The sequence below is a fragment of the Acinonyx jubatus genome, chromosome C1 (genome assembly GCF_027475565.1).
Source record: "Acinonyx jubatus isolate Ajub_Pintada_27869175 chromosome C1, VMU_Ajub_asm_v1.0, whole genome shotgun sequence".
Classification (NCBI taxonomy): Eukaryota; Metazoa; Chordata; class Mammalia; order Carnivora; family Felidae; genus Acinonyx; species Acinonyx jubatus.
In genome coordinates this window covers 14,319,004-14,460,685 of record NC_069381.1, presented here as the reverse complement: position 1 = coordinate 14,460,685, position 141,682 = coordinate 14,319,004, and the positions used below count along the sequence as shown (strand labels likewise).

General features: G+C 49.2%; 4 protein-coding genes and 1 long non-coding RNA gene across 9 annotated transcripts in view; 2 read left to right on the top strand and 3 right to left on the bottom strand.

Annotated features, from left to right (window-relative positions):
* The window catches only part of PLA2G2D (phospholipase A2 group IID), a 7,586-nt gene extending 888 nt beyond the window's left edge, over nucleotides 1–6,698 (top strand). Inside the window, exons 2-4 of the mRNA XM_027060221.2 lie at nucleotides 2,440–2,584; nucleotides 3,523–3,629; nucleotides 5,059–6,698. Of these exons, the coding sequence (XP_026916022.1) occupies nucleotides 2,440–2,584; nucleotides 3,523–3,629; nucleotides 5,059–5,204 (398 nt within the window). The 3' untranslated portion in view covers nucleotides 5,205–6,698. The remainder of the gene's footprint in view (nucleotides 1–2,439; nucleotides 2,585–3,522; nucleotides 3,630–5,058) is intronic.
* Nucleotides 6,699–22,483: 15,785 nt separating this feature from the next.
* PLA2G5 (phospholipase A2 group V) lies at nucleotides 22,484–43,195 on the bottom strand. 3 transcript variants are annotated; one of them, XM_027060216.2, is made up of 6 exons: nucleotides 43,047–43,195; nucleotides 42,808–42,955; nucleotides 28,490–28,539; nucleotides 27,119–27,263; nucleotides 23,715–23,821; nucleotides 22,484–23,020 (listed from the first exon to the last, which is right to left on the bottom strand). In XM_027060216.2, the coding sequence occupies exons 2-6, from the start codon at nucleotides 42,855–42,857 to the stop codon at nucleotides 22,896–22,898; spliced, it is 477 nt and encodes a 158-aa protein (XP_026916017.1). In that variant the 5' UTR covers nucleotides 42,858–42,955; nucleotides 43,047–43,195; the 3' UTR covers nucleotides 22,484–22,895. The 3 variants fall into 3 exon arrangements, with proteins under 3 accessions (XP_026916017.1, XP_026916018.1, XP_014937074.2); XM_027060217.2 differs by lacking the exons at nucleotides 42,808–42,955; nucleotides 43,047–43,195 and adding an exon at nucleotides 31,835–35,351; XM_015081588.3 differs by lacking the exons at nucleotides 42,808–42,955; nucleotides 43,047–43,195 and adding an exon at nucleotides 29,805–31,758.
* Nucleotides 43,196–60,427: 17,232 nt separating this feature from the next.
* LOC128312796 (uncharacterized) lies at nucleotides 60,428–85,094 on the bottom strand. The gene is made up of 3 exons (XR_008292544.1): nucleotides 84,967–85,094; nucleotides 66,424–66,548; nucleotides 60,428–61,718 (listed from the first exon to the last, which is right to left on the bottom strand). It is a non-coding gene; the product is annotated as an uncharacterized LOC128312796 (long non-coding RNA).
* A 3,686-nt stretch (nucleotides 85,095–88,780) lies between these two features.
* On the top strand, nucleotides 88,781–95,507 carry LOC106983397 (group IIE secretory phospholipase A2). Of its 2 annotated transcripts, XM_027060222.2 has the most exons (5): nucleotides 88,781–89,007; nucleotides 91,866–91,949; nucleotides 92,720–92,858; nucleotides 93,025–93,131; nucleotides 95,014–95,507. In XM_027060222.2, exons 2-5 carry the CDS (start codon nucleotides 91,910–91,912, stop codon nucleotides 95,154–95,156), a joined length of 429 nt encoding a protein of 142 aa, XP_026916023.1. In that variant the 5' UTR covers nucleotides 88,781–89,007; nucleotides 91,866–91,909; the 3' UTR covers nucleotides 95,157–95,507. The 2 variants fall into 2 exon arrangements, with proteins under 2 accessions (XP_026916023.1, XP_053064151.1); XM_053208176.1 differs by lacking the exon at nucleotides 88,781–89,007 and having other exon boundaries at nucleotides 90,567–91,949.
* A 5,945-nt stretch (nucleotides 95,508–101,452) lies between these two features.
* Nucleotides 101,453–131,386, bottom strand: OTUD3 (OTU deubiquitinase 3). Of its 2 annotated transcripts, XM_027060224.2 has the most exons (9): nucleotides 131,019–131,386; nucleotides 122,557–122,705; nucleotides 118,139–118,251; nucleotides 113,788–113,910; nucleotides 109,703–109,834; nucleotides 109,142–109,238; nucleotides 107,529–107,713; nucleotides 106,632–106,753; nucleotides 106,374–106,512 (listed from the first exon to the last, which is right to left on the bottom strand). In XM_027060224.2, exons 1-8 carry the CDS (start codon nucleotides 131,237–131,239, stop codon nucleotides 106,661–106,663), a joined length of 1,113 nt encoding a protein of 370 aa, XP_026916025.1. In that variant the 5' UTR covers nucleotides 131,240–131,386; the 3' UTR covers nucleotides 106,374–106,512; nucleotides 106,632–106,660. The 2 variants fall into 2 exon arrangements, with proteins under 2 accessions (XP_026916024.1, XP_026916025.1); XM_027060223.2 differs by lacking the exon at nucleotides 106,632–106,753 and having other exon boundaries at nucleotides 101,453–106,512; nucleotides 131,019–131,382.
* Between the last annotated feature and the right edge of the window lie 10,296 nt (nucleotides 131,387–141,682).

Genomic DNA, 141,682 nt, shown 5'->3' with positions numbered 1-141,682 from the left:
CAGATGAACCCGCATTCAACTGTTGGCCCACTGTCTCCTGGCAGTCTGACCTTGGCCAAGTCGCCTTACCTCTCTATGTCCTCACCTGAAAAATGGACACAATGGCACCCTCTTTACAAGGTTGTTGTGTCTCTAATGAGAAAATGTATCCAAAATGTTTAGCAGGTGTAAGTAACGGCAAACGAGCAACAGCTTAACACGCAGAGCATGCATGATGAGGCGTTAGCCATGCTCACTCCTGGGGGAAAAGGGTCCAGCCCTCTTGGTGGCAGCTAAGGATAGAAAGAGCTACCAGGACAGGAATTCCTGACGAGCTAAGCCAGTTCGCCAAAGATCTCGTAACCCCAAATTGGGTCCCGCCATGTCTCCAGGCTGGGCCCGCCTCACTTACAGAAGCAATGGGACTACCATCCAAAAGCTTTCTGAATCAAAGCTAAATGTACTGCTGGCCCGGCATGGGAGAAATGCACCATTCCGGCGTGAGTTTATTTGTGTGTTCCTAAGCTGACGTGGAAAGGGCCAGGCTTAGGGCAGAAAGAGGGACGAGGGACACCAGAAAGGCAAGATTCTGAAGCCAGGTCCCTGCTGGCCCACAAGGTGGGTGGTCACTCACCTTGCAATGGTTTGCCTCCAGGTTCCTTAGCACGGCATCCGGGATTCCAGCGGGCCCGGGATCAGTCATTGGCTCCACCAAAGCTTAACAAGGTTTCTCTTAAACATTTGTACAGCCAAAGCCACCATGTCAGACAGGAGTGGCAACGTGGATTCCTGCGCATTGAGGGATACGCTGGGCACACGGCAGGCCTGCATGGACCAGATACCCACCAGTCACTTTGGCTGCAACCCAAGGCAGCTGGTTTGGGATCTTGCCCTTGGCCCACTGCACCAGCCCCTCCCAAACCCCCTCTTCCCACCTCTACCTCCCCCAACTTGGGGTTTGCCCCCCACTTTACTATTTACTTCATTTGCGTGCACAGCTTTCATTATAACACCATTTAGCAGGGAATGGAGGGGAGGTCCATGACGAGGTCATTCGAAGGGGTGCACTGGGCCCGGTCCCCCTGAGACTCGGCCCCATCTGTCTTCTTGAATCATCTCTCAAGGTTGCACACATGTATACCTCAGTCTCCTTAGCTCGTCTGTTCCCCCCCCGCCCAGGCTCTCCCCTGAATCCTTCGACTTAATGTATTTTATTCCTCCTGTCCCAACATAATGCATTCTCCCCCAGTAAAATAAAATCCCCTTGCGGTCAATTCTAACCAGCAGCAATTAGAACTAAAATGAAAAATATCCGTGAAAATCATTGATTTCTAAATCATACTGCCTTCCCAGGTGAGCCTTGAGAGGGCGTTAGTGTGCGGCTTTCTGGAAGGGACGTGCGGGGCAGGGGCGGGTGCGGAGAGGAGGGTGTCTTCCTGTTACAGAATGGGGAACTTAGGGCAGAGGCAGTGACTGGAACCAAACTGCCCTGGGATTCAGTGCTGGCTCCTCCATGTACCGGCCACTGTGACCTGGGCAAGCCTCAATCTGCTCATCTGTAAAATGGGCATTAAAGGTAGTTCTCATTGTACCAATGCCAGTTTCTCAGCTCCTGTAAACCCACCATTATTATGTAAGCTGATAATAACATCAAAGGAAACTGGGTGCTGGGTGAGGCGTGTATAAGAACTCTCTGTAGCTCTTTGCAACTTTTCTGTGCATCTAGAATATACCAAAATTATTTATTGAAAAAAAACAGTATTTATCTCATAGGTTGAACAGAGTCAATAAATTACTACATGAAAAGACCCATAATAAGCCCTCATTATCACTATATTTTATATATATGTGTATATATATATATTTTTTTTAATTTATTTGTTTATTTTGAGAGAAAGAGCATGAGCAGGGGAGGGGCAGAGAGAGGGGGAGAGAGAATCCCAAGCAGGCTTTGCACTGTCAGCGCAGAGCCCAACTTGGGGCTCAAACCCACAAACTGCGAGATCATGACCTGAGCCGAAACCGAGATTCGGACGCTAAACTGACTGAGCCACCCAGGCACCCCACCATCACCATATTTTTAATAAACCTAGTGGTTGTTGTCATTTTTTTTCTTTTTCTTATTTTCTTTATTTTTTTTTAAGTTTCATTTATTTTTGAGACAGGGAGAGACAGAGCATGAACAGGGGAGGGTCAGAGAGAGGGAGACACAGAATCAGAAACAGGCTCCAGGCTCTGAACTGTCAGCACAGAGCCCGATGCGGGGCTCAAACTCACGGACCGTGAGATCAAGACCTGAGCTGAAGTCGGCCACTTAACCGACTGAGCCGCCCAGGTGCCCCTGTCATTTTCTCATCCAATGTCACTTGTTCGGTCCAGCAGGGCAGAAGGGCCAGGCGTGTGTCCCACCGGCCTCCTCTGACGTTCATATCCTCTCCTTGTTACCGGGCTCTTTGGCAGGTGTGATTCCAACCCAGGGCGGGATCTTGAACCTGAACAAGATGATCAAACAAGTGACCAGAAAAACACCCATCTTCTCCTATTGGCTCTATGGCTGTCACTGCGGACCTGGTGGCAAAGGCCAACCCAAAGATGCCTCGGACTGGTAATCCCTTCCCAGACAGGACTGCGGGTGGCAATCCTGTCCTGCCCCCACCCCGGGACTCTCCCCTTTCCTGCTCCCTCATGCATTCATTCTGAGACTTCGTTTCATGCCGTGCGCTGGGAGCCCTGCTGAGGCCGGGTACGGCTCCAGCATTCCTGGGCCTTGCCGTCTAGCTGGCTCTGCAGAGTCTCTGAAGGCCCCCCTTGCACTTCCAAGCCCTGATCTAGTGATAACACCCACACACGCTCCCTGCTGGTTTGGTTTATTTGTTTTTTTTAATTTTTTTTATTTTTTATTTTTATTTTTTTTTCAACGTTTTTTAATTTATTTTTGGGGGGACAGAGAGAGACAGAGCATGAACGGGGGAGGGGCAGAGAGAGAGGGAGACACAGAATCGGAAACAGGCTCCAGGCTCTGAGCCATCAGCCCAGAGCCCGACGCGGGGCTCGAACTCACAGACCGCGAGATCGTGACCTGGCTGAAGTCGGACGCTTCACCGACTGCGCCACCCAGGTGCCCCTATTTGTTTTTTTTTAATGCCTACCTCTTTTTGCCATTATCTCCTTCAAGCTTCACTACAACCCCAGGAATCAACTAGGAGAGACCAGAGCCATCCAGGCCGGGGGTCACTTCCCTGACCCACCACTTACGGGCTGTGTGACCTTGGGCATGTGGCTTGACCTCCCTGAGTCTGATTCCTCATCTGTGAAATGGGCATTGTACCAGTGCCTCTGTCATTGGGTGGTGGCGGAGATTAAGAGAATATTCATGGATAAAACAAATGCCTGGTGCCTAGAAAGCACCCACTAAGTGTCAGCTTGTGTGGTCATAAAGACTGGAGCCCTGCAGGCCTTGACTCTTCCTGGGTGGGCACTCGGGTTCTACTCTTGGGGCAGCTGTGTTCCCTGCCTGTCCCGTTCCCTGTCCTCTCCCTCCAGGTGCTGTCAGAACCATGACTGTTGCTACGCTCACCTGAGGCAGCACCGATGCCGTATCCACACAGACAACTATGACTACACCTTTTCCCAGGGGGACATCCAGTGCTGTGAGTGCCCGGGACCTCGGGGCTGGAGTCAGAGGCTGAGGAAGGGAGTTCTGGCACTTAACTGCCTTCGTGTGCTGTGTGACAAGGCACAAGCTGCTCGCCCTCTCTGTTTTTCTCATGTGTCCAGTGATAGTAGCTGGGCTGTGGGGGAACGGGGGTGGGAGTATGGAGAGGTCCAATGAGGGCTTTGACCCCTTTAGGATTTGGAAGGCTGGCAGGTCTCAGCTGGGATCCCAGAGCCGCTATCAACCAGCTGTGTGACCTTGAACACATTGCGTGACCTCTCTGAACACCAGTATTCGCCTCTGTAAACTCCGGATAACAGTGTGCTACCCCCTAAACTTAACTCAAGAACTAAAATGAGAGCAGACAGAATGAGTCTGTCTGTGCGAGAATGAGTCTCGCACATGCCTGCTGCCCAGCGCGTGCGCGATAAATCACGCGGACTACTGATGTCATTGTTACAACTGACGTTGTTATCGCCAGTTAACAGAGCAACCCGGCCAGAAGCTGCGCCACCCTGATGATCTCCATTTTACACACAAGGAAAGTGAGACCAGAGCGAAGAGGTGCTGGCCCAGGGTCACCCTGCTGCAGGTGACAGAGCCTGGGCTAGACCTCAGGTCCCCCCACCCCCACCCCTGGGTCCACGCCTGGAGGGAGGCAGCCGCTCTGAGCTGGGAATCATGTGGGCTCATCACACCAGAGTCCCCACTCATTAAAGTCTTAATAATAACAACAATCATAGCCAACATTTATTGAGCACCTACTGTGTCCTGAGTGCTCTGCCTTCTCTAATACTCCCAGCAGCCCCAAGGCAGCTCCTACCCTCACCCCCACGCACAGATAATGACACTGGTGCGCCAAGGTCCCTTTGGCCTCTGTCTCGGCGGGTACAGTTCCATCGGCCTGGGACATGCCCCACCCCCCCCCACCCTCCGCCACCTTCCACCCTGGCTTTCCACAAGGGAGCAGACCCTTCCGATCTCAGCTCAAATGACTCCTGACACTGAGTCCGATCCCCCTACTTTGCCATCTTGGAGCCCCTGCAGCATTTCTTACTTCCGAGAGGAACAGTATGTATTATTCCTTTCTGTGGTCCTCTAATACCTGCTGCCCGCGCCCTCCCCCAGGAGTGTGAACCCCTTGTGTCCACTCTGGTCAGTCCTGTCCCTCTAGGGCCCTGCCATGGGATGGGCGCTCAATCGCTTATGAAAGGGATGAATGAGTAACTAATGGAGTGACAGAGCTCAGAGAGGTCACGGTTTGTGCCCAAGGTCACACGCCTAGGAAGCGGCTGGGAATGGGACTCTAAAGCTGAGCGACCCCTGCGCGGCCTCCAGAAACTCCCCGTAGGGACCCTAGACCCACACCCGCCTCTGCCTCGGAAAGGGACAGACACTGAGCTCCTGTCTCCTCCACCCCACAGCCGACAAGGGCAGCTGGTGTGAGCAGCAGCTGTGTGCCTGCGACAAGGAGGTTGCCTTCTGCCTGAAGCGGAACCTGGAGACTTACAAGAGACACCTGCGTCACTACTGGCGGCCCCACTGCAGAGGCCAGACCCCTACGTGCTAGGAGGAGCCCGCCCGGCCGTCCCTCGCCCCCTGCCCCGTTCCTTAGCATCTTGAGCGCTGCAAGTCCCGTGGGACTGCTAACATCCCTCAGTATCTAACCCCCTTGCACCAGCCTGGGAGGGTCTCAACCTAGCCCCACCCACCACCTTGCTCCTGGACCTTCGAAACCTTCCCGACCAAGTTGGCAGCTGTCTCTTCCGAGGATGGATTGAGATCAGAGGAAAAGCCGCGGCCAGGAGGCGCCTGGGGGATGGTGTTGGGGCCGAAGCGGCGGGTGTCAGGGGTGGGGGTTTGGGGACCATGGTGTGGCAGGTTCCCTCTGCCATTGCCACCCACCGGGCCTCCTGCCTGAGTCCCACCCGCTCTGACACACTGTCCGTGCTGCAGCCGGGGTGGCCTAAAGGGTAGTGTTGATCCTTCTGTCCACATGGCTCTACTCCTTAAAACGCCAGAGCCCTCCACCACCCCAGGAGAGGGCCTGTCGAGGAGTTTGGGACCTATGCTCTCTGGCATACGTCACTCTCCCCAACTAGGCTGGGAGGTCCTCGTGGGCAGGACGCATGACTATCTTGGATTCAGTTGCATCCCTGTGCCCAAAGCAGTGCCCGGGACCAAGAAGGGGCTCCCCGGATCCCTCTCGAGCAAAGGGCCAGCTGAAGCCACCCGGTCCTCTTGTTCCAGGCCTAGGTCTGCACGCACGTGTCCTTTCCTGTTTCCAGGTGCTTGCACAGGCTGGGACCTCTGTGGAATGCTCCACCTGCTGTCCCCAGGTGGCTGATCCCCATCTAGGCTCCTCGGGGTCCAAGGGCTACTGGGGACGGAAGTGTCCCCTGGCTGACTCCTCCCTGGCTCCAAGGGCTCACTCCCTCCTCCAAACCCGCATAGCACTTTATGGGGCTGCAATTTACCAAGCTTTGCCTTGAGTGATATATAATATCTGGGTTTTTCTGAACCCCTCCAACCAGACTGGAGCTCCTGAAGGACGGAGGCTATGTTTCTCATCTTTGTTTCCTCTGCTCCCCGACATAATAGGTGCTCAATTAATGCTTATGGACCAATGAGCCCATCACAGATGGATGGAGGTCGTGGCAAGTGTTATTGGTGCCTCACCCACATGCCCTCCCTGCCCAGGCTCCCAACCCCCAGCTAAGCCAGATGTTTGGCTGCTCTGTGCTCACATCTGTCTCCTTCTCCTACTTGTCTGCTGGGAGCTACCACCCCTCCTGTCCTTCCCACCTCTAACCAGTGACTAGAGAGCGTGATGCCAGATGGGTGTCATTGCCCGACCCTGCCTCTGTGCAGGACCACCTGGGTGACATGCTGCATGCCCCAGAGCTCCTCGTGGGATCCGGCTGAGGCCAGATGTCTGGAACACCTCTTTGCTTAGCTTTGTACCCTGGCCCGGCCTGTTCCCCTTGTTGCCTTACAGGTTTCTCTTGAGAACACGCCCTCAGTAAATCACTCACTTGCACAAGAATCCTGTCTCAGGCTCGGCTTTCTGGGGAAACTGACTTGGGACAGACAGATGGATGGACGGATGGATGGATGGATGGATGGCCTTCTTCATATAAGGATCCACGATCTGTCATTTGTATGTGATTAGCTGTGTCTCCAGCAACAGGGCTGGAGCCACCCACATTCTCCAGCCGTGACAGACATAAGTGAAACAGCTGACCGATCACTTTTCCTTCGACATGAAGCTCAGTGTCTCATGTGAGGCTGGGTAATAGGAATTAGGAACCATGGGCACTGGGTTCAAATTCCAGTTATAACCACTGACTCACCTCCCGAATCCCGGTTTCCTCACATGCAAAGTAGAGCTGAAATTAAGGAGGAAATAAGATGAGGTCACAGGTCAGCATGTTAAACTAGATTAATGCATATGAATGGTGAGCACGGTCCCTGGCACACGGTAACGCCTCTGTAAATGTTAACCGACGCCCCCCTTCTTTCCACCCAGCTCCCCTCTCCGCCGTCTACACGACTGCGCAGCCCTTTCCATTAGATCCTGACTCGCGATGTTCTTTTGTTCAAGAGCTAGCGGCCCCCCTTGTCGATTGGAGCCCCTGTGATAGTGACAGCATAGTGTCGGCAAAGGATGGGTGTTATTTTCCATTATTATCCCCATTTTACAACCTGAGGTTCAGAATACGGACAGCAACCTCTGAGGTCCCACAGCCGGATTCCAGCCCAGACTCCCCCCACCCCACTCCCTGGTTCCCCATCCCATTTGTACTGGTCAGGAAGCTTCCTATGCCTCGATGGACTTCAACAATGAGGGCATTTACAACCTCACATGACAAGAAGTCCAGGGGCAAGGTGGCTCTTTAGTGGCTTGGTGATGTCTTCAGTACCTGGTTTCTTTCTTGCTCTGGCCACTCTCACTGTGCTGCTTTGCCCCCTGGGTGGCTCAGAACAGCAGTGGTGCTCCAGCCCTCATGCCTGGACACGAAGACATCCAGCAGAGAATACGCTGTCCCTTTCGTGTCTGTTGTCAATGAGCCTTACCACCACCATCCGGCAGACTTTCCCAGCAGGACTGGCCACCCTAAGCCATAGTGGCTCAAGGTGATGGGATTAGTCTGGTCGGTTTAGATTCCTCAGGATTTATGTACCCTCGAGAGGAGACAGGGTTAACGTCCCCCGAGTGTCACGTAGCCACTAGAATGGGAGCTGTTGGGGTTGTCGATAGCATAGTGTTGGGTGGGCAAGGCTAGGGCTGGGTCAGGAATGGGGCTATCCCTGTGTGAGTTCAGCACCTAGCACAGGGCCTGGTGGTCCCAGAGCAGGTGATCAACAGTCATTTGTTATGAATGAATGAGTGAATGAATGAATGAATGAATCCCAGGTTGGTAAAGACCTGGGACTTTGAACCAAGAGGTGGGATGGACAGATGGGGTCTCAGGGCAACAGGACTGAGTCCCCAGAGTAAGGCAAGACTCCCCACCCCCCACCCTGTGGGTTCTCATTCTGGGCCAATTTCCAATCCCCGGAATTGGGTAAGAGGCACAAAGGAAGGAGAGACTCACAAGCAGCTTCTGTTCTCCGCCCGGATCCGTCCAGCAGCCCTGGGTGTAGGAGGCAGACAGGAGGACACAGTCACTGTGCTTCCTGTTCCCTCCAGGGTCAGAATCACAGAGGGACAACCCGGAGGGGGGTGGAGGGGGAGCCAACACCGAGACCTGACATTGAACACATGTGGTGCCCACTCACCCACTTCCCTCAACTCCCTGGGGCATGGGCATTGTCACCTGCATTTTCCAGGTGCAGAAACTGAAACTGAAGGGTGAGTCACTGGCTGATAAGTGGCAGGGCCGGGACTCGAACCCAGTCCTCTCTGGCTCCAGGGCCGCGTCTCACCCTACCTCCCACACTCTTTACTGGGACACTTGGTGAATCAGCTCCGGGTGCCCTAGGTGGGGAGGAGCCACACCCCGGGATGAGGAGGTGAGGGTGGTTGTGGCAAGGCAGGAAGCCTGGGGAGAGGGCTGGTGAGTGATAATTGTACCAACAGTAACTGTGGCACTCAGATACTGCCCTCCCATTGGGAGCGCTTAATCCCACCACCCGCTGATCCGACCCCCAGGCCACCCAGACCCAGGGTGCCACCTCCAGGGGGTGGGGGCCCAGCCCAGGGGCACGATGGGCAGCTGTTTTCTCCACGACTCTGCCTGTTTTTCCAGCAGGAGCCTCTATCCAAATACCCAAGCTCGACCCTGTCTCTGGGATGTGCGGGTGGGCCGGGGCTCCTGTCTCCCCTCTGCACCCTGCTTCCTGTGCCAGTGCCCCCTGGAGGGGGGTTGGCGGCTGTTGGCTTGGGGTGCACAGCATCCTTGCTCACTACTGAAGTCAGGTCTAGAGCCTATCTCACCCAGGCAGCCCAGACACATGGGAGTGAGGGCCTGGCTGGCACTAGAGCTTGGGGGGCGGGGGGGCTCCTCTATTTTTTTCCCAGTTGAAATAAAGAAGAAATTTTAGGGGTCCCTGGGTGGCTCAGTCAGTTAAACATCCCACTTCGGTTCAGGTCATGATCTCACAGTTTGTGGGTTCGAGCCCCGCGTCGGGCTCTGTGCTGACAGTGCAGAACCTGCTTGGGATTCTCTCTCTCTTTCCCTCCCCCACTTGTACTCTCTCAAAATAAATAAACTTAGAGGAAAAAAAAAAAAAGAGAAGAGATTTTAAAATAGTTTGTGAAAACGCGAAGCATGTCAGAGAAAGATTCCTTTCTGTCTCTGCTTTAGGTTCCTGGCCAAGCCTCATTCGCTTTGGGGGTCTCTCCTGGAAGGACTGCCTTCTTCCCCGGCTCTTAGCAAGACTGGCTCCTTCTGTCATCCAGAGCTCAGCTGGCAGTCACTCCCTCAGAGAAAGGTCCCTGCCCTCCCAACCTAAAGCAACCACCTCCCACCCTGATAGTCTCCCTGCCTTGTTTTCATTCTCTGCTCCCCTTTTCTGCTGGTTTTCTTAATCCCTTACTCATCCAGCCATTTGTTGACCTTAGATTGGAAAGCGGGAGTGTTATCGCCTCCCGGCCCCTCCCTCAGAATTATCAGAAATCAGTCCCCCTCCCTCTGCCAAGAACACTCCCCCACTCCCAGGAGACCCTGGGGTCAAAGATCCTTCTGGAGGTGAGCTGCCTCTTCCGGAGCCCCTTCCCCGGCTGGCTTGGAGTTCCTAAGAACCTGCTAATACATTCTCTCATTTACACCTTATTACAGGTGCCCCTGCCAGGTGTGGCTTCTGACCTTCTTTTCCAGGGGAGGAAAACAGGCTCTGAGAAGTAAAATATCTCGCCCACAGTAACTCACTGCGAGCGGCGGCAGAGGCCGGACACCCATGAATCGCCAGGTGCCACCCTCTCCAGCCCAGATGGTGTGCTCCCTAAGGCAGTGGTTCTGAAACTTCACAGAGGACAAGAATCCCCCGGCAGAGAGTGTTCAGAATGCAGGTTCTTGGGCCCCACCCCCAGAAGGTCTGATTCTGCAAGTCTAGGATGGGGCCCAGGAACCTGTATTTTTAACCAGGTCTGCTGGAGATTCTGTCTCTGGCTCAGAATCATACTCCAAAAAGGATGCAGGCCGTCTGTCCCCATGGCCCACCGTGGGGCTGACCAGCCTGATAAACCAACGATCCTGGGCCAGCGCAACTCACTGGGCTGCAAGATTGGAGACCCACCTTCTATTTTTTTTTTTAAGTTTTTATTTTTATTTATTTTGAGAGAGGGTGAGCGAGCAGGGGTGGGGCAGAGAGAGAGGGAAAGAGAGAGAATCCCAAGCAGGCTTTGGGCTGTCAGTGCAGAGCCTGTTGTGGGGCTCGAACTCACAAACCAGTCGTGAGATCATGACCTGAGCCGAGATCAAGAGTGGTACGCTCACCCGACTAGGCCACCCAGGCGCCCCTGACGTCCCACCTTCTAGATCAGACTCCTTGCATGCACCGTTCTTTCCGCTGAGTCTACTCCAAACTGCCAGATAGGATAATGGCGAGGCTTATGCTTCCCAAACCCAGCCTTTGACACACCTCCTTCCAGACACTTGGTTTAATATTTCAATTTACTTTGTTTTTTAACCTTTCCTAGCCTAAGTAAATTTATCTGAGAAGGAAATTAATTCCACTCTGGTATAAGGAAAGCCAGTATTACTTGTCATCAACAGACGGTGACCATAAAAATCAATGCAATGAAAATAAAACTCTTATTGGAAGGGTGCCTGGGTGGCTCAGTCGGGTAAGCATCCGATTTTTGATTTCGGTTCAGGTCATGTTCTCATGGTCGTGAGATCGAGCCTGGCATGGGGCTCTGCCGTGAAGGCACAGAGCCTGCTTGGGATCCTGTGTCTCCCTCTCTCTCTGCCCCTCCCTTGTTCTCTCTCTCTCTCTCTCAAAATAAATAAATTAATTAAAAAACAATTTTAAACTCTTATTGGAGAGAAAAAGTGCACAGTCAATAGTTGGGTGAACTAGGCACGCACGGGAGAGGTGCTGAGGACGCCCAGCCTCCACACAGAGACCACCTTCGCCTTGTGCATTCTGAAGAACTGGAAGGAACTGGAGAGAGAACAAGTCAGGCAGTCTGTGAGCAGCACAGTTTATCCTCTTTGGGGAGTCCCAAGCCAGGTGCGTGGGGGTGGGGCGGGAGACACCAGCTGGGCGATGCTGTAGAAGGTCCTGGAGACGAGGGAGGCAGAACACAGGGACTGCTCTGGGGGAGTACAGGCACAGCCCAGGGGCAGGTGGTCATGGTGTGGCTGGACTGGCCTGGGAGACCCCCACACTAGGCTGGCTTCCATCACTCTCTTGTCCCGGGGCCTCAAACGGGTTCAGAATATGCCCCTTTGCATAAGAATTATTTTGAGCTGAAGGTAATTAAGAATTGACAGATGCAGAAAGAGTTCTCTGCCCGTCCCTTATCTGCCTAAAAGCAGGACACAAATTTCCCTATGAGGAAGGTGCCCCCAACCCTCCCACTTGGCGAGAAGAGCAGCTCTTATCATCAAAGCTGGGAAGTCACCACCAAGATTGATTTGCATAAACAGACTTTTCTAAAATAGCCTTTCTTCCATTAGTTCCTCCATATAGCATCTGGTCATCTCCCCCCAACTTACTATTACGTCCCGTGAAGCCCAAACCTTTTTTTCTTTGCTAAAAAGGAATCCTCTGAGTCTAACTTCTTTGAGTTTTCTTTTCTGGGAACTCCTATGCATGTCAATATTAATAAATATCATGCACCTTTTCTCCTGTTAACCTGTCTTTTGTTGGTTTAATTTGCAGGCCCCCATGAGCTAAACCTAAAAGGGTAGGGGAAAAGTTTTCTTCACCAACATTGGCCGGCAAGTCCCCACTGACACCAGAGTGGTCAGGGTGAAAAAGCTCATGTTAAATGGAAAAAGGTAGCAGGAGAAATGCTCTAACATAGTTAAGTAGTCAAGAGTATGGACTCAGGGTCCCACACACAAGGTCTGCCAGCTCTAGGGTCTCCTCACTCCAGGGTGTAGGATCTTGGGCACAAGTCACCAAACCTCTTGGAGCCTGTTTCTTTACGCATAAAATGGGAATTATCATACTGTCCACATGAGGTGTTGTGGGGTAAATGACAGACCCCCGGAAGCCACTCTGCACCCTGTCTGGCATGTAGAGACCAGCCCGTGGGACACATAGCAGTTGTTGTCCTGCTCATTGTTGAAGGAATGTTAACAACATTGGTAGGTTGTTGACATTTCTTTCCTTCTCCCCAAGGCTTGTCCTCAGCCAGGCCTGCTTGTTGGAGCTCTATATAGGGCATTAGCCAGCGGGCCGTGGAGAAGTGACCCCTCCTCAGCCACCTCACCAATGACTATCGTTGGGGCTTGCGAGGCCCCGGCAGCCTATGGGTGCCAGTGACTGGCAACTCTCCCCTCCTGGGACAGCAGGCAGGTTGGCCAGGGTCTGAACTGAAACCTTGCCTGGGCATCATCTTGAGCAGGGACCAGCCATATTGATTCAGCACACCTTTCCTGGGCAAAGAGGGTGGGGTTCATCCCTTTGTGCTCTGCTTACCAGCTGTGGTTCCTGGGCAAGCTCCTTGACCTCTTTGTGCCTCGGTATCTCCACGCACAGGATGGGGTGTTCATAGTACTTCCTTTGTGCATTAATATGAGGATTCAGTGGAACCTGAATGAAGAGGTGAAGCACCCTTAGGACACCGTCCACACTGGGATCTGCTCTCTCACATCAGGCGAGGCAGTGGGGCTCATAAAGAAGTTCCAATCCCAGCCCTCAAGAGGTCCCCGTTGCCATGGGGGGGTGGCCTCACCCAAACTTCAGGATCCGAGAAGCTGGCTCAAGTCGCGGCACCACTAACTTGGGTGGGGCCTCCAACAGGACACCTTTCTCTCTGTCTCTGTTTCCCACTCTGTAAGATGGGATGTTTTGAGCCTATTCTGGATTGTGGATTTGGCAACACTTTGAAAAGCATAAAATATTAAAAAGTCTAGAATATTCTACATATAAAGGAAGTCTGGGGGTGTCTGGGTGGCTCAGTCGGTTGAGTGTCCAAATCTCAATTTCAGCTCAGGTCACGATCTCACGGCTTGCGAGTTCAAGCCCCACGTTGGGCTCTGCGCTGACAGCACAAAGCCTGCTTGGGATTCTCTCTCCCTCTCTCTCTCTGCCCCTCCCCCGCTCACACTCCCCCTGTCTCTCTCAAAATAAATAAATAAAACTACAAAACAAGAAAGGAAGTCTGTAAGCTAAAACTTTGAACGTTGATTGGAAGCTCAGTATGATAACACAACTGTCTCTAGATAAAGAGATCCTTGGAGAAGATAATAAGAGGTTTAAGGTTTACAACCAACAAGTTTATTTGAAACCTGAGTAATCTCAGCGTCTGACAGCTGGCTCACTTTGATTTATAGGAAACCGATTGTGCAACATTCCAGATTTATTAAATCGCTGTTTAGAATCGATGACTCAAAGAGATTTTGGGCATGGCAACCAAACAATTTTCTGATTCTCCACCTCAGGGGTTCTCCGACTTGATAAATGAGTTCCTCGCCAATTCCCAGAATCTATCATTTTGGTATTGACAGATGGGTGAGTTTGAGATGTGACTTTTCTTTCTAGAAGATCCGTCTCCCATTCTCCCCAGCTCCTTGCTGGAAGAGGGATGGGGCACTGAAGTTGAGTGGGAGAGTCAGTGCAGAGGAATTCACACAATAACCAGGAATCTTCCAGAAAAGGGTAAAGTCAAAGGAAAACCAGAGCTGGGCAGTGGTTAGAGGGGTAAAGGCAGATTCTAACCCGGAATGGTTCCAATGGGAGACAAGGTCTGGGCTGGGCTCAGTTCAGAATACAGTACGGACATGTGGGGATGTGGAGTCAAGAAGCAGGTGGGGGTGGGATCACTAAGAGGGTCCATCAGGAGGAGAGGGGGGATCTGGCTAAACCTACCCAATAGGATTCTTGCTGAGGGCAGGCCCAGGTGATCAGACATCACCTGCAGGATGATGGGGGGGGGGGGTGAGAAATTTGATAAGATATCAAGGCGATCAGATTTTAAGGGTGAGGGTTCTGGCTAAACTTACTTAACAAGATTCTTGCTCCTGAGAATGAGAGCGAGGCAACAAAGGTCTCAGAGGAGCCTGACTAAATTTGGTCAGGGAGTGAAGTTATCTGGTCCCTCTTCCTGTTCAAGAGAAGAAGAGATTCTTTCCTCTGAACCGCATGAGTCACTTTGTTGTTTGGTCTCCTTTTGTTCGTGAAGGATCAGTGAACCCATCGGCTAGACCTTGGTCATAGAGGCTATTTGCTGGATGGTGTGAGCAGTCTGGTATTAAACGGGAGCAATTTCTATGAAAAGTATAAGAAGAGAAAGCTTAGTAGTTGAGAACCCAGTTTCTGAGATCAGAAGGCAACCAGCTGGAAGATTTCTAGATGTTGGGCTGGAAGTGTGTTCATGATGCAGTGAGGACAGCAACGTCAACCCAACAAACGTCCCGGCTCTCACTTCCAGTGTTGTTGGTGATGGCCTCGGGGGTTCCAGTGAACTCTCAGAGCAGCTGGCACAACAGCAGGCGTGAAGGTTGCCCGGACACCGTCTACTGTGACTTCTCTGAAGTTTATATCAATTCACCAGCCTCTGTTGATGGGACATCAGGGAAAATGGCAGCTTGAGTTCTCCGTGATGCCGGGGCAGGAAGGTAGGAGAACAATGGGAAACTTGAATCTGGGGAATTAGAGTCAGATAGTGGAGAACCCCCAAGGGTGGGCTGTAGCTTTCCATTAAAACACGAAATTTCTTTCTACGGTTACACCCCATTTTGACCAAAGATAATCAAAGCATGATTGTTCTTGTTTACAAAATTATTCTGGCCTCATTAGATTTGGCATGATTATTTATATAAGAGCAGCAAAAAATGGTGATTGACCACATGGGCCTTTCTGAGTTTGCTGTCTTGGAACCTTTCATGAGGAATATCAGTTTAGACACATAGAAGCCTCTGGAGGCTAGGAAGCCAAGCCAGGAGCTCACCACCAGACTTTGCCTTCAGTATCCATAGTTTTGGGTGAATTCCTCTCTTCTCAAGGTCCCCAAGATATCCTAAGATCCCTGGGGCTGACGGGAAGTGATCTTCCTTACCTGTAAGGCTAGGAGCCCAGTAAATCCAGGTACCAAACCAGTTTTTTTCAAGACAGCTTTATGAGCATTGGCTCCATAAACTCAACCTTAGTTTCTTAAAACTGTCTTGTCATATCTGATTCTATGCACATCATTCTCAAATATGACATGCCCATCAGAGTCCCGGTTATATAGCCAACATTTCCACTGATGATCTGTTACAAGGAGGACTGATTCTTATGAAACTCAGGCAAATCATTATATTGCCATGGAAATAAGAATACTCAAGAAGAGTTTCTGAATTTTGAAGGGAGCAGGTGAGGAGAAAATATAAATATGTCATTTCTGTTTACGAAAGTATAGTCTACTAAATTGTCATGAGCACAGACAACTTTCAAGGCAAGAAAAAGCAGCTTGTGATATCTGGAAAGTAGAACACTAAAGACCTAGCCATGTTCTAATGATCCTCGCTAAATTGACTTAACAAGATTCTTGCTCTTGGGGACAAGAGTCAGGGACAGGGCCCAGTCAAAAGAAGGCTTAGAGGAGCCTGGGTAAAGTTTGGTTAAGGAGATCCTATATTGGTAACAAAGTTACAGGGGTTGTACTGGGTTTAAATGGTGGAGAGGTAACACGTTGTAAGAAAATGTTCTATTGTAAAAAATGACAACTGTTTCAAACAAATGTTTTCATTAAAAGGGAAAGTTATAAAATGTACATGGGTTTTGTGAAGAGGATGGTAATATATAAATCCGTGTTTATTAGGAGGGCACACCTCCTACACCTTCACTGCGGAGGCACCGTCCCAAATTTAGAGATGTATAAAATTAGGGCCAGGAACACAGGTCATCTGAGTCTGTGGATGTTGACAAGCTATACCCACGGGTATATGTGAGTATATCAAGTAAGCTCTGCTCATCTTTTGTGATCGATGCAGCCTCCTGGTGTCCCATACCTTACTGCTTTCTGCATCACCCCGAGAGCTTGTTTACAAATCTAGTTTTCTGGGGGCACCTGGGTGGCTCAGTCGGTTAAGCGCCTGACTTTGGCTCAGGTCATGATCTTATGGTTTGTGAGTTTGAGCCTCGCATCGGGCTCTGTGCTGACAGCTCAGAGCCTGGAACCTGCTTGAGATTCTGTGTCTCCTTCTTTCTCTGCCCTTCCCCCACTCGTGTGTGTGTGTGTGTGTGTGTGTGTGTGTGTGTGCGTGCGCGCGCGCACACGCGCGCATGAACACAGTCTCTCTCTCTCTCTCTCTCTCAAAAATAAATAAAACATTTAAATAAATAAATAAATAAATAAATAAATAAATAAATAAAGCAAATACAGTTTTCTGGTCCCCGGACTGGAAGTTATGATCCAGCAAAGGCTGGAAGTACAGAAACTCGAGGTCTCTGGTTGCAGGTCCTGCTTGCTCTAGGCCCAGTGTGGGGCTCCCTACACGCGCTGCCTCACCTACATCCGCAGCTACTCCCACCTGAGAGCTCGACTGGCGGTGCTCCTCACAGGGTCACTACAACCACAGCGTCACTGACAGCCACATCCAACATGGTAAGGGGCAGCCTGGGGCCACCTTCTGTCCTGGTTGCCAACCTTAACCCATAGGGTTTGTGCTTAGAGCCAACCGGTTGGAGTCAAACTCTTGGGCTTGGGTTTGGGGGTCCTCTCCCGTAATAGGTGCCATTATTGAGTGCTTACTGTTTGTCAGGCACCACACCGGCTAATTTATGTGCATCATGTCATCAAATATTCCCAACAGCCTATGCAGGAAGGTGTTATTAGCCTGTTTGGCAGCTGAGGAAACTGAGGCTTAAAGAATTGGAGTCACAGGCCTGAGGTCACATGGTGAGGAAATACACAGAGATACTGCCTGAGCCCCCGTCTGGGCCAAAGCCCTTAAACACTGGCTCCCCAAGATTTATTTAAACTCATGGCTTGGCTCTCTGTTTCCCATTGAGGAGCCAAACACCTGTGTTTGTGTCCAGTTCCTCCGCTGGGTGGTTCCAGAATGTTCAGGGACTGATGCCATCACAGGCTTGGAGATCCATGACCAGAAGAAGCCCAGTTCTGATCTAATGCTTGAGGAGAAGGATGAGGGGGTCCAGGGCACCGGGCCCCAGGGGCGCCTTTAGGGGTTTGTGCAATTAAGGCTAAGACAGATGCCGGAAGCTTCAGTCCCAGGCAGGCCCTGAGAGGTCATGTGCACAAGGGTTTCTCGAATCCTTTTGATGGCAACTCACAGAATGTGATAACATTTACACCTGTACCCAGTCAACACCTCCCCCCCCCCCATGCACACACACACCACAACAGAGGACCATTGGCTGAAGCAGCACTTTACCACTTGTGATATAGTCACACATGCATCAAGAAGCACACACACATGATGCACATGCACACACACACGCACACACACACACACACACGCACACGCACATGCACCAGATGCAACCCTCCGAACTGATTTCATCATCCACTAATGGACCAGGGCTACAGCTTAAATTATCTGTCAGTCCTGCTCTTATAGGGGCGCCTGGTGGCTCAGTCGGTTGGGCAGCTGACTTTGGCTTAGGTGGTGATCTCACCATCGTGAGTTCGAGCCCCGCATCAGTCTGCCGGCTATCAGCACAGAGGCTGCTTCAGATCCTCTGTCTCCCTCTGTATCTGCCCCTCCCCTGCTCACTTGCTCTCTTTCTCGCTCTCAAACATAAACATAAACAAACAAACAAAAAAACCCACCTGCTCTTATAAAATGGGAAAGCTGAGGTCAAGAAGGGGAAGGGGTCTGCCCGAGACCACCCAAGACTCATCCGAAGTCAGAACTAGAACCCAGTGTCTGGTTCCCGATTCTTCTCGTTACCCCAAATTACATTCAGATTAATAACAACGTTAACCCCACTGAGTGTAGAGGAGGTATTTGGACGGTTTGAGGTTCAAAATCCCAACAGCTAGACAGAGTCTAATCCTGTGCTTCTCAGAGCATGCGGGACACATGCAAAGCACAAAGTGCCTCTGGGTCACGGCTGTGGCTGTTGGCTCTCACTGAGCCCGTGGGAATCTCCGTGGCCAGCCTCCCCCAAAACCAGGTTTCTGTATTGCGTTCCTAGCTCCAACTTCTCGCTGGGGTTCCTGAGAAGATGCAGACGTGAGCCCTGCCTTCTGGGTGTCTCTGGGTGCAGGGGGTCTGACCCAGTCAGTGGACGTCTACTGAGCATCCCCTCTGTGCCAGACCCCGTGTGCCAAGCAAGGTATGGGGTGCTGGCCACAGTGAGGCACAGACCCTGCCCCTGGTGAGGTCAGGCCCCGGATCTGCACGTCCTAGGCTCCAATCCCCACTCTGCCTCTCTCTGGTTGTGTGGCCCAGGTTACACACTCAGCCTCAGGTTACCCACCCGTTAAGCGGGATAATTACATCTGCCCATCAGGTTGTTGGGAGGATGAAGTGACATAACCCGTATGAAAGTCCCCGGCACGTGGCAGGCAATCAGCAAGGGGTAGCTTTTACGATTATTAGTACCGATAAGAGAAAAAAAGCAACTCACAGGTAAGGAGAGGGAGGCCACAGCCCAGAAGGGACGAAACAGCGAGAACGGAGGCAGCGTGGAACACACAGGGTGAAATGGGAGGAGTGGAGCGTTGGGGAAGAAGAGAATGATTGGGAGATCAAAATGGAAGGGCCGTGCAGCCAGCAGTGGAAAGACCTTAAACGTCAGGCTGAAGAGGCAACGGGGAGCCACTGAAGGCCTTAGAGGAACGGAGTGGTGCAAGAAAAGATGATTGGGGAGCCCTGACTGATAGCAGCAAACCTCCGCGGGGGCTTTACTTATGCCGTAGTCGTGGGCTTTCCGAATTCAGCAGGAAAGGGGATTCTGTCACCATCCTGAGAGACCTCCAAGAGGTGGCAGGATTTCTGAGGCTCCCAAGGAAGGCTTTTGCCACCTGAGTGGGACGCACCAGAGGCGAGCACTCCAGTTACCTTCCCCAGCTGGCACGGGTCCCGGGAGCAAGTCCAGAAGCAGGTGTGCAAGTGGGGTCAGGGGTTGACCTGCGTCTGAGCAAGCTCTCGACACACAGGACAGGCTGGGACCTCATTTCAGGAACAGCTGCAGGAAGTCCACACCCACTGCTAGGGCGCCGAGTTCTCTCCCCTGGCCCCCTGAGGACACTGCCCCAGCGTGGAGGAACAGCCTGTCCCCTCGCTCAGCACAAGCCCAGACCGGGGAGGCATCAGGGACTGAGTGACCAGGGGGTGAGCCACACCTGTCCAGGCTGTGCCACCAGAGAGGTCAAAATGCTCCCACCACTGTACCGCCTGCCCAGGTCCTCAGTTCTCTCTGTCTCCACCCTGGTCCGTGAACACCTTAAGGGCAGGGACTGCGTCTCATTCATTCACCTGTTCATCCAGTGGTTCATTCATTCAACAGACACTTGCGAAGCACCTGCTATGTGCCAAGCATGTTGTTAGGCACCAGGAAGCCTGCTGTCCCCACCAGGGCTTGATCGGAGCCTCGGAACTTTTCACAGGGGGTTGACTCCCATGATCGGGAGAGCCAGTAAAACAGTCTGTAAAAGGCGGTTTCTTTTTCCGCTGGTGCCACCGCCTGAGGTTCTGCGGCCCAAGTGACAGGGCAAACTGGAACAGCAAGGATGAACCCATGAGGACAGCCCAGAACACCCTTCGCCATCTCGCCACCTCCAAGGACAGAAGCTGAAGCTGGTGACCCAGCAGGGCCGGGAGTTGCTGCCACCCCAGAGTCTCCCGACCCCGACGCGGTGAGCCAACAGATAGGGGACAACACGTGTCAGCCATGACAGCATCTCACGCTCCGATTCCCACTCTGCTCAGAAAAACCCTACCACCTCTATGTCACGGCTGCCTCCACATCTCACGCAGAACGTCCCCGGGGACCCGCACGAACCCGGAATTCTGTGAGGATGGCGTTTCTGGGCAACGTAGGTTCAGCAAAGCTAAGGGACACGGTACAGTTCTGGGACGGTCCACCCCTCAGGGGACCATGGCAACTTTGAGAGATGACCTCCTTGAAGCTTTGCTTGTCATGCAAGAGATAGTCAACTAAGAGTCAGAGCCTCCTCCTAGGTTTCAGCGACCCCTGGATTTCATCTTTTCCCCAGAGCTGCCCACGTAGTGAGAGTGGGTCCAGGGCCACCACGATGGAGGACCTCATGGGGTCCCCCTCTACAGAGGATGAAGCCAGAGCCCCAACCAGACTAACAAGTCAGGGATGGCCTCTGTTATTCAAGGCCCTCGTGGGGCGCCTGGTCGTTCCGTCGGTTGAGTGTCCGACTTCGGCTCACGTCGTGATCTCACAGCTCATGGGTTTGAGCCCCACATGGGGCTCTGTGCTGACAGCTCAGAGCCTGGAGCCTGCTTCGGATTCTGTGTCTCCCTCTCTGCCCCTCCCTTACTCGATCTCTCTCTCTCTCTCTCTCTCTCTCTCTCAAAAATAAGCAAACATTAAAAAAAACTTAAAAACAAACAAACAAAAAAAGAATGTGGAATCCAGAAGATCCTCCCAAGGACCCCCAATGTGGATGAGTCCTTGAATTGCCCCAGATTCCGTTTTCTCTCTCTCTGGGCTGGAGCTGAAGACAACGGGATAGTGATCAGAGCCCAGGGTTTAGAACCAGGATCTGAGGTCTAACTCTAAGTTCTGCTGTTGATGTGCTGTGTGACTTTGGGAAAGTCTCCTAACCTCTCTGGACCTCCATTTCCTGGTAGATAAATAAAAGTCCGCCCCTCCCCCTGAGAGGCCCTTCCAGCTCAAGCCCATCTCAGCCCGTGGTGCTGCTTTCATAACCTCACAGCCGCCCTTGTCCACAAATGCCTGCCTCGCCTGTCTGAAGTCGGTACTCTGAGCAAGGATGCCCAGTGATAACAGTCTGAGTACAGCCCGTCTTGCACACCTTAGTGGCAAGACAAGTCCTTCCTGTCACCTGACCCTGATGGGAGACGGGAGAAGCCGGGGCTGGGGTCCCTTCTCCGTCATCCAGGATACCGCAGTTGGAGAGAAACGGCATTAAAGCCAAGTTCCAAATATCCTACACACCCATTTAAAATTGGATTTGGGAAACGGTTTCGATCAAAAAGTCTGATGAGCAAATTGGTCATTTGAGCCCCATTCTGTATAACGCTGTCAACTACAGACCCGGGTCCGTGTCAAACGTCTCTAAGACACTGGAACATTCAGAGGCATCTCATAAAATTAAATTTTGTCTTGAAAATGTTCAGCACTGGAGCTTTTAAAATACAGATTCCATTTATCATGCGGTTATTTTGGGGTTTGTCTGCATAAGGAAGCCAAAAGTCCTTTCTTGGAAAGGACTGTCATTTCCTTTGGAATGTGTCCTGTCTTCCTGCAGTCTCGGTATCAGATGCCCTTTCTTTTATGAACTGATAGATGAGGTGGGTTTTTTAGAATCCTCACTTGGTAAAAATAAACGCTTCCGCTGAACTCTATTTTTTTAAATGTCCTGCTCTGTGAAATCCCAGAACCTCCGCATTCCCGCTGAGGCTCAAAGTGGCCTCGGGATTCCCACTTTACGTCGCAAGAAACGTGATAGTTGTTTTTGTTGTTGTTGTTGTTGTTTTGTTTTTTTAAGAGAAGCTAGAAATCAGAGAGGTTCGGTAACAAGCCTGAGACCACACAGCTGGAGAAGCCAATGCTGGGATTTGCATGTGGCCCTCTCTGGCCTGGCATGATCGCCAGTTATCTTTTCCCCACCTCCTCAAGGAAAACAGACACCCAGTGCTTGGCCAGGGAGGAACCCCAAGGTTTAACGAGATGAACCCCAAAGAAGGCTTGGATCTTATCCCAGAAAACCTTCTGTTCCTGAGAGTCTGTGGTGAACTTTGAGTTGAGTGTCCCAGCGGCAGAGAGTTTCCAGGGCAGAGGAAAATGCCCATGTGGTTTAATTTGTCTTAAGAATAAATTTTATTTAGGGGTGCCTGGGTGGCTCAGTTGGTTAAGCATCCGACTTTGGCTTAGGTCATGATCTTGTGGTTTGCGAGTTCGAGCCCCGCGTTGGGCTTTGTGCTGAGAGCTCGGAGCCTGGATCCTGCTTTGGCTTCTGTGTCTCCCTCTTTTTCTCTCTCTCCCTCTCTCCCGCTCCTTCTCTCTCTCTCTCTCTCTCTCTCCTGATCCCCCCCCAAATAAACAAACATTAAAAAATCTTTGTAGAGAATAATGTTTTCAAACATCTCTATGGCAGAATTAGGGGGTCAATTTTGCTTCTACCTTGAGTAAAAATTCTCTAGAGGGTGGTAGTGATAGTCCGACTACAGAAACTGCAAAGTAAATGTATCTTCCTGGAGAAGGGGTGCTGTCTTCAGGGCAAGCGGGAAGACAGCTGGCCTGGAGCTTTGGGCGAGCCCACCTCACAAGTGGACCTTGCGGGGTCCTGGGACCAGAGTCATTCTCCTGGGACTCTCTGGAGCGTGGAGTGTGGCCGTGGGGCTCCGCCAAGCCCCGTGGACCATGGAGAGAGAAGGAGGTCCAGGACTGCGAGCCTCTCTCGGGAACCCAGGGGAGTCGGTGAGCTCCGTGTGGGAGGAGAAGGGAGCAAGGAGCTCACTGAGGGCCACTAGAAGCAGAGGATGTTGGGAAAGTATCGGTAACGAGGATTATAGCTCCTCAGATTCCTCTTCAGGCAGTAGACGAGCTTCCGGTCACAGGCACAGAGCTGCACTTGGCAGAGGGGCCCGAGCTCTGCAAACAGGACGCCAGACGCAGAATGAGGAAGGGAAGATGTGGGCCCTACCTACGCTGCCTCCTGGGCTTGCTTCTAGCGTGAGCTGCCCCCCCCCCCAGTCTGCTTCCTGCCCCAGCAAGCTCTCAGTCTGATGAGGGAGGCACAGCGTCTACACTGGGGAACGTGTGATCTGATGGAAGAGGCATAGCCGATGCATAGGGTGAGGTTTCAGCCCAGGGAGACACAGCCCCTGCCCTCTGGGAGCTCCTAGTCTGACGGTAGAGACACGGTCTCTCCCCTTAAGAGTTCCCACTCTGACGGTGGAGGCAGCCCCTGCTCTGGAGGAGACACCACCCTCAGACTTAGCTTTGAACTCAGATGGACCTGAGCTTGAATCCCAACTCCAGCTGTGTGCCCTGGCAAGCCTTCGAGTTTCAGTTTCCTCGCGTGTAAAAGGGGACTGAACGCACTCCAAAAGGCATTTGGGGGCGCAAGAAAAAGGAAGCATGCAAAGCATTCGGCACCTAGTGAATGCTCAGTCTGAGACGGTTCAGCCCTTACCCAGAGGTCCTCACTGCAACAATCCTGCCCCTGTTGTCCCCAGCTCCGCCCTCCAGGCTACAGGCTGGCTGGCCTCTAGGGGCAGCTGAACGCAGAGCCAGAAAAGACCCGGGCTCTGTCAGTGGCCTGAAGGGGAAGCCCCAGCCTTACCGCAGGTGACCAGTCCCCGTGCAAATCTGTATTTGTATGACTGTGTCCGGATGTGGCAGCCTTTCTCCTCCAGCCGCCCGTAGCAGTGATCATGCACCCAGCAGCACCTGTCAACGCAAGGGACCTAGAACCTGAGCGGGCGGAGCACAGCACTGCTGGGTGGGTGTGGTCTGGCAAAGAAAGAATCTAGGGATGAGGCCGAGTACTTCTCTGCTCTTCCTCTGGGGCTGCCTGCCACCGGCTAGCGGTTCACTGGCCCGCTTTTTCCTCCAAGGCTCACGGTGAGACTACATCTCCCAGCCTCCCCTGCAAGTAGGTGTGGCCACACAGTTAGAGTCGGGCCAGGGGGTCGCGGGCAGAAGCCATGGACACCACTTCCCGGCCTACCCGTGAAACTCTCCCACACTGTCCTCCTCTTTCTCTCTCTCTCTCCCACCTCTCAGCTGGATGGACATGACCCCGCAGAGGACTCTGAGGCCGCAGGGGAAGGCAGAGCCACAAGATGGAAGGAACCGGGGTCCCAGAAGTAACATGTGATTCACATGGAACTGTTCCATGAGCAAACAATAAACTTCCGGTGTGTTGGGTGTGGCAGATTGCAGGTTTTTAAAATTGGCTTACGGAAAAATAGAGAAGGTCGTGCAGAGTGTTCCCTTTTGCCCCACATCCAACGTCCCCTATCATTAACATCTTATATTATTAGTACAATACACTTGTTACGGTTAACAAACCAGTATGGACGTCGTTGACTAAAAGGCTAATTCGCTAAATCATAATACATCCTTATTGAGTCATTAATTGTAAAAACTCCATCGTTTATTTAGATTTCCTTACTTTTTACCTAATTTACCTAACGTCCTATTTCCATTCCTACCTATTTACCTAATGCCCACATTACATTTCATTGTCATGTGTCCTTAGGCTCCTCTTGGCTGGGACAGCTTCTCACACTTCCCTTGCTTTTGGCGACCTTGACAGTTTTGAGGCATACTGGGCAGGTGTTTTGTAGGATGCCCCTGTATGGGATTTGTCTGATGTTCTTATGATAAGACTGGGGCTATGGTCTAATTATTCCAGCTTTGGCCGTTGGGAGCCCTTTCAGTCAGCTCCTGTGCTCCCTGACATATATCCCTAGCATTGTGGGAGGTAGCTCTCTTTAAATACTTCCTTAACTTTCGCCCTTACATGAGACTCCAGGCTCATCCTGTATATTTCCTGCCCTTGTCTTACAATCAGCCATGTCTCCAAGGAGTCTTGCTGTTTTTTTTTTAATTTTTTTTTTTACATTTATTTATTTTTGAGAGACAGAGCACAAGAGAGGGAGGGACAGAGAGAGAGGGAGACACAGAATCTGAAACAGGCTCCAGGCCCTGAGCTGTCAGCACAGAGCCTGATGTGGGGCTCAAACTCACGAACTTTGAGATCATGACCTGAGCCGAAGTCAGATGCTTAACCGATGGAACCACCCAGGCGCTCCAGTTCTTTTTTTTTTTTTTTTTTGAAGAATGGTATTAGAGACCAAGTCTAGGCATAGGAATTTGCTTATTGGGGCGCCTGGGTGGCTCAGTCAATGAAGCATACAACTCTTGGTTTTGGCTCAGGTCATGATCTCACGGTTCATGAGTTCAAGCCCCACATCAGGCTCTGTGCTGACAGCATGGAGCCTGCTTGGGATTCTCTCTCTACCTTTCTCTCTGATTTCCTGCACTCTCTGTCTCTCTCAAAATAAATAAACTTTTTTAAAAAGTTGCCTATTGCTAGTGGGATGTTTCTTTTGGGTCCTCCCAGCTGACAGAGCAAAAAATATGTGTCTACATTAACCCATGTTTGTACACACATCAGTACATATTTCTGTGCAGAACCACCTGCATCTGTATTAAGCCAAACAGGAGTTTGTCCTGACATCTCCACCTCTAATCTGTCACCACAGGGAGGGAACTCCCCCTCCAGCAGTGGGAAACTTGGCTCCAACCATCTGCCATCCATTTGCCTCATGGCCTCCTTCCATGATCCAGGTCAAGTGTCTTGGAATTTTCCAAAGAACAATCTCTCTATCTCACATTCAAAGTTCTAGAACTTTGACACTTCCCAATCAAGAAGTGGAATCCAGTTCCCCTCCCTCCGAGAGTCTTTGAGATTGCCTCCACCAGCTGATACCACAGAATTTCTGACGCTAGACCCTATTGTCTTGCAGTCTTGGGACACTCACTCTTGGAACCCAACAGTCACTGTGCTGTGTGGGGAAGTCCAAACAGCCTTGGAGAGGCCTATGTGAGAGGAGCGGAGGCCCCCGGCCCACAGCCTCAGCTGAGCTCCCAGCCAGCAGCCAGCCACAGCATGCCAGCCATGGGAGGGAGCCATCCAGAAACTGGATCGTCCTGCCTCATCTGAGCTGCCCAAGCTGAGGCCGGGTGGAGCTGAGACAAGCCATCCTGCCAAGCCCAGCCCAAATGGCAGATTCTTAGCAAAATAAATGGTCATGGTCACTTTAAGCCACTACATTTTAGGGTGATACATTATGTAGCAATAGACCAACTGACTAGGTCTCCAAGATGTGTGACACGTTACTAGATGTATCTCGAGCAAGTCCGTTAACCTCTCTGAGACGGAGCTTTCTCACCTGTAAAATGGTGTTTCAACTGCTGGTGGGAATGCAAACTGGTGCAGCTGCTCTGGAAGACAGTATGGAGGTTCCTCAAAAAATTAAAAATAGAGCTACCTAGCGACCCAGCAATTGCACTACTAGGCATTTATCCACGGGATGCAGGTGTGCTGTTTCGAAGGGACACATGCACCCCCATGTTTATAGCAGCACTATCAACAATAGCCAAAGTATGGAAAGAGCCCAAACGTCCATCGATGGATGAATGGATGAAGAAGATGTGGGATATATATACAATGGGGTATTACTCGGCAATCAAAAAGAATGAAATCTTGCCATTTGCAACTACGTGGATGAAACTGGAGGGTATTATGCTAAGCGAAATTAGTCAGAGAAACAAAAATCATATGACTTCACTCATATGAGGACTTTTAGAGACAAAACGGATGAACATAAGGGAAGGGAAACAAAAATAATATAAAAACAGGGAGGGGACAAAACATAAGAGACTCTTAAATAAAACAAACAGAGGGTTACTGGAGGGGTTGAGGGAGGGGGGATGGGCTAAGTGGGTAAGGGACATTAGGGATCTACTCCTGAAATCATCATTGCACTATATGCTAACTAACCTGGATGTAAATTTAAAAAATAAATAGATCATTTAAAAAATGTAATCATTAAAGTTAAAAAAGAAAAACAAAATGGTGCTTCAATACTCATCTTCCAGAACTGACGTGGAATTAAGTGAGATACTTGGGGTGTAGAGCCTAAGTGTAGAGGAGAATTATGAGAACCAGCTCACCAATCGGTGCCGTCCTTGGGGGTCCCCCGGCCGCCCCAACCACAGTAACAGCCGTAGAAGCCGTAGTTCGTAAGGGCGGTCTTTCCGGTCACCTTCTCAATCATGGACTTGAGGTCCAGCAAGCCCCCTGGCACAGCAGGCACACCTGGAAGGCAGCCCCCAGCCCCAGGTGAACACATCACGCTTGCCCCAGGCCCGCTCGCCCTGCAGGCTCCCGCCCCTTGTCCTGCCCTAGGACTGGGGGGGACCCAGGCATCTCCTTCTCCTTCTCCCTGTTAGTGAGACAGGAACAGGAAAGGGGAGGTCAAGTACTGGAGCTAAAAGTCCGGACTTGGAGAATGGGAAACGTGAGTTCCAATCCTGCCTCTGCCGCTCGCAGCGTGATGTTGAGTGCGTCACTTCATCTCTCCGAGCTTCAGCTTCCATGTGTGCAAATTTGCGGGGGGGAGGGGGACACTAAAGCAAACGCCTACCTTTTGGAGTCATCCTGAGGATTCAAATGAGAGAAAGGATGTAAGTTATGAGCACAGTGGCAGACACACAGTGAGTGACTAAGAGATATCCGGTGTAATTAATATGGTATCTGTACGAAGCGGGAAGACAGGTGCTTCCCGTGTCTCCTGCCGATGCACACCTCCCTCCCCGCAAAGAACACCATTTGGAACGTAAGGCACAGAACCTTAGAGCAGGGTGGGATCCTCCGAGATCATTGAAGCCAGCTCCCTCGCCTTACGGTTTGGGAAACAGTAGTTTGGAGGGAAAGGTTCAGGTTTCACAGTGAACCAGAGGCCTCCCCTCTCTGCTCTAGGCCTCCCGCCCTCCCTCAGTCTCCAGGGATCTGGCAAGATGTCAAAGATTAGGACAGCCTGGCAGGGGCTGTGGGCATGGTTATGGGACTCCCCTGTGCTGTGCGGTCACCTCCAGCTGGAAGGGGACAGCAGGTGGGGCGTGCATAAAACCCAGGCCGGCGTCAGCAGAGAATGACCCAGAAACCAGGGGATGGAGTTGTTATATAAGGGTCTTGTTTTCATTTGGGCTTTATTTTCTTTTGTTTTGGACCAACGTTAAAAAAAAAAATATGCCTCTCACATTTGCAAGCCACGTATTGTCCACATAGCACAACCTTTACCCATCACCATCTAGAATCATGCTACAGCAGCCCCACCAGTCGGCTGAATATCATCCCATGTCACAGAGGAAGAAACAGAGGCTTGGAGAGGAAAAGGCTCTTGCAGACGAGTATACAGTAAGTGCAGAGCTGATGTTCAAACTCGAGTCTCTATGACCTCAAAGACTGGCCTCCTCTCCACTACCCTATTATTCCTAAGGGTGGAAGGTCACAGGTTCAGAGGTCATGGGGCCAGCACTTACTACAAGCCAGGAACCAAGCCAGCGTGAGAAGGCCTTTCATCTCTGGGGTTCTGGAAAAGAAAACACATGCCATGGCACACGTCTCAGGAGATGCCCCCACGACGCATTCAGACCTCCCCCCTCGGTCCCCGCCAGGCCCCACCTCTCCTGTTGGGCAGCACACGGGCCCGCCTCAGCCGGAAAAGAGACAAAGACCTCAAGGAGTTGATCCCAGAGGCTCCTGGGGGCAGAAGAGCATTTGTGGGGTGTGGCCCCAAAGGAGGCAGGAGAGGGCTTTCCCACCACAAATGCCCCAATGCAATTGCCCCCTCTGCGGAAGACGGCTAAAAGCAACCGAAGAAATAGGCTGCAGATTTCTTAAATGGAGATTTGGTGGCACGAGGAAGGAGCAGGAATTGACACAGGCTGGACATGGCCCTTGGTGAAGGACACAAGGACCGGGCAGGGAGAAAAAAAAAAAACGAAACAAAACCTGGACAAGGGCAGTGATGATGCAGGGGTGGGAGACGGAGGGGAGCGGATGGTGTTAACTCCCCTCATGGTGCTTGGTTGCCGCTGTTCAAGGATGTCTTCCCTGCTGGGGTCTGAAGGCAGAAGCAGGGTGGCTTTGCCCTCTCTCCCAACACTGAGAATAATGTGTGGCCCCGAGTGAGTGCTCAGGGAGGAAGCATGGGCTGGTCCCGTGGGACCAGCTTTCAGGGCCTTGTGATGGCTTTGTGAGTCCCCCACACTTTTGCCTTCATGGGGCCCTTCCTCCAAAAAAAAAAATTTTTTTTTAAGTTATATTTTCCAACTACGTTGGTATGGAAGCAAACACAATCCAGGCTGGATGCGTGATTGTATATTCGTTATTATTATAGCCAGTGTTTTTTTTCCTCCTGATTCTAAAAGAATTAAACTGAAGACCTTTCCACGGACCTCAGGCACTGTGCCTACCTTAAGAATAAGTGGACCCTGGGTACCCGTGAGAGCTCCGAAGGGTAGGTATCACTGTTTCCATTTTGCCAGTGGAGAAATGGAGGCTCGGGGAGCTCATGGAACTTGCCAGAAGTCACACAGGTGGTAGGAAGTGGAAGAAGGGTTCAAACCCACGCCTGTGCACCTCTCATGGCATCGCACAGCCTCCCTTCCTAGAGGGACAAGCTCCACTTTGAGCCATGGAACTGGAGGCCCCAGCTTCCCTCCCCACGCCTGTCTCTGGCAAACACATGAATCACTGGCCTTGAGTCCCAAAAAGTCACACCCAGAAGGCAGAGGAAATTCCATGTGTCTTGGGCCAGTGCCTGATTCTAACTTGGCCTCAAAGGTTCCTTACCGGCGGCTGGCTGTTTCCCTTCCTACTCCGGATCCCAAAGTCCTTGTTTATCCACAGCTGTTCAGCTGGCCTGTGGTCCATCAGGACTTCCCCTTCGGTGCCTCTGACCCCTGAGCTCAGTGGTCCCTTGTGCAGTGCTCTGCCCCGAGCCCCTGACACCTGTCAAGGCCTGGTTCTGTACACACAAGCTGTGGCTCCCCAGGGCTCCTGGCTACTGGGCTGGCCTCTCCATGCCATCCTTTGTCCGGTAGCTCCTCTGAGTTCCAAGAACATTCCTGAGGGTTCTGTCCACCCATGACCTCCACCTTGAGGGCTCTGACCAGCCAAGGAGAATGGTCCTGGACCCTACGTTTCCACACCAGTCTTCCTCAGCTGCTTCCCAGAGCCACAACAGGAGAAAGGTGCCAGTCGCCGCGCACAGGCACCCACAGTGTGCCAGATTCTGTCCGCAGCTCTTTAAAAGCCTGGCAAGCTCACCGGCAGGTGGCTATTGTGAAGCCTGCAGGCTCAATGTCTGTCCCATCAGCAGTCATTTGTTGGACAAGGGGATAGCAGCTGTTGGTTTTACAGGTGGGGAAACCGAGGCTCTGGAAGGGGATGTGCCCAGTACTCCAGCCCAGGAATCTACTCTGCTTCACTGCCTCCAAGCAGCAACTCTGTACCCTTCCCTGTGTTCCTTTTCCATACTGGATGATGCTTTCAAGTCCTGGGGACCTTGCTGGGCTGGGAACGGACAGCCCCTCCCAGGACCAGCTAATTCCTAGAGGTAACATAAGACTCCCCTTGAGCATGGCTGTCATAGGCAAACCAGCCAGTCTGAAACTCACACCCCAACCTCTCCGTCTAACTCTCCTGCTCCCAGCCAGAGTTTCCTCTGCCCTTTTTCACCCCAGGGCCAGAAGCAGATAGCTAGGGACCAACACTGCACCCCTGCAGCCCAGAGTCTGCTGAAACCATTCGGGCTGGCCAATCTCACAGCGTTTACCCTGCCCTCCCTTGCCTTTCCCGTGGAAAACACAAGAACGGCTCTGGGCTGAGCTTTCTCTCATTTCTTCTGCCTCCTGATCAACCCTGATGCTTCCCCATGTGGCCCCGCATGGTGTGGTATGTCTCCTGCTCTCAGAAACTGTAAATAACAGAACTTTTTTTTTTTTTTTTTGAGAGAGAGAGAGAGAGGGAGAAAGAGCACAAGTAGGGGAGAGGGACAGAAGGGGGAGAGAGAGAATCTTAAGCAGACCCCACGCTCAGCTCAGAGCCCTACGTGAGGCTCGATCCCACACTCCTGGGATCATGACCTGAGCCAAAATCAAAGTCAGACACTCAACAGACTGAGCCACCCAGGTGCCCCCAGACTAGCTTTTAAATGGCAACCAGCTCTTGATCTGTCGGCCTCACAATATACCTGAATCAGATCAAAATCCCAGGCACATTATAGAGCAGCTGGGCCCAGGGCTGTTGGTGCCAAGGAACAGCACGAGACCCCATGGAAATGGGCCTGAAAGAATACAACAAAGGGGCGGCAGAAGCTTCGAAATAGCTGCCCCAGGGGCCGGGAAAGTGGCCCATCGGCGGAGCCCAGAGCCGCCCCCCAGGAGAAGGATGTGGGCTCGGCTATTTCCATCCAGTGACCACAGAGGAAAATGAGCACAGCCACAAGATAATTTAGGAGGAAAGTGGTAGCTGAGGTCATGAGAAGTGGAAGAAGTGGAAACAGACAGCCTAACAGCGGCACGAAAACGTGGGGGCCGAGGAGTGGCCGGGTCACCGGAGGGATGGACCCTCAAGTCCACACGCAGCAGCCCACCCCCCACCCCCCCCGCCACCATTCTCCCGGACCCCCCAGTCGGGTCTCAAGCTAGAAAGGACAGACAGCACCAAGCCCCACGGCACAGCAGGCACGTGAGAGACCTCCCCCGGGTCTGTGGGGGAGGCACCGGGGGATCAGGGGCCTCCTCTCGCAGCCCCTCTCCCTCCCTGCGCCCTGCCCACCCCACCCCAAGCGAGGCAGCCCCCAGAATGAGATTCCTCACCAGGAAGACCTTCTCTCCGTGTCAGGCCTGCAGCAGGGGCAGGGGCTGGGCCTGCAGGTTTTAAAGGCCTCTCTGCCAGCCTCCCACGCTCCTGACCGGATGGCTCCGGGACCGACGGCTCACCTAGAAGGGCCTGCCTCTCCCCTCAAGACCCCCGGGGGCTTGGTCCCTCTCTGTTCAGAAGCAGCTATTTCCTGAAGGGTTCACAGTGCCTCGGTGGCTTTCAGTAGAGACGCTGGAGAGGGTCTGGCTTGGGCCGCCCACAGTCCAGGCTTCTCCACGGGGGCGGGGAGGCTGGAATCCCCCTCCCAGGGCAGCCTCCCCTCCGCCCTCCACGCTGCGTCTCTATGGAGTCCTCCAGCCCACGTCCCCTGTTCACATTTCATCCCGTCTCGCTGGGCCTCAACTCAGGGACGGCCGTGGCAGCCAGGAGGCACCCCTCCCGGACTCTCCCCTCGTCCTCTTCCTGTTGTTGCTGACTTGCCAACCCTCGCCCTGTTCCTAAGCTGGGGAGACCCAGGAGCCTGTGAAAGCCGCACTCTGGAGATGCTGGAAAATGTCCCTCGAGCCCAGCTTGCACCTCCCTGTTGGCACCTGACTCCGACTGGCACGGGATTCCCGCATTCCTTCTCCCTGGGAAGGAGAACCCTCCAGGCTTGCAGTTAGAGACGGGCAAGCTGGCATCCCCGCTCGGCCGCTCAGTAGCTGTGTGGCTCCAGCCAAGTCACCACACCTCTCTGTTTGTTGCTGTGAACTATGAGAATAATGCCTCCCTGCCGCCCCAGAGGCTCGTGGCGAACCAGCTACATAAAACAAGGCCGGGTAGGGAGGTGTGAGGCTCACGGGTTGGCATCACAGACTCTAGAGCAACTTCGAGTCCTGGGTTCAAATCCTGGCTTCCCCACTACGAGCCACAGCTGCTTCGGGCCGACTGTAATTGGCCTGCCTCAGTGTCCTTGTTAGGATGACAAAGTGAATGGATGCATTTATAACAGAGCAGTGGCCAAATAATGCTGGTAAGCAAATGATGAGTAGCCTTCTAGAGTGTTCTGGACGAACATGGGTAGCTGTTACTATGCTCTGTTCACTTCTGTTAATCCATGCCCCCGCCCAGTCCCTGACCCATGTGCGCACACTTTTCTGAGAAGACGTGAGTGTGAGTTCCTTTGTCTCGTCGCTCTTGCCTTCTTTGCTCTCCTTCCTCTGCTCACGGCTGCGTCAGAGAGAAGCCCCTCCTTCCAGGCCTCAGGGCCCTTGTCGTCCCGTGACCTAACCGCTGGGCATCCCACGGAACCCTATGAATCCAGTTCAATACAAGAAAGTGCTTACTGACCATCTGCCACATGCAAGGCCCTGGGCGGGGGGATGGGGGGGTCACGGTGAACAAGACCGAGGCTCAGCCCCCGCAAGCTTCCCTTCGGCTTGAGGGAACAGATAGCAAAGGCATCAAATAAATATGGGCCAGTATGTCAGGGGGTGACAACTCCCCTGTTCCTTCCTCCTCCTACTGACACTCCGGGGCCTCACCATCCCAAACAAAACACAATGAAGCAAGAGAGAGGAAAACATCCCTTGCCTCTGCAGACCTGTCTCTCCAGTTTTGTTTTCCACTCTAAAAGCCAGACTTCCAGGGGCGCCTGGTGGCTCAGTCAGTTGAGCCTCCGACTTCGGCTCAGGTCATGATCTCATGGTCCGTGGGTTCGAGCCCCGCGTCAGGCTCTGTGCTGACAGCTCAGAGCCGGGAGCCTGCTTGGGATTCTGTGTCTCCCTCTCTCTCTGCCCCACCCCTGCTCGTGCTCTGTCTTTCTCTCTCTCTGTCTCAAAAATCAATATTTTTTTAAAAAGCCAAATTTCTGGACTGAGAAGCCTCCACTGGTTCAACACCCACTTCTGTCTGAATGCTTTGCTGCCTGAACCCTCTGCTGTGTCCCTGAGGCAGCTCCCAGGGATCCCCCCCAAAGCCTGGTGTTGCCCAAACTTGGGCTTCACCCCCCAGCCCTCCTTCTCTCTCTGGCCTTAAGAGGGCCACTCTCAGCCATCTGCCCTCCGCTGCTCAGCCCCCCAAATGCAGGTGTTTTCAAGGGATCTGCCCTCGGAGTCTGCTCCGCTCTGTCTGCACCTCTCCCGGGGTGAGCTCATCCATGTTCAGGGATTTAGGTCTTATTTCTCCGCAGATGTCCAGGAGCTAGCCCAGCCAAGCAGTGTCTGGCTTTAGCTGTGACCTAATGACACTCCCTGAACAAACGATTAAGTATGGGGATGAGGAGAAAGCACAATGTCAGCTCGGAGGATCTGAGCTTCAAGTCAGACAGAACTGGATTCAAATCTGGATGTCTCCGTCCCAACCATTTCCACTCCCTGTCGAGTGGAAGACTCTTGAGGGCAGGATCCTTCTCTGATTCATTTCTGACCCCAGCACCTAGAGCAACATCGGACGCCTGGTAGGTCCTCAAGAATTATCTGTGGGATACGGGCACATGCACCCCGATGTTTATAGCGGTGCCATCAACAATGGCCAAAGTGTGCAAGAAGCCCAAATGTCCATCAACTGATAAATGGATAAAGAGGATGTGGTTTATATACACAATGGAATACTGCCCAGCAATGAAAAAGACTGGAATCTTTCCATTTGCAGCAACGTGGATGGAACTGGAGGGTATTATGCTGAGTAAAATAAGTCAGTCGGAGACTGGAACTTGAGAAACTTAACGGAAGACCATGGGGGAGGGGAAAGGAAAAAAATAGTTACAGAGAGGGAGGGAGGCAAACCATAAGAGACAGTTAAATACAGAGAACAAACTGAGGGTACATGGGGGTCTAGGGGGAGGGGGAAATGGGTGGTGGACATTGAGGAGGGCACCTGCTGGGATGAGCACTGGGTGTTGTATGTAAGGGATGAATCGCAGGAATCTACTCCCGAAACCAACAGCACACTGCATGCACTGTATGTTAGCTAACTTGACAATAAATTACAGTAAAAAAAAAAGAAAAAAAAATAAATACCTGTGGGATAAATTAAACATCTCATAAACATGCCTGTTCTCTGGCACCTGCTCTGTCCATCTTGTGCAGGCTCGTCCCAGGGCTGAAGCCCCACTGAGGGCAGCCAGAGACACTTGGACACGGTCTCATCCTGAGACCAGAGCTGCCGAGATGCCCTCGGCCTCATCAGAGGGTTTGCTGCCTCCCAGGAGGCTGGCATATAGAGCAGGATGGCCCGGAGCTCACTGGCAGACGGTCCACACTGAGTCCTCCTCCTCCTCCAGGGAGTTATACCTGATTGCTCCTTCCGTGGGAGGGCTGCCTGTCTCTGGAGTGTTGCAGAACTCATCACACACGTTGCCTACTTCGGCACTTCCAATCGGAAGGAGGGGGTTTCGAGGCTGATCACTCAGGAAGGGAGGAGGGGGTGCCTGGGTGGCTCGGTCATGAAGCATCTCACCTTGGCTCAGCTTATGATCTCATGGTTCATGAGTTTGAACCCTGCATTGGTGAGCACAAGCCCCACTCTCTCTCTCTCTCTATCTCTCTCTCTCTCTTTGCCCTTTGCTCACTTGTGCCCTCTCTCTCTCAAGAGAAGAGAAGAGAAGAGAAGAGAATAAGATAAAATAAAATAAAATAAAATAAAATAAAAGGAAAGAATGAGAGAGGAACTCAATCCTCAGTGGACATCCACCGTGCCATGAGCAGAAGAAGACAGGTTCAGCATTCGGGATCTTGAATCCCCACAATATCTCATGGGGCATTAGGACCCCATTCTGTAAGGAAGGAAACTGAAGGGCAGATGTTAGGTTGCTTACAAAAGCCTGACCCAAAAATCTAAAACCTGGCCTATCACCCCAGTCCACGTTCTTGCCACTACACAAAGGGGTAGACCCCCCAATAAAGACTTAATGGTCATGATTTTCACAGGACATCTGACTGGTGTCACGTGATTTCCTTATAAACAAGGTGGAGAAGTAAAAGCTTAAGTAATAGTCAGAGCTCATAATTCCTGATAATTGCTTGATGGGAGGAACCCAGTCTGTGGTTATAAACTTCCAGCCCAGGGCTACAGGCAGTGCTAGGAAGTGCTACATGGCCTTTCAAAACGTTAGAATTAGTTGCTAATTTGTACGTGTTAAGAGATCTCGGACAGAAATCCAGATTCCCAGCTTCTCTTTAAAAGTCCTGGCAATCCTGGGGCGCCTGGGTGGCTCAGTCAGTTAAGCGTCCGACTTCGACTCAGGTCATGATCTCACGGTCTGTGGGTTTGAGCCTCGCGTCGGGCTCGGTGCTGACAGCTCGGAGCCTGGAGCCTGCTTCTGATGCTGTGTCTCCCTCTCTCTCTCTGCCTCTCCCCCACTCTCACTTTGTCTCACTCTGTCTCTCAAAAATAAATGTTAAAAAAAAAAATCAAAGTCCTGGCAATCTTGGCTCTGGATCCTCACACACCCACAATGGCCAGACCCCATCAACTGGACACGTGTTTAGCTTTGCCCTGGTCTCCGTCATTCCTTACTGTCCCACCCCCACCTGTCACACTGCTACTCCCTGCCTGGAGGGCTCTCTAGTGGCCTGTCATAGAACTGGGCTTGAGTCCTACCCTCTCAGCCCGCCCCTCAGTAATGGGACAGTGACGGCCTTGAGAGCAGAGATCAGCTCTCGTACAAACTTGTGTTTCGAGTGCTGAGCTCAAAGCAAAGCACCTGTACTGGGGGCACCGATCCCAGGACACGGAGATCACTGAGGGCTTCCTAGAAGAAAAGTCACCTTTACTGAATCTTTTAAAGTAGGTTGGAGAAATCGGAACCCTCGTGCACTGTCAGTGGGAGCATAAAATGGTACAGTTGCTGTGGAAGACACTATGACAGTTCCTTAAAACATTCTAAGTCGTGGGGGTGCCTGGGTGGCTCAGTCGCTTAAGTGACCGACTCTTGATTTCGGCTCAGATCATGAGGTCATGGTTCATGAATTCAAGCCCTGCATCAGGCTCTGCGCTGTGACAATGGGATTCTCTCTCTCCCTCTCTCTGCCCCTCCCGTGCACATACTCTCTCTCTCCCTCTCTCTCTCTGCCCCTCCCATGCTCGCTCACTTGCTCTCCTCTCTCTCTCTCTCAAAATAAATACATAAACTTTAAAAAAATTCAATGTAGAATTACCATATGACCCAGCAATCCCACCTTTGGGTGTGTGCCCAAAAGAATTGAAACAGGGCCCCAAAGAGGTCCCTGCACACCCATGTTGGTAACAGCATTATTCACAATAGCCTGAACATGGGAGCAACTCAAGGATCTACCAATAGGCGAACAGATAAAGCAAATGCAGGCTATACATACAGTGGAATACTATTCGGCCTTAAAAAGGAAAGAAATTCTGCAAAACGCTACAACAGGGTTGAACCTTGAGGACGTTACGCAAAGTGACATAAGCCAGTCACAAGAGCACAAACACGTGCGATCCCACTCGTAGGACACACTTAGAGTAGTCATCGTCATAGAAACAGCCAGTTGGATTGGGAGTTGCCAGGGGAGAGGAGGGAGGATAGGGAGTTAGCATTTAGTGGGAACAGACTCTCAGTTTTACAAGATGAGAAGAGTTCTGGAGACGGATGATAGTGGTGGTTCCACAACATTATAAATGTATTTCACACCGATGAACTGTACATTTAATGCGGTTAAGGTGGTAAATTTTAGGTTGTGTGTATTTTACCACGATAAAAAAATCGGGGAAGAAACAGGGGAGTGGATCAGAGTTCACCAGGCTAGGATGCGAGGAAGGGCATCCCGAGGGGAAGGAACAGCCTATGTAGGGCTCACAGGCATGTGTCACGATGGCTCGTTTGAGGAACTACAAAGAGATGAGGTGTCTGAGGGCATTAGGCCATGGGATTCGAGTAAATATATAATCACAGGCTCTCCGGCGGGGGGGGGGGGGGGGGAGAAAAGCCCCGATTTTTAACATCTGCCAGTTGCTGTACAGAAAGCAGCATGTCACTGACTGAGGCACGTGCCCCCATTCTGGACCCACCGCTTGTTAGCCGTGTGACCTTGGGTGAGTTTCTCAGCTGCTCTGTGCCTCGGTTTATCAACCTCAGTAATGGGGACAACCATGTTACCTGCCTCGTCTCTCTGTTCTAGGCTGATCCGTTGCAGGCATTCGGAATTGAGTTGCCACATGGTAGGGGCTCAGCAAATGTTTGCGATTTTTCCCAGGAGAGTGGGGCGGGGCTCCACGTCATTTCTCAGAAAAGGAACTTTCTCTACGTGTTTAGCAGGCACGGAGGAATGGTGGAGGGGCTGGATGAAGAGACACAGCGAGGTAGGTCACGAATAAGAGATGAAGAAGTCCTACCCCGACATCCCCCCGAACAGAAACCCGCAAGGACCTGTGACCCCAAGCCCGCTATCGCTCAGATCACAGAGGCAGCGGCCGTCTTGGTGGTGATGTCAGGAGCGTGATGCCCACGAGAAGGGCTCCTGGCCAGACTCATCGGGAAGGGTCTGTCTGGTCCTGACCCCCATTCTGAGAGCCTTTCTGGAAGACTAGGGGGTGTCTGGGTCACAGGATGCCTGTCTGATGAGGGATCAGGGGCTGACTGGTGTTTGGAAGGGGGGTGGGGGCACCCAGTCTCTGTCTCCAAATTTCTGAAGGGCTGCCGAGGGTGAAAAGCACCCTACTTGTCCCGTGTGGCTCCCGATTGTGGAGGCAGGACCAGACGAGGATGCCCCACGGAGGCAGATTTGGGTTCAAGCCCAGGATGTCTTTTCTAGCAGCCCAAGTGTCCCAGGAATAGAATGAGCAGTCTTGAGGGAGGCGAGCTTCCTGTCCCCGGAGGCACTTTTTATTTACTGCATTTTAGGAACAAATATAGTGCAGAAGGTGGGGACTGAAGAGGTGGGGCATGCCCCACTCCCCCCTCAACCTCTCTGGAAAAGGAACACGAGGGACCTGTCAACAGCACATGAAGTGAGCTTAAGTTAGTTTTGGAGTGGAAGTTCTAGTCTGTAAAAGGGTTAAAAAAAATGACAATTTAGCAGAATTGCAAAAAAAAAAAAAAAAAAAAAAAAAACACGCAGAGAAAAGCCAGGAGCCCTTCAGCATTCTACGACATGGGGAGAGCTGTCAAATATTCCATGCCCTCTGCCTTGTGGGTCTCCCCACCCCCAACCTTGACTCACGCCACAGTCGTGTTCAGGGCTGTGGCAAAGAGCAACATCAGTTGAGTCGGGTGCTGACTGGATGGGCTCCAGGGTACCCGCCGCGCTGACATTCTGCGACAGTGCGTGCTGTCGCATTCACATTAAAAGCATGCCAAGCTTTGCTACCTAGGGCTTTGGCACTTGCTGCTTCCCCGGCCTAGAATACTAATACTTCGCATTAGCATTAGCTCCAGGTCTCAGCACAAATGCCACCTCTTCCGGGAAGCCTTCCCTGACCACCTCCCTAGGGTAGTTCCTCCTCCTCCACTTAAGCTCATATCATTGCTTTTCCCCTCGGTGACACTCACCATCATTTTGGACTCTCTTTCATGTATTTCTTGACTTGTTTAGGACTTCTGTCTCCTGCCCCTTCCACTACAGGCCAGGAAACTCATCAGTCTTGTTCCCCATATTTTCAGCAGCTAACACACAGCCTAATACATATTTGGTGTTTGATATTTATCTGTGGAATAAAGAATAATTGGGGGTGGGGAGGATGTGAATGAGCCAAGACTTAAGGGAGTAGCCAGCCTCACCACACTTCAGCTATTCTAGAAGTCAGCAGCCTGCTCTACTTATATATACGGGGGCGCCCGGCTGGCTCAGCCGCAAGAGCGTGCGACTCTTGATCTCGGGGTCGTGAGTTCAAGCCCCACGTTGGATGGGGAGATTACTTAAGTAAAACTACAATGAAGGTATGTTAACTGACTTGAATTTAAACAAATAAATGTTTAAAAATAACTTTTAAAAAGTCATAAAGTTGAAAAAAATAAAAATAAATGAAATGAAGGGACACACAGGTCGTCTTATCGTAGGCTCAGTCTGTTCCTGCATGTGTAACAGCTACTCTTCAGTAAGACTCATCTGTCTTCCACCAAAAACCTTTGCTGGAAATGCAGATTCAAACACTCACCTGGGAGCGAATGCCTGCTTTGTTTTATCTTTGAAAAACCAATCAAACTGTTCATTCTCAAGAAACATACTTTGAGCTAGCCTTCCCTTCTGTCTCTGTTTCTCACTGTCCTTTTTTTGTTTTTTTGCATTGCGAAAACCTGCTTGTTTTTCCACGGTGTAATGTCACTTCTTTTGCTTTTTTTTTTCGGAGAAACCCTAGAGCAGGCTCTGATTGGGAAGATCCAACATGGCGCCCAAGGCTCTAGGCTCATGGTCCTGACACTCACGATTCCAGGCGCTTCTACTTCTCACCAATCCCAGTCCAACCCAGCAGCTATTGCTGGAGAAATTCCTGTGGGCAGAGCTCCAGCTGGGCACTACAGGAAACAAGTGCAAAGCTTAGCCCATCGTCCTCTGCACTCCAGAGTTGAGAATCCAGCGCCTGTCTGTTAGGATGGGGGAAGATGAGAACAGGCCTTTGGAATGCCCATAACCCTCGAATAACATTTGAACTCCTTCCCCGGGCCTAAGAGGAAGCGTGCCCTCCTTGCACAGCCAGAGTTGCTGGCTTCCTCCTCTGCTCCTGGTTCAATCTGCTTAACCTCTAGGTCAGCACGTATCATCTGCTGCCAGAGTCACAGGTGCCTGTCTCCCCCCACAGGCCTGTGGCCCTTCATGATCTGGCCCCACCACCACCCTTTCCAGCCTCGCCTTATCTATCCCCCCTGCTCCCCAGTACATTCCTGGGAAGAACGCTTTTTGTTCGCCAAATATACCGCACAGAATATACAGTTTGGCAGGTGGTGATAAACACTCCAGGGGACAATAAAGCGGGGAAGGGGGCTGGGAGTGCTGTGTGTGTGTATGGGAGAGGGAGCTTGCTGGTGAGGGTGGCCAGGGGGGCGCCTGGGTGGCTCAGTCGGTTAAGCGCCCGACTTCCGCTCAGGTCATGATCTCACACTCCGTGAGTTTGAGTCCTATGTCAGGCTCTGTGCTGACAGCTTGGAGCCTGGAGCCTGCTTCCAATTCTGTGTCTCCCTCCCTCTCTCTCCCTCTCTCTCTCTCTCTCTCTCTCTCTCTCTCTGCCCCTCCCCCGGTCATGCTCTATCTCTCTGTCTCAAAAATAAATAAACATTAAAAATAATAATAAAATAAACAAACAAACAAACAGCATGGCCAGGAAAGGCCCCCCTGCAGAGGTGACATTGGAGCAAAGCGATGGAGGAGGTGAGGGAGTAGGCCACGGGGACATCCTGGAGAGGAGCATCACAGACAGAGAGGAGAGCATATACAAAGGTCCTGGGGTAGAAGCATGGCTGTGAGTTGGAGAAACAATAAGGAAATTAAGTCTTCCTTTGCCAAAAAGCCTTCTTGTGAACCCACCACCCCACTCGGACCGATAGGTTCCCCCCTCTGTCCCCAGACCCCCTGTGCGCTCGCTCATCATTGGACAATCAGATTCTATCTCAGTGTCTCCTCCTCAAGACTGCGAGCAGCTTGGGGACAGGGACTATGCCTTTTATTTTGCCAGGCCTGGTGCCCAGCATAGGGTTTAATATACATTTATTGACTCAAGTGAACCCTTGGATGAATGAACAAAGCAGACCAGGAATCCGTGAGGATGCGTTATTCACGTCTACACTTGCAGCACGTATAGCACTGGCACAGGCTGGGTCTTCGAAAAGGAAGTTTGTGGAATGACTGATACAAATGGCCAAGGCTTACCAAGTGCAGTTACCCCGCTAAGCTCTCCATGCGGCTTATCCCATTTTACCCTTAAAGCGATCCTACGAGGTGGGCACTGCCATCATAGGCCACTTGCAGATTAGGACACCGAGGCCCGAAGGGAAAGAAAAATCACACAGCTGCTAGGCAGGAACGCCCTGAGTTGAACCTGACAGTTCTGACCTCCCAAGGCTACAGAAATCCAGCCCACAGGTCAGCTGCCTTCCAGAGAGAGGGGGCCGGGCGCAGGGCGGGGCAAGGAGGGCTACGGAGGGACCGAGGAAGAGGCCAGAGAGGTCTCCCTGTAAGGGCCTGGACGGCACCTTCCCAGCTCTGTTTTTCCTCCCGCGGGGACCAAAGTGTCCACATTCGGTGGATGCTCAGAAAAGGTTAAGGAACCGTTGATGATTCTTTTTCCCAAAGAGGAACATTTTCTTGTGGTCTACGTTAAAAAAGAAATTCAGGCAAAGCCTCAGACAGACATAAACACGGAGTCCTCTTCATACCCGTGCCTGGCTTTGCCTCCATTTTCAGGGACCACTTTCAGGGTCACCTTCGGCCCCCTTTGATTGGGGAAAGGGTTAACATTAGGCAGGGAGAGATAGGGACCCTCGGGGAGTCAGGACACAGCTGTGAGGGGGAGGCTGAAGAAGTGGAGGGGCTTGGGGGTGGGGGAAGATAAACATGTTCCAGACCTGCCTGGGCTAGGTGCCATGAAGGGAGTCTCACAAACTTTCTGATAAGATCCCAATAAAAAGTCAGGGACAAAAGTCCTTGGCGGCTACCCCGTCAGGACCCCTCTCACTCTTGAGAGTTTTATACTTTGTCTCAATAAACTCTATCACTTTGCTTATTCTCTGCTGTCTGCGAGATTCACTCTTGGACCCCGTGAGACAAGAGCCAGCCTCTCCCCGCCCCCTCCTGAAACACCTGCAGGTGCGGCCTTGCCTCCTTAAGAACCGCACGGCTCACCAGGTTTGCCACCTTAAGGGAAAGGGACTCCAGGACCCCGGGGAGACTCCTCCAGCAGGGCCTGTGCCTGGCCCACACTCCCCAGAGACCCCCCCGCCCCCGCCACCCCGCCCCGGGCTCTCCAGACCCCACCTTCTCCCGTCTCTCCCACTACCTGGCCTGCCCCTCCCAGGATAGGCAGCCTCACGCCTGTCACTGACCTTCCCGGCCCGGCCTCCGCTCCTGCTCCTGCGGCCGGGCCTGCTCTCATCGGGCTCCCGGCTCTGCTGGCTCCCTGCCCCCAGCCACAACATTGAGGCCCACAGGCTGACTCTTCAACTCTTCTCTTGGACTCTTCCTCTCCAGAATCTTAAAGGCATGAGTGGGAGCAAGTGAAGACAGGCCTGGGGGTGTTGAGAGAAACTCGCACCTGCACCCAGCGGGACATTCCCCTGCTCACCCCCAACTGCCTCCACAGATGCAGGAAGTCCAGCAAAAACCTGGATCCTGAGGCTGGCGGTCCTACCAGAGGGGCCTGGGCGGTCACCCAGAGAATTCCAGCGGGGGTGGCTTAGAGTCCGGAATGATCCAGGTCACAGCCTTATCCGGCTTGACAGGGCCTTTGCTAATCCCACACACACACCCCACCCCCAGCCTGGAGGAATTGCCTCCTCCTCCACCCTGAGCTCAGAACGGGTCCTCGGTCTTGGCTGAGACAGGGGCATGAACACAGAGCCGGGGGATGGGATGCCCAGGAACACAGATGGGGGGCGGGGGGGAGCAGGGTAGAGTGGAAGGTGCTAGAGCCACCGGGAAAGCAAATGTACTGGAAGTGAGCTCTCAGAGAGGGGACCGGTGGCCAGAAATGCAGTGGTGTTGGCACTTACTCCAAAATAATTTCCCGAGTTCCTACTCTGTGCCGGCCGCCGGGTTCAGAGACGAACGTGGGCAGGGGACTCCTTGCTCGGAGTTTAATGCTGGAGACAGCACAGGAATGAGCAGGCCACCAAAAGCAAGGCGGGAGTGCAGGGATGGACAAGTCCAGAGCAGCAGTGTGACAGGGACACCCTGCCCTGGCCAGTGGGGGCCGGGGAATGAGAGTAACAGCAGCCACTACAATCACAGCGGTGGTGTTAACACTTACGGGGTGCTTACTGTGTGCCAGGCACTGTGCTGAGCGCAGCCCGTGATTTCCCCCATTTATACAGACATTAACTCCATGGGGGAAAGTGCTACTCAGACAGGGGGTCCAGGAAGGTGGCCAAGGTCACAGCTAACCAACCAGAGGCTCCCGCGAGCCTAGAAGGTCTCTGTTCGTTCAGACTGGCAGCTTGACTGCTCTAGTCCCTGACACAACACAGACATTAAATCTTTGTTCCCTCACGTTCAGAGAGGAGGGAAAAATCATTAGAAAAACAATCTAGAAACGCGTAAAGTCAAAAGTGAAACTTCCCCATATTCACCCAAGGTAATCACTAGTAAGAATAATGTTTCTTTTTCTTTCTGTTTGTTTTTGTCTACATTGGCTTTTCTGGTGGTTTCAGGTCTTCGTTGTTTGTTTGCTTTTAGTTTGTTTAGTTTTTTGTTTGTTTATTTGTTTGTTTGTTTGTTTAAGAATTAAAGCCTTATGGATTAAGTGGAAATTCCTCATTGCCCCTTCTCTGGTCCTGTCTCCATCCTTCCTCCCCTGCTCCTTCTCTGCCGACAGGTAACCAGATTCTGAAATTGATGTGTATCCAGTCCAGAGTTTATGCTCCTGCTGCATACATGTATCCAAAACAATGTGTTTTTCTTTCTTTCTTTCTTTCTTTCTTTCTTTCTTTCTTTCTTTCTTTTCTTCCTTCCTTCCCTCCTTCCTTTCCTTTTCTTCTTTTCTTTCTTTCCCTTTCTTTCTTTTTTTTCTTTCTTTTTCTTTCTTTCTTCCTTCCTACCTTCCTTCCTTCCCTCCTTCCTTTCTTTTGCTTCTTTCTTTCTTTCTCTTTCTTTCTTTCTTAATTTCTTCTTTCTTTCTTTCTTTCTTTCTTTCTTTCTTTCTTTCTTTCTTCCTTTCTTTCTTTCTTTCCCTCCACAAATGGAATGATACTTCACATTCCACAATTTGCTTGATCCCTGGATCCATATTGGTCCTTCCAGAACTGATATTTTTCCTTAGGTATGTACTGAAATGGCAATGTTGGGTCCTAGAGTATTCACCTTTTTTCCTAAAATTCTACTTTGAAAAATTTGAAATCCATAGGATAGTTGAAAAACCTATACAGTAAACACCCCATAAACCCCTTGATTCACCAATTGTTAACATTTTGCTACAATTGCTCTACTTCTGTTTCACACACACAAAGGCTTTTGAGGATAAGTTACAGATACTTTACCCTGAAGAATTCAGCATCTACCATCTAAGGACAAGGCATTCTGTTACATAACCCAATACAATTATGGCACTCAAGAAATTCAGCATTGATACAATAATACTTTATCTAGTGGACATTATAAATGTCTAATGTTACTTTTTCCCCTATTGCCAAAATAATGTCCTTTATATCCATTTTTTTTTTTTTTTGCTTTTTTCCATCCAGAATCCAAACAAGAATCAAGCATTGCATTTAGTTGTAATCTGTTGTGGTTTTTTACATCTCTTTTAATCATCTCCAAAGTTCCTCAATCTGTTTTTTTAACATGATTTATCGTCAAGTTGGCTAAAATACAGTGTAGACAGTGTACTCTTGGTTTGGGGGGTAGATTCCCGTGATTCATCACTTCCATACAACACCCAGTGCTCATCCCAACAAGTGCCCTCCTCAATGCCCATCACCCATTTTCCCCTCTCCCCCACCCCTCCATCAGCCCTCAGTTTGTTCTCTGTATTTAAGAATCTCTTACGGTTTGCCTCCCTCTTTGTTTGAAACTATTTTTCCCCTTCCCCTCCCCCATGGTCTTCTGTTAAGTTCCTCAAGTTCCACATATGAGTGAAAACGTATGGTATCTGTCCTTCTCTGACTGACTTATTTCACTTAGCATAATACCCTCCAGTTCCAGCCACGTTGCTGCAAATGGCAGGATTTCGTTCTTTCTCATTGCCAAGTAGGATTCCATTGTATACTCAATCATTTTTTTTTAGTCTTTTAATGATTGACATTTTTTAATCTAGGCCATTTGAAAGCAAAACTTGATTTTGGTTTGATTGGTCTGGTTGTTTCCTCATGGTTATCAGGTTAAACACGTTTCGTGATGACGGAGGGCATTTTCAACTTTCCTAGTTATCCCAAAACACTGTCCTTAATGGTTGTACCAGTTTACAAGCCAGAGCAGCGCCATGGCCAACGCTTGATAATGTCACCTTTGTCAAATTTTCCCCATCTGATGAATACGAAATGGTACATCATTGTCCTTGTAACATGTTTTGACTCCCCGGCCGTTAGAGCAGTTTCCATCTCCTTGGCGGCCATTTGGACTTCCTCTTTCATGAATGGTCTGTCTGTATCTGTGTCACTTCTGACCCCATCTGCCCCCAGCTCCACCCCTGTCCTTCCTCTGCTCAGCTTTATTTGGGGGCAGTGGGGCGGTGGGAGGGGTACGTATCAGCTGCTTCCAGGAAGCAGAAGACTGGCAAGCCATCAATCTTTTGCGACGTATGTTGCAAATACATGCTCTCAGTGTGCCAACTGTCTTTCAACTTTATTTACGGCATCTTGTGTAGTAGAAAAACGTTTGACTCTTATGGAATAAGTTATTGGTCTGCTTTGGTATCTCATTCACAAAGTCCTTCATGACTCTGAGGTCAAATGAATCGTTCTCTGCATTTCCTTCTGTCAGGGGTTTGCTTGTGAGTATGACATGAGGCAGGAATTTAATTTCGTATCTCCATAAAGGTCAATTATTTCAACACCTTTGGTTGAATGATCCAACCTTTCCCCTCTGACTTTTTTTTTTAATGTTTATTCATTTTTGAGAGAGACAGACAGACAGAGCATGAGTGGGGGAGGGGCAGACAGAGAGGGAGACACAGAATCCAAAGCAGGCTGCAGGCTCTGAGCTGTCAGCAGAGAGCCCAACGCGGGGCTTGAACCCACAGATGCGAGATCATGACCCAAGCCGAAGTCCGAGGCTTAACCAACTGAGCCACCCAGTTGCTCCCCCATTTTAATATTTCCTCTAGGACATAAGCTTCCACCTAGGCTTTGGTCTAGACGTTCATCTACCTGTGCATACATGCCCTAGTATCACTCTGCCTGATGAGTAGGACCATTTACATCTTCACATATCCTAAAGAAAATCTCTCCTCTTCCTTCTTCTTCAGAAATGTTTTCAGGGCACTTGTCTGGCTCAGTCCGTGGAGCATGTGACTCTTGATCTCAGGGTCATGGGTTCGAGCCCCACGTTGGGTATGAAGCCTACTTAATTAAAAAAAGAAGAAGAAGAAAGGTTTTGGTTATTCCCAAAGGGTTTGGTTGAACCCTTACTCCTCCACATGAATTTTAGGAGCAGTTTTTTCAAGCTCCATGGCAACTTCCATTGGGGTTTTATTGGAATTACATTGAATTTTGTAGATAGTTCAATGATATTTAGTCTTGCCAACTCTGAACGTGACATGGTCTTACTATTTAGGTCTTCTTAAATGTCCTTCAATAAAGTTTTATTATTTTCCTTCAAAAAGACTTTTGCGTATATTTAGTTTTTTTTCCTACAAATCCTATATTTTTTGTTCTTACTGTGAATGGAGTTTTTTCCTTACAATTTCTAACTGATTTTTGGTGGTATGTGAGTATGACTTTGTTTTGTGGTTTTTTTTTTTGGTATGTTGTGCTTATATTTAGTAACTTTGTCAAATTTTCTTGGTTTATAATGCTAATTGTCTCCTGGATTTTCTGCAAAGAAAATCTGAAGTGTCTGCAAGTGATAATTTTGTCTTCTTTCCCTAAATTTTATACCTATTTATTTTTACTGTCTTATTCCATTGACTAAGACTTCTAGTAAAATAATGAATTCCAGGTGTGAGAGCGGGTGTCTGTGTCTTACTCCTGACTTTCATTGTTATTTTAACATATATCTGTTGAGCGCCTACTATGAGACAGGCACTTTGCCCAGCTTGCAGCAAAGCAAAGTAGGTTTGTCATGTCAAACTGCTCTTAGTTCTGTAAATTCTGAAAAGTTCGCAAGTATGATCATTACTTACACTTTGAATGACTTGAGATATGTTCAAAAAAACAGTTATCTGAAGTTATAAAAGCTCCTCGTCTCCTTTATTGAATCGGTTTCACTAAATTATTTGGGATTATTCATTTCAGATCCAAACTTGTTTCTCAAACAAAGAATTATTTGTGATGACACTGCATCAGCAGTCAGAACTTTGTCTAATGATTAATATCAGAGTCATTTATGGGGTACCTGGGGGGCCTAGTCAGTTAAGCATCCGACTCTTGATTTCGACTCAGGTGATGATCCCAGGGTTATGGGATTGAGTCCCACAGCAGGCTCCGTGCTGAGTGTGGATCCTGCTTAAGATTCTCCCCCACCCTCTCTCTCTACCTCTCTCTCCCTCCCTCCCTCTGTCCCTCTCCCCCACTTGCCCTCTCTCTCACTCTAAAATAAAAAATGTATGTATCAAAATCATCTATAAATAAATAACACAGTAAAAATTGAGGCTAAAAATCCGTTTGTATTATTTAGCATGAAAAACTCCCCAGATAAGAAATGACTATAACCCTAGCTCCTGTGTTAGTGGGGAACATATGAGAATTAAGAGCAATTAAACAAAAAGAAAAAAAAAAGAAAGAGAAAATACCAATATTTTACCTATGTACACAAAATAAAAACACTTGTACATGTAAACAAATCATTAGGAAAGTAACAGCAGCTGGGACGATCTAGTAGACGGCAGGAGGCTGTGGTGTGTCGGCAAACGTTCTACAACCAACTCTCGTGTGCAGGGAAAAAGCAAAGCAAAACTTCCTTTGTAGGGTTTGCCAGTTCCCAAGTGTAAGTGTTCCCACTACACCTGATTTCAAGCTACCGACACGACAGCACCGGATGTGCAAGTGGGAAGGAGTTGTTAAGCTGGACTTTATTAAAATGGAAAACTTCTGCTCTGTGAAAGACGCAAGCCACAGCCCGGAAGACAATACTTACAAGACATGTGTCTGGTAAAGGGCTTGTATCCAAAATATACAAAGAACCCCTGAAACTCAACGGTAAGGAAACAAACAGCTCAGTTACAAAATGGGCAAAAGATCTGAGCAGACAGCTCACCAGAGAAGATATACAGATGGCCAATAAGCAGATGAAAAGATGCCCCACACTGTGTGTCACCAGGGAAACACAGACTAAAACAACAACAATGCGACGCACCTATTAAAATGGCTAAAATCCAAAACACTGACATCACCAAATGCTGGCGAGGATGGTGGAAATGCAAAACGGTAAAACCGCTTTGAGAGATAGTTTGGCTTCCAAAATTCCTTACGAAGCTAAATATCGTCTTACTATATGATCCAGCAATTGCACCCAATATTTACTCAACTGAGTTGAAAACTTACGCCCACATAAAAACCTGCACATAAATGTTGATAGCAGCTTGATTCATAATTGCTAACAACTGGAAGCCACCAAGATGTACTTCTGTAGTAATTGGATAAACAGACTGTGGTACATCCATATAGTGGGATATTACTCAGCGACAAAAGACATGAATCGTCAAACCACGAAAAGACATATGGCAGAATCTGAAAGGCAGATTACTAAATGAAAGAAACCAGTCTGAAAAGTCGCCATGCCATATGATATCAACGATCTGACATTCTGGAACAAGCGAAAACAATGGGCACAGTAAAAAAATCAGCGGTTGCCAGGAGATGGCGATGGGGAGAACGGATGGTGAAACATGGGGTGCGGGGTGGTTTTAGGGCCATGAGACTATTTTGTAAGACATGGTGATGGTAGAGACATGACATAATGCATTTGACAAAACCCATAGAATATACAACACAAGGAGTCGCTCCTAACATAAACTATGGGCTTTGATAATAATGTATCAGTATTGATTCATTGACTGTAACAAGCATACAACACTGATAAGAGATGTTAATAGCAGGCAAAGCTCTGTGCACACCCGCCTTGGGAGGAGGCATATGGAACTTCTGTCCAAATCCAAAACTGGTTCTTTAAAAGAACCATTGTTGCAGTAAGTGCGTTTACATGATGACGTATATTCCTGATGACAACACGTGCATGGTGAAGATTTTATTTTCTTTCTTCGTTCAGAGCCTGTTTTGTGTTTCACCGGCTTTCGTGCTCTAAGGCAGTGCTTCTCAAATCTTTCCGTGCGTACAAATGACCCCGGGGACCTTGTTAAAGATACAGACTTTGATCCACAGGTCTGGGGTGAGCCCTTAGATTTTACATTTCTAACAAGCTCCCGGGAGAGCCCGATGCTGCTGGTATGTGGTCAAGAGTAGCAGGACACGGCTGGAACCTGCTTCTGATTCTGTGTCTCCCTCTCTCTCACTCTCTCTCTCTCTCTCTCCCTGCCCCTCCTCCGCTCATGCACTCACATGCACGTGCGTGCTCCCTCTCTCTCTCAAAAATAAATAAACATTAAAAAGAGAACAAATACAGTTTTCTGGGGACACCTGGGTGTCTCCATCGGTTGAGCGTCCGACTTCGGCTCAGGCCATGATCTCACGGTTTGTGAATTTGAGTCTTGCGTCGGGCTCTGTGCTGACAACTCAGAGCCTGGAGCCTGTTTCGGATTCTGTGTCTCCCTCTCTCTCTCTCTCTCTCCCTGCCCCTCCCCTGCTCATGCTTTGTCTCTCTCTGTCTCAAAAATAAATCAACATTCAAAAAATTAAAAAAAAAAAAAGAGTAGTAATACATGTAAACAGACAACCTAACAGGACCAGAAAACCCAGTCTCCACCCTCCGTATTCTGTTTTCTAAATGAGGGGGAAGAAAAATCTAATTTCATGGAAATGCTAATCAGTGTTTACCAGGATAATTTTTAAATCCATCTTTTTTTTTTAATTTGAGAGAGAGAGAGTGCACAAGTGGAGTTGAGGGGCAGAGGAAGGGAGAGGGAGAGAGAGTGAGAGAAAGAGAGAGAGAGAGAGAGAGAGAGAGAATCTACTTTGCTCCACAGAGCAAAGCAGCACAGAGCCTGACTTGGGGCTCGATCCACATCCCTGGGATCATGACCTGAGCCCAAATCAAGAGGCAGATGCTCAACCACCTGAACCACCCAGGTGCCCCTAAAGCCATCTTTAAAAGGCCATTTTCCTTGCCCTTTTCTTTCTGAATCACATCTATTTTCTGTTTCCAAAGGCATTGGAACTTTTTGTTTCGACTAAATGAGGCAGCTGAGATCAGAAGTTCATATGTCTCAGTGAAACTCAATAAAAGGTCAATAACACTCTAATGGCAGCCCATAGGGCCACCAGATATGTGTGTGTGTGTGCAAGGGAACTGCGTATAGCATTCTAGAGGCTTTGACCGTCACTACTGGGGCTGCCCAGACAATGGCTACTTTGAGGTTAGTAAGCACACGCTACTTACTGGAAGGAGCCTCTTGTGTCAGGTGGTAAACCCCGTGAGAGGCAGGTGGTTGTACTGTGCAAAGTCCGTGTTCCCAGAGAGGCGTGGCACAATTCGACAACCGGGAGGGGACTGAGCCCCATCTGCAAAAGATGATGTAGCCCCATCCTCACTAAGGGCCCTTCCAGCCCTGCGTTCTTTACATTTATTCTGAGCGTGTTCATTCCAAACCAGGGCTTTTCCTCTTCTTTTTCCAGAGCAAGGGTTTCAAATTTCTGGCTGTATCCCTCCCACCCCCATGCCCATCTCTCCTTTGGTCCATCGAGCAGCAGTCAGACAAGGCTAGAGCCATCTGGCTGCCTGACTTCACAGCTCAAAGCTCAGGGAGAATCCTGTTCCGGGACGGCAGCCTCTCCTGGGCAGGCTGGAAACCCCAGGACGCTGGGCACAGGTAGGACACCTTCTTCCCCTGACTCTGGCTACAGGCTCCACTGACCGCAGATGGCCCTGGGGACATCTGGCTGGAGAAGCTCCCAGCTCTGTCCTGGAGCCAAAGAAGATTTTGCTGCAGAAATTGAACAGATTCCGAAAGCCAACTAAGACAATGATTAGGCAGCCAACACGGACCAGAGCACCTACTTGTGAGGAAACCAAACTCTTTTTCTTTTTTTTTAAATTTTTTAAAATATATTTATTATTTTGAGAGAGAGAGAGAGAGAGACAGAGCATGAGCAGGGGAGGGGCAGAGAGAGAGGGAGACACAGAATCCGAAGCAGGTTCCAGGCTCTGAGCCGTCAGCACAGAGCCTGACGCGGGGCTCGAACTCACAAACCGCGAGATTATGACCTGAGCCAAAGTTGGATGCTCAACCGACTGAGCTACCCAGGCGCTCCCCAAATGTCTGTTTTTAAATACTATTCCCAGAGAGAGAGAGAGAGAGAGAGAGGAAAAGAACCAGGACTCTTAGAAGAAATGGCTGATTCCGGAGCTTGGAAAGATACAATACAGGACAAGCTTAGGATACCTTGTGGTGTGAGAAACTAGGGAGGTGCTAAGAAAAAAAATAATGAAGGCACGTCAAAAAGACATAGGTGTCACCTTGAATGTGCTCTCCATGGCCAAGATGGCATAATTCAAGAGAAACAATAAATGATGATGGCACTAAATTATAACCCAGAGATGAAAATAACGAGTGCATATAGTATAAATAAATAATTAAATACGGAAATACAAGGAAAACCCTTTGCCTCTAGTAGAATTTGAATTCCTAATGTAGAAGGAATGAGAGGAGTAAAAAACACTAGCATTAATTGTTGCAGGGCAAGAGCCATGGATTCATGCTGAAATTAGTGAATGGAAGTATAATGAGGAAAAGGATATTTGCATAGTCTCAAGGTATCTCCCCACAAGATACCCGCTAGGTACTATGAGAAAAATAGTCACTTTCCAGTGGAGAAACCTGGTAGACACCACCTTAACCAGGTGATTGAGGTGACGAATATCATGTGCCATTGATAACATTCCCCGAGAAAGGCACAATACCCCTTCTGTGATATTCAGGCCAAAAATGCATCATCTCAATGTGGTCGTGAGAAAGCATCAGACCAAACCCAAACCGAGGGACATCCTACCAAAACCTGAGCGGTATTCTTCAAAATCTCAAGGTCAAGAAAAGCGAAGAAAAATGCAGCTATCACAGATTTGAGAATGCTAAGTAAACATGAAAACCACATGCATGGAACCCAGACTGCACCTTGGACCCCGAACAAGACATTAACAGGAAAATGGGTGGCATTCGAAAATGGTCTGTAGATTGATGAATAATGTTCATTTCCTGGGTTCCCTATTGTACCATGGCTCCACGTAGGAGGTTCACGTTCAGGGGAGCTGGGGGAGGGGTATACGGGACCTGTGCTTCTGTTAACTTTTCTGGAAGTGCGAATGTATTTCAAAATCAAAGCCTTTCTTACCACCAAGAAAGAACGATGAGTAATCTTTCCTCATAAAGGAAACATCAGGAAACAGCAAAGGTTAGTAGAAAAATTTCAACCACAGTGCTGATACTGAAAACAACCACGTCCAAGTAAGCTGACTCTTTTAATTATTAATAATTTACGAAGACTCTCCTGAGTGCTGACCGTGCTCAAAGCACGTCCCCTTGGAGCACATCCGTCCTACATAAAATTGCCACCTACCCTTCCACCTTGCGTTCCTGCTACCCCTTGACCATCCCTATGGCTTCTTGCCACACTGCATTATCACGACCCAACGTGCTATATAACCGACTTAGGGTATCTTGTGTTTATTGTCTGTCTCTCCCCTACAGTGGAACCCCCACGTGGGTAGTGATGTTTGTTTTTTCCCTGAGGTACTCCAAATGCTTAAAGTAGTCCTTGGATGAAGGGCAGAAGGACAAATCACAGATGCTGAATTCTTAGGAAAAATCCTAAAAAGAAGGGAAAGGGAGAGGCAACATGTGATGTCACCAGAGTCCTTGAGTATCGGGGCCTGGACGCAATGGCAGGGGCCACCAGGATACCCCAGGAGGAGGCACTTGGCCAACTGTGCAAGCAAAGGTGTCCCAAAGGCTGAGATGTGTAACAGAAAGCCCAGTGCCAGCCCATCACCTTTGCACCTTGACTTGGGCCTAAAATAAACGGCTTTTTGAGTGACGATCCCAGATCTCTTCCTGCTCTTTAAATTTCCCCTCTTATGGTTTAAGCTCACCAATAAAGAGTGAGTCCGCAAAACCCTAGGCTCCCACTCCAAGAAAAGCAGAACCCCAGGCCGATACACGCTCTCTGTGTGGCCCCAGGTGTGCTATGTAAGTCCCAGGTCCTATAAGTAATAAACCTTTATTTTTAAAAAGTTCCCTGATGGCTATTGCTGAAGGGCATCTCTTTTGTTTGGTTTATCTATTTACTTTGAGACAGAGAGAGAGAGCAAGCTGGGGAGGGGCAGAGAGAGGAAGAAGGAGAGAACCCCAAACAGGATCTTCACTGCCAGCACGGAGCCCGACGCGGTACTCGAACTCACGAACTGTGAGATCGCGACCTGAGCCGAAATCCAGAGGCGACGCTCAGCCGGCTGAGCCACCCAGGCGCCCCGCCCTGCTAAAGGACATCCTGCAGTCACAATAAGAACCACAAGGGCTGGTCCAGCCCACATTTTTTATTCAGAGGCTGAGATGGGCACACAGCAGGTGCCTACCTGCACCCACTACCAGCCTCAGTGATAGCAAAGGTCTCCATGTCGCTCACACCAAGACCACTGAGGGTCTGGGGGACTCTCCAGGACAGGTGCCTCCGGGCCGCGACTCAGGGATCCAAGCTGCTTTCTCCTTCTGCTTCTGCCACGGGGGCGGAAGAAGGCTGAGATGTTGCTTGCTCACGGTTTTTACCGCGTTTCAGCCTGGATGGGGCCGTCAGCACCGAGGCTCAGGCTCTGACAGCCAGAACCCGTCTCTGGGCCTGTGGCGGGGCAGCCTGGAGAACACGGGGAGCGGACAGAGTGACCGTGAACTCCATAGCCTCCGCCACACTGACTGTTTTGGGACTGGTATCAGGGAGTGTTTGTTTAAGGCGTAGAAACTGAATTCTTAGCAAGCATTGCAGGGTGGGGAAAAAAGATACTTGCTTTAGAAACGAGAGCGGGAGCCACCATGTCCCTGAAGGCTGAAGAAGAAAGAGCAAACCATCCGGAGAGCATCCGCTTCATCTGCACACAGGTGCCCGCCTACAGGAGCTTTGTAGAGGCTTAGTCTGTACTTCCTGTGCGTGAACGCTCGATGGAATGAAGAGCGCTAAATGCCCTGTTTCCCGTTGCCAAGTGCCACATTCGGCAGAAGAAAAGAGTGATCCTCACTCAGTCGATGGCCCTGGTGGCCCCGTAAAGGCAGCCAGCCCCTGTGCTCTCCCGGCAGGGCTGGCAGGGAGATGCCGGTCAGTCGCACCCCAAGCCGCTCATGGGAATTCACTCAGTCAGAAGTGAGGGCTATAGAACTGTTCTAAAATCATCTACAATGTTGGGGTCAGCTAAGGGCACGCAAGATTCTTCCAGTCTTACCTTTGTCCGGCCAGCTGATGGGGGGAAGGAAAGGGGATTACGTGGGAGCCGTCTAGGGCATTATAAAAGGGGATTATAGGGGCGCCTGGGTGGCTCAGTCGGTTAAGCGTCCGACTTCAGCCAGGTCACGATCTCGCGGTCCGTGAGTTCAAGCCCCGCGTTGGGCTCTGTGCTGACAGCTCGGAGCCTGGAGCCTGTTTCAGATTCTGTGTCTCCCTCTCTCTGACCCTCCCCCGTTCATGCTCTGTGTCTCTCTGTCTCAAAAATAAATGTTAAAAAAAATTAAAAAAAAAAGAATTTATAAAAAAAAATAATAAAAAATAAATAAATAAAAGGGGATTCTATAGGGCATGCAGCCACTGGCCACACCCCGGCCCCATTCTTCTACCCCTCCCCCAACCCCCAAGCTCCGAGCAGCTATTTAAGGGGAGACAGTCGCTCGGGGATACCAACTCTGGCATCCTCCAAGGGTCAGTGCCCAGAAATTAGTGCTCTGCCAGGAGTATGAGTCCCTGTTCACTGGCTGCCTTTGAGAGGGGCCGTGTTGTGCATGGGTGTGCATGGGCATATGCAGGCACACGTGAGCGCGAGCAGGTGTGCACACGACTTGGTGTGTACCAGAGGCCGTGTGTGCACACGTGTGTCGTGTGCGCATGTGGGCATGTTGTAGGAAAGCATGTCTGCACTAGTGGGTGAGCTCCAGGGCGTGTGTATGCATGTGTATGTATGTGGGTGTGTGCGTGTGCGTGTCTGTGCGTGGGTACACGTGTGAGGGGTCGGAGAGCCTTGCACAAGAAGGGGGCTGCTTTAGTTGTGAAGAAAAATACCCGGGATCCAGCTCCGCAGAGGGAATCCAGCGTGGGGACAAGTACCATATGTCTAGTGGGGGACACGTCACCAATGACCTCAGGGAACCCCCAGTCTGTTGGGGTGACCTGGTTGGAAACTTCTGGAGACTTCAGTCAGATGAAGAGCACGGAGGTCTCACTGGTGCATCATGGGGTTGAGGGATGGGGGTGTCTCGATGGGTCTGAGGCCTGCACGTGTGTGAGGTGGTCCACAGAGCTGGGAAGGGCTCGGAGGTCAGGCATGTGTGTGCTCCTCATGTGCTCTGTGTGAAACGAGGGTGGTCACCCTGGACCCCACCTGGGACTGGGGAACCTGTCTGCGTGCTCCCTTGAAGACACCCTTCTCCAGGCTTGCTGAGGACGAGCAGGTGAGCAGGCGCTGGGGCAGAAGGTGCATCACCTGGGAGAGGAGTCTAGGCCTGTGCATCTGCATTTCTCCCACACAGAACTCCCAACACGAACGCCCTCCTGCAGTTGGCAGAGATCACGGCCTTTGGTGAGAGCTGATGCGAGCTCTGGCCCAGGGAGGGATGCGCCCTCACCCCCCAGTTTCCTGTCCCAGGGCAGCAGGCCCTTTCTCTGCAGGAGAAAGAGAGAGGCGAGAGAAGGGGAGTAGCAGAGAGAGGCAGAGAGGGGGGACACCAGGCGCCTGGCCCCATCACCAGGCCATTTCCTTCCAGGCTGACTGGGAAACGATCGGATTGGCAACAGAAAGGAAGCTGTGCTCAGCTCTGCCTTCTATGGTTGCTACCCCCAGCGAAGGATCCCCCAGGGGTGCGGATAAAGGGTGAACCCGCCCAGCCCTCCCTCCCTTCCCTCTGCCTTCCTGTGGCCCCAGCAGGGCGAGGAGCTGCAAGGGTAACGCGGGTGCCCCATCAGCACAGAACCCCAGGAGCTGCTGGCTGGAAAAGCAGCCAGCATGTTGGAAACTCTGCTCTAGACTATTCCAAAGCCACTGGGTCTCCGTCCAAGGCCAAGGGGGTGAGGCTGTTGTGAGATTTTTTTTTACCTCAATACCAGGGATTCGTTGTCTCGCCGCTTCAAAGAATTAAGAGGTGAACACAAAACAAGCAGCAGGCCAAAGTTTATTAGAGCAGATCAGAAAGGAACAATAATAGCAGGAAAGCTCTCTTTACAGAGAGCGGGCTTTAGAAAGTGGATACCCGCAGCTATAGGCAAGTGTCCTTGTTTTGTAAGGTTCTGGTCGCCTCTCGCCTTCCCTTCCCCCTGTTCCTTCTCAGGTCCTACCCTATTGGCTGAATGACTCTAGGTGCTCATTGTCCATTCCTGATTGACTCGTTTCCATTGTGCAAAGGGTGGTCTATGGCCACACTGCTCCTCGTGGGTCATACGTTTTATGGTTTTGTGGTCTGCTACTTATTTTTAGTTGGGTTTTTTGTCAATTCCTGAGGGGAAGGAAAGTGAGGGGCAGTGGGTGGTCTTTCTTTCTTTCTTTCTTTCTTTCTTTCTTTCTAAATATAATTTATTGTCCAATTGGTTTCCATACAACACCAGCGCTCATCCCAACAGGTGCCCTCCTCCATGCCCATCCCCCACTTTCCCCTCTCCCCCACCCCCCCCATCACCCCTCAGTTTGTTCTCAGTATCCAAGAGTCTCTTATGGTTTGCCTCCCTCCCTCTCTGTAACTTTTTTCTCCTCCCCCTTCCCCTCCCCCATGGTCTTCTGTTAAGTTTCTCAAGATCCACCCAGAGTTGGAACCACGGATGTATGGCCAACTAATCTTTGACAAAGAAGGAAAGAACATCCAATGGAAAAAAGACAGTCTCTTTAACAAGAGACTGTTGCTGGGAGGACTGGACAGCAACATGCAGAAGAATGAAACTAGACCACTTTCTTACACCATACACGAAAATAAACATAGGAGGAACCTTACGCCTGAGGGGCTTTGCTCTGGTCAGTCACTGTTCCCGAGCATGCATTTTTCCCCACCCAGGGACCTCAGGTCCTAATCTTTCCCTCTCTGCCTATTTAATCCTATATTTTCCATATCATAAGACCACAGGGAACCAGCCTCCCTGGAGTAGTCATGAGGCAGTCCCCATAGGATGTTCTTGTCACAGGTCAGTGTCAGGTTCGGGGTCAGCAACTGCTCCTGCTATCTGCAGAAACGTGACTGTGGCACCCAGTTTCTCCAAGTTTGAGCTTACGGACAAGAGCTCCAAGTTTGCTTACGACAGGAGACAAATCCTGTGTGGTATAAAGAGTCCTACCTACTCTCCTTTGTTTCCTTTTCTGCATGTCTGCTGTGTCTGAAACAGTGCTGGGCACCAGAGAGAGATACAAAAGGACAGTGTGCCTGCTGCTAGGAACCCAGAGTTGAGTGGGAAGTAAAGACAATGAAACACGGCATGGTAGAGTCCAGTAGGAAGTAAGAAAAGGGTGGGGCCCTGAACACAGCCTGAGGTTCAAGGAAGGTTCCAGAGTGGTGAAGCTCAAGCTGAGTCTTAAGGAGTCAGAGGAGAGGAGGGTTGGGGCATTCCAACAAGAGGCCACAGCAGGGTCAAAGGGACCAGAGGGACTTGGTGTGCCACTGGGGGAGTGTGCAGAGGAGGAGTGGGTGGAGAGGCGGATTCTGGGGAGACAGGAAGTTGCTGACCAAGTCCAGCCTTCAAGGCCATAGTGCAGTTAGACTTTGTCCCTTAAGCAAAGGAGTGACCCCATCAAATTTGTATTTCAGAGGACTCACTCTGGCTACTGGGTGGATGGAGAGGTAGAGGGCGACCAGTGAGAAGGCCACTGCCAGAGCAGGACAAGAGAAAGTAAGAGCTTGACATGCAAAGGTCGTGGTCAGGCCCACCTCACTCCCGTTGGCATGGCTGGTGCCTGGGTGGCTCAGTCAGTTAAGCATCTGACCCTTGATTTCAGCTCACCGTTCGTGAGATTGAGCCCTGCATTGGGCTGTGAGCCTACAGCACAGAATCTGCTTGGGATTCTCTCTCTTGTTCTCTTTCTGCCCTTTCCTGTTCGTGCTCTCTCTCAAAATAAATAAATAAACTTAAAAAAAAAAGACAAAAAGCAATAAGTGTTGGCAAAGATGTGAGGAAAAGGGAGCCCTTGTGCACTGTTGGTGGGAACAAAATTGGAAAACAATGTGGAGGTTCCTCAAAAAATCAAGAATAGAAATACCGTAGGATTCAGCAATTCCACTTCCGGGTATTTATCCGAAGAAAAGGAGAACACTAATTCAAAAAGGTATCTGCACCCCCACATTTATTGCGGCATTATTTACAATAGCCAAAATATGGAAGGCGCCTTGGTGCCCATCAGTAGACGAATAGGTAAAAATGTGGTGTGTATATACACAGTGGAATAGATGCCCACAGATTCAGGAATCGGCCACAGAGCCAGGAGCCAGAAGTGCTCACCCATTTGAAGTATAAATATATATTTACAGAGAGGGAGGGAGGCAAACCATAAGAGACACTTAAATACTGAGAACAAACTGAGGGTGGATGGGGGGTGGGGGAGAGGGGAAAGTGGGTGATGGGCATGGAGGAGGGCACCTCTTGGGATGAGCACTGGGTGTTGTATGGAAACCAGTTGGACAATAAATTATATTTAATATAAAGAAAGAATAAAGAGAAGATCTATTCTTGATTTGAAAAAAATGAAGTGTAAATATATACAAGCCATAAAGAGAGAGAGAGAGAGAGGGAGAGGGAGAGGGAGAGAGAGAGATCCTGCCATTTGCAACCATGTGGATGGACCGAGAGGGTGTTATGCTGGGCGAAACAAGTCAGGCAGAGAAGGACAAATACCATATGATTTCACTCTTATGTAAAAATCTAAAACAAACAAACAAAACAAAACAGAAACAGACTCATAGGTACAGAGCAAACCAGTGGTGGCCAGAGGGGAGGGGGGTGGGAGGAAGGGAGAAATAAGGGAAAGAATTAAGCGGTATAAACTTCCAGGGGCGCCTAGGGGGCTCAGCCAGTTAAGCGTCTGACTCTTGGTTTCAGCTCAGGTCATGATCTCACCGTTCGTGAGTTCAAGCCCCGTGTTGGGCTCTGTGCTGACAGCCAGGAGCCTGCTTAGGATTCTCCCTTTCCCTCTCTCTCTCTCTGCCCCCCCCCCACTAGTTCACGTGCTCTCTTTCTCTCTCTCTCTCTCTCTCTCTCTCAAAACTAAATAAACTTAAAATAAAAAAGAGGTACCATACAGACTTCCAGTTATAAAAGAAATGAGTCACAAGAATGAAAAGTACAGCATGGCCACTGTAGTCAATCATATTGTAGGAAGTTTGTGTGGTGACCGTAACTAAACCTATCGTGGTGATCATTTAATAATGTATAAAAACATCCAATCACTATCTTGTACGCATGCAACTCATATAGTATGCCACTTATAACTTAATATCAATAATTAACTTATTAAAATGTACAAACCTCAAGAGTGGTCGGGATGGAGAAATTCAGATGCACTTGAGCTTGGTGATGGACGGGGTAAAGGGATAGGGAGCTGAGTGGCTATAAGACTGTGTGCATGGAGCCACTGAGGTAAAGACCCCAGGAGGAGGTCCTGATGGGAGAGGGGAGGAGATGTTCTGTTTAGGGCACGTGGAGCTGAAGAAGCTTCCAGAACACCCACAGAAGGAGATGTGCAGTAGGCATGTGAATGTAGGAGCTCACAGCTCACAGGAGAGGCCAAATGGGGGCACGGATTCAGGAGTGGATCGAGGAGCTGAGAGTTGGAAGCAGCCACCCATTTAAGGTTTAAGGGGCCAGAAAGAAGACAGAGGGGGAGATAGAGACAAGGAGAACCCGGAGAGAAGGTCAGGGCCTTGGCAAGGAGGAGATGATCCACAGAGGCCAATGTCATGAGAGGAGTCCTCCAGGATAGGAGCTGATAAGCCTCCTTGGATTTGGGGCAGGAAGACCACTGAAGACCTCCGAGGGGGCTATTTCCACGAGGTGGTGAGGACAAGGTCAGAGTAGGGCAGGCAGGGGAGCACGTGGGGAGCGAGGCAAAGATAGTAAGTGTAGACTACTTCCTGGAGAAAACATGGGCTCTGAAGGGGCAGAGAGAGATGGGTGGTAGCTGGAGGGCTTTGCTCAGTGCCCCCCAGACAGCAGACTCATGAGTGGGATTTTGAGGGACCGTGGCTCTTGCCCAACAGCCTGAGTTACTTAAGAGCAGAAATTTTGTCTCCCTATCGTGACCTCTTCATGGAGTCACGTATGTATCTTTAGCAGACTTTTGGTTGCAAGACAAAGTGCCCGGCAAAAAGAGGGCTGGATAACGGGCAAGTCTGACTCTCACATGACAAGAATTTGGAAAGAGGGCCGTGCAAGAGCTGAGGCAGCTTCCCAAACATGTTGGCAAGGACTCAGCCTTTCCCTAACTTCTGCTCCGCCATATTGGCCATCTCTACACTCACGATGCCAGGACTCATGCTACAGCTCCAAGCATCATGGCCGAAAAAAGGAGGTGGGGGGCGGGGGGACTTTGCACCTGGATGCATCTATTAGCAAGAAGAAAGAGGCAACGGCTGTTAGGAAGGCCTTCAGCACAGCATCCCCATGCTTGGCTGCTGTGCGTCCCCATCAGACCGGAGCTAGCTTCCCAAGGGCAGGAATTCTGTCTCCCCATCAGTCAGAAACATCTGGAGCATAGGCACTTGTCTCAGATTAGAAGCTTCTGGAAGACAGGGGCTGTGTCTTCTCCCCCAGGGTTCCTACAAAAAAAAAAAATCATAGAATATTAAAACAAACCCCCATCTCGTATTTCTTTCTTATCCTTTCAACTTAACAGGACCACTGTAGGAGTCAACTGCGGTCAACGTGATAAAACAGCTGCCTACTGTTTTTCCACAAACCAGAACACCTCCCCCCAAAAGTGCCAATGTGGTAACTCTCTGTGGTGCCCAGGGAGGGCCCCCCGGGGGCTGAGAGCCCCCTCACCCTGGAAGCCTCACCACCCAATACTGAGTTTCCTTCTCTAGCGCCCCACTCCCTACCCTGACTGAGCTCCCTGGCAAAGAAGGGTACACCCTTCTTCCATTCTAGAGACAAGCCAGGAGCCCTCTATCCTCAGACAGAAGTCTTCTGTCCAGAGTGAGAAGCCCACAGCCTGGGCCATGTGTGCCTTGGCCCCTCTCCCCCGGCTTCCTTGGGCAGTAGATTTTTCAATTTCTACCGTCTCCAAGCCCAACTTCCTGCTTAGCAGTAGCAGCCCCATTCCTGGAAGCCTCGTCTGAATGGAGCGATTCATGGGTCAACTGTGTGGGTGTAGGGGTGTGTGTGTGTGTGTGTGCGTGCTGTTAGCGTGCGAACAAACCAGTACGAGGCGATACAGAGTAAGGGGTTCGAAACACAGGCTGGAGTCACGCTGGCTGAGTCAGATGCCCCCTGTACCCCAACCTGAGCCTTAGTTTCTTCATCCGAACGGAGACAACGTTGGTACCAACCGCCCAGGCTTGCTGGAGCATTAAAAGAGACAACGGACGTAAAGCGCTGGGACTGGTTTGTCTGCAGGTGTATTGTTAGCACCCACGAGACCCAGCAGAATGCCTCTCCTTCCCTTGGCGCGAGCAGCTCCTGGTGGCCTGCCGGTAGGAAATGGGCACCGGTCCTGCTCCAGAGAGCTGTAGCCCACATCCTCTGTGTAGCACATTCCTCTCCTGTGTGGCCAGCCTGGTGAGGAGGGTCGGTGTAATTCTGACCACCAGTGGACATTCAGGGCACTACCCGTTCCCCCAGGGCCAGCTCCATAGGCATGCCACCTCCAGTGCCTGGAAGGGGACCGCACCTAGTTTAATGCCCTGCCACAGCCATCTCCAAATTCTTAATAACAAGGGGTCCCGCATTTTATTTTGCACTGGGACCCACAAATTAGGTAGCCGGTCCTACCCTCACCTGGATGCTTCTTCCCTTCCAGTCATCCAAGGTCCGGGGTTCTGCTGGGCTGTTCCCAACTAGACCAGCTACAGCCCCACCTGTTTCTTGAATCCTCAGGGCTGCTGGGTGTGGACCCCTACACAAAGGCACCCCACTTAGGGGGCACCGTGGAAGCCTTACCGACACATGGCTCAGCCAGCACTGCGTTCACCCAGAGGGGGTGCCTTTCTGCAACGCATCTGCCCGGAAGGGGTGACCTTGTCTAATTCTGCACAAAAAAACTTCGTTTGCAGGCAGTAACCCTTGTGTTCACTCTCGCTCATAATAAGAGAACTACGAATTAGAGCTCCACTGAGGTACCGTTTTTATCTGTCAGAAGGAACAAAAATCCTGAAGTGTGACCACCTGTTCCATTGGCAAGGCTTCCCCAGGGAAGCCAGCCCTCATCGGTAGCCGGTGGGAGAGCAAAATGCCCACAGAGGGCCACTTGGCAATAGCTATCAGAGCGATAAATGCATTTATCCTCTGGCTCAGTGACTCCGCTTCTGGAAATTTGCCCTATGAATGTGCACACACACGCACAAGCGCGTGCCCGGTGATTCATGAGCGAGTTTTTCGTTGCCACATTGTTTTGACTTGGGTTGCAAATAACACGCGTGTCCATGTAGAGAGCACTCGTTAAATAAACAATGATACATCCTCAACCTGCAATAGACAACATCTGCTCGATGAGAAAAGCTTCCTCTGTTGCAGTATGGAAAACCCCCAGGACGGGGTGGCAAGTGACAAGAATAAGGTAGAAGGCAGTATAAACACTGTGCTACACTTACGTAGGCAAGGGTGCAAGTGTGAATGCACATTTTCTAATATTGCCAGAAACACTTAACACACAAGAAGCTAATTTAAATGATTACCTATATAGAGAGCCGGGCTGGCAGGGAGACAGATGGGGACAGATGGGGTGCAAGGGAGATTTCTCAATATCTCATTTTTTAATTAAAAAATGTTTAGCCCCATGAATATATTTCCTACTTAAAGGAAAATTAGCATCATCAAACACATGCAAACATTCCTCTCCCTAAAGCAGATGCTAATTCTCAGAGACGATATAGTCTAATCCAAGGATTGGCAAACCGCAGTTTACCGGCCAAATCTATCTGCTGTCCACAAGCTAAGAATGGTTTTTACATTTTTAAATGGTTGGAGAAAAAGTCAGAAGAAGAACAATATCTTGTGACACATTAAAATGCCCCCCCACCAGGGGCGCCTGGGTGGCTCAGTCGGTTGAGCGTCCAACTTTGGCTCAGGTCATGATCTCACGGTCTGTGAGTTCGAGCCCCGCATTGGGCTCTGGGCTGACGCCTCAGAGCCTGGAGCCTGCTTCGGATTCTGTGTCTCCCTTTCTCTCTGCCCCTCCCCAGCTCGTGCTCTGTCTCTCTCACTCTCAAAAATGAATAAATGTTTAAAAAAATGTTTAAATGGTCCCCCCAATTTTTTTAATGCTCCAAAATTTAAATTTCAGTGGCAATAAATAAAGTTTTATTGTAACACAACCCTGACTTTTGGGTTACATTTTGTGTCTGACTGCTTTGATGTTCCAGTAGCAAAATTGAATAGTGTGACAAAGAATGTCTGGCCTCTTACAGGAAAAGTTTGCTCCTTTCTGGTCTAACGGAGTGCTTCTCAAACCATCCCTGGTGAAGGACCAGTTCTTCTTGTCTTTGATCCATCTCAGATCTCTACTTTTGCAAAATAAAAGACATATGAAATACGAAGCCAAATGTTTTATTATTCGATTCAGTGGACACAAAACCACCCCGTCAAATTGCTTTGAAATTTCTAAACGCTTACTCTCACTCTCTGTACGAGGTACCTCACGGCAGATGGGAACCTACCGACACTAGCCGGTGGACCCCACTTTGGGAACCGCTAGCTGAGCCTGTATTGAGGATAGACAGACGCCCTTTACAACTTCATAATTAGCAATCTGCTTCTGTCCTTTGATTTACGGTAAGAGACTGACTACCGTGTAGGTAAAATTTTTGCCTGCCGGAGGAAGGATGGACCACATCGTTCCTCCATAATTGCTTTTCGGTTTCAAGAGAAGCTCCAAAGTTGCCCTTTGGAAAAAGCCACAATTAAATGCTCTCCCAGGGCTTTTCTCTCCTCGGTGCCTTCCTCTAGAGGAAAGGAAGGGAGGGACCTACTTGTTCTCTAACACCTCTCCCTCCAGTAAAGACCTGGCATTCCTTAACCGAGTATTCCAAGAGTATGTTCAGTGTAAGTCTTTGTGTGCAAACTTTAGGAGGCCTTCCATTCCTGAGAAGGTTGCTTTTACAACCTCACACTGAATAACAATTTGAAAGGATATATGCTTCTTCTTTTTTTTTAATATTTATTTATTTATGAGAGAGAGAGACACAGAGCGCGAGAGGGGCAGAGAGCAAGGGAGACACAGAATCCGAAGCAGTCTCCAGGCTCTGAGCTGTCATTACGGAACCTGACACGGGCCCGAACCCACGAACTGCGAGATCATGACCCGAGCCCAAGTCGGACGCTTAACCGCCTGAGCCACCCAGGCTCCCCTGAAAGGATATTCTGATCAGGATCTCCTCATTAAACATCTGGGAGGAGCAGCGCTGGCAGGCACATCCCGAGATTAAAATCGACCACCCCTGGGATTGCCGGTTGGGTGGAAAAGGAGAGGAAAGAATGAAGGCCTGAACGCAGCTGAGCATTCTGCATTGTTTCCAACAATTCCTCACCCCAGCAGGCCTTTGGACAGTCCTAATATTTACCACCAGAACTTAAGCCCCTCAGCTCTGGCTTCCGGGGAGGAAGCAAAGGGAGAGGAAGAAGAGAGTTCAAGAAGCTTCCTGCCAACCTATCCAGTCATTGCCAAAAGGGGGCAGTCTTCCACTCCAGGGCACGGCCAGCCCCTTCTCCCCATCTTTGACAACCACCCCTGCCAGTCCAGTCGAGATCAGCTCCCTGTTTCCCTGCAGGACCCTACAGAGGTTCTTTTGTTTGTGCTTCAGATCCAAGCTTCTCTCTCAGATCTGTGGCTTTGCCAGACTGGTTTTGGCTAAGGGAGCCAGCCCCCATGCCCGTTCGCCATCTTGGCAGAAGAGAAAGGGAAATACATATCCTAATACCTTGTGTATGATTTTAAAGCACACACAGAGACTAGATATTTTTCAAGGAACCATATATCTAAAGGAACATATGAAGAATAAATCAGCAGGGAGCAAGAGGATGAAATTAATAAAATAAAACTGGTGTCTTGTACAAGCCAACAATATCATTGTGCTGGGACAGGGGGGTGGGGTGGGGGGACTGTGGTGTAACAGGCGTAACTGTGGTGTAACTGATCAACTAGAGTTGACCGGCAACTGGTCAACTATAAGTGCTTCTATCCCTTTGACTCAGCAACCCCGCTTCTGGAAATTTACCCTATCGTGCATGCACACACACACACACACACACACACACACACACTGGTGCAAGAGCCGTGTGTAAGGGACAGTGAGAACTCTCACCCACCACCGTCTTGATCCAAAGTCTGTTGTTTCTGCCGCTTCTGAGGTTAGAAACCTTGACAGGAATGTCCACTTGGACCCGTCTGGCAGCCCAGCCCCTGGATGGTAGTTCCGGGTAGTTCGCACAGCCTGGCCGGGATGAAACAACAATGTCTCAGTTTTTGCTCTCATTGGGAAGGGAGCATTCTTCCTCTACCCTTTTCACAGTCTTCCAGCTGGACTAAGAATTAAATTTACATGAGACAGGTTAATAGGAGGGGAAAAAAACAGGGTTTTATTATGCAGTCATGGGAGCCCAGTAATGAAATTGAGACCTAAGGAAACGACTAGGGGCAAGCAGTTCTTACACTTTTTAGACAAAAAGACAAAAAACCTGAGAAATTGGCAGAAAAAAAACAGCTTAAGTTTGGGAGCTTCCATGAGTAAAGAATTCTAAACTGAATTTGGGCCAGGATAGTAAATAGGTAAAAAGTAACAATGGTTGTTAACATAGCCCTCTGGGCTCTAAATTTCCCACCTCTGGTGATAAAGATGTCTCTTTACCTCCTAGGACATGGAGGGTACCTTTCACATGGGAGATTTATCTCCTGCTTTGAGGGGGTTGGGGGGACAAGAAGGGTCCGACTGTCCTTCATGCACAGGTAACTTTTATTTAAAATAACCAATAGGCCAGGGAGCCTGGCTGGCTCAGTCGGTGGAGCATGGGACTCTTGATCTCAGGGTCATGGGTTCAAGCCCCACACTGGGTGTAGAGATTACTTAAAATAAAATCTATAAAAATTAAAACTTAAAAACACTAGGGGCGCCTGGGTGGCTCAGTCCATTGGGTGTCCAACTCTTGATGTTGGCTCAGGTCGTGTTCTCACGGTTCATGAGATTGAGCCCCAAGTCAGGCTGCACACTGACAGCCCAAAGCCTGCTTGGGATTCTCTCTCTCCTCTCTCTCTGCCCCTCCTCCTGCTCACTCTCTCAATCTCTCTCAAAAATAAACATTTTTTTTATTTTTAAAAACTAAAAACAAAAATTAAAATAAATTAAATTATCAATATGCCAAAGTGGCACATTTTGGGGTGGTCTGCCCTCGGCCCCTATACTATGTCTCAGCTATATTAACAGAAATCAGGGGTGCCTGGGTGGCTCATTTGGTTGAGCATCCGACTCTTGATTTCAGTTCATGTCATGATCCCAGGGTCATAGGATCAAGGCCCGAGTCAGGCTCCACACTGAGCACGGACCCTGCTTGAGATTCTTACTCTCCCTCTGCCCCTCTCCCCCGTTAGCACTCTCTCTCCCCACCCCCTCTCTCTTTCTCTCAAATTAAAAAAAAAAAATCACACATTTAATCCAAAAATCATTCTTATTTTGCCTTTGTCCTGACTTTTAGGATGGACTTCAACTGATGCATCCTGCCCGGTAGTAAGTGGAACAAAGTCAGGTGCATTCCAAGTGGCAGAAAGGTGACCATCGGAGACTGCAAATCTTCCAGATGTGATATAAGGAGACATAATTAGGTAGATGAATGAGTGAATGGTAGACTGGGAGCAAACCAGGGATAGAAACCACACCTGGTTCACCTGAGGCCTGGCCACGATGCAGTCAAGTGCTGAGGGGCCAGGACATAGGCTGGGCCCCAAGAATCTGGGGAGACACGTCAATGGTGCCTAACACAGCCTACCCCTTGAGCCACTGAGCTCCACTCATGCCTTCCCACTCTACCCAGCATGTGGCATCCCTCACCTTCACTCAAGAGGCTGAACCTGGGCAAGCAATCTGCATGGGCCCTGGAAATGACTCAGGGCCATTAGGGCAAGGAAATTGCAGAAGGTGGGACCACAGGCACCAAACAGGCCCCCAAAAAAGAGGCTCTTTCAGGAAGGGCTAAACCTTTGGGAGAAGCCAGACTTTGTCTAGCCACCTTCCCACAAGCACATCTTTACTTTAATTTTCACGCTTTTATTTGACCAGTGAAGCGAGGAAGCTCTCACTGGTCTCTGAAGACCTTGACAATGAAATCCAGACCATCTGAGCTTCCCACATTTCGTTCCAACCCAGCCCAGGAGACTTTTCAAGGGCAAAAGCTACTGATGAATTCCATCCCCTAAGGGAAATAAATCACATCGACGGCTTTTGGCTTTCCGTAGCTTGGATGAGATGAAAAAAGCCAGCTGGCTGACTGAGGGACTTTCCCACTTTTCAACTGGGTCAGGGCCTGGGAGTAATTTCCATCCAAAAGAGAGCATGTTGGAGAAAGGTACCCAGAAGCAGGGATATCGACAACAGCAGCAACAACAATGCATCTCAATGCAGGTCTCAGGCCAAGCACTCTGGTTTTTTTTATTGAAGTACAATTGACACACAATGTTATATCTGTCTCAGGTATACAGCATAGTGATTCAACCATTACGTACGTTACAAAATGCTCATCCCGGTAAGTGTCGTCATCATCTGTCGCCATACAAAATTACCAAAATATTATTGACTCGATTCCCTAGGCTGTACCTTTCCTTTTAAATGCATCTTTGCATTCAACCGTCTTAGCAATCCTATGAGGTAGGTAATACTTTCTTCCCTGCTTTCCATTCATTCATTCAGCAGGATGTCTATTGCGTATGTTTAATGTTTCAGGCGCAAAAATCAGGGACAGGCAAAAGTCAGACAGGCAAGGTCCCTGCCTCTCGACACTTACAAGCCCCTGGGAGGAGACAGATGCAGCCAATTAACAAATTACAAGGGGGAAAAAAAGATAGTCGTAATGAATATGAAGAAAAGAAAGCAAGAGAATAAAAGGAAACAGGGTCTGAATTTGAGAGAGGGTGGTCAGGAAAGGCGCTGCACAGGAGAGGATATCTGAAGTGTGATATGAAGAAGTCAGCCCTAAGATGATCAAGGAAAACTCAAACCAGGCAGAGAAAGCAGCTAAAACAAGGGCAAAGAGGCAGGACTGAGCTTGACATATTTGAGAACAGAAGGAAGGAAATTATGGTGCAGAGCATAAACAGAAGAAAACAAAAGCAGTGTAGTTTGCAAGCAGGAGAGTATAGGAAATGAAATCGAGGCCGCTTGATCTTGCCTATGTGTAAAATCTCTTCTCAGATAGATAAGCCAGGGGGAAAAAAAGAAAAGAAGAAAGATCTCAAATATCTGGAATAAAATATGGTAAGAGGTATAAAGAGATATGGAGGCTTTCTGAATTAATAATAATAATAATAATAATAATAATAAGCTGTGCCTCTGGATCAAACCCTACCTGAAAGCCGATAATCTTTTTCTTAAACACAAGTCAATAGACTTCCTTTATTGTTTAAACCAGTTCACTTGGGTTTTCTGTTACTTGCATTAAAGGCATGCTCAGTGATTTGTATACATTCTTATGTTTAATATTTTTTAACTTCCCTGATGAAGTAGCTGTTATTAACTCCACTGTGTAGATGAGAAACAGAGAATAAAAAAAGCCAAATGATAACACAAATTCTTAGTGGCAGTTGGGATTCCAACTCAGTCTTCCAAAGACTGAGTGCCTGGGGCATCTGGGTGGCTCAGTCGGTTAAGCATCTGACTTCAACTCAGGTCATGTTCTCACAGTTCATGGGTTCAAGCCCTGCATCGGGCTCTCTGCTGTCAGCACAGATCCCGCTTTGGATCTTCGTTTCCCCCAACTCTCTGTTCCTCTCCCTCTCCCTCTTTCTCTCAAAAATAAACATTAAAAAAATTTTTAACTAAAAAAAAAAAAAAGACTGAATGCTTAATCTCCATGATATATCAGCTCTATGGAACCACAGCAACAAGTCATCCATGAAGCCTGAATCTCAGGATCTTTCCACGCCTCAACTAGTCACATGGAAGGACAGAAAAGAGAGCCAGGAAGTCCACCACGAGAAAAGAAGAGAGAGAAGAGAGCATCATTTCCATGTGCTTTATTTACCTTTTCATTTTAGACTTTTGATCTTTGAAAACGTCTGACAGACACAAAGTAAACAAAATTATATCATGAACTCCTCTGTACTCATCCCCAAGCTTCAACATTTATCAACATTCTGCCTTCTTTTATCATCCACCCCCCCCCCACCCACTCTGCACCTGCACTCACTTATAATCATCGTTATTGTTTACGGTTCCTTCTTAGAGGGAAAAGACACATGTGCTGAAATGCACAAATCTTAGCTGGACAAGTTTGACAAGTGGATACACCCACGTAATCCTCATCCCATCACAATATGGAACATTTGCACCTCCCCAGGAAGTTCCCGCCTGTCTCTGCCGAGTCAGGCCCTTGCCTGGGTGTATTTGTCTGCTCAGACTGTCATGATAAAGCACCATAAACTAGGTACCTCGAACAACAGTTTGGAAAGCTAGATCCAAGAGCAAGGTGTCAGCGGGGTCGGTTTCTTCCACTCGGCTTGCGTATGACCAACTTCTCCCTGTATTTCACAGGGGTCTCAGGATAAGCCCCCTGCCACCCGCCTCTGGGTATCCCTCCCGCCTCCACCCCAGGAAGGGTAGAGCTTTGTCCTCCAGGGCTGTAGCTTTTTGCCATAGTGTTTTTGTGTCTTTCAACCCCACATACTCTCGCTTCACAAAGACGGCACATTGTGGTACAAAGAGCAAATGGACTTTTCAATTCCGAGCTCTGCCACTAAGAACAAATATCTTAATTTCCCTGGGCCTCCCTTTTCTTTAGCTGAAAAGGACACAAATACGTAGGGACTTTTTGTAAGACTTAGGTGTAATACCACTCCTCACCAGCGGGGGGAGCCCCACCACAGCAGTTGGACCAGGAGGAGGTGGGTTATTGGAGGATTTCACTGGAAAAGACGCTGCTCCGGCCCTACTCAGGGAAGGTCCCTGCCTGGGGCTTCACGGGGAGAGGGGTGCTTACTTCTGCAGCCGACAGCAGGAGGAAGAGAGGAGGGTCTGTGGGGTCTGTGGTGGGACATGGCAGAGCTAGTGGGGGGACCCCAGCCACCAAGGGACCACCCACACGGGGTCCCCGGGGTAACAGCCCCGCACAAGAAAAGGACCACCCCACCTTTGGCATCTTGGGGGCTCATGGGAGGTCAGGGCAGGTGTCAGGGCAAGTGGTTGCGATGATGGAGACTGTGGTAAAAGCTGAAACGTCCCAAAGTTACCCAGTCCTCATCCCTAGAAACCTGTGAATGTCACCTAATGTGGCAACAGGGATGTAACAGAGGTAATTAAAACAGGAATTTGAGACGGGGAGGCTATCCTAAATAAGTTCAGAGCAGGCTTGGGAAGCTGAAACAGGGATGGGTAGACACCGGTGGCTTCCGGATGGCCTGGACCACCAGGGAGGAGGTGGGAGGAGCCTTGACTTGACTGGCAGCTAGTGCCAGGGCAGGGCTTGGGCACTTGAACAGAAGGCCCCCTCCCAGTGGCTTTGCCACCCGGAACAACAAGTGCGAGGGAAGGTGTGTGGACACCTGAACAGGTTCCTGGATTGGCGGCTCGGAGTTAGGGCCTTGCAGAGGACCTCGCCAGTGGCATCACCGTGACTGGTGACACGTCGACCGATCACCTTGCCACCATGGACAACGCTCACCTGGACAACACTGGGCCCGCCCCTGCGCTGTCCCTTCTTCCACTGTCACTGCTGATCTTGGACATGGGCTCAAATTCTGAGTCCTCTGCCTTCAGGGCTCAGGAGGGGCTCCCTGATTCCCAGAACCACTGAGCAGGTCCTGACCACCCCCCGAAGTCTGGGTTCCCCGGGCCAGGTGAATCTCACTGGCTTTCCCACCTCAAGTATTTCGCCTCTCTCCCCGACCCCACACACCAGTTCATTCATCCTCCGGCACCTCCTCGAAGAACCGGGGGAAATCGACCTAGCCCCAAGGTAGAAACAACCAGGGCCAGAGAAGCAGGTGAACCAAGCCAGGCCAGAGAGGACCTTCAGCTTCCCCCTCACCCAGAGACAAGGAGGCTGTGGCAGGTGGACGTCACCGTCTGGTGGCTGCGGAGAAGCAACACCTGGGCGGAAACCCAGTGACGTCCCTTAGTGACTTAAGGAGCGTGCTCAGTGGTTCTGGGAATCTGGAAGCCCCCTCCCTTAGTCTGGCACACACTTGACTAGGAGGAAAAGCTTCTCTTTATAGGGCATAGAATTAGACCAATTACACTCTCCATACCATCATTTAGTAAACTTTGATTGAGCATCTATTATGTTAGTGCACTGTTCCAAATGCTCAGAACACATCACACACCCAAAAAAACCCAGATATCTGGGGCGCCTGGGTGGTTCAGTTAAGCGGCCAACTCTTGACTTCAGCTCAGGCCATGAGCTCACGGTTTGTGAGTTCGAGCCTGTGTCAGGCTCCATGCTGACGGTGCTGAGCCTGCTTGGGATTCTCTCTCTCTCCCTCTCTTTCTGCCCCTCCTCTGCTCATGCACGCTCTCTCTCTCTCTCTCTCTCAGAAGAAATAAGTAAACTTAAAAAACAAAAGCAAAAACAGATGTCTGACCAAGGTCCATGCGCAGTGGCGATGGGGAGTGGGAAGGAGGAAGGAGATAATCAATGACCAAGGAGCGCAATTAACGAGTAAGTTAGAGTATGTTAGAAGGTAACACTTGCTATGAAAACAGAAAAAGTACAGCAGGTTAAGAGGAAAGAAGGTCAGGAGAAAGGGCTGTAATTGTAAATGGGGGTGGGATTCCTTGAGAAAGTGACATTTGAATGAAGAACTAAGGACAAGAGGGTGTCAACCGCCCAGATATCTGGGGGGGGGGGAGCCAGGCAGAGGGAACAACCAGGGCTGAGGCCCCAAGGCAGGGGTACACCTGGCATGTTGGGGGACCAGCCAGGACACCAGGGTGGCTGGAGCAGAGTGAACAAGAAAACATAACAGGGGTTGGGAACAGGGCGTTGGACCAGGCGGGGCCCCGTCCGCCACACTGAGGCTTTGCCTTCTATTCTGAGACAAAGTTGGGGTGACGTGACTTGCACATGACACGATCGCTCTGGCTGATGTGCAGGGAAGAGCCAGTAGGAAGCAGAGGCCGAAGCGAGGAGGAAGGAGCTCCTTGCGATCATCCAGGTGGAGGACGTGTGGCGGCTGCACGGACAAGGCGGTAGCCACGGAGGCGGAGAGAAGTGGTCAGTTTCCGGATGTAATTTGAAAGGACAGCCAAGGGGACTTCCGGGCAGATTGGATCCCTGGGGTCAGGGATGCCTGAACACCCGTAAGCAGACATTGCCTCCAGCTGAGACGGGCAAGGCGGCGTGGAACAGTTCTGTGGGGCAGGTCGGGGGTTTGTGCCTGGTCGTGTGGCGTCCTGACGCCCACTAGACACCCACGTGGAGACGGCAGGCAGAGCGAATGCATCCAGCGCGGGAGCTGACCACATCACCACAGGAGTGGGTTTGAAACTGTGTCCCGTTAACGAGGCTGAGACCAGCGGAAAGTTGAAAGCTCGTTTTTCATTGAGCTGTTTCTCCCTGCTCAACTATTATTGTGTCTTCTCAGACCCCACTAAGCGGCTGTCTCTGCAGAAGGCTGGACTCAGGGTCAGCCGACAAGGTTCCAGCCTAGGAACGAGGGAGGCCCTGCATTCCTTCCCCAAGGCAATGAGCCCAAGACTCCATCCAGGATGTACCAGCTCTTGGTGAGTGCCCATAGCCCTTCTCCCCATCCTGGCATAACCTCCAGGAGGCAGGATTGAATTGTGCCTGGTTCTGATGCAAAGTCTCCACCTGCCCCCCTCCAGCAAATGGGGGTGGGGGGTGGGTTACATATATGCCACTCTGTGCACATGCTCCGTCCTTCATCATGACCTCCTCCTGTTTCCCCGCCCTTTATGTGTGTAACTCAACCTGGCTGGTCATAAAAATACATCTCAGCCTTTGCAGAGGCAGATTTGAGGCTGTCCTAGAGTCTCCGCCTTTGGCTGCCTCTCCATAGACCCTTTCCTTGCTGCAAACCTGATGTCTCAGTGATTTGCTTTGCTAGACATCAGGCAGACGGGCTTGGGTTCGTTCGCCAGCATGGAGAAGAGAAAAGGTTCAAAGTTAGCCTGGGGCAACCCAGTGGAAGAGATGGGGAAGCAAGACTCAGAGCAGCCAGCAAAGGGGACTGGGGAGTGGCTGGGAGGTGGGATGGAGACCCGGAGAGAGGAGGTTCTGGAAGGCAAGGATGAGTCTGGAGGTTGGGGGGTGGGGGTGAGGGGGTCAGCATGTTCCGTGCTGAGACAGGTCCACTCAGATGAGAATTGAGAATTGGCCACCGGACTAGCAACGTGGTGGTCATCAGTGACCTGAGGAAGTGTCGTGTAGAGCCTCGGGAGGGAGGCTGGTGGACCAGAGTGTGCATCCATCAAGATCCCAATGGGAAGGAAAGGCCCCTTCAAGTTGGGAAACTCAGGGAGACTTGAATCAAGGGGCTTTTGTCAAAGGTGGGCAGGTGTATGGAAATCCCAAGAAATATGTAACGGTGGGTAGCTGTTACCATCCCCACATCGGAGAAGTCAAAGGAAAGAACCCTTTAGCGGAACCCAGAGAGAGAGCAGTGAGGAGAGGGACCCAGGAGCTGTGGCCTTGGCTTGACGGACGCACCCAGCCCCAGGGGGAGAAACTCCCTGACCTCGCTCTCCTCTCTCCTCTGTCCTGCTGGTCATCGCTGTAGCCAAATCCAACAGGGAGCCAGAGTGTAAGGGATCCTACGGATGCAGATGCAGAGGCCGGCCTCCATGATGCAGGCAGGGTGGGAACAGAGTCTGAAGGGCAAACAGACGGCATCCAGGAAAGATTGGGTGAGAAAACGGTGTTTGCTGTGTTATGAGGCATTTCCCCAGCATTGTTTAGGACTTACTGAAAAGAAAGGCGATGTTTTAGGTGGAAACAGTGAGGCGATGAGAAATGCTACGTGTTTTTTGTGGGATGGATCTTCCCAGAGAACGTTTCTAAGGAATGCAGAGTAAATCCACGTGACCAGAAAAGACCACCGTGGCCCCGACCCAAATGGGAATGAGAAGCCCTCATGCTGCTTTTCCTCAAATGCTCTCCTTCTTTTGATCCACACTCTCCTGAGTTGTCCCTCACCTCACTGGCCACTCGTTCTCTCTCTGCATTGCAGGCACCCTCCTTGATTTGACCAGAGTTCCCCTGAACTTGGCCCTCAGCCCTCTCCACAAGTGGAATGTGAACACAACGGCTGGCACTCAAGCAACTATATTGAACCATAGGGCCCTACACTTAAAATAGCCAAGCAGCAGGAGAGAGGACACCCAGTCCTTGATGCTTAACTCACTTTCACATTCAAGCAGCCCCCACTTCCAGACTTCTGTGAGAGGGAAATAGACTTCCATCTTGTTGAAGCCATGATTATTTGGGGTTTCTATCATTCACAGCTGAACCTAATTCTGATACGCCACCCTGAACCCAAAGCTGAAAATCTGCTTCCCATTTCACATTCAGCCTCGTTGTCCAGCAGTGAGCTCAAATGCCATCAGAAAGATACTCCAATAACAAATTCCTCAGTTTAATATGAACCCTCTCCTGTGACCAAACTCCCAGGAAGAAAGTGAAGTCTGAAAATTACCCTAATACATTTATTCTAAATGAACATTCTCCCCCCTCATTTTAATGCATCCAGATTTGATGCATTCATGCAATCGAGACACATCTTAAAATCAATGACAGTTGACAGTTGTCTCACAGGTGGCATTCCTGACCTAGTTGTGGAGAAACCTTCTGTTGATCACTTCAGATAAGATCAAAGAACCAGCATCAAAGCATATAGATTAGAGAGAGTGTGCTTTTTGCCTTACAAGCTCAAATCCAAGGGAATTGTGGTTCAAAATGTGTCCTCCCCAAGTCCTCATTGGCTCAGTCTCAGCCCAAGATCTCAACTCCCTCTTTATGTTCTAGCCAGACCCCTAACAGCTCAGCCTTTCTCCTAAGGCAGTGAGTGGGCATCAGCATTACCTGGAAAGCCTCTAAAGACTGAATTCCGGGGCCCTAACCCTAAAGCTTCTGGTTCAGAAGGTCAGGGATGGGGCCTGATAATTTGCATGTGTCCTTCCAACTGTTAAAAATTTCCCAAACAATCTTGATCCCTAGCAACAGAGTATTATAAATGCAGGCCGCTTAAACTGCCTTCTTATGCCTCAAATGAACAATAATTTTGTTTTAACTTTACTTATTTTGAGAGAGAGGGAGAGAGAGAGAGAACATGATCATGAGTGGGGGAGGGGCAGAGAGAGAGAGAGAGAGAGAGAGAGAGAGAGAGAATCCCAAGCAGGCTCCATGCTGTCGTCGTGGAGCCCAATGCAAGGCTTGATCTCACGAACCGTGAGATCATGACCCAAGACAAAGCCAAGAGTCAGAGGCTTAACTGACTTAGCCAGCCAGGCGCCCCTTGAGTGGGTAATAATTTGGTTGCATCATTTCTACACCTCAGTGCAGGTAGGTGTCATGTTATGTTTATAAGAGTGCCTGTTCCTTTTTGATCTTTTTCTGTATTATGGAACCTACCATCTGTCCATGGGTGAATCCAGTGTTTGGCCATGATCTGACTTCTATAATTGATAAATTATAAATAATAAAAGCTAACTTGAGACTTCAAATGGGACTGACCACATTTGGATAAGCCATCTAAATTCAAGGCCGATCCCTCCACAGGAGGGTTTTTTGATCTCGGTGCTACTAACTTGCTCAGCTGTGGGGCCGCCCTGGGCATCATGGGATGTTTAGCAGCCTGGCCTGCCCCCGCTACATCCCAGTAGCTTCCTCCCAGTTGTGACCATCAAATGCATCTCCAGGCATTGCCAAATGTTCCCCGGGGACCCAGATCGCCCTTGGTTGACAACAATCCTCTACAGTTCAGTCCCTTGGCTCTGAGGCCGCTCAAAACAAGGCAAATGGAAAGGAACTCAAGGGGCACATGGGTGGCTTGGTCGGTTGAGCATCCGACTCTTGATTTCGTCTCAGGTTCGTGAGATCGGGCCCTGGGTTGGGCTCTGCGCTGACAGGGTGGAGCCTGCTCGGATTCTCTAAACAAACAAACAACCATACATACATTAAAAGAAAAAAAAAAGGAATTCATTCCACCTGTGCCACATAAGGCTTTAATGCTAAAAGCTAAAACCCTCATGATCTAGAACATCGCTTCTCCAAATTTAACATGCCCCCAGATTGCACAGGGAATCTGGTTAAAATGCAGACCCCAACTCAGGAGGTCTGGGTGGGATCTACCCAAAGCATGGTCCAACCCAGACTAAGTGAATCAGAATCTGCACTTTTAACAAAATCTCCGGGTGATTCATGTGCACATTACAGTTTGAGAAGCACTGCCCTAGAAAAACACACTCGCGGGGCGCCTGGGTGGCTCAGTCGGTGGAGCGGTGAAGCGTCCCACTTCAGCTCAGGTCATGATCTCACGGTTTGTGAGTTGGAGCCCCGCGTCGGGCTCTGTGCTGACAGCTCAGAGCCTGGAGCCTGCTTCCGATTCTGTGTCTCCCTCTCTCTCTGCCCCTCCCCAGCTTGTGCTCACTTGCTCTCTCTCTCTCTCTCTCTCTCAAAAATAAGTAAATAAACACTTCTGAAAAATAAATTAATTAATTAACATTAAAAAATTTTTTTTAATTAAAAACAAAAACACATACACTCGAATTTAGCTGAAGCTAAAGTCCCAGCCGGCAGAGCTGGCAGAAGGAAAGGAAACTCAGCAAATCGTCCTTCTGCTTCCAGCATCTGCAGGATTTGCCTAGGGAAGCCTCTCCCCCGCCCCCCAAAGGATCCAGGACTCTGGCTGGTCCCGCTGCCTGAAGCTCCCACAGCCCTGGGGCATCTGCTAAAGACCCCTGCTATCCCATGCGTGGTGCTAGGTGCTAGGTGCTAGGGCTGGCCTCTTCTAGTCCAGAGTCCAGTTGAAGTAGCCTACACGCCAAAACCTGCATGGCCCATGCTCCTCCTAAGTCCCTCCCATGACCCTGCCCATGGCTGCTAAGACCGTCACCGTCACCGGAAGCTCCAGCTGTATGCAAATGAACAGCAGCTTGTCACAAATGTCGCTTTCATTTTCCTCCCCTAGTTTTACTCCTTGTCCGTTTCTTAAATTCCCAGCCGGCATCAGATTTGAGGTTTTGAGGCATTAAGTAATGTCTTCTTTCCCTTTCCCATGTGAGGTCGCTCTTGCAGTGGACTTAACTTGCAGTGGGTTAACTCTCTCTTGTTAACCCAACCCAGGAGACCGTCTTATTCCTCTTTTTTAGCATTTTAACACAATACAACAGAATAATACCTCTCTGTCTCCTGTGCTACTTACCACTTTCTACTGAGAGTTGAAGTCATTTCTGCACCTGCCCATCTCCTTTTCCGGACAACAAGCTTGGAGGACAGGCTACGTATTTGATTCGTTTTTGCACCCAGGCAAAAGCTTGCATGTAAGGATGCTCAAGAAATGTTTACTTGTGAATGGTCATGACTGTGTTTACTATGCCCTGTTGGCCCATTTTACTAGCGAATTAAGTGATTCTTCAACTCCTTCCAAGTGTGACATAGAACTTAGTTTTCTAGGCGAGCCCGCCCTGGTCAGAGCCTCTCCCACATATTGGAAGTCTGAAATCATTTCTATCTCGCAGGTCATGGGCCGTGTTGTCGAATCTGCTGATTGATTTCTCCTTGTATCACTCACTGCTGGCCTTTTGTTAACGTTTGAAGTCACTTAGCTTGTCTGCTTTCATCTGTTCTTAGATCACCTTTGCTCCATTACCTCCGCAGCTAAGGATGTGATTAACAAATTATTTCAGATCTAGATCTGAAAATGTTCCCTGCCTAACATCGAAGTATAACAAGGTGACTCTGGGTAGGAAAAGACTCAGAGCTGTTTTAGTCCTTGGTGAGGAAAAATGAGACAAGGGTGGGCCTCAACATGGCTGTTGGTATCTCCCATATGGGCATGTGGGGAGGTGACGATGATGGAGGTGACCAGGATGATGATCATAAGATTAAAGGGGGGGGGGGTCATCAGTATGATTTCTTCCATGACACTCAAGTATAAAAAATGTCAAGTTATGTTAACTGTCCAAACCAAATCAATGTGGCCACCCTTGGTGGCCACCACTTGGTGAACTATGGCTGTACTTCCTGGTGGTCACTCAGCCTATTGGAAAGCCTGGGGCTATCCTCTCTACAAGGTTGGGCCCACCGATCTTTGTTGAGGTCTCCAACCACAGCGCCTGGCGTTCAGCCATACCTCCATACACCACCCAGGGGTCTCCTGAGCACGAACAGACTAGATTTCTGCCACCCATGGAAAACTCCCAGATCGGCCCGGATCCTTACCAGTTTCAAATGACAGAACCCAGGTCAACCCAAGTCACAAAAAGAATTTATTGGATCACCTGATTTGAAGGTTTAGAGTAGAAGTCAAACAATGTTGGATCCCAAAGTCAGTCTCTCTCTCTCTCTCAATTTCCTTCTGCTTCCTTAAGCACATTAGCTTCCTTCTACAGGCAGCTTATTCCATGTAGTTAAGAAAGATGGTCACTGGCAGCTCCAGATTTGCCTGGTTTTTATAGCACAAGACCTCAGAGAAAGACTCATAAACAAAACCTAATGAAACATTCCGAGGGGTACAGTTTGGGTGCCTACACCTGTAAATATTCCTGTGGCCAGGAGAAATGAGACATGTGTTTGGACACCTTGGGTCACAAGTCCACCCTTGTGGAAAGTGCAGGACGCCATGACAGACAGCCCTACAGGATCACATGGAATGGAGCGGAGTGATGGTTTTTCAAGGTAAAAAATGGTTATTACCAACAAGATGGAGAGAAGGTATTAACACAAAGTGTTCCCACTACAGTGCATGCGTGCACACACACACACACACACACACACGCACACACGCACACACATACTTAGAATGTCTAGTGCCTGTAACCCAATCTCCTCGTGCCCTACCATACCACCACCACTATACTCCTACCAAAAAAACCGGAGGACTTTTCTCTATTTCAACAAACCAGGAATAATTAGGACAACTAGTGTGGACTTTAGTATCCAAGATAGAAGAGCCTCACATGGTGGCATAAAGGCTGGCTCCCTTTTATCTGAAAGCAGAAGCCAGGACGCCTGGGTGGCTCAGTTTGTTGAGGGTCTGAATTCAGCTCAGGTCATGATCTCATGGTTCGTGAGTTCGAGCCCTGCATCAGGCTCTGTGCTGAGAGCTCGGAGCCTGGACCCTGCTTCAGATTCTGTGTGTCTCCCTTTCTCTCTGCTCCTCCCCACCCCTCCCTTTCTCTCTCAAAATTAAACAAACTTAAAAAAAATTTTTTTTAAATGAAAGCAGAAACCACTGGATGATAAGCCTGCTTCCATGAGTGGAGATGTTTATTGTCTTGTTTGCAAATATGAACAATCAAGAATCAACAGAAATGTGGAAGAAGAAAAAAAAAACATTGCAAAATGATGGAGGCTAGCATAATCAAACAAAGTAGGGAAAATGACCTGGGAGAAATAGAGATAATTCAGGGAACAGAAAATGATTTTTTTTTTTATTTTTTAGTCTCTTGTTGTTACTCTCAAAGAGATTCAAGAAAACAATGCATTCATAAGGCACCAGGAAGTTATGTTAAAATAGTCATTACATAACCAGAAAGAGCTCTTATCTTAGAAATTTTAAGAAAATATATGATTGCCGCAATTCCTTAAGCCAAGAAAGGGTTGGAAGATAAAGTCAAGATAGTTCTCAGAAAGTAGAACAAAAAGACTGTAAAAGAGAAAATATAACAGAAAAGATAAGAGACTCAGAGAATCAATCCAGGCAGTTCGACAGTCCACTTTTAGGAAATCCAAGAAGAGAAAACAGAGCAACAGAAATTCTCAAAGAAACGAAGACCAGTCCTCAGGTTGAATGACCCCACCTAATGCTAGCAACTCCCGTGGGGAAAACACTTATGCCCAGCACCGTCGCTGTAAACTTTTAGAACACTAAAGACAAAGACGGGATCCTAAAAGCTTCCGTGAAAGAGAGGGAAATAAACAGATTATCTACAAAAGAACACAAACCAGGCACAGAGCTGGGTTTGGTCCATGGTCCCGAGTCTGCCAGCACCTGGGCTGGGGTTCTACAACCACAGGAAGTATGAGGCAGCCAAGACATGTTGGGACATGGAAAGACTTAGAAGCTTGCTTCCTTTTCCCAGAAATTATCGGGGGAAGCATTCCATCAAAATAAGAAGGTGAGCTGAGGCGAGGACATAAAGTCCAAGAACCAATGCATCCCACTCACAAAGAGAATGAAAGGAAGTCCCAGAATGAATGACAGCTATGTCTGATGGAAACTGAATGCCAGTCTGACTCTCCTTCCAGCAGGCTCCGGGGCCCTAGAGGACCTCATTCCAGTCATTCAAGTGTGACAATTACACAAATCAAACAAGACCTCCTTGGGTCACCGGCCCATTTCAACTCTGATGACTCCCGTGTGGATCGGCCCATGCTCTGAGATCTCATCACCTCCACATCTACTACCTGTCACGATGATCCCACTCATTCCGGCCCGGGGTCTGCCTGCTGCCTCTTGGCTGTGCCACCCTGGGCATCCCTCAACCCCTCAGAAATCATTTCAGCTGCAGCCCCTCCATAGCATCACTGGCCAAGAAAGAAAAGCCCAGGATAAGCTTTCTTAAAATTATGATGCTCCCCTCCCCAATTGCGTTCTTAAAGTGAGAGGAACAGAAGAGGAATCTGGACCCCGAAGGGTTCAGGGGGGTGATACGCCAGAGGGTGGGTGGAGCCAGGGTGCACAGGATAGGTACCAATCAGGAATTCTTGCCTCCCCCTCACCCCCCCTCCACATGAAGACAATGAATCCGGCTTTCCATGTTGCATGGCTTACATCAACATTTGAACGTGCCAACCCAGGCGACACGAGACTCAGAATCATGGACCAGGGCACCCGTAGTAATATGCCCAGCCTGACTCAACATTTCATTCTTGATGGAGGAGCCCCAACATCGATGCTCACAATTTCTCCCCATTGACTAATATGAATTAGCAAACCCCTTCAGTTCTTTCTTTTACAAAAACGTTTTAATGTCTATTTATTTTTGAGAGAGAGAGAGAGCACAGACAGGGGAGGGGTAGAGAGAAAGGGAGACACAGAATCCGAAGCAGGCTCCAGGCTCTGAGCTGTCAGCACAGAGCCCAATACAGGGCTTGAACTCATGAACTGCTAGATTATGAACTGAGCCCGAATCGGACACTTAACCGACTGAGCCACCCAGGCGCCCACCCCCTTGGATTTTTTCTGGGATGACCCTTCTGCATATTATTCTGGAAATCCCAAGCTTAAGCCTGATGTTTACTCACACCCTTTACCCATCAAATACTTAGGTACCTACTGTGTGCCGGGCACTGTTCTAGGACAGGGGATAGAGGTGTGCTCGGGAAAAAGTGCTTGCCCTCGAGGAACACACACTCTTTTCGGGGGGAACAGGGGAAATAAAGACACCTGACATATAATGTATGAGTGGTGCCAGCTAGGACAAATATCTCGGTCTGTAAGTACCTTATTTTGTCAAAACAACCATCCAATCCTGAGGCCTCCCCAGTCCTCATCCACTTTAAATTGCCAGAGGGTAGGAACCGCCCGTCTTCCAAGCTTTGCCCTTGGTGAGCAGGTGCCTGTTTAGCGACTGTGGGTGTCCTGAGCAGCTAGTGTGCCAAATCACCACTCCACCTCTCCCCTCGGGGCCTCTCGCCTCCCACCTTCTTCCTTTATCAACGAAATATCTTTGCTTGCAAGCTGCAGAAACTTCTGACGGACCAAAGCCAAAGAAGAATTTGGTGAAAGGAAGTTGGGTGTCTCATGAAATAAAAGGAAAAGCTTTGGGGTGCCTGGGTGGCTCAGTCGGTTAAGGCTTGGGATCTCGGTTTCAGCTCAGGTCACGATCTCACAGGGGAGTTCCAGTGCCGCATCAGGCTCCAAGCGGACAGTGTGGAACCTGCTGGAGATTCTGTGTCTCCCCCCCCCTTCTCTCTGCCCCTCCCCTGCAAGCGCTCTCTCTGTCTCTCTCAAAATCAATGAACTTTAAAAAAAAAAAAAAAAGGAAAAGGAAAGGCTGATCTAGCTGGCCTTGGGAGGAAGACGGAAGGCAAGGAAGGAGTCTCTAGCAAGGGTCTTAGAACACTAAGGACGGAAAGGCTCTGTCCATTGGCCTGAAACTAGCGCAGGGTTCCCCTGAAGAGGGAGAGCCCCCGCCTGATTGGTCGGCTTGGGTCAAGTACCTGCCTTTGGAGGGTGGGGCCTCATTGTGATTGGCAGTTCCGCCAGGACCACAGATAATGAGAGGAGAGAAACGGGATGATGGCATTAAAGGAGGGGAGAAAGTGTTCTGAACCGAGAAAAGCAAAGATGTCAGCAGGACTTCTGAGCCCCTGGGCCTCTGTAGCCAGCGCATCACCCTCCTCGGGGCTGTCGTCAACGGCCATCATCAGCTGAACCCCAGTTCACCCTTCCGAGCCCAGCTCAGGCGACAGCCGCTCCCTGCGGCTCTCCCTGAAGGCCAGGCAGGCAGCGTGAATTGTCCCCTCCGTGGCCCTCCCGTGGCTCCCTGGCGCTTTCCACCACACTGCTGCTGGAGCCCCTGGCCTTTTTGCTTCTCTGTCCCCTGGGGTCAGCCGTGGAGCCTTTTCATCTTGGCGGTGGACACACGTTAGGGACCCCGCGTTTCACAAATGTGTTTGGATTCTTTTTACTCTTTGTGAGGACTTGGTCCCCATTAATTTGCACCTACTGGGGATCTCCAGGCAACACTGGGGTGTTCACTGCTGCTCTGGAAGTTTCTCTACTGACTTCTGGCAGCTCCTTTGTTTGTGTTCAAAGACTTGCTGTGAGCGTCCAAGGTGCTTTGTTTTGTTTTTGAGATGTTCCCTTTGTTCTGGCATTTTATCTTGCTGGGCTGTGTTCCTGGGGCTGGCATTTCTCTGTAAGGGAATCCATTGTTCTGTGGACTTCCTGATATCACCTATGTTATCTCCCAATGACTCAGGACAGCACGATTCACATTCTTGGATTAAGACTCTAGGGCTTAGGGAAAAGATCTCCGGAACTGTCCCACGCCCAGCAGGGCTTCTTCTGGATTTTCTCCAGGAGTAGTTCAGGTCTACCATTTTATTGGGTTGGTTTGGATTTGGTGCTCTGGGTTAGTGGCAGAACCGAAGCCTGACCTCTCACCTCCTTGTTTGGAATTCTTTCCTCCGGCCTTTGTCTCGGGCCTCTTAGGTTCTGAGGAGGAGGCTCCCTGAGCGTGGGGGCAGTGATGATGTCAGATGATGGATCCCAGGGGAGGAAATTCTCAGTTTCCAGAAATCCAGGTCAGGAGCCAAAAGAAACCCTAAGGATTGGGTTCTGGGTACCTGGGTGCCTCCAGGGAGGGCACAGCAGTAGGTTCTGGAAAACCAGAGCACAAATGGTCAGAGGAGGCCACCGAGGTCAGCTTCAGGGCATCCATGGAACTAAACACCAGTCTTCAGGACCCCGGACTCCAGGGCATCTGACAGACCAAACACATCAGGGTCTGTTCCCAAACTCACCACTGGGCGGCAGCATGGAGCAACAGCATGGGACTTCCGGGCTTGCGGGCTTCCTGTGAATTGGGTCCTCAGGTGGCCTTGGCTGGTCGCTTCCTTGGCAGGGCGCTGAGCCTAAGTTTCATCATGTGTAAAACAGAAACAATAATACTCACTTCACAGGGTTGTAGTGAGGTGAAATGTAAAGACTAGAACACACATGGCCTCATTACCACCAGCGCCAGCCCGGGATGCAGGCAAAAGGCCCCACCCTGGGTCCCATGCTTGAGAGGACCTGCGTGTCACACAGACACGCACGCAGGCACACACACACACACCCCAAATTTGTTGGAAGGCGCCTGAGTGCCTTTGTCCCTTGCCAGGCACCCAGCACTGGGTCAGCCCTGTTTCTGGCCTCTCGGCTCCTTGGTTATAATTCTCTCCCCTGTTCTCATAACTAACACCTTTCAGCCCCGTGAACGGCTTCCCAGCCTCTCGTGCCCCCTGTCCTGGCAACAAAAGGCACCTGGGTCAAACTATCGGAAGACTGTGTGCCCCACTGCAGCCACATGGTCGCACAGTCGTTGGAGGAAGGGGTCAGCTTTCCAGACCCTTCCTCTCGGAGACACTCCAGGTCTTGCTTAGCAAATGTCACTTCGCCCATCTCCTTGTGCCTGGTCATTTCCAACCCACAGTGTGGAGCCGCTTGTGGGCCACAGTTTCCCAGGGCGACTAAGGAACACGGGGCCATATCACACAACGCATATCACGCGGAAATGTATATAATGCGGGTGGACACATAACATTGGGTCATGATAGCAACGCTTTCACTGGCAGCTACATGACACTGAACACTGGAATGGCGAACAGTTTAATCTAAAAAAAAAAAAAAAATTGGCCGTGGGGCGCCTGAGTGGTCCAGTCAGTGAAGCGTCTGACTCTTGATTGTGGCTCAGGTCATGATCTCAGGGTTCGTGAGATCGATGATGGGGCGGAGCCTGCTTGGGATTCTCCCTCTCCCTCTGTCTCTGTCCCTCCCCCCTCAAAATAAATAAATAAACACATAAATAAATAAACATGCAGATAAATACATAAATAAACAAATACTTGGCGAGTTGTAATTAAATTTCAATGAAAATACTTCCCAAGAGTGAACTTCATTCAAATTCTTTTAAATTTTATATATTCACTAGTGATAATTTATATTTTGCCTATGAATTTTAATAGAGTGTAGAGTATTTTAGGAGAAAACCCTTTTTAAAAGTATGTTTATGTATTTACTTTGAGAGAGAGAGAGAGAGAGAGAATCCCAAGCAGGGCTCAAACTCGGGAACTGTGAGATCGTGACCTGAGCTGAAATCAAGGGTCAGACACTTAACCGACTGAGTCACCCAGGCGCCCCAGGAGAAAAACCTTTTTGAGAACATAACAAAATAATTCCAATTTTTCTCTTTAGATTCACTTGTTTAATGAAACACAGATCTTATACACTTTGAATACAAGTACATTTTTAAAAATCTTTTAGGTCATTATGGTCAGAAGAGCAAAAATTATGTAAAAATTTGATTAGAAGGTAATGGCGATGTTGCTAAAATGAAAGCAAGAAAAACAAATTTTATGGAACAAAGATGCAATCATTTATGAAGTATGTATGTCTATTATTTTATGAGTCATTCGGACACATGCAATAATAATTAAACTCCAGCGACTGGGACTTAATTTCTGACTTCCAGTCATACAAAAACTGTGGCTCTCCATATGTTCTTTAATCTGTTGTTAGGAAAGGAGGCTCGAACTCACGAACCGTGAGATCATGACCTGAGCCGAAGTCAGACACTCGACCGACTGAGCCACCCAGGCGCCCCGGGAAAGTATATTTAGATAGAAGGATAGAACATACTTTATTTCCCACTTTAGCAACTTGACTGAAAACTTAAAATATTTAGACACACGGTGTGGGGACCCTCACATGTACTCTTGCCCCAGACCCACAAGCATTCAAGCATCAGGGGTGAGCCTGACCGCCACCAACCAGACAGGTTCTTGAGGCTTCCAGGAAAGAAGGGATGGTGAGGGGGTTCCAAGCAGGAGGGGGTTTTGTAGAGGAGGCCCACAAATCTACGTTAACTAGGACGAGTGCTCCTAATGTTGACAATAGCTGTAACTACTGTGTTTTGCAGGTACTGTTTGACTAACTCCCAACCATATGGACAAATGGGTGCTATTATTATCCCCATTGTACAGGTAAAGAAACTGAGACCGTGGGAAGTGTGGCCATTTGCCTGAGAGTATCCAGTTAGCCAGTGGTAAAGCCAGGCAGCCTGACCACGAAGTTGGATGCAAAGCCTAGGGCATCCTATCAGCCAGGACCCTGTGGCACTCGGGAGCAAAGGGGTCCCACACAGTGGCCAGGGGGCTGACATGGCCCCCGACACAAGTCCCAGCAAAACGCACGGGCTCTTGTGCTGCAAAAGGCATCTGCCCACACCTATGTAGGTGTCCCTATGCCCCAGAGTCCTCCCGTCCCTCTACCTCCTAGGGTCAGCCTGGGGCAGAGTTCCACAGGACAAGTGTCTGTTGTTTCCTGTCCCTCCCCACGACCCCCGCACCCATGAAGGCTCAGTGAACATGGCGGTGACTCAAAACATTCTCACCATCCCTCAGACGCCACCACTACCCAGTGTGTCCCAGCCCAGCCCCTCCTGTCACCTGATCCCCGAGCCGGCGGCACCTGCTAAGTGGGCTTTTCTCTTCCTTGCTGTTGCCCCTCCTGTTGGTTCCCTCGGCAGCCAGCACCATCTGGTCCAAACTCAGATATGAGCAGGGATGCCTCCCGGTGTAAAACCCTTCACTGGTGTTCCATTGTTCCCTGGACAAAGACCAACAAGGCGCGGCTGTGCCATTTTACAAGGACGTTGGCGTTGGCGACCTTATAAAAGATGACAACAGGCCCACGCCAAGGAGTCTTGTTCTTTACTCTTCATCACAAATGGAAGAACCCAACTGTGTGACCACAGCTGTACAAAGCCTGTTTCCAGTGGAGGGACGAGTCTCCCCGGGCTTCAGGTGCCCCCAGCTTCTCCCCCATTGGGATGAAAATACCAGTGATCTCTCCTCCTCATGGGGGATTCTGGGGCCCTCTCCAGCATTCTGTAAGCTCTAGACCACCTGCCCAGCATGCTCAAGGAAAAAGCATACCGTGAGGTGAACAGGAGGTCAAGTTCCCGAGGTCAGCTTCTCAGCGAATCATGCCCGTGGAGGCCCACCCGCCACAGCACAGCTACCCCAGCCCCCTTTCAGCCCCTCCTGGATCCATGTTCCTCAGACCACAGGGCCCTTGCACAGGCTATCTCTCTACCTAAACTCTCTCTGCTCTCCTCTTCACCCAGCTAACTTCTTGAGATCCCTGCTAAGTCTCTTCTTCCACAGAAAAGTCTTCGCTGGTCCCCTGCCTGGATCAGACACCATCATAAATGCTCGCATGGCCCCATGGAACATCCTGTCAAACCACTTATCCCTATTTGCAAGTTTCCCTTCCGTATGTAATTACTAAGGTCTGTCTCTCCACTGGACTGTCAGCTCCATGAGGGCAGGAATCACAGTGTATTTTCGCTCGTCAGCGTAATCCCCAGCCCAGAGGAAGTCCTCAGTATAGGTTATTGACTGAACAGGCAACGAATCCTTTCAGGAATGAGGTTACCCCCGCTTTGCTGGGAGAGGTCTGTGGGCTTCTTCGGGCTCTGAGGGAAGCAACAGAAGTGACAAGACCGAGCAGATGAAGGGCCCCCAGCATGGTGCCTGCCACACATCGGGAGCTTAGCAAACGGTAGTGGTTTTGCCATTTTTATTGTTGGTGATGACAATGATGGTGACAGCTTCTAAGCTACTAGGAACACGTTCACACCAGGAGAAGGAAGACGCTGCTTCGAGACTGGGCTCTGTTCCTTCTCCTCAGCCCCAGCTGACCACCCTTCATCAAGGAAGGTAAAATCTGCCGAGCAGGGGCCAGCGTCCTGCACGAGGGCTGGGGCCCTGGCCTGGCCGCACTGATACGCCCCAGGAGGGGTAAGTCACCCCTTTGGCCAGGGAAGGAGGAAGGGAAGGAGGGGCCCGGCACCTGTGGGTGCCTCCCATGGGCATGGCATCCTGCAGAGAACTTGACACCCTTCGTTTCCTTTCTGTCTGGTCCCGAACTCCCAAAGGTCGTTCTAATGATCCGCATATTACGAATGACAAAGCTAAGCTCAGGATGGTGATGGGGCTGGCCAAGGTCACACAGGCCCTGAGCGGCAGGGCAAGCACTCAGGTTCTAATCTCGCTGATGCCGGGACCCCAGCACTCTCAACCACATTGCATCACTGTGTGAAAACCACCCGTATTTCCCAAATGCCTGAAACTCTCCTCCATATCCGAGTCCTCCGCAGCCCCCTCCCCCCAAACCTCAGATGAGGGCACCGCTGCCTGGAAGCCTGCCGGGATTTCCTTGCCTGGCTCTGGCCCCACCGTCCTTGGTTTGCTGCCCCAGGTACACACAGGGCAGGGGCCGGTAGGGGCCCCATCCGGACCAGGCTGGGAGTCAAAATGGCTCACCAAAGGACTTGCCTCAGAAACCCAGCCCTTCCCAGGGAACACCCTTATGCTGCTGCAGGAAGGGCTGGGGGCCAAACCTCCCAGGAATCAAAGCTCATTTTCAGCTGTTTAGACGTGGCTCCTCAGTGACTCACCGTTTGGGTTCTCATGACCCAGGCCAGGAGCCAGGGGCTGTCAGGAGGTGCCCTTATTAAAATCAAAAGGCAATGGTGAGCAAAGGGGAGCCCCCTCTCTGGAGACCATGATTCACAGCTGCTGGGTGACCCTGGCCAGGGGCATTCACCTCCCTGGCCGCCCACCCCCACCACCCCGTCTTGTCCAGGAGGATGAGTTCCAAGGAGGCGTCCGGAGCAGGAAATGGGAGGGGCGCGGGCAGGCCTGCAGCCCAACTACGTCAGTGTTTACCCGGCTTTACACTTGCGTTAAAAACTTTTAATCTGGGTTCACTGGCAGAGATCCCGCCACCCAGCTGTCTCTTCCCCTCCCAGGGTGTAGGGAACGTGTGTGGGGGCATCTCACCTGGCTGCGGAGTGAGACCCGGCCTCCGGCCTCCGCACCAGATCAGCCCCTGAGGGGGGAGGCCTTACTGCCTGGTGTCGAGCTCAGGTCACATCATGACTTATGCTTTCGTGGGCCCTTTCTTCCAGTAAAATAGAAGAAAAAAAAGAAAAGCAAATGTTATGACCGCATTGGTAGGAAGACAGAGAGAATCGAGGCTGGATTCCTGTCATTCTGATTCTAAAGAAATTAAAACATTGTGCCCCCCGCCACAGGCATTGTGCATGCTATAGACACTGTGCCCCCCAATCCCCCGGAGGCACTAGGTAAGCCCTTGGAACTGTCTGGACCCAAATTCTGGCTCACCGTGTATTTAGATGTGTGTCTCAGTTTGCTCCTCCGTAAAATGGGGATGATCGGAGCACAGGCGTCACGGGGCTATTTGAAGGCTGCTTGAGATCTTGCCTAAAGAGCACAGTAAATACTCAGGGGTGGAGGATGGGGAGGCTAGCTGCCTGCTCGCATCTGTGCTTCGTATCCTCCCAGGAAAGAGGCAAGGGTGGGATGCCTTCCATCCCCATAATACAGATAGGAAAACTGAGGTGACGCACAAGGGAAAGGATCTGCCTAAGGCCGTGGAGTAAGTGGTAGAGTCAGGACGACCAGGCCGCAGATCAAGCAGCTCCCAGGTCCTGTGCAAATGGACGGGGCCGGTCAAGTTATCCCAGCTGCAGACCAGGAACGGGGAGGGCAGGGCAGGAGGAAGTCACCGGCCAGGACAGGGCCACCTTGCTTCCAGTTCTGCCTGCGTGGACTCAGGGGGGTGGGCAGCAGCCAGCAAACGAGGCCACTCCTGAGCCCACGACCGCTGGGACTTTGAAATTGCTAACCACAACAGGATGGGGCCCCCTCTTCCATCCATCCCCCTGACCTCTAGCCAAGCCCTGAAGCCTGGCCTCCACCTTCTGACCTGACCGTGGGGACAAGAGCTCATGGTGGGGGACAAGCTGTGCCAGCGGCTACCATCTCCCCAACTCAGCCCCTAAGATAACATCAAAAGGACAGAAGTTTCCAGTCCATGCTGGAATGTGGTTTTCCAGCTGACGCAGACAGAGCCTACTTCTACAGCCCCACTGCCTGGGGATCTAGGGAGACAGAAGTCACTTCTAGGAGCGTTTTCACTGCTCGTCAAACAAGCTGGAGCCTGCCCGGGGAAAAAACAATGAAGAAAAATCCCAAAGCTCAGCTGGCTGAGCTCCCGGCCTCCGGCCTATCCGATCTTGGACAAATGGCCCTGCAGGTCCCCAGGGTCTTGCCTTCCCAGGGGTCCAGCTGTTCTTGGCACTGTCCCTCTGGGTAACATGGTGGCCGGGGGTGGAGGACAGGGAGCAGAGGGCACGCCCGAGTAGCTAGCGGCATGGAAACAGACAGACTTGGCCATGCGGACTCAAGTTCCGCAGTTTCTCTGGGCCTCAGTTGCTGCATCAGTAAAATGGGGATGAGGGAAAGTGCCAAGAATGAAAAGCCCTCGGCGCAACCCCTGGCTCACAGCCCAGGCGGTGGGAGCTAGCACCGTGAGTTTTGGAAAGGGGTAGGTGAAGGGAAAGGCGGTGGAAAGAGAGAGCTACAGATTGCTCCCCTAAAACCGCCTGGAAGCAAAGCCCACAGGCCCCAGGCCGGCCCCTCCCCTGGGGACTTGGCCAAAGACCTAGAAGTACAGTTGCATCACTGAGTATTCAGGGGTTAATGATGGGGAGTGGACAGGACCCAGTATTTAACTAATTGGGGAGGTGCCCTGAGATCAGAGGCACCCCGCTCACTTCCTTCTCCTGCAGCCCTGCTCCTCTGCCCCCTGCTCACCTCCCCTCCCCCCCCAAGGATGAAGCCTCCCCCTCTTCTGACCTTCCTTTGCCTTCTGGGTAAGTGACCTATGTGGCCTTCCCCCTCCCTCCTCCCCAGCTGGGAACAGAGCTCCCCGGAGGTCCCGGAGGGTGTGGTGGGTCATGGCCAGGCCAGCTCTGCCCGAGCCAGCACAAGCTAGGGGGGGAGCTGGAGGGGGATGCAGGCTGGGTGGCCCGGGAGGGCACAGGAAAGGGGCTGGTGGGAACCCCAGATAGCACACATGAGTCTCCTGCCACCTGCACTCCACCCCCTGCCCCATTAGCTTCCTTTCTGGGCTCCAACCTGCCTGGGTGGGCTGTCCCTCCCCCCCCCCCCCCCACCGCTGCTGTATCAGCAGGATCTGGAGGTATTCAGGGGAAGCACAGGTGGTCATGAAGCCTATCCAGTAGCATCTGATGGGACTTGGTGGGGACAGAGTGCTCTGAGGGCATGGCGCTGACCCCTGGGGAGACGCTCAGGGCCTACTGGGAGACGTTTGAGGGGGCAGTGGGGGTGGGGACAAGCAGGATGAGTGGGTGGTGCTCTGGAGATGAGGGAGGAGAGCGGGACGGGCCCTGGGCGTGTTGCCATGGGGGGCGGGGTGAGCACTGGGGATCAAGGTGGGGTGCATGGCCCGGAACACGGTTACTGATTAGCGCTGTTGTTGTTGGGAGCAAGGTGCTCGGCAAGGGAGGGTTAACTGGACAGCCGGGGAGGTGTCTGCACTCCGATCTGAGGGGGCTTGGGGGAGGCTGGCTGCCCCGGGTGGGGCCCTGACAGATCTGCCCTCTGCCCTCCCTGCCCACAGTGGCCCTGGCTGGCGGGAACCTGGTCCAGTTTGGGGTAATGATTGAGAGGGTGACGGGGAAGCCGGCACTGCAGTACAATGATTACGGCTGCTACTGTGGCGTTGGTGGCTCCCACTGGCCCGTGGATCCAACAGACTGGTGAGCAGACGGCCCCTGGAGGGGCTTCCCCAGGAGGGGACACCTAGCAAGTGGAGGCCGACGTCTCCTTTGAGACCCCTTTGAGCCCTGGGCCCCCCAGCAGCCCCTGATCCAGCCCACCCTGACTCACGGGCCCCCCTCCCCAGGTTGACCGTGACCCTTACAGGTGCTGCCATGCCCATGACTGCTGCTATGGGCGTGTGGAGAAGCTGGGCTGTGAACCCAAACTGGAAAGGTATCTCTTCTCTGCCAGCAGGCACAACATCTTCTGCAGTAAGTGAAGGGCCCCGGAGCACCCCAGACGCTGGGTAGGGGTGACGGCTTCAGACAGGAAGCCCTTCCTGATGGTGGTCGCTGACTCCTCATCGGGGCCAGGCCCTGGGCTAGAGACGTGGGAGAGGTGGGTCTTCCACTATCACGGGATTGCAGACAGGACTGTCCCTCCCTCCACCCGGATGCTCACCTGGCACCCGCAGGAAAGATCCCCTGACCCCTGGCATCCTGCCCTGGCCCCAGGCGCTCCTACTGGGCCAGGGGCCTCCCAACTCCAGCCTCAGGGAAGAGGAACAAAGGGGGCGGAGCTGAGCCAGGTCAGAGAAGCTGCCCTCACATGGCCGCTCCAAAGCCTGGGCAGCAAGGTCCAAGGCAAGGTCCCCAGGACAGAGACTCGAGGGCACGGTCCCAGACAGAGAGATCTGGAGCTGCGATGTGGGACAGCAAACCCCCTCTCCAAAGGCTGACTCCCCCCTCCGCCCCAGCCGTGGGGCTGTCATTGGCTCAGCTTGGCCACATCCAAGGCCCACGTGGGCCAATTAGTTTTCCTCTGGTCCCCAGCACCGATCCGCTGGAAGTGACCTGACCCAAGCAACCGTGTGAAGGGCTCCATGCAGCCCAGCCCAGTGGAGGGAGCCCACATCAGAGCCCCAAACCTTGTCCCTGATGCAAAACCAGGAACAGCCTGGAAGGAGGGGGAGCTGAGGGAGGGGCACAGCAGAAAGACCCAGGAGGGTCAAAGAAGCCAGCTCAGATCGCTAAGGTCTATCCTGGGGCAGGGGCAGCTCCAGGACCAGAACAACCGGAGGCAGATTTAGCTCGGTTCCTTGTTCCTACAGCCATCTATCTACTCAGCTAGACAGCTCTGACAGGTAGTGAGCTCCCCGTCCCCGGCAGTTTATGCGAGGTGGAAACAGCCACCTGTCGGGGATAGCACTGAGAGGATGGTTGAGGAGAGATGTCAGGAAAATAGGGACGGAGGCTCAGGGCTTCACCTTCTACCCACCGTGTGACTTCAGGCAAATGGTGTAACCTCTCAAAGCCTCTGTTTCTTCATCTATAAAATGGTGCTAATCACACTCACTTCCCCAGCTTAGTCCAGCTCCTAGCAAGAACCACCCAAAAGGACTGATGAGAAACTATTAAGCCCCCTCCCATGCTGAGTTTTGCTGGAACGGCAGGTGTGGGCAGGACCCTGGTGGGAAGCAGAGGCTGACCTTTTCGGGGAAAACGAGGAACGCTGGACATTTCTGAGAGGAGCCAGAGCCACTGAGGGCAGACGGAGGCAGTGGAGAGAACAGGAGGCTCTGGGGCTCCCCAGTGCCAGCTCTGATCCCAGGCTGGGTGTGGGGACACACCCTAAGATAAATGCCAGAAAAGCGGGCTCTGTCCACTCAGACAGAGACGGGCCCAGGGCCCAAGCGGGCCCCGAGCTTCGGCCCCAACAGGCTCCAGTCTGGGCCCAGGCTGCTCTGGGGCACACAGGCCACTCAGGACTGAGTCGCTGTCATTTCATGGCTCCCCTGTCAGCTTGATGGCCTCACTCGGCCACCAGCCATGCCTCATGCGGCGAAGGGGCTGCCTAGAAATCCCCCCAGGCTGGAGCGGATGTGGTAGTGAACCTGATGGTCTCCCCACCAGCCGGAGGGTCAAGGGTGATGTGTGGGCCTGGGAGAGGAAGAACGGACATCACAAACATCCCACCTGCCCCAGCGTCCTGGGCCCCCACGCCCCCACCCCCGCGCGCCCTGCCCTGACTCTCACCCACGCCTGAAACAGCCCCGGGTGGCAATGGGCTTCCGGCAGAGTGGGACAGAGAGCGTGGACCCCGGAGAGCGGGAGGCCTAAGCCACATGGTCCCTGACTCACCTTGTCCCGCCAGCCGGCAGAACCACCTGCCAGCGTCAGACCTGCGAGTGTGACCGGAGGGCTGCCCTCTGCTTCCGCCGCAACCTGGACACCTACAACCGCAGCTACGTCCGCTACCCCAACAAGCTGTGCAGCGGCCCCACGCCGCCCTGCTAGGGCCTGGCCCCACCTCCTGCCTGCGTCCGGCCTCCAGCTGCTGTAGCCCCGGGGCCTGGGCAGCAATGACACCACCAGCCCTCCCTCCGGAAAATTCCTTACCTGCAAACCCATCCCTCCCTGAGAGCTCCTAGAGTGTGGTCTGGACCGTGGCTGGCCTCCTGGGCCACATCTTCCCCCCTGCTGGGAACAGCCACCGTGCCCAGGAGCCAAGGGACCCTTTAGCCCCCCGGAGATTCTATAACCCAGCCCTGAGATCTCGGTTTCTGCTTCTGAATAAGTGAATAATGTCCCGTAATCCTAATATTCCCTGATTCTCAGATTCTATCATTATAGAATTTAATTAGTTTACAGTTTCTTTCATTCATTCCCTTTTTTATTTATTTATTTATTTTTTTTTTTTGAGCCTTTCTTTTGAGTATCGTGCTAAGCGCTGGGACACAGCAGGAACAGATCGGACATGGGCGGCCCCTGCGTGGAATTCTAATATTCTGTCCTTTTAATTTCCCCTTATAGTAAGTTTTTGTGATTCTCTTTTTCTAACATCCTACAATCTTATCCAACACAATAACGGCAATCTCCAGAAGGAATATATTTGGCCATATGGCACAATGCGAGAAGCACGAAAAATACCAACCTAAAAATATTGTCCCGCTGTGTCATCAGGCTTCAAATCCCTCCCATTAGCAGAACGGCTAAGTGTGAAAAGGAGCTCTGGAATCATTTTATCCAGACCCTTCCTTTGACAGAGAGGCAGCCAGGGGTCAGAGAGGGGAAGTCCCACCTGAGGGGGCGGCCTCACGCCCAGCCTGCGTGTCTCTGTTTCTTTACAAGGTGGTAGCAGCCAGTGACACTCTGCTGTGGCCATGCCAACCCGACCCTCTGGTTGTCATCTTGGGCAGCCTAGAGTGGCCAGGGAAGGTCCGCTGGGAGGGTGCCCAGGCCGGGTCAGCCTCCTGATACAGGGAGGGGAAGAGGAAAGACTTCAGCCTCCAGCCACCATGGGGCTGACTCTGGACCCACGAGGAATGTAATGCCCCAAAGGATTCCCCCCATGCTGGATGCAGCCTACCCTGGAAGCAATGTACTTCACCAAATTCTCCTAAATATTGGACCGAATATCTCCACTAGCTACAATATGCTGATAAAATCTGCCAGGATTGGGATGTGCCCATTCAACGGGCAAGCATGTGAAAAGGTATTACACGGCGGGAGGCAGCTCACAGCAGATATGTAATAGGTGTTCACTCCTATCCTTTTCATGACTTATATGCAACTTTCAACACTTTGAGGGCAGGAAAGAGCAGGAAGAAATCAAAGGGATGATCATCATAAACTTTGAAAGGTGAAGAAGTCCTGTGTTAGTAAAAACAAAGTGGGGGTCGGGGTATGTGCACTTTGCCGCCGTGAATGATGCCAATCCTTGGTAAAGACTCCGGGGAAGACCAGGTCTTAAAGCAGAAATGAATGGGATTTGGGGAAAGAGCCAGGGTGCATTTGTGGGGGAAAGTGGTCCTGAGGCGCCCTCTGGTGTCCATTTGGGTTAGGCTGCGAGGAGGAACCCTAAATTCAGCTTAAACTTGGATTTCTCTTCATCAGTGGGGGCTACTGCTTCTGGGCTAGTGAAAGCGGTTCCTTGGCATTGTCAATAATAAATATGGTGAGAAATAACCACAAAGCCCTTACAGACATCTTACAGTGACCGACGTTGCCACATAAATGAGCAACACAGGAAGAGGGAACGGGCTTGGAGAGATGGAGGGAGGTCATGTTCTGGGCATGACGGATGTGAGGCAGCAACGAGACAGGCACCTGCTGACTGGACAGCTGTGTGGCCATCTGGAAAGTGGAGCTCAAGGACTGGACCTGGTGTAGCCTGTGTTCCCGCTGATCAGTAAATGTCTGGTGAACGAATCAATGGGTCTAAATTCCACGTATGTTTCCGTACACACACTTCATTTCCAGCTGCAGACTCAGGGAAAGGACTGAAAAACCCTGGACTGGAGATCACAGGTTCTTGGTCAACACCTCTCTGCTCAGCCAGTTAGCAACAGTGCGTCTGTTCCAGACCTGCTGCTCAGGGAGGCCCGGGACAGCAGCAGCACCTCGTTCGAAATTCAGGGAGCAGGGACCTTGTTCGAAATACAGAATCTTGGACCTGACCGCAGACCTCCTAAGGCAGAATCGATAGGTTAACAAGACCCCCGGGTGATTTGTGTGCACATTGAAATCTAAAAGAGCGCTGACATGTGGCCAAACGAACAATGACACTTCCTTGGCGGGCGGGTTGTGGCAAGGGTTCGATAAGTTGGCATTTGTGAAAGTACGCGAAATAACGCTTAGCACATAATAAGCATTCATGTTCTAGGAATGAATGAACGAATGAATTAATGATGGCCATAACAATAACAGCTAACACTTTATTAAGTATTTGGCATTTACGAGGCACCGTGCTAAGTGCTTTAGGATTATTAATTCATTGAACGAACGAACGAATGAGGCATAGGGCTCTATCAAGGCTAGAGGAGGGACTGTGTTACCTGAATGTTTCTTGGATTACCTCTCCGATGCTGATGACATGCTTTGGACTGACTTGCTTTGTTCCCACTTAACCCCTAACAAGAGCTCTTCACGAAATGTTTGATTAAGTAACTGGCTGAGTAAGTGATTAGAAATCAAATCACCTTGGAATTCCCGAGTTAACCTAAGAGTCCGATTATGATTTCAGGGACATTCACCTGCCTCTTTGGGGCTCTTCGCAGTGTCACGGCTGGAGATCCGAACGCTGCCTTAACGTCCCTTCCTTCCTTCGGTAAGCCTGGGTACACGTCTGGTCCCTTGACAAATCACGTGGGGCCAACCGGCAGGCAGACACAAGTTATTCTACACTAGTGACCGCTTTCACAGAGCTAAGACTGGACTCTCAGGACCTCCATCGTCCGGCCGGTCCCCCATCCTGTCCACTGATGCCAGCTTCATCTTTCCCCAGTTTGATTTCCATCACGTCCCTCCTCTGTCCCTGAACCATCAAATAGCTCCTATCGTCCACCCAAACCCTGGCGTTCAAGCTCGGTATCATCTGCTTTTCCAGCCTCATCGATCCAGCCATATCTTATTTCTTAATCCTCTTCATCGTTCGCAGAACCTGCCCCCGCCCCCGCCGCTGCCTTCCAGCCTTCACCCCTCTGCACAATAGCTCCCTTCGACCTGGAAGCTTCCCTGTTCGCATGTGAAAATCCACACGCTTTAGGTGCATCTCAAAGGCCACCTTTTCCATGACGCTTTGCCAGCTGGAGATTTCACCCTCCTCTGAACTGCCAGGCAATGTTTTTATACCTTTTCTGGTGCCGCTTACCCCAGCTATTTGGGTCCCTGTTTGGGGTTCCTATGAGGTGGAGGCAGATGGCCAAAGATTCAAGTCCTATCTCTGCTACCACTCTGTGATCTTGGGCCAGTTACTTATTCCCTTGTGTGTAAAATGGGGACAGAACCACAAGTTTCACAGGGCGGTTTGAAGGTTTCAATGAGACAACCTCGGGGCGCCTGGGTGGCTCAGTCGGCTGAGCGTCCAACTTCGGCTCAGTTCATATCTCACAGCTCGTGAGTTCGAGCCCCGTGTCGGGCTCTGTGCAGACAGTTCGGAGCCTGGAACCTGCTTCCAATTCTGTACCTCCCTCTCTCTCTCTCTCTGCCCCTCCCCCACTCGTGCCATGTCTCTGTCTCTCAAAAATAAACATTAAAAATTTTTTTTAAAAATAAAATAAAATAAAATAAAAATAAATGAGACAACCTATTCAGGGTGCCTGAAGCATCATTGGAAGCCCCATCTACGCCAGGTCACTGTATGTATATTTGCCTCCCCTCCTGCATCCGTCACACAGTACATGCTAAATAAACATCTGTTCCGTTCAAGCTACAGACGCATGATAACTGGAATTATTTCAGGGAAGTGGCATCATACATATGATAAATTCTATGCTCATTTATTTGAATCGCCCCCGGGATCGCTGCTCTGAGGGCTCATTTATCTTAAGTGGACACATGTTTGAAAGTCATTAACCTTCACTGCCCTGAGCTGATGTCCCATAGAGGAAATGAGGCAAAACTGGCTGGAGAGACTGTGCGCAGCACTTTGCCTCAAGGGCTGCTACCGTGGTGAGTTCCAAAGTCAAAACACAGCACAGAGGTCAACTCCTGACAGCGTAAGATGGTCACGCTGGGCAAAAGTACGCTTCGTCGTAGAATTGGTAGCAAAAGCCGTCAGACAGACGTTTGAAGAAATTCCCAGTCTTTCCCCAAACTAACTGTATTATCCTAATAAACTCTGTCCCCCACTCTGGGGTTTTCCTATCTTCCCTTTCAGCCCAATGCAAAAGTCACTTCCTCAACCAAGCCTTCCTTGATTTCCCTCTGAGTCCACGCGATCAGCACCTGTTAGCAATGCCTCCTTTTACGTCGTGTGTGTGTGTGTGTGTGTGTGTGTGTGTGTGTGTGTGTGTGAGAGAGAGAGAGAGAGAGAGACAGACAGACAGAGACAGAGAGAGACAGAGAGAGAGATCGTGTCTTCTTTCACTCCAGGACTGGAAACTGTTTGAGGACAGGGTCCATGTCTCATGCTACGCCCAGAAATAAGAACCCATAGGCCATACAAGTTCAGTACAAGTTGGATGGATTCTTGGATGCCTGGATGGGTGAATAAATTAAATCAAAACAGGGTATCTTGAGGTATCTAAGTCCCTCTACCATAGGGAGGTTCAGACAAGTTTCTCCAAGGTGGGGAAGTTTCCCTCTGCCAAACCAGAACCTATGAAGTAGCAGGATTAATCTCAACCCTTTACAACCAAACAAGTTCTAAATCCTGATCCTTTACAGCCAAACAAGTTCTAAACCACTGCATCGCTATGATCTGAGTGCCCACTCTGTCCAGCAGCCCAGATAAAAGCCACAGGGGTGCAGAACATCCTATGACAAAGTTTTATTGTATCTTAAGGCACCCGTACGCTTTCCACGTGCTGGGGGTAAGGGCATGTAGTGTGTCTGGCAAACGACAAACTTTCAACTTGGGTTTTCAACCCAGCTTTCTCCTAGGCAACCATGAAGTTAGCAGAAAGGGACACGGGAACAGCCACTTTCCCCCTTATGAAATTTCAGTCTCTGGCATCATTAACTGTCACTCACCCCGAGTAAGCAGTGCCGTGGCCTAGAGGAAAATACAAATAACGAACTTCAGTTATTCCCCACCTGGCCTGAGAACTCCAAACTCTTCTCTGTCCTTATGGGCTCAGCCATCTCACAGACAGGCCCTGACAGGAAGCCGCTGACCACCACCCGACCTAGCAGGTGGCTCCCTGGCCCCCATGAATCACTGCAGGGATGGAATTGAGGCCATGGAAGTTCTCCAGCTGAGGGAGAGCCTACATTGGGACACCACTCTGGTTCTGATAGGGTCTTTCGGCAAAATTCTCAAACTGGGCTAACAAGGTCCAGAGCCCAGGCCTCACGGGCCCGGGACCTGGATAGTGTTGGTGCATCCGGAGCTCTCAGTCGTGGACTGAGGTGGAAATCACACAGGGACAGTGACCAAGGGGAAATGTCCTTGCCAGTAGCCAGAACGTTTTCTGCCCTCCAGGGTAGTACTGGATAGATACCTAGTGGTATATCAAGGTATCAGTGCAGCCGATCCAAAGGCTGCTTGACGAGTACAAAATCAGAACAAGAGAGAGCGAGAGTCTCAAGGCCACAAGCCCAAGGACACCGGAAGGCGGGGTGCGACCGTACCGACTTTGACCTCAAGACTGGCCGGAGCCCTCGTGTGGGCTGCACACGCGGAGTCCCCACCCACTGGTTTCCTGCAGCTGCCCTTCTCCCTTCTCCGTCCCCCTTTGGAGGACCTCTGGCAGGTGTCTGTGCTCCGGTCACAGCTGTCCGTGCGTGTCTGGAGGGGGAGGGCTGTGCCTCCTCCTTAAATGGGGCCAAACCAACCCTCAGAGTTCTGGAGAAAGCCAAGGTGGAAGCCAACAGACAGCTGCTCCATACTTAGGCAACTCCAAATTACCAGAGATGTTCTTAGGATTCGGCAGAAGGCTTCAGGGTCCAGCACTGACGGGCGGCTCTGCCCGCATGTGCCGGTGCTCACGTGCACCAGAGCTAGTCAGCTCTCTCGAGCTCAGCGAGATCCCCAAACGACTGTCCCCTCCCGTCTTCCAGGCAAAGGTCTCCGAAAGGCCGCTTCCTGCCCGGCTCCCTCAGGCTCACGCACGCGAACGGTGGTCAGACCGGCAAAAACAACACGAAGCTTTGTCTTTAAACTAGAATTTATTGGCGTACAAAACCCCACGTCGTAGATAAAGTGGCACATCTTTGCAGCTTCTATTGCACCAAGTATTGAAGATTAAAAACACAAAAAAAAGGAAACATTTGGTTTTGAAAACACTGCAAATAGCCAAGTACAGTACTTTGGTAAAAAAATAAAATACAATGGTTCAGATGAAGACAATCTGTGGAAAGAGACAACCGCGAGGAAATGGAACTATGGACAGCGGACAGTGGTCACACATCTCCCCGTCGAGCTCCATAGATAAGGCAAGACTTGCTAAGTCTGTGGATCATGACCCCATGGAGGTCTTAAGTATCTCCAGACTGAAGCTAGAACAAGTACAGTGCTACTAGAAAAAAGAGAAGGTTCCTGAGCCTGCCAAGGCCCCCGTGCTCTCCAGACACACCCGCCCTCCCTCACCAGGGGGTTCGCGCCCAGAGGCGCGCGCAGGTCTGAGGTCTACCTCCAGGCAACCTCCTTCTTCTCGCTGAGCTCGGTGCCGATGGAGGCTGCTGGAAGGGTGGCCGGGGAGGCCGAGGGCGCCGCCCGCCAGGGGAAATGAATGAGAGTGGGAAGACGCGAGCAGCCCACACGGGCATTCCTCAGGGTTTGGCCGCGGGACCCGCCCGGGGATCCAACCACAGGCTGAGGTTTCTGACTGAGCTTTGGTGATGGTCACGGACGGCCGGTCACGGTGACCCACCAGCTGCCAACACGCGCGTGAGCAGATCACAGCGGTTCTGCCCAGGGACCCTCACCTCCCCCCGACAACCACAGGGGGCGGTACTTCTGCATCCCGGGGAGGCCCTGATGAAAACAGAGCCACCGTGCGGGAAGTTCATGCTTTTGCAGGGACGTTCTTCACGGACAGCAGCCCCTCGCGAAGGAACTCTGCAAGCATGCTAAAGATTTTTCCAAGCTACGAAGTACCCCTAACCAGGCTAGACAGACCAGAAAGCGAGCTTAGAAGAGGTGGCTAAGAGCCTGAGGTTACAGGGAGTGCTAGCTGGGCCCGGAGCAGGGCCCGGCGGCCCGCAGGGAGCGCCCCACGCGGTGCAACACTTTGCGACCAGGGATCACCATCTCCCCTTCACACGGGTGGTCCGTGTCCCCCTCTGGTATGTGACGGCAGAAGACGTGCCATAAATACACAACCTAGAAGATCCTCGCTTCAGTGTCAGTGGAAGAATACAATTTGCTCTGGAGTCAGGAAAACACACCGCGTAAAAAGTGCCATCATTAAATCACCTCAGAACAACTGTCGGAAGGCCCCACAGTTTTAGCAACACCTGTTCTGAAAGCTGAGATGGGCGACTTGGTGAATAACGAAGACGGCAAAACAGAAAAGCGCGTCAGGCTCTGAATCTAAATGTTTGCTACAGACAGAGCCTTGAGGTAAAAAGGTGAAGGTGAAGGTGAAGATCTACGTGTCTGCCCAAAATGAGAGTCAGAGTGGGCCACAGAGGGGACACACGGAAACCAAGAAACCACCTTCATCCCTCCCACAAAGGCCCTTTCGTTCAGGAAGACTGTTAGTCAACTCTGACAAAAATCCAAGTTTCCCGTCACCGACTGCATATTCGAGTCGAACATTTCACGGAGGTAAACTGACAGCATTCTATGTTGACCCAGTAAAACCCAGGCAGAGTCTAGAGTTTCTCAGAATGAGAGAAATTGCACATGGACGACAGGGACTCACTACGAGCACAGTTCAATGCCGAAGTCCATCTGATACCTACCTACCTAACGTGTGACCGGCGCTCCCCCTCTCAGCACGGCCCTCCCCGCCCCAGGACCGTGCCATTTCACATTGTAAACCCCGGGGGGTGGGGCAAGGCAGAGCGCTACAGTTGACCTACTCGAAGGTTCCCGTGGCACCCACCTGAGCTGCCCCACACGGAGACCCCATTTCATAAGCCCTCGGGATCAAAATGGGTTTGGGAGGGTTTTCAGAGCTTATAAAAGAAACTACAGGCAACAGCCTCAGCTGACATCCATGGTCCTTCTTTCTGCCACAATCCCTCGACCAGGCTCTGCTCCTGAAAGCGAATGTTCACACTACTGAAAGGTTAAATATACACAGGAGCTCTCTCTAATATCTCCTGATGGCAACTATGTTATCTAGAACACATGGTTCTATGTTGTTTTAATACACCTACCTCTCCAGTACAAAGCTGTTGCCACTGAGATTTTATTTCTTATTTTGACCTTTAAAAAAAATCGTTTTAAAATCCATAAAACCTTTATATACAGCTTATAAGACTAGTAAGCAGCTACAGACCACTGCCTCATCCCCTTTCTCCCGACCTCCCTAAAAGCTACCGAGACAACCCGCAGTAATATAAACCTCTAAGAGCCAAGATGTAACACAGAGACTCGGAAAGACGCGCCTCCTAACATGGGGTGCACGTGAGTAACATACTAGGACACAGCCACCAACGGTATCTTCCCAGAACTAAACCCACGTCTGCACCTTCATTCAGGCTGCCGATAACGTAGTTTTCAAATGTCTACAAAGCAACTAAGTGTATGGATTCCATTACCTCACACTTCAGTGAGACCGAGGCAGAAAGTCTTAAGTTCAAACCCCTAGCTAGAAGAGTTCACTAAAGCCGGATGCACATACCCCGTTCCTAATAATTAACTGATTAAACACAGACCAATTTTAACTGGAAAACTATGAAATGGTAATAAAAGAAAATTACCAAAGCCATATGATTGGTTTTTAAAACCACTGTTATTTTACCCCAGAAATGCCGAAGCCTATTATCAGAAGTTGGTAACGTGTATATAAGGGTGCCCAATATCCCTTAGTAACTTTTTCACAGCTTCTAGTAAAACTCCTAAAACCCAGTAGGGCCCAACGCCACCTTCATTAACCAGGTATACAAAGCAATTCTACTGCTTCTGACAAGGGGTATCCCTTAAGCTATTTCGGACTCCTAATTCTGCTGAGTTTCTGGTACATGATTTCAATTCTTGCAGAGAGGATCTGCTCTCCTGCACTCTTGCTGTACAAGACAGACAAGAAAGAGCATTCACTGAGAAAAGATCAGCCACGGTCGGGACGGGGTCCAGATTCAAAAACCAAGAGAACAATAGATCCTTCAGCACTGGATCTCACGCTCTTGGAAATGGTAAGGCGACAGAGACCCTTCACTTGTTTGGACTTCACACTCAGAACTCTGCAACATGCAAAGAAAAAATGCTGCACCCGTTTCTAAATCTGCTAAATAACTACAATGCACCGTACCAGGAAGTAGCCCAAACGGCAATGTCCTGAGAGCGATTCCAGGAAACTACTGACGGATGTTCCAACTACAGAAAGTCACCAAACAAACAAAAAATTAAAACACATCCTTACAACCGAAGGAAACAAATCACCTGCTGATAAAGACGATTCAATGAATCCAGGGCCAGCCCAGACGATGATACATCTGTACGGCCAAAACATTTTTATGGTTTTCCCTTCTCCCTGGAACTTACATAATTTTGAAATCTGAGCGGAAAAGTAACTCATTTACCTTTTGATTCAGCAGATTTTATTCGTCCAAATGCCGGGTCGCTAAAAGGCAAGGACTGTCCACGACCGGCCATTTCAGACATTATAGTTTGAGAGTTCACGTCCATCTACCAGTTTTAGGAATGACCTCTCTCCACATCAGAACGGTGTGTGGAGTCATTCAATGGCCTCTGCCCTGTTGGGTGAACCTAGGTCACTGACAATTACTAGAGCGCTGGAGAGCTTTCCCAACATCGAAATCCCAAACAGGGCTTGAATGGAAAGGAAGATACAGCATCTCCTGGGAGTCCATTTTCACAGTACTGAGAAAACTGAACAACAGGTCAAACGACTTCTCTGAAGGCATCCAAGTCTAGCACAGCAAGGAAGAAAATACATCACTTAAAATGTGAACCTGAAAAACCTCAGTTATTCTTCCAGACCTTCTGCCCCTACAAAACCAAGGAACTCTTTAGACCCTTCCTTAAGACTCAGGAATCTCTTGATTTCTTTCCCTTTACAACAACGGCCTCTGCCATCCCGACCATCAGAATCTCAGAATTACATCATAAGCAGTGACTTGCCACCTTCTGATTGTCACGCAACACGTACCAAAAACTCAACAACGTCATCGCTTTTCCAGCAAGGTCCAGGCCTAATTAACAGTCGGGCATATTTATCATATGGCTTGAGTGCAAACAAACTCACAGCACCCGCATCCCATCTGAAAGAACATCAGAATCAGGAAGGAGCAGCTGTTTAATTTCCACCCTGACTACAGGCTGCAGCCCCTCTCATGTCCTATTACTTTGGGAAAATACTTCCTGAATTAATTTCTGATTAACTTGGATTAGTAGAAAATTAAATCTAAACGTGTTCCTGAGTTGGAGACCGTTTATAAACTACCCCGTATGTGAACATCTGCTTGAAAATGAAAGAGACACGAAGGAAACTTGTCATTCTGAATTTCTAGCAATTAATCTAAACTACTTCACGAACAATTACAGCAAACCTCACCCCAGTGTTAAGGAAAAATCCCAGGGTCACTGAACTCTGATTTTGGGGGCAAATGAAACCACACTTAAAAGGTTTTTCCTGGACTAACTATCCAACCCTAGAACTCGGTATTTTAATTACAGAACACGAATGGCTTCGCTGAACTTCCATAAAATAAAACACATCACTAACAAAAGTCTGCGCAAAAAAGAGGCAGCTTGACGGAAACTAAGTCAGTGCGTGAGCTCGTGTGAGAGCTCTGTGGGTTGTGTTTCATTTTGTGAGAGGTGGGCCTCGCTCGGAAAGCCTGGTACACGGCACTCCACCTTCCGCTCGCTTCTCACATCTCCCCGAGGGGCGGGGAGTCAGATGTTGAGAGCGGCAAAGGTTTTCACCAAGGTGACCTGCGTGTTGGCATCCGCTTCACTCCGGTTGCTGTCCCTGTGGCCGCTCCTGCTCTCTAGGGCTTTGTGACGGTGCCTCTCCTCCTGTCGTTTCTTCTTCTCCAGGCGCTGCTGCTCCCTCCTCTGTTTGTTGGTGACCTGAAAGAGAAGGCAGGTGAGCTGCCGGCACGGCGACCCCCTGCCGAAGGCAGACACGGGGCTGACTGACGGAGAGAGGGGGCACACACCGCCTCTCAGCAAGAACACAGAAAACCCACCGATCAGACCAGAACTGATGTATTTCCCATCACTGCTCAAATTTCCACTGAGGTTTCTGTCCCCTCGCTGAGCTGGCAAATGAAATCAATTCCATTCTCCTCCTCATCCAATTCACAGTGACCTAAGAAACAGTAACCCTGGTCCTTGCACGAGCTGACGCTCGGACATGCCATCGGACACCTTTCTCTGCATAATTTAATGCCCCAGGGAATCCTCACAAAATCCTCAGAAGCTTAGTGCATCTTTACCTCTGCCTGTGGCTTTTTACATTATGTTGCGTTTTGAGCTCGGAACTGCTTGGTGGAAGTCTTTAAAATAAATTCCAAATTCAGTAAAAAGAATGGTGCCATATACTACTTGCAGGAGGGGGATGTACCACCCTTTTGGGAAGCATTGGACAATTCATCAAAAAGCCTTACAAAGATTCAAATATCCATACCCTTTAACCTGTCCATTCCTCTTCTGGGACTCTACACACACACACACACACACACACACACACACACACACACACACACGAATAGTAATGCAAAATACAAAGATTCGTACACAGAGTTTTCCACTAAAGATGACAGCATTTAAGGGAATCCTACAACGTGGGTTACCACGGAAGCACGCAGGCACACAGTGACACTGTGCAGGGAAGGCAGGCTGTAGGGCTGTAAGTGCACACACACAGTAGGATTTCAGGGTATACCTCTAATCCCCACACATACCAAACCGGACAAGCAAGGTCCTCGTTCTGCTTCTTGAGATACCCTTATGCTCCCACCCGTTTTCTACAATGACTACTTTTTAAAAATCAAAAGAAAACACTAAAATGAGCTCCGGGCTCCTGCCCCTGCCCCTGCACAACAGCAGCCCACCCTCTGCCCATGCAGCCCCGTTTTTCATACCTTAGGGAGTTGGTTTTTATTTGCTTTGCTGTCTTCACTCGGGCTGGCCCGCTCCTTACTGTTTTCAGTCCTGCCTTCAGTCAAGCCCTGATTTCCAAAGATTCTCGTGCCACTGCCACCCTCCTCCCATAAAGGGTCGCATGGCTTGGGCACGCGGCCGCCGGACTCTAGGTTCTCCTCTGCATCTTCCAAAGAAAGACCTTTTATTAAAATCACGAACCTGAGATCGTTACACAACGTGTAACAACGTACACTGTTAAATGACTCCAAAATTACCTGTGTGTGGAGAGCAAGTTTCCTTGAAGCAAAATTCTAATATCAATACAATGGGGAATACAGGGGGAAATAATTGGTAATATGTGGAAGATAAATTTAAAAATAACCTGCTGACCAGCCTTATCATTGGCTTCCCACCTGCACAGTGTTTTACTAGATTAAGCCACTTTTTAACATGTGTTTTTAGGGGGAAAGCTTTCATCTGCACCCAAAAACCAGAAAGGAAACAGGCTCTAAACCTGTGCTGTCCCATACAGCGGCCACCAGCCACTTTTAGCCATTTAAATTAAAATTAATTAGGGGTGCCTGGGTGGCTCAGTTGGTTAAGCATCAGACTCTTGGTTTCTGCTCAGGTCATGATCTCACAGTTTGTGGGTTCGAGCCCCACGTAAGGACTCCATGCTAGCACACAGAGCCTGCTTGGGATTCTCTCTCTCCGCCCCTGCCCCTCCCCTGCTCACTCTCTCTATATCAAAATAAATAAAATAAAAATTTTAAAACACTGAAAAAAATAAAATTCAATTACAATTAATTAAAGTTATATAAAGTGCAAACTTTAATTCCTTGGTCTCAGCCACACATGTCAAGCACACACCACACTACACGCACAGGCACCACACACGACTGTCGTAACGTCGCAAAGACCAAGTTACTTACGGCTTTCTAAGAAAGCACAGCAAATATACAAAGAGGATGATAAAATGTCCAATCACACAGATGGCTGTACTGCCAGGAACAGTATCTGGCACGTATCTGGCAATATGCATTGAAATCATTTTAAGTAATTAATGTGAAGAAACAGTGAGACTCCACATCCTTTCTTCCTTCTTCTGAGTCACAGAATTAAACCCAGTTCAAGTAAAAAAAAAAATTCTGATTTATCACCAGTTGATAGATGGTAGTAATCTAAGTATTTCCATCAGAAAAGTAACTAATTTTTCTTTCCATTCTATTTCAGTTATCATTTTGGTTTCATAAGGGATTCTTTCGAAAAGAACAAAGTCTTCCTGACACTGTGCATCCCGCCACGACGGGGTTAAGTGGCCTTTTCACGCATTCCCCTGGGACCCTGCACCCACACCACTCCAATCCGTTTATTATATCAGTTTACTTACTTCTCACCCCCATCCCCGCCTCGACCCCAGATTACCTTCTCCCTGATGCAGGGCTAGGACCTAGTAAATCGTGGCCATGTGTAGAAAGTGCTCAATAAACAACTGCTGGTGAATGAACAAATGACAGTATAATTACCACCTGTGACTTGATTAAAATTAAATGTTTGGAAAATCGCCAATGTAATCAGCTTGAAAGCTTATGAACATCAATCATGGACTTACTATTTCTTTTCCCCTGGTTCATCTGAAGCATGGCAATTATTGCAGATTCAATATTATAATTTTCAGCTTCCAGGTTCTGGACTATCAGGTTAAAATCCTATCCGAGAAACAAAGGAACACTTAGGACTGGGCACGTCCTTCCACCGACTGCATACACAAAATGACGTAACGGTGAGACCTGAGGCATGGTCTGAAGACCTTTTCCATTTAAAAAAGGTCTTAATTTTCAACAAAGCTGGCCACCAGAAATAACCCTTTAATATAAATGAATTCCTTTAGAAAACTGCACTTTTACTAGCATAAACACTGGTCAGAGGAAAAAAAAAATCCACATACTTCTTAGGATTTTGAGCAGTATTACTGGGTAAAGTGTAGCAAACAAGAGAAAAATGAATAAACAGCTCTTGGCACTGAACCTAACCAGGCCATGAACCTACAGGTCATGAACCTATTTTGGCCCCTCAGGTGTCGGCACGCTAGGCTGGCTCTACGAGACTGGCAGGTGAACCAGGCCCGGCAGTGCGTGTTTAGCCACCATTACTGCAGGAAAAAGACACTGACTGAACACCCAGTCGCGGTGCAGACTTTCTGGACGGCATCTTCTACTTCATCTCTCAGGTCGTCGTCGAGGTCACCTCCCTTCGTCTTCATCTTTTCCCTTTTATCTGATTCATCTTGATGGAGCATCTGAAACTAAAGGAAATGCAAAGAGTAACGATCATGGAACACCAGCAAATTACATTCAGAATCTTCAACACAGGAAGACACTCTAATCTCAAAATCATCCTAATAAATATTTATGAGGAAAAGATCCCAGGAACAATCTTAGGGGAATAGCAGTGACGAGGCTCAATTGCAGCCAGACACTGAGATTCCAGACCACAAGAGAAGTATGAAAAAGAAAGGCCCAAGATTAGGGCTTCAGTACGAATGGCATTAGAGCTCCTACGTAGTTTCTGGATACCAACATTCTGGTAAGGACTGCTGGCTCGAACAGCACACATTTGTGTCCGTCCACTTCCAGAGCCAGGAGCCTAGTGACAGAAGTTCACGTCTGCAGCAGGACAAGTTGTCTGGAAGAAACAGACATACATCTCTCATCTGTGTCCCTAGGCCCCATCTGATCACCAGCAAGCGTTGGTGTGAAGTTCCTGTCCCAGCCGCGGTCACAGGTGAGCACAACTCATGCAACCTCACCTACACCACGTGCACACCAGCCCACTCCAGGGAACCTGCCGATCCAACTTCTAAAGACACAGAGAGCAGTCACTCGGTATCCACGAGGCTTTTATGACCTAAGCTTATTTCAGAAAAGCTAAAATCATTCCTCTGTGGCTGCCCGATCACCTTCTTCCTTTGCTTCCTATTAACACAGAGAGATGGGAAATAGGGAAGGACAAATTTCTACTTGTTTGCGTGGAAAAGCAGGAGAATCTCACAGTGTGCAGTACATTCCCCACAATAAAAAGTGATCTACTATAAAATTATAAAATTATACCCAAACAACTTGGCGATGTGTACCGTCTTTGACATTTATTCAAAAGAAATAATGTCAAATAACGTCAACTGTAGTAAGGATTTAAGGATTTATGTAAGAGTGCTCACCACAGTGCTACGAACAGCGAATAACCAGAAACAACCTGAGGGCTTCACGGTGTAGGTATAATTAAATAACCATGGTAAATCCACACAATGATGCTTAATTTCCATTAAAGTAAAGAACACAAAGATCTCACTACCACTATTATTTAACAATATTTTGGAAATAAGAGCAGATGCAATCAGTCCCCCCCACCCCCAAAAAATAGAAGTATAAAACTGAAAAGAAATAAGAAAGATTACCCCTATTTGCAGATAATATAATTCTATACCTAAAATATATATATAAAAGAAAAGAATCGACCAAAAACTACCACAGACAGAAAGAATTTTGGCAAATCATAGATTTATAAGAATCTAGTATCCAGAATATATAAAGAACTCCTATAATTCAACAACAAAAACACAAACATCACAATTAAAGCATGGGCAAAGAACCTCAACAGACATTTCTCCAAAGATATATGGATGGTCAACAAACACATGAAAAGATGTTCAACATCATTAGTCATTAGAGAAATGCAAATCAAAACCATGAGATACCACTGCACACCTAGTAGGATGGCCATCATTTAAAAAAGAAAGAATCAGAGAGGGGCGCTTGGGTGGTTTAGTCAGTGTGGTATCCAACTTTGGCTTAGGTCATGAATTTGAGGCTCATCTGGGTTTCAGTACTGTGTCGGGCTCTGTGCTGACAGCTCAGAGCCTGGAGCCTGCTTCAGATTCTGTGCCTCCCTCTCTCTCTGCCCCAACCCACTCGCATTCTGTCTCTCTCTCAAAAATAAATAAACATTAAAACAAAAAAAAAAAGCTTATTAGGTTCTTGGCCAGAATGACTCAACACCACGAAGATGCCAATTTTTCCTGAAGTTAATCTGTTAATGAGAGCCCAATAAAAATAAAGGCAACAGGACTTCTTTTTAACATGACAACCTTATTCTAATACTCATATATAAAACAAAAAAACAAGAATATGCAGAAATTATAAAGAAAGAAAATAAGTGAAAAATTCCACCAGATTTTAAAATATACTCTTAAATCAAAACAACACACACATGAACAAAGAAACCAGTGGAACAGAATCTACATCCAGAAACAGAGAATTTGATAGATGAGAAAAGGGGCGCTTTAAGTCAGTGGGGAAAAGATATACAATAAATAAATGGTTGGAGTACAATTAGGTAACCACAAGGGAAAACATAAAGTTGGATCCCTACCTTCACACATTTATATGAATATAAATTCCAAAGAGAGACAAGGTGTAATTTTTTTTTTGAAAAAATGAAACCATAAAAGTACTAAAATAAACTATGGGAAAATTCTCTTTAACCTCAGAGTAGGAAAGGCATTCCTAATCATGACCCCTAAACCCAGAAGACATGTAAAAAAAAAACAAAAACAAAAACAGAAACAAAAACCTTGATTAATTTAACCTCATAAAAATCTAAAACTTCATCACTGCAAAGACCAGTGGGGAAAGAATAAAAAGACAAATGACAGACTGTGAAAAAATACTGGCAACTCATGCCACAGACAGGGGCTAATTTCCCTAATTTATAAAGGCTCCTAAAAATCACTAAAAAAAAACAAAAACAAAAAACCTGAATAGGGAAAAAAGTGGGCAAAGAAAATGAATACAGTTCACGAAAAAAAGGAAATACAAATAGGTTGCAAACCCAGGGAAAGATGCATAAACTCACTGATAAGAGAAGCACAAGTTAAAACTGTTAGGAAAACAATCCTTTCCACGGAACTGACAGAGGTTCGCCAATGTGATACGCTGTGCTGGCGAAGACGCAGGGAGAGGCGCACGCGGAGAGTGGGAGTGCAAACTGGTAAAGCCTGCACAATACCTGTTACAATTATAAATACACACGTCCTCTGATGCAGTGAGGACCTTCTAGGAATTTATCCCACACACGCACTCGTACAAGCGTGAAAAGACGTATATATAAGGCACCACATGTTCCTTCTAAAAGCGGAAGTGTGAAAACCGCCTAAAAGTCCGCCAAAGGGACTGGTCAAACACGTGACAGTGCATCCACGCAGCAGAATGCCGTGTGGCCACTGAACACGGTTTAGCAAGCGCCTTATGCACTGCGGTGAGTGAGACTCCAAGATACCTTCCATTTGGAAAGCACGGCGCACAACAGTTTGTGTAGGATGCTTACAATCGGGGGCAGAGCGCGTGGAAAGACCGCAAAAGCGACATACGTGCACGTGCACGCACACGTTTGCTTCATGGGGAAAATATCTCCAGGAGATTTGATGACCTACGGATAACGCGGGTTGCGTTCAGGCAGGGGAACAACGCTGGAAGAGCGATTTCACTTTATTTTTTAAAATTACAAAGAAAGCATGTAATAATGTGAGAAGAGCCTCATGAAATCATGTTAATTGAACAGAGTGGGAAAGGAAACACAGCTATATCTAAAACACCAGAACAGTAACAAAAATTGTGCCAGTGTGGTTGACCCTGTGCACTTTTTATTTTCTTCACTTTTTCTATACTTTCCAAACTTCAGATATGAAGCATGGATTAATTTTTTTTTTAAGTTTTATTTTTATTTTTGACAGAGAGAGAGGGAGAGAGAGAGAAAACAAGCAGGGGGAGGGCAGAAACAGAGGGGACAGAGGTTCCAAAGCAGGCTCTGCACTGAGAGCGGAGAGCCTGATGTGTGGGCTTTAAAATCCACCAACCATGAGACCATGACCTGAGCCAAAGTTGGACACTTAACCAACTGAGCCACCCAGGCGCCCCTGCATGGATTAATTTTAAGTCACAAAAGTAATTTCAGAATTTTATATAAATTCTATTTTATGCAATCATAGCCATCAAAGACTGACGATTAGGGAAAGCAAAAGAATGACCTGTAATTGTATCTATCAATCTCACTGGAGCTGAAAAAAGAATTTTTTTTAACCAAGCCCACAGATTCTTAAAGACAACTTCACAAAACATCCCTGGTTTTAGCTGCAGGATACGCAGCTCCTGCCCCAGTTCACCCAGGGCTGAGAATACCAAAGAACACGGAGGCCTCACTCACATCAGTCTGGAGATGGGCAGGTGCTTCCGAGTTGTCATTGAGCCTCCGGACGCTGTCATAGTGCTCTCCGCACCGATACGCGATGTGTAACTCCCGCACGCTGCTCTTCTCGGTGCCACGAATCTGCAGGCAAAAGAAAGGGGACAGGGATGCCAGCGAGGATGGGGAAGGTGTCTACTGGGGGAGAGAAACGCCACCTGGATTGTCTAGGAAGGCTAGCCAATAGGCTCTATGCAGACACGAATTCAGGGTATGCCCGGGATGTGCCAGAGGGCTGGACCGGAAGAACAGGTATCTGACTGCAACAAGAGATTTGGTGCTACACAGCTGGACTGTGGGCCCTGTGTTTTGAGCCTCTGATTTAATGTGTGGGGAAAAAATAAAGACCTTCTCTAAAAAAAAAAAAATGCTTAGGCAATTTCTGAATTCTCTTTTCTCCTACCCATGTGGCCATGTAAGTATGCTTCCATGTGCTTAATGGTTAACTATACAGAAATACATCCATAGGAAAACACATAATCAAAAGTCAGGGGCAAATTTACAATGAAATTAAATAAGCTCAAGTTTGGGGGGTGGGGGTGGGCACCCATCAGCCCCTCAAATGCACAGGCCCCTTCCAGGATGGAAGGGTTGTTCCAGGATGCAGATTTGTGGAGCTTGAAGCGCAAACAACTTGGGGCTCTGAGAAAAAGAATACAAAATTACAAACATTAAATTGCTACAACTCCTCCCAAGACCTTGAAAGGGGACCATAAAAATGAGGGACCAGACATTTAGGTTTTATTGGCTTCACAGTACCTCTACCCATCATTCAAACAAAAATAGCATCTTCCATCAACCACATAGTAAGAAACATTAACAAGAACAAACTCCAAAATCTCCGACTGAAATCAATTTCGAAACAAAATGGTAAGTAGTCCAGCTGTACTTACCACCGCGCCCAACCCTGAAGGCATTACTCCCAAGGCAGTCTTTTGTGAATGTTCCCATGGAGCACAGTCGGACAAGAATGGGGTGACGGTCCAGCCCGGGTATGCCCCCCAGAAAACCACCACCTCCACAGAAACTCTGAAGTTTTTCGAATCCGGCCCCTAAAGAGCCCAGTAACTGTTTCTTTGTTAAAACTCCAAAACATCAGCACCTCCTTCTTGTTTTTACTGGAAGTCACAGGTAGTAAGATACTACGTTACGTTTATGTATCATTTTCTATGCTACACATGTCTCTATGGTTCACAGAAGCCTAAGCTCCTTTGGGACACCAGGAAAACACCAGGCTTCAGCACCTCCATGGTGTGAGTGCGAGCCCACTTGTTATTGACGCGAGAGCTCCTACCCAAGACAGTAGCAACCAACACAGTTTCAATTCTTAAATGGTATAAGATGCCTCACTGGGGAGGCGGAAGATGGGGGAGATCCAGCACAGAGCTCCATCATACAGCAAATATACTTATTTTAAAAATATGTTTCGGGGCGCCTGGGTGGCTCAGTTGGTTAAGCGTCTGACTTTTTTTTTTTTTTTTAATGTTTTATTTTTTGAGATAGAGAGCACAAGTGGGGAAGGGGCAGAGGGTGACGGGGACAGATACGAAGTGGGCTCTGGGCTGACAGCTGACACCAGTAGCATGTGGGCCTCGAACTCACGAACTATGAGGTCACGACCTCAGCTGAAATCAGGGAGTCGGACACTTAACCCGCTGAGCCACCCAGGCGCCCCAAGCATCCGACTCCTGATTTCAGCTCAGGTGGTGACCTCATGGTTCATGAGTTCGAGCCCCACATCGGGCTCCGTGCTGAGCGTGGAACCTGCAGCCTGCCTAAGATTCTCTTTCCCTCCCCTCTGGCCCTCCCCTGCTCACACACACACACTCTCCCCCCGCCAAAAAAAAACTATATATATATATATATATAGTTTTTTTTTCAATGTTTAGCAATCCATGAGAAAGAACACTACAGAAATGTATTTGGAAATAAAATTTTGACTATGCAGAATTATCTTCTACAAGCACCTAATTTAAAAACTTTAAAAAATAGTTATCAATGGAGGGAAAGGCAGGCTGTGTGGTTCCCAAGTTGGCACAGAATATTTTTCTCCAAGAATAGGGTCATTATTCAAATGTTTCAAATATTCAAATGATTTCAGTGACTTCTGCTGAACAGTAAAACTTTCATGACCAAAACTTGGGACAACAAAGGCCATAACCAGTATCCTTGGCTCAAAGACCCTCCCTAGAAAGAGAGAGGCTCACAAAATATGAGAGCGTTCCCTGGGGTCGGTACATCTTACAACACCCCCCCTCCAAAACGACACCTACAGTCACCGGCTCCCTCCTGCTCACTGCACCCTGCACCAATCCACGGAGTGTCTAATTTACTTTGTTGTAACATAATTTCATTAAAGAATATTACGACAGACACAAAAGACTATCTGCTTCCATTTGTACGACATTCTGGAAAGGCAAAACTACAAGACGTAGATTAGTGGCATTAGGAATGGGGAGAGGGAACGGGTGACCGCAAAGGGGCATAAGGGGACTTCTTAGGCTGGTGGAAATGTCCCACCATACGTTCACAGTGGGACCTGTGTCTCTCAAAACACCTGAAGTACACACTAGAGAAGGGTGAATTCTGCTACCTATATGTTGTATCTCTATAAACTGTATTTTTAACGAGCAGAGGCTAGAAATAAGCACTTTCAGAGGAATATATGCATGCAGGTGGTCTATGGAAAAAAATGAGAAAAAAAGTCACCATTGCCTTTATGAGACGAATAACATACAGCGATTACGTGACTGTGCAAACGTGCATATGGACATGACTACATGTGCAGAGGTGCTTTCTTTTTGTAATTTTTTTTTAACAGAGGTGCTTAAAATATGTTTAAAACCATGGTGACACGTCTCTTGTCGGTTAAGTATGAGTGTTTTCAGCTTTTTTTTCAGCGTTTATGTGAAAGCCTAACATATTAACAGTAATCACGATTATCTCTGGATAACGTGACTCTGGGTGATTTTTGCCTGACGGGCTTTTCTGAAATGTCACCGTTTTCTATGATTAACATGTTTCAGCTAATTAAAAAAGGAACGGTTAGAAATGGGGGAGTGGCGGGAAGGAGGACTGACAGAAGTCCTAGGCACCGTCTTTAGGAGCTGAGCCGCAAAGTGGAAGAAGCAGCCTGAATGCGAGGGGCCAGCACAAGAGGGTGGTAGCCTGGAGACCCTTTCCCCCGGACCTGTGACCTTCCGTACTTGAATGCGTGGTCCGATGGACCGTTTGGGGGAGGTGAGGTTAATTTAGGATACCAAAGGTAAAGAAAAGTGAAAACAGGGGCGCCTGGGTGGCGCAGTCGGTTAAGCGTCCGACTTCAGCCAGGTCACGATCTCGCGGTCCGTGAGTTCGAGCCCCGTGTCAGGCTCTGGGCTGACGGCTCAGAGCCTGGAGCCTGCTTCCGGTTCTGTGTCTCCCTCTCTCTCTGCCCCTCCCCCGTTCATGCTCTGTCTCTCTCTGTCCCAAAAATAAATAAACGTTGAAAAACAAATTAAAAAAAAAAAAAAGAAAAGTGAAAACAGTTGAATGGACAGGTACTTCACAACAGGGGTGGGGAGGCCATCTTGAACATTTGTCATAAAATCTTATCTGCCGTCGAAAACTATTAAAACCGTTACGCATGCCTGAGCAGAGCACGGAAACAGAGGTTGACGTCCTAAGCCATGAAATAAATTCTGTTGTTCAGAACCCTGTTAGCAAGGCTTATTGAGTACATCTGGTTTGTGTTTCCCTCCACCTAAAAAACAAAACTTACACGTGGAATAGGCATACTCCAAACCAGAACGTGTCTGCACTAATCCTCTTGACCTCCCCTTTAATATTTTTAACAAAGTCATCTAAAGTATTTCCACATTAGGCTCTCTACCCTCAAACTACCCAGTTAACTGACCGCTGAATTATATATATGTATATCCCTCTCTCTCTCTCTCTCTCACACACACACACACACACACACACACACACACACGTATGGTTTAGTTTTAATTCAAATTCCAGTTGGTTAACATACAGCGTAATATTAGTTTCACGCGTACAACTTAGCGATCCGACACTTAACGTGCGACAGCTGGTGTTCATCACAACATGTGCATCATCCCCATCACCTTGCTGAATGATATTTTAAAGGTCCCTGAATTATACTTCGGACTCCATCTGTACATGGCCTGGGGTTTAAGTCCAAGCCACCGGGAGCTTCCCATCTTGGTTAAGCCTGTGGTCCAAGTGACCCTGCTGCACCATCGCAGGACACCCCCAAAGCGAATTTATAAATAAGAGCTTAAGATAAATCCCTCAGTAGGCGACCCACCTGCCACAAAGGGGCATTAAGCTGATGAATCACCACATTCAACTGATGATTTCTTGCAAAGGCCACAATCGCATCATTGCCAGCAAATGTGCCAGGCTTTGCCAAACTGGCCACTGCAAAGAAACAGAAGAAAGAAAAATGAAGCCTTTATAACGGAAAGATCCAAATGCAAACATGCTTCGCTATTTATTCAGTTCCAAATGGTAAAAGACAAAGTATACATTTGAGAAGTCCATCAGCTTTGCCAGAATCTAGGACCTCAGCCGGTCGGACAGGAGTACATCGAGTGCTACTCGGGAGAGAACCAGTCATTCATAAAGAACGGATTCCTTTCTTCCTCCATTAAATGCTTATGGAATGCCTCCTACATCCCTAGCTCTGAAAGACACCGGAAATGCAATGAGAACCAGAGTAATCTTAAATCTGCATTGATGAGTGCTTATTACGTAGTAAGCACGTCTCCTCCACTCGCCTCTGGATTATTACTCAAAACTCTCTGAAAGAGATTATCCATCATCTTACAGATAAGGAAACCAAGGCTCAGAGAAGTTTATAACTGTGCGCAAGGTCACAGAGCCAGGACGTGGCAGAGCTGAGATTTCATCCCAGGCAGTCTGACTCCAAGACCTGGCTCTTGGCCACCCCATGACGCAGCCTGTCGCGGTCTGAGCTCGAGGAGTCTACAGCCAGCAGGGAGTCAAATAAGCAGACAGGCACTACTGTGTAAGCGCCGCCGGAAAGGGATGTGTGGTAAAGAATTTGGCCTTACCAGAGAGATCTGGCCTTTGTCCCTGGCAACTGTGTAATAAACCTCTAAGCCCTTGAAATGTCCCAAACGCAAGAAGGATGGGTCCCTTAGCCACACTTGACAGTTTGCGCTCATGAGGTGACACATGATGGGCCTCTCTGGCCGTGTGGTATTAGGAAGACCGGAGGGACTGGAAGCTGGATTCTCAGGCAACCAATCAATAATATCTACATAATGAGGCCCCAATACTCCAACCACGGAAATTTGTGAGTTCCCTGGTTGACAATAAATATTCTGTGACTGTCTAACCTTCCCAGACTCTACCCCTTGGCTAATTTTGATCTGTATCCTTTCCCTGTAATAAACTATAACTGTGAGTACAATCACCTTCACTGAGTTCTCTGAGTCTTTCTAACAAACCATCGAACCCCAGGGTGGTTTTTGGAAACCCCAGATTTTCAGTTGGTATCTTGTGGAAGACCGTGCCCTCAAACCCTGCCGCTTGGCTAACTCCAGATGGGGACCTCAAGCCCGTCTGGTAGTGGGAGGGGGAGGTAAGGGTATCAGATAAGCTTCTCAGCTGACACGACCGCACTGATTTCCAAACGGCAAGCAGGAGACAGAAGAGGAAGGGATCATGTTCCAAGCAGAGCCGAGAGAGACGGAGACGGAGACAGAGACAGAGAATGAGCTTGCATGCTTTACAGTATGGCAGGAACTCACACTGCTGAGTGGCAGGGGGACAGAGGGGTGGGGGAAGCAGAAGACACAGTGGCAACAGCAAGAGACGAGGGTAAAGAAACAAGAGCTGAAGAGTCTGGACTTCATCCTTCGGTCAGTGGGGAGCTGCCCCCAGGGTTAAGCTAGGGGAAAGATGTAAATAGATCTACCCTATGACCCAGCAATAGCACTGCTGGGAATTTACCCCGGGGATACGGGAGTGCTGATGCATAGGGGCACTTGGACCCCAGTGTTTATAGCAGCACTTTCAACAATGGCCAAATTCTGGAAAGAGCCTAAATGTCCATCAACTGACGAATGGATAAAGAAATTGTGGTTTATATACACAATGGAATACTACTTGGCAATGAGAAAGAATGAAATCTGGCCATTTGTCGCAACGTGGATGGAACTGGAGAGTGTTATGCTAAGTGAAATAAGTCATGCAGAGAAGAGCAGATACCATATGTTTTCATTCTTATGTGGATCCTGAGAAACTTGACAGAAGACCATGGGGGAGGGGAAGGGAAAAAAAAAAAAGTTAGAGAGGGAGGGAGGCAAACCATAAGGGACTCTTAAAAACTGAGAACAAACTGAGGGTTGATGGGGAGTGGGAGGGAGGGGAGGGTGAGTGATGGGTACTGAGGAGGGCACCTGCTGGGAGGAGCACTGGGTGTTGTATGGAAACCAATTTGACAATAAATTTCATATAAATAAATAAATAAATAAGTAAGTAAGTACATTCAGATCACCACTCTGGCTGCAATGTGGAAAACAAACTCAAGGGGTCAAGAGGCAATGAAACCAGTCCAAAAAGTAGTGAAGAAATCTAGGCAAATGGCCACAGAGGCTTGATTTTACGAGGTTGAAGTAGTGAAAGAAAAAACACTGAGGTAGTAATGGATGACGGGGTATGAAGAGAGAGGGAGAGGAGGTCTCTGTACAGTTGGAGAAGCCAGAGTCTGAAGGAAAGGAATAGTCCTAAAAAATACAGCCACAGGCAAGGGTAACCAAGCCCTAAAGAGTTAAGTGAACCATTCACTTATTCACTTAACAAAGATCTTCTGAGTGCCTACCAACTGGGGGACAGACACAGTCCCTGTCCCTCAAGAATCTCACAGTATAAAAAGGTAGACAGGCATTAAAAACACGTAACAGTAAGTATAGTCCCCAACCGACATGTAAATGCCAAGTGCAGACTTCTCGGTTTCCATTCTCTGCTGTGGCAATCAGAGCCACCTCTCAACTCCTGTGATGTCAGATCCTTCCAGAGCACCGACCAACCATCAGGCAAACACAGTGGCATTTCAAAAACACGCCTTCCCGTTGGACACTGTAGGCACTGTCACACTGGCAACTGATGGGTTTGAGTTCCTTGTCCTGCCACACCCCCCAAACTACCACGTGACCTTTGCTGAAGGTATTCAGAGTGGAATTTCGAGTCACCAACTAAAAACTCTCTTCATCCAAAATGATTATTTTCATCGGACTAATGACACAAGTCATTTTATAGAACGCTCAACTACAAACCTTGCCCCACAAACCGACACTTGCAAACACGTGACCGTCTGGTAAACTGGTACCTGCTAGGCCCAAAGGTGAGCCAGGGAGACGAACTGTCAGAACTCGGTCAAACTACTCATGAGTACGAACTACTCATGGGGGTAAGGGCGGGGGCAGGAGGGGAGGGGGAGTCTGCTGCTGTGTCTCTTTTGTTGCTGGTACCTAGTGAATGAGCCCTTCGCTAGTGAGGAATGAGAAAGGCTTTGGGGTCATGGATAGTTTCCCTCCCAAAGGTCTTCCTCCTGCTGTCTTCTATCTGGCTAAGCCTCCAGCTACTTAGCCATTCCCCCAGCAGAAACTTCAGAATCACCTTGGTCTCCTCCTTCTCCCCTCCTCCCCACCTCCGATAAGACCTGTCAGCCACACTGCCAAACCGGGTCTCGGTCTGGACCCTACTCATTATCCCCAGTAGCTGCCTTGGTGGAGACCCTCTTATGCTTTGACTGGGCCAATGCAGAGAGCCTTCCAACTCATCCTCCTTCTCAGTCTCTCTCCATCCATTCTTGACACGGTTTCCAGACTTAGCTCCCTAAAACACAGAACGATTCTGCCTCCTCCTACGGGACAGATAAGACTCTGACCGTGTGATGAAAATGTTAGTTGTAAAATACTAAATATATCAACACTAGTTTAGTAGATCCTTAAAGTTTAAAAGCTCATATGTACTTTCCTACTAGATTTGAGCATATTAAGAAACTAATTTAAATCACTAACTCACTTGCCTCAAAGAAGAGTGGTTGTGTCTGGGTTTTTGATGAGAAATTAAAATGAGTATTGCTTTTTCTGACTATAAAAGCAATACATGGTCATTTTTAAAAAATCAGAAAAACATGCAGAAGATCGTTTAAAATAGTCCTAGTCCCACCATCCCCAGATGGCTGACATTTATTAAGAACTTATTTTAACTGTATTATCTAATTTAAGCTTTACAAAAACCCTGTAAGTTAGGTATTCTTATTACCTTTCCTTTATAGAAGCTGTTGAAAGTGAGTGGAAAGTAAGTGAAGCCAAGCATCAACAATCATAAAATGTTAGTATCTGTCCACTTTTCCTAGTGTGTTTCCTAGCGTGTATACCTTTTAAAACTAAGATCAGTCTACATATATTTTACAGTCTGCTTTTACCCCCCAATGAATAAGAAGTCATAAACAACTTTTCAGGTTAATTAACATCATCATTTTTATTAAAGGTACATACGCCTAAACCTACTAGTTCCCAACTGCCTAGCATGCTGCCTATTACAGAGCAAACAAATAAATACTTGTTGCATAAATGAATGCCATATTTTATGTCATCAAACCCCTAGCTGGGAGGGCGGGGAACGCTGATGGATTTAACTACCCAATGCATTACTCCTGGAGGATCCAGTGTCCCACGGTGAACCTACCATGTTTCTCAAAAGGAATGTCATCTTCTACAAAGGGTTCAAAATCTTCCCGCTGCTTTATCATGTAGTCCACGGTCTCTTGTCGGTGCCTGAGATGATTTCGGGAGTGTCCCTCCAATTGATCGCCAAGTGCTCTGAACAGGCAATTGCTATCAAAACAAAAATGTCGGTCAAGACCTTTTAAAAATGAACTAAGTTCATCTGACACTCAGATGGCTAGGCCATCCACGGAAATCCTTCACACAGAGATAAAGCCTCAACTCTGACAGTGCAGGATTCTTCCCAAAGGCTGTGTGGAGAGCACTAGGGCAGGCACTCAACCACATTACCTTCTTGAGAGGCAACAAACTCGGACCTCATTCCCCACTTACCAGCTGGCTGACTCAGGAGACTTTCGACTCCCGGGGCCTCAGCTGCTTCAACACCTGGAGGTGATGATACGCTACCGGCCTCAAGGCAGGGTCCAGACATTACAGGCCATTCCACACCCAAGGACTGGGATTCCTAGAGCCCCTTCCAAAATAAATTGTATCTGGTGCTTCTCTTCTGAAACAAGCTGCAGGCTAACTAATCATTCATCTAACAAAGAATACCCAAAAGATAGCAATCTGTCAAGTTCCCAATACAAGCAATTGAACTCTACATCCTGTCTGAGTGCTACAAACACAGTGGAGAAAATGAGGACAACACACAGCTGTGCTATGGAACGATACTCCCCTCCCTGGCTCCTCTCCTGCCATCCAGGGAGCCACAATGCTATTCCCGCCAAATGGAAACTTTAAAACACACTGTTTGCTTCTAAAATTAAGATGCTGGAGGGCGCCTGGGTGGCTCCATTGGTTAAGTGTCCAAATTCAGCTCAGGTCATGATCTCACAGTCCGTGAGTTCGAGCCCTGCGTCGGGCTCTGTGCTGACAGCTCGGAGCCTGCAGCCTGCTTCCGATTCCATGTCTCCCTCTCTCTCTGCCCTTCCCCTGCTCATGCTCTGTCTCTCTCTGTCTCAAAAATAAATAAAAACATTAAAAAAAAATTTTTTTTAATTAAGATGCTGGTAATAAACTTTAAGAGCTATCTTTACTTGGAAACCCCTCAAAGGCTTCTAAAGTTCCAAACTGTATCACAAACACAGAGCCCAGATACACAGAAACTGAAGTGAGACAACCACAATCTAGCATCCTTAAAACTAAGGAAATAAGCCACTCAGAAGCCAAACTGTTGCCCAGTCTCGCACCAAACTGTTTACTCTTCCAAATGAAAATCTAGGATAGTCTAATCACAAAATAGAAACTCATCACTTTAGAACTTCAGACCTAAATGTGTAGGAGAAAGAGGTTTTTTGTTTTCAATTCAGAAAAGTGAATTTTCAACGGAAAGCTATAGAGAAGGCAGGAATTTCTTCAAACGTATAAGGATCTTTATACATATATACGTATACATACGTATACATACGTATACATACATATACATACGTATATATGCATATACATACATACACGTATATGTATATATACATATGTATACATATATATACACACATATATGTGTGTGTATATACACACGTGTATATATATAAACGTGTGTGTATATATATAGTGTATATATGTATGTATACATATGTATGTGTGTGTGTGTGTATATATATATATTCGCAAAGGGGAATTAGAGAATGTAAAGAATGCAGATTCTATAAACTGGAAACCAAGAAACTATGCATCAATTTGAGGCAAGATTCTAGAACAGACTGGAATACAGCCATTTCTATACACTACCCTGAAGTGTCTGTTGCTAAGATATTTTCACCCACAGGAAAATAAAGTAAGGTAATGGATGAAACGTTCTCAATTTTAAGTGTTTCTCAAACTTCTTTAAACCATTACTACCTGCCACCTCTAGTCAGTCTATTCTTGAATCTAGTTTAAGAGGTGTGATTCAGCACCAAATTACGTATTTAGTTATTTTACATTAAGTTCATGGTATTCTACAGAAAGCAACAGGCTTTCTAAGCACTTTCAGTAATACGGGCAAGTGTTCTCCACATAAGCCAAAAAAATAGGCTTAGGCACACTGCATGAGCTTGACCAAGTTCACCTACACACTATATAGGCAGACACAGAAATACACACGAATGTATACAAAGAAGAACACCTGAAACCATCTTTTAAAGTGCTCTTACGATGTGCCAGGGACTGTTCTAAACAGCATGTGCATTAGATGTGGTTGGTCTTCACAACTCTATGGGATGGGTACTGATACACTATCCCTCTAGGGTAACTTATCCATGGTCACAAAACCAGTAGATGGCAGACCCAGGATTCAGACCCAGGCACCAAAATGTTAGCTGTGGTTATCCCTAGATAGTGGAATTAGCAGTACCTGTTAAACGTATTTCTGTATTTTTTTTCTATATTCACTTGAATTGACTACAAATAAATAGTCGAAAGGAAAAATCAAGGTAGACAAATCACTTCCTTTTCTGGTGACATGGGAAAAGTGAGCAAACGCTATATCGTGAGTGTAGTAGGTACCCTCGGGGGCCCAGCAAGGGCACTCATGATAGCCATAAGAACAGTGCGACCAGAACCTGAAGGCCCTCGAGAAGATCCCCACTGCTTCCTGAGCCCACACCCTCCCCCGTTACCCTCCAGCAGGGCTTCTCCACCCGACACTACTGACCTTTGGGACCCTTCTGTGTTGTGAGGGGTCGTCCTGTACGCTGTAGGGTGTTTAGGAGCATCCTTCGCCTCTACCCACTCGATCCCAGTAGCACCACCACTGCCTCCCTCCCTGTCACTTGTGACAACCGGAACTGTCTCCAGACATTGCCAAATGTCTCCGGGGGGCATCGAAACCATCTCTGCTTGAGAACCACTGCACTATCAGGATACATGGAAAGCCTTGCATTTCAGTTCCCAAAAATAAGCAATTACATTCAGTAGCATGGAAGAGTTCTGGGTTCAGTAGTTGAGCTCAGTAGTTGAGTAGGAGACAATATTGTTTCTGTGTCTCTGGCCATCGAAAGAACTACAATGGCCTTCTAGGCTGCAATAAGAGTAGTAAATGTTCAGGGGTGCCTGGGTGGCGCAGTCGGTTAAGCGTCCGACTTCAGCCAGGTCACGATCTCGCGGTCCGTGAGTTCCAGCCCCGCGTCAGGCTCTGGGCTGATGGCTCGGAGCCTGGAGCCTGTTTCCGATTCTGTGTCTCCCTCTCTCTCTGCCCCTCCCCCATTCATGCTCTGTCTCTCTCTGTCCCAAAAATAAATAAAAAACGTTGGAAAAAAAAAATTAAAAAAAAAAAAGAGAGTAGTAAATGTTCAGAAAGGGCAGAGTGGGGTGGAGGGGCAGGTTTTGTAGTCTTCTTTAAGGTCAGACTACTGCCAGAGTACTACACATGATTTGTCGTTACCACATTTTAAGAGAGACATGTTCAGATGAGAAGTGGCTTTAAACTTCATTCATAATATGAAAAGCATAAACAACTAGTGATGTTTAGCGTAAAGAAGGCTCAGGGGGACATGAGAGCCACCTCCAACTATGTGTCATGATGAAAGGGATGCTGTGTCTGTACAATAAAACTAAAACTAAAACATGAGAGTTCCAAAGACACAGATTGGGGCAAATGAGAGGAAACTTTGTTTTAGCTCTATGGAAACAGACTATAAACCAAAGATCTTGTAAATTTTTATCTGTTGGCAATCCTCAGGAATTGCCTACATTTATGTGCTGTACAAAACATAGCCAATAGCCACGTGTAACCACTGAGTACTTGAAATGTGGTTAATCGAAACTGAGATGTGTTGTTAAGACACTGGATTTTTTAGCAGTATTTTAAAGACATAAAATATCTCATTTAAAATATTTATAGTGATTACACGTTGATGGATTATAATATTTGAATAAATAGTGGCTTAAATATATATATTAAAATTAGTTTCACCTATTTCTTTTTACTTTAACACGGCTAATGGAAAATTTTTGAATTACATAGTGGCTTGTTTTATTTCTATCGGACAAGCACTGGTCTAGATCACTGATTCTCAAAAGTGTTATCTCTGACTACTTAAAAACTTATTTGCAATGAAAATTCTCAGGCCTCACCCCAGGCCTACTGAGTCAGACATTCTGGGGCAATCTACCAATTTAGCTCCCCCAAATGATTCTGTTGCATTCTAAAGTTTGAGAAACACTAGTCTAGAATCTAGACTCCAAATCAGTGGTTTGCAATTACGGCTGCACGTCAGAATCCCCTATGGACATGTTAAAGGTTACCAATAACCAGGCCCCAGTGCGTAAAATTCTTTAATAGCTGATCTAGGAGAGCTCAGACACTGTATTTTTTCCAAAGTTCCCAAAGTGATTCTATTGTGCCACCACAGCTGAAAAGCACTGAGCTAGACACAGAGCTGCTGTGCAGGGGATGCAGGTACCAATGGATAATTACACAAGATGATGTGTGAAGATCCTTCCGTCACTAAAATCCTAGGATTATAAAACAAAATAAAAATTAGAAAAATAAAATAACTTGTGGGGCGCCTGAGTGGCTCAGTTGGTGAAGTGTCCAACTTCGGCTCAGGTCATGATCTCACAGCACGTGAGTTCGAGCCCCGCGTCGGGCTCTGTGCTGACAGCTCGGAGCCTGGAGCCTGCTTCGGATTCTGTGTCTCCCTCTCTCTCTGCCCTTCCCCCGCTCACCCTCTGTCTGTCTGTCTCTCTCTCAAAAATAAATAAACATTAAAAAAAAATTTGTAAGTAAAAAAAAATAAAATAACTTGTTTAGGACAGAGATAAATGGCTAAAATTAGTGATTCTTTCATGTTTTAATTTTAGAACACTACTAATTAGTAATGTAATTTAGGGCAACATTTAGTAGATGCAAGTGGATACAGTTCAGATGCTATTGTACTGCCTAATCCAATTAGAGATTCTTTTCACACTAGAGCCAATCATGTTTTTAAGGACAACACCAAAGTTAAAATATTTCTTTCTTGTTTTGAAACAACGTAATTTATGTGGGTCCATACAACATGACAAATATGAAGGTGGCCCATGATGCATTACAAAACCCTATAAATAGCTCTGTGATTACTAAATTGACTCAACTCACGTAAAGGCTACATTAAAGGACACCGGCTAATTTGTCCCCAAGCACTCAGAGGTTCGAGGATGCTGTAAGTACCATACTGCCTACAATGATTATGCCTCCATAGCGAGATGCTATGTCAGGCTACTCAATATTGGAATCGGACTAGAATGGAAGAGTGGAGGCTGTTGACTTTTTAGTATTACCATAACTTTATTCTGTTTCACCAAGAGTATCCCATGAATATGAATACAGACTCTATTGATGGCTACTAACCCATCCCACACACAGGAAACGCCACCCATTGCACGGTGATAAAGGCTGTCATCACCATCTCCAAAAGCGTCACAATACCAGAGGGCCGACCACAGTCCGTCTCATGGTACCCATGGGAAGAATTTGTGAACAGAAAGTGGGGAGCTTCCTGGAACTCACACAGAGGGAATTATCATTATCATCTTATCTAGCACTGTCTCAAGAACAGGGGCCTCGGAAGGGAGCGACACGAACATTCCCGGCAAGCTGGCCTCTGCAGTCTCACTGCCACTGTTCTACCTTGTAACCTGATACTCTGTCATCCTAAACAACTTGATATGTCTCAAAAATAACGTGCTCCTATACCTGTACATACACTACTCTTCAGCCTGAAGTGTTCTTTTGGCACATTCCTACTGGTCCTTCATGACCCAGTCTGAGTAGGACCTCCTCGGAGAGGCATCTAGCACAGTGTAAGTTGCAATAAACATTTGCTGAATGAATGAAAAGGCCTTCCTGATCCCTTCAGGGACTGCTGGCCACTTCCTGCTCAATGGTACTATAATCAGTCACTGTTAAAAATATATCAAACTGGGGCGCCTGGGGGGCTCAGGCGGTTAAGCGTCCGACTTCGGCTCAGGTCATGATCTCGCGGTTTGTGGGTTCAAGCCCCGCGTGGGGCTCTGTGCTGACAGCTCAGAGCCTGGAACCGGCTTCAGATTCTGTGTCTCCTTCTCTCTCTGCCCCTTCCCTGTTCACGTTCTATCTCTTGATAATAAACGTTAAAAAAAAATTTAAAAATACACCAAACTGGACTTGATTTATATTATCCATTCTCAAAGTGTGGCCCAGTTTGGGGGGGGGGGGGGGAGTGCGCGTATCTCTGAGACCCCTTCAAGGTATTCTTGAGTTCAAAACTAGGGTGTGACTTATCTTTTCCTTCTCATTCTCTCACAACTGTACAGTGAAGATTTCCAGAGGCTCCCTGATACATGAGGTTACCACTCTGACAGTTAAGGGAATGTGTTTGTGTATTCTTGTTTCTAATTTTCATTTTACTTTCAAATACAGTAAGTGTTGACAGTTATGACCCATAAACAAAGCTCTTTGGAGTTCTGGGTAATTTTGAAGAGGGTAAAGGGATCCCTAGACCAAAATGTTTGAGCCCACTAATACGTTTATCTCTTACCAGGCTGTGAACTCCTTCAGTATTTTAGTCAGCAATGGATTCCCAGCACCTTGTTCAACCAACATTTGCTGAATTAACTAAAGAAGTACGTTCTCGTGGGGGCGGGGCAGAGTAGAGGTAATAGCCCCAAAGTTTCCCATGGCATTATGAAAGCTCCCTCGAGATTTTACAATTCGCTGTGCTGCAATTTCTACTCATAAGCAACCTTGTGTTGAGTACTTCGGTGCCCTGGACACCCTGACGCTGAGAATATGTCCACTATAACAGACACCAACAATGCCGTTCCACGCAAGGAACAGTCCCACCCCAATCCCAGTGTAAAGTAGTCTCCTGGCATCTGGTTTATACAGCAGCGTCTTGTGCTTGTGAGTTGGATTAGGATAAGTAAGGCCCAGAAGAGTTAATAAACTGTATTCGGTGAAATCAAGGTACTAGGCTAAAAGCAAGACACAGCAAAGCAAGACTTTAATTGTAGTGACTCCACTGAGAAAATGTTCCTTTGAGGGGCACTTGGCTGGCTCAGTCAGTGAGCATCGACTCTTGATTTTTCAGCTCAGGTCATGATCCTAGAGTCATGGGATCGAGCCCTCCGTCCGGCTCCATGCTGAATGTGAAACCTGCTTAAGATTCTTTCTCTCTCCCTCTCTCTCTCCTTCCCTCCCTCCCTCTGCCCCTCTCCCCTGCTCTGGAAGTTAGGAAGGGACAGGCGGATGGAGGGTGGAAGGAAGGAAGGGAGGGAGGGAGGGGGGATATGTCCTTGTGAGAGGCCCAGCTGAGGGTCTAGTGGGCCTCCGTGGCATTTTTATCATTCATTCATACGACAGAACCGCACTGAGTGCCCTCTATGTACCTGGCACTATGCTAGGTGGTGGTGAGTAAAACGCAACCCAGGTCTAAAGCCAAGTGTCTAAGCATTGAGCATATGTAGGAAAGGTGGGATACACAAATTGGGGTCAATTCATAGTCTTGATTAACGAGCCACAATGTAACGTGAAATCCAAAAAAACACTCTCTTCCCTCGTTCCCATGCTTAACAAGTCAGGCACTTCTACACAGCCTTTAATTCCATCTTATTCCTCCCTCTGCCCTCTCTGAGCCCTCAAATGATGGCAAGGACAAGAACAGCCAGGCTGTTATTAATACTGTCTCTTCCAGAGTGACACATCCCGGTAACCAGACTCCCTCTCACCTACCCCTGCAATGAGGATGCTAGCTGTTCTCCTCCCCCTCTCCCCTACCTTTTTCCTTCTGCCATCCATGCTCCTGGATCCATAGCCCCTTCCCTTTCCCCATTTTCTCCCTCCCACCCCACTTATTTAGCCTGTGTTCCCTAAAAAAGCTGGCCCTAGATTCCGGTCTAAGCCTCCAAGCAAGCTGGGGTAAGCATCAGAGGAGAAAGTGAGGCCCGTGGAAGTAAGAATTAGAGAAGTCACCTTCTGCTCAGTAAACAGCAGGCCCTCAGAGACCTAATTTCCCGAGTGTAAAAGGAGGGCAACACCGAACAGTAAGAATCGAAAGGGGCAAAGCGTTACACCACGTGGGGCTTCGCCTCTTTCTCCGTGTCTCAGCATCTTTCTGACGGCCCTACGTGCTGTCCTGCTCCTCGAGGGACGGGCTCCATCTCATTCCTCCAGGTCTCAGCTTAAATGTCACCTCTCAGAGGCCTTCCCGGGCACCGATCTAAAGGACACCTGCTCCAGTGCTGTCTCTTAGGACCACTTCACACTTTCCTCGTGGCCTCTGCCACCATTAGGGCAACTGGGGATTACTCGAGCGTCCCGACGGGAGGGGCCTCGCCGCCTCGCCCGCCACCGGACCCCCCGCACTGGGAAGCGGTGGCGCCCGGCGCCGCCTGAATGAATGACTGGACGAGAGCGGGCGACGGTCGCCATGCCCGGCGCGTCCCCCGGCGCCGCCTCCCGCGCTCCCGGGCCCGCCTCACCCGTCCCCCGGCACCTCCCGCAGCTTCAGCCCCAGGGCCTGCAGCTGGTTGGCGAAGCTGACGAACTCCTCCTCGCAGCCGCCGCCGCCGCCGGACTCCGGCCGGTTCCGCCGCTCTTTGGCCAGGGCCCGGCGCGCCGCCCGCTCGTCCCGCTTGCGCTCGGCCTCGGCTTTCCGGCTGCCGCTGCCCGGTCGGCCCTTCGCCGCCTGCTTTCGGGACATGGCCGCGGTTCGCGGCCCGCAGCGGCAAGACGGAAAGCCGCAGGACCGCCGGGCGGCCGTCTCAGGTGTCAAGGTAGCGAAACGACGCGGCGACGGAGCCCGGCGACGGCGACGCGGCCACCGCGCCTGCGCGGGCGCCGGGCACCCGGGTCACGTGACGTAACCCCGCCCACCCCACCCCACCCCGCGCGCGGCACCATGGAGAGCTCGCCTCGGAGAGCTAGAGGGGCACCCATCTTTATTGGCTCCGCTCTTCCCCCTGGTGGTGGGTGGTGCTGACTGAGGAGCGGCTGGCCCCTGAGAACGAAGCAAGGAAAGGTTAAGGGAGACAAAGGGAGGGTTGAAAAGTGGGAGATGAGGGCAGCGGCAAAAGTGAGGAGAGAAAGGAATTTAAAAATTTAACGCTACGTATGAGCCCACAGTTGGAGTAGGCGCATTCACGTGGCTCAGTCTTGTTTAAGTATCCCCATACTACAGGAAACTGGGCCTGCGAGGGTATTTTCAACACGATCACACAGCAAAGAAGCAGAGCTTTGCCCTGTTCCAAAGCCCATACACTTTATTTGATCCTTCCCTTCTCTACCTCTCTACCATCCTCATAACTCAAGGGAGAAGTTGCCCTTGTCCAAAACTTCTGGCAACTAGGGTAATGTTGATTCCACTCGAGGGTGACCTCCCCCACCCCTCCCTGTCCCTAGGTTTGCCTTGAGTTCCCTGGGATGCGAGGCTTTCAGTTTTAAAGCTAGGACGGACAGTCCTGGGCGAACCAGGATAGTTGGTAGCTGTCATTCACACCCACCTACTCTGGAACCTAATCACTCTGTAACCTCCTCTCCCCTGCAGTAATCCCTTTGTAAAAAGGCAAACTGAGGTATACCAACATTTTGAGGGTTTATTTGAACATACATCATTGGCATCGGAATCAAGCAGTGCCAATCCAAAGGTGGTTGGGGGCGCTCCTCCAACAGGACCTAGAGGAGAGGATTTAATAGAGAAGACAGGAAGCTAAGCAAGGAAATTATTTGCTTGGTTGTAGCATAAGCGGTTGACTTATTTGGGAAAACCTGTTTGTGCTTCGTTCTTAAGTTTCATCTTCTGAGAATCCAGCTCATTGACTCTGGCTTTGGTTTGGGTTTGGGTTCACTTCTGTGGTTATAAGGCGTTACAGCCACCTCAGTCTAATGGTCTCCTTGTCTACTTATCTTAACCCCCTCTCCTCCCTCATCTAAGCTCCATCTCTCTCCCTTCCCATAGTCATGGTACTGCCTTCTCCTCCTCTTGGCCCCCTAAACCAATCTTGCCATCCCTCAGAATGTTCCTAATGCTTCTGCCCTTAATAATTGTCTTCTCTACCTACAGGTTCTTCTTGGGCCATGGCCAAAAGCAGCATCTGCAAGCCCAGTGTGAACCAGCACCTGTATTTATCTTGGATCAGTAACTCTCATCGCAGACCCTGCGCTAGGTGCCCAGCATAACCCCGAAACCAGACGGGGCAATTGCCCTCAGCCCAGATTCCAGTGGGACATATAGGTAAGAACACAGCACAATTACAATACTGCATGACAAATGCAGTGCTGAACTGAAGAAGTGCCATCTGATGGGAGTATGCGGCTTGAGCAGGAAGTGGGAAGAAAGCCCAGCTCCACCCTGCTCCATAGGAGATCAGCCCAAGTCCTTAGAGCTGTGGGGAGCCATCTTGGGAACAAAGCTGATCAGGCCTATGTCTAGAAATGTGTCTTCAGCTTTGGTGAGAATGGCCAGAGGGCAGATGCCTCATAGGAGGCTCCTGTAGACGTCCAAAGACAGGTGACGGTGATGTGATGCTGGGTCTAGGACGGAGTGGAAGAGAGGGAGATTGGGAAAATAGACTCACATGTTCGGATGGAACTGGACTGAATTGTCTTGGAATGTTTCACATGCTTCTCTGAAGTTCCTGAAATTCTTTTGCACAGATCCCTGCTTTGTTCTCAGGAAGAAAGAGCGTAAATTGTGCCTGGACCCGCCTTTTCTTGCACAGACATGCTGAGCCCTTAGATGACCCCTCTGCCGTGTTTAGTAAGGTGGAGGGCAGGACAGTGCTAGGAGTGGAAACCCCCTGGACGGGAGGGCAGAGACCTAGGTTCTGGCCTGGTCTATCACTGACGGACTCCATGACCTTGGATTAGTTGCTTCACCTCCCAAGTTCCTTTTTGCTGTCTTCAAAATAGCATACATAATAACAGTAAAGACCAAATGCAATAGTAATGACAGTAATTACAAACTTCTATGGTATTACCATGTGCCAGGCACTATTCTAATTGCTTTACAAATGCTATCTTACTTAGTCATTACAACAACCCGATGAAATATGTACTGTCTGAGGCACAGAGAGAGTTAAGTAATTTGCCCAAAGTCACAAAGTGACAGAACCAGGATTTGAAGCCAGGTCATTTCTTTTTTTTAATTTTTTTAAATTTATTTTTGAAGGAGAGAGAGAGACAGAGCATGAGCAGGGGAGGAGCAGAGAGAGAGGGAGACACAGAATCCGAAGCAGGCTCCAGGCTCTGAGCTATCAGCCCAGCGCCCAACTCGGGGCTCAAACTCACGAACTGTGAGAGCATGACCTGAGCCAAAGTCAGACGCTCAACCGACTGAGCCACCCAGGCACCCCAAGCCAGGTCATTTCACTCCAGACTATATACTCTTTCTTCTTTCTTTCTTTCTTTCTTTCTTTCTTTCTTTCTTTCTTTCTTTCAGCTTCATGCCCAGCATGGAGCCCATCGCGGGGCTTGAACTCATGACCCTGAGATCAAGACCTGAGCTGAGGTCAAGAGTTGGACACTTAACCAAGGTACCTGTCTTTTTTTTAAGTAGGCCCCATGCCCTACTGCGGGGCTTGAACTCATGACCCCTCGATTGAGAGTCACGTGCTCTACCAACTGGGCCAGCCAGGTATCCCAGGACCATAGGCTTTTAACCACCACACATATACCTTTCCATAAACTGCACAAAACTCTACGTAACACATGCATTTATTTTGTTATTAACTCTCTGATGTGTCCCACATTCATCGCTGATACGGTCTTTCAACCACCCCTCTTGTCACACGTCACTGTTGTCCAATTTTCTATTTAACTTTCTCTGCGCTAAAGCGGATCACAGTTTAGAGCCTCATAGCCCCGGGTTCCCATCCTGGTCTCACCACACGTGAGTTATTGCACTTCTGCACCTCAGTTTTCTACCCTGTCAAATGGCCATACTCAGGTAGGAATGGGAGGGAGAGCTGTCAACATTAATAGGAACGGAAAGCCCCAGGCCTGCCAACTTAGCGATGTTGGTTGAATCATTCCTCTGTGGCAGGAAGGTCGTGGGAGCCAGGCAAAGCCTGCCATTGGCAACTTCAGAAACTGGAAGAGGGAGGCTCGTGTTCAGGAAACACGTGGAAATGCAAATACTTGCCCTTCTTGGAAAATTCTGGTCTTCCACAGGTCGGTGGCCTTCCAGCCCACACCTAAAATCTACAGGTCTACCTAGAAGACCACAGGTGGTCTTCTGTCAGCAGAGACCTATGCTAGACCATTATCACCCTTTGAATGCAAATGAATACTCCTTCTATATTACAGCTAAAGGAGGAAGGGAAGGAGCCCTTGTGAGTTACATGAATGCTCTGCCAGCTTGATCAGAGATCATCCAAAGACTCATCAAACCTCATGGGTGGCATTTAGTACAGAAGTCTCCCCGTCTCTGCAGGGAACACATTCTAAGAGCCCCCAGCAAATGCCTGAAAACACAGATACTACCTGAACCTATATATACTATGTTTTTCCCCATACATATATACAAACATATGATAAAGTTTCATTTATAAATTAGGCATAGTAAGAGATTAGCAATAATAACATATAATACAATAGAACAGTTATAGCAAGATACTGTAATAAAAGCTATGTGAATGTGGAGTCTGTCTCTGTCTCTCTGTCTGTCTGACTGTCTCTCTCAATATCTTGTAGTCACCTTTCTTCCTGTGATGATGTGAGATGATAAAATGCTCGCGTGACAGGGTGAATTGCGAGGAATGACAGGTCATGTGATGTAGTCCTAGACTGCTATCGACCTTCTGACAGTCCGTTAATGACCCATCTGGAGAATCATCTGCTTCTGGACTGGGGTTGATTCTGGACTGGGGTTGATCGCAGGTAACTGAAACTGTGAAAAGCAAAACCATGGATAAGTGGGGATTACTTGTGGATGAGTAGAAAAGAAAAAAAAGTGTGATTGGCAGAATTTTCGTGAAAAATGCAGCTTTAGGACATGCCAGAACGTACCATGAAGGGTATGGGAAGATGAGAACTGTCACACACGGCTCTTCAGAGGCAAACTAGTCTGGCCACTTTGGAGGGCAATGGGACAGTCTCTGGTAAGGTCTTAAATGCCTGATGACCCAGAGACACCACATCTCATTATCCGTTCTGAAGTTTTTTTTAATGTTTACTTATTTTTGACAGAGAGAGAGAGCATGAGCTGGGGAGGGGCAGAGAGAGAGGGAGACACAGAATCTGAAACAGGCTCCAGGCTCTGAGCTGTCAGCACAGAGCCCGACGCGGGGCTCGAACTCACGGACTGTGAGATCATGACCTGAGCCGAAGTCGAACGCCCAACCGACTGCGCCACCCGGACGCCCCTATGTGGTTTGTTTTTGTTTTTGTTTTTAATTAAGGCAGCGTAATTGTGTATGATGTATATAATTTCACTACCTAAATTATTTTCCTTGGACTAACCATCTATTCCTTCACACTGAAGCCCCACAGAATTCTTTTGGGAGTGCTTTATCAGCTAACGTGAATTTGGAATAAGCATATTGCTTTTCCTGAGAAGTGGGTATTTCGTGTCTCTAGAGTTCACAGCATCTTGTTCTCTTGTATCTCCACCATGTCGCTCTTGGATCGATCTTGTTTTATTGTCATTTTGCTCCTCCTGTGAGAACAGGGCTTTGAAACAAAATCAGATATCAACTCAGCCATGTCCAAACTATCACAGGTTATGTGCTACTAGAATTTGAATTAACGAGACACCACCTTTATTCGATGGACACAGAGAACATATGTAGACATCAAATACTCAGGACGAAGAGCATCACCCCACCCCCACCCCCAGACCCACTCCCCAAGTGAACTTGGCCAGGATGGGTGCTGTGTGCAGCTCACTGACTCGCAGAGTGTCTGAGAAGAACAGGTTCAGGGCAGGGAGCCTCTGGTACCAAAGCCACGTCTCTAACTTCACCCCCTGTACTTAACCCTGGTGAAAATGTCACACAGTTTATTTCTCTCCCGGGACAGTCCCATAGTAGGCCACCAGGAAGAATGTTACTCAACAAAAGTCTTTTCTCTTGGTCATTCTTTGTTTCTGCATCTTTTACGTTTATTGTTGTCGTGTGTGTGTGTGTGTGTGCGCGCGCGCGCGTGCATGCGGATCTGTGCACGCGTACACAGGGAGCTTTGTCACTCCTCCGTTTCTTTTTCCATTTGTGGCTCCGGCTTTCGGTGGTGGGGTTGGTCCCGTGGCTCCGCTCTCCCTCCCGGACCTTATCCTCTTTCTCTGCCCTCAACAGCACCCCCTTGTCCCACTCACTTAGCACCTGGTGGACCAAAAGCACAAGAATGCGGGAGTGGTCACATTGAAATCAATCCAAATCCCATGTCTGTTGCTTAAACCCCTGTGACCGGCAGTATTTTCCAGAATCTTTTCCAGCTTCAGTTTCCTCATGTGGAAAATGACAGCAGTCATGACTTCCTCTCAGAGTTGGTCTGAGACATTGAGATCACGACCCTAACAGAGTCATGCCTAATTCAGTAAATATCGGGAGGCGCCTGGGTGGCTCAGTTGGTTAAGCCTCCGGCTCTTGACTTCCGCTCAAGTCATGATCTCACAGTTCATGAGTTTGAGCCCCACATCGCGCTCTGCGCTGACAGCGCAGAGCCTGCTTGGGAGTCTCAATCTCTCCCTCTCTCTCTGCCCCTCTCCCCTTCATGTGCTCTGTTTCCCTCTCTCTCTCTCTCTTTCTCTCTCTCTCTCTCAAAATAAATAAATAGGCTTGGGGCGCCTGGGTGGCTCAGTCGGTTAAGCGTCCGACTTCGCCTCAGGTCATGGTCTTGCGGTCTGTGAGTTCCAGCCCCGGGTCAGGCTCTGTGCTGACAGCTCAGAGCCTGGAGCCTGCTTCGGATTCTGTGTCTCCCTCTCTCTCTGACCCTCCCCCCATTCCTGCTCTGTCTCTCTCTGTCTCAAAAATAAACATTAAAAAAAATTTAAAATAAATAGGCTTTTAAAAAGTAAAAATAACTAAATACCAGTTTCCTTCCTCCTCTCTCCCTTCTTTTTTGTCCTATCTCACCACCACCCATTCTCTCCACTTTCTCTTAAATGACTATATACCCTATACTATAATCCATTGAAATATGTCATATATACTAAATTATGTAAATATGTAAATGAGTAGTTGAATATTCTCCATTCCTCTTTTTCCTAGCAACTAAAGAGAACATTCATTGCTCTCGTGGGGAATGAAGGCATCAGTTTTTGTTTTCGGGTGATCCTTGCTCAATCTCTCCATTTCACTGATGGCCCTTGATGAGGGGGGAAGGTCACGGGGTGAGGGAATGGGGGCTTCTGTCCTTGGGCTAGATTTTAGATACTCATACTCATTCAGTGACTTTGCTGGTCCTTGAACTGCAGAATTAATCTTTACAGCCCCGTAGCAACTTCTTTGTTTGGCATCTCTGTGCCAAAGAGCCTAATTGCTCACACAGTCTGTTGTTAGGGTGACCCTACATAAACTACCTGCCACCACACCATCCGGACCTGTGCCAGGACCCCGCCCTGTGGCCACGTTAACCCCGCAGGGCAGGGCGAAGGGAAGAGGAGCTCTGTCCTGGAGGGCACACGAGGGGGCAGCAGAAACGCAGCTTTCTCTCCTTCCTCTCAAACAATGCACATGGAAAGGTCTCTGATGCGAAAAAGGGGGCATGTTCATGAGAGAAAATCTTGATATTAAAGAATAAAGGAGGAGGAAAACCATCCATAATCCCACTCTCAGAGATAGTGATTGTAGGCATGTTTGTGTCTTGACTTGAATCATAGGAGATGGCTGATACCTGAGCATTTTTAACTTAAAAAATGACAATTTCATGTGGTTTAACCTAATATTTCCTCACACCTTTTCTGTACGACAAACACAAATGTTTTTTTTTTTTAATTTTAGAAAGAGAGAGTTCAAGTGAGGGGGGGAGGGGGAGGGAGAGAATCTTAAGTAGGCTCCGTGCTCACTGCAGAGCCCAATGAGGGGCTCAATCCCATGACCCTGGGATCATGACCTGGGTTGAAATCAAAAGTCAGATGCTCAACCCTGAGCCACCCAGGTGCCCCATAAATGCATTTTTAAATACAAATTCAAGATGGGATTATATGCACACGTGTGTGTGTGTCTTTAAAGCCTGTCTTTTCAGGGGCGCCTGGGTGGCTCAGGTGACTTGGTTTCAGCTCAGGTCATGAGCCGAACTCATGGTTCATGAGTTCGAGTTCCGCATTGGGCTCTGTGCTGACAGCACAGAGTCTGCTCGGGATTCTCTGTCTCCCTCTCCATCTCTGCCCACCCCCACTCTCTCAAAAAATAAACATTTTTTCAAAGCCTGTCTTTTCAAATGAAATATTAGTAACAAACGTCTGTATGTACACAACCACTGCTCCCTTGAGAAATAAAATGTCACACATACAACCGAAGCCCCAGACATGCCCCTCCCCAATGGTCATCCCGTCCGTATCTTCGTGAGGTAGCCATTCTCATAAACTTGGTGTTTATCATACATAGGTTTGCATCACCACGCAGTACGCAGGATCGTTTAACATTTTTAATTTTACATAAATGATACTTATACTTTTGAACATTTATCCGTGTCAAGACATATAGCTTTTGTTCATACATTTTCTTTTTTTTCCCCCTCTGTCTGTCCCCCCCCCCCCCGGCTTGTTTGTTCTCTTTCTCTCTCAAAATAAATGAGTAGAGGTTTTAAAAATAATAAATAAAAACACAATTGTGGTGCAATCAATAGGAAAATGTCAGGATGGGGAAAAACTGAAGGATATGTTTAAATTTTTTTTAATGTGTATTTATTTTTGAGAGGGACAGAGAGACAGAGTGCAAGTGGGGGAGGGGCAGAGAGAGAGGGAGACACAGGATCTGAAACAGGCTCCAGGCTCCGAGCTGTCAGCGCAGAGCCCGACGTGGGGCTCGAACCCACGAACCGCGAGATCATGACCTGAGCCGAAGTCAGACGCTTAAACCAACTGAGCCGCCCAAGTGCCCCAAAACTGAAAGATATGTTTAAAATAAACTCGCCATTTAAAAATGGGAGGAGAGCTGTGACCAGAAATATCAATCATTTTCAGCTGTGAGGGAGGCCGTCAACCAGTTCCCACTTACTGAACACCAGTGGATGGATCCTGGGACTATCTGCAATTTTAGGTCACACTTTATTTTTTTCTGGATGTGGACACTATACGTCCTCTGAGAGCAAGCAAATCTAACCTACACTCTAACCAAGCAGTCAAATCATCCAAGCAAAGTAAGTGGCCCATTCAGGTGGTCTCCATATTACAGTAACTTCTATTCAATAAATGCTTTTTGTGCAACCTCCCCACGACTTGTACTGTGTCAGGTGAAGTGGATCATGGGAAAGGATCTGTAACACATTCCTTTCCTTCCTCCTGTAAATGCTAATAAACTTGCTAGCCAAGATTTTTTTTAATTAAAAAAAATTATGTATTTATTTTTATTTATTTTATTTTATTTTTTATTTTTTTTAATTGACATCCAAATCAGTTAGCGTCTAGTGCAACAATGATTTCAGGAGTAGATTCCTTAACGCCCCTTTTAGCCCATCCCTCCTCCCACAACCCCTCCAGTAACCCTCAGTTTGTTCTCCATATTTATGAGTCTCTTCTGTTTTGTCCCCCTTCCTGTTTTTTTATTATTTTTGTTTCCCTTCCCTATGTTCCTCTGTTTTGTCTCTTAAAGTCCTCATATGAGTGAAGTCATATGATTTTTGTCTTTCTCTAATTTCACTTAGCATAATACCCTCAGTTCCATCCACATAGTTGCAAATGGCAAGATGTCGTTCTTTTTGATTGCCGAGTAATACTCCATTGTATAGATATACCACATCTTCTTTATCCATTCCTCCATCGATGGACATTTGGGCTCTTTCCATACTTTGGCTATTGTTGATAGTGCGGCTATAAACATGGGGGTGCATGTGTCCCTTCAAAACAGCACACCTGTATCCCCTGGATAAATTCCTAGTAGTGCAATTGCTGGGTCGTAGGGTAGTTCTATTTTTAGTTTTTCGAAGAACCTCCAGACTGTTTTCCAGAGTGGCTGCACCAGCTTGCATTCCCATTGTTCATACATTTTCCATTTTTGCTATTAAATATTCAGATTCACTATGTGCCTCTCTCTCCACTAGGCTGGCCTTCTCTGTGCCAAGACTGTGTTAGTTACCTGCAGCTTGAGAGGGCCCACAAATGGGTGTTACAGAAATGCAGGGAGCGAAAGAGTAAGAACCACTGAGCTAGAAAAACCCAGCCTCCTTTGTTGAGGACCCAAGGCAGAGCACCCTGAGGACAAGAAGGCTCTTAGATCTAGACGGGCAGACATCAGAGCTGCACCTGATCTCAGCCAGAAGGCTGAGAAGTGATTGACAGGCAGACGTCAAAGCTGAACAGAACATTAGGATGTCACCTCCCTGGTGCCAGACACAGGTGCTAGGGCATCCTGTCCGGAGCTGCAGGGGAAGGGCAGGAGCATGAAGAAAAGCTTCCCGAGGGTCCTGAGCCCACTCCTGAAAGAGGAAGAGGTCCCTTTCACCATCACAACCCACAGCCCACATTTTCAGATTAAGGCAGTGACGTGTTCGCGGGATTCTCTGGTTATATTCATCTCCAAGTTGTTCAGACAATTATAACTTATGAGTGGTGCACAATGGCACTGAGAACACAGGCAACCAGAAACAAACAAACAAACAAACAACTAATTCCTTTGAGAGTCAAAATCTTCCTGACCCCGAGGACTTTAAAGTTTGCCTGTAAACTGGACTATAAAATATAGGGATAACCGTGAGCCACGGTGGCAATGAGGCATAATGAGGGGCTCTGGAATCAGAGTTAGAAGCCGGGCTCTCCCACTTCCCCAATGTGTGACCGTGGGCGAGACGGCCAACCTCGTTCAATTTCTGTCTCTTTGTCTGCAAAACAGAGATACCACCTTGCAAGTTGCTGGGTGCACCCTGCCAGGTGTGGTGCCCGGTGCACCTTCTATAAATGGGAGCAGCTTTTATTAGCAAGCTGAGTTGGCAGGGAGCTGCCATTGATTACTGACACTGCACATTGCTTGTTGCGAAAGAGCAAACACTGCTC

Coding starts and splice junctions, on each gene's coding strand:
- PLA2G5 (XM_027060216.2), bottom strand. CDS start 42,857: ATGAGAGCAGGCCCGGCCGCAGGAGCAGGAGCGGAGGCCGGGCCGGGA. Junction 28,540..42,807: donor GCGGAGGCCGGGCCGGGAAG/GTCAGTGACAGG, acceptor TTTCTTTTCCAG/AACCCCAGAGATGAAAGGCC. Junction 23,822..27,118: donor CCCAAGGACGGCACCGATTG/GTGAGCTGGTTC, acceptor TTGCGTTGACAG/GTGCTGCTGGGTGCATGATC.
- LOC106983397 (XM_027060222.2), top strand. CDS start 91,910: ATGAAGCCTCCCCCTCTTCTGACCTTCCTTTGCCTTCTGG. Junction 91,950..92,719: donor GACCTTCCTTTGCCTTCTGG/GTAAGTGACCTA, acceptor CCCTGCCCACAG/TGGCCCTGGCTGGCGGGAAC. Junction 93,132..95,013: donor CAGGCACAACATCTTCTGCA/GTAAGTGAAGGG, acceptor TTGTCCCGCCAG/CCGGCAGAACCACCTGCCAG.
- OTUD3 (XM_027060223.2), bottom strand. CDS start 131,239: ATGTCCCGAAAGCAGGCGGCGAAGGGCCGACCGGGCAGCGGCAGCCGG. Junction 109,835..113,787: donor CTGCCCATCTCCAGACTGAT/GTGAGTGAGGCC, acceptor CATTTCCTTTAG/TTTCAGATGCTCCATCAAGA. Junction 109,239..109,702: donor GCACCGCGACTGGGTGTTCA/GTCAGTGTCTTT, acceptor TTTCTCGGATAG/GATTTTAACCTGATAGTCCA.